At 41.2% G+C, this 110,457-nt stretch overlaps 3 protein-coding genes across 4 annotated transcripts; 2 read left to right on the top strand and 1 right to left on the bottom strand.

Moving 5' to 3' along the window:
* Positions 1 to 13,270: 13,270 nt before the first annotated feature.
* SNCB (synuclein beta) lies at positions 13,271 to 44,839 on the bottom strand. Its single transcript, XM_063292097.1, has 6 exons — positions 44,432 to 44,839; positions 43,371 to 43,505; positions 24,611 to 24,652; positions 23,567 to 23,685; positions 19,901 to 19,990; positions 13,271 to 14,006 (listed from the first exon to the last, which is right to left on the bottom strand). The coding sequence occupies exons 2-6, from the start codon at positions 43,489 to 43,491 to the stop codon at positions 13,974 to 13,976; spliced, it is 405 nt and encodes a 134-aa protein (XP_063148167.1). The 5' UTR covers positions 43,492 to 43,505; positions 44,432 to 44,839; the 3' UTR covers positions 13,271 to 13,973.
* A 15,880-nt stretch (positions 44,840 to 60,719) lies between these two features.
* On the top strand, positions 60,720 to 68,715 carry EIF4E1B (eukaryotic translation initiation factor 4E family member 1B). The gene is made up of 7 exons (XM_063296450.1): positions 60,720 to 60,737; positions 62,206 to 62,294; positions 63,155 to 63,250; positions 65,154 to 65,217; positions 65,951 to 66,064; positions 66,814 to 66,953; positions 68,601 to 68,715. The coding sequence occupies exons 1-7, from the start codon at positions 60,720 to 60,722 to the stop codon at positions 68,713 to 68,715; spliced, it is 636 nt and encodes a 211-aa protein (XP_063152520.1).
* A 3,531-nt stretch (positions 68,716 to 72,246) lies between these two features.
* Positions 72,247 to 91,672, top strand: TSPAN17 (tetraspanin 17). 2 transcript variants are annotated; one of them, XM_063292096.1, is made up of 8 exons: positions 72,247 to 72,361; positions 78,666 to 78,716; positions 80,836 to 80,982; positions 83,874 to 84,044; positions 86,623 to 86,748; positions 87,401 to 87,448; positions 87,771 to 87,887; positions 90,325 to 91,672. In XM_063292096.1, exons 1-8 carry the CDS (start codon positions 72,326 to 72,328, stop codon positions 90,388 to 90,390), a joined length of 762 nt encoding a protein of 253 aa, XP_063148166.1. In that variant the 5' UTR covers positions 72,247 to 72,325; the 3' UTR covers positions 90,391 to 91,672. The 2 variants fall into 2 exon arrangements, with proteins under 2 accessions (XP_063148166.1, XP_063148165.1); XM_063292095.1 differs by having other exon boundaries at positions 72,247 to 72,412.
* Positions 91,673 to 110,457: the final 18,785 nt, after the last annotated feature.

The raw sequence follows: 110,457 nt of genomic DNA, 5'->3' as shown, positions 1-110,457 counted from the left end.
TTGTTCGGGTGCTTGGCGACTGGCATGCATTTATGATGGTTGCAGCATCCTGGGGTCATGTGATCACCATTTGTGACCTTCCCAGGGTGCTTCCAACAAGCAAAGTCAATGGGGGAAGCCGGATTTTTTTAATAACTGCATGATTTGTTTAACATAGATGGTGATTTGCTTAATGTAATGATTGCCTATTCTAAAACAGTATCAGACTCGCAGGCAAAATTCAAGGATATCTGATTTATTAAAGAACAGTGAGCAGGATCACAAAGAAAGCTGAGAATGATGAAAGCGCGCCAAATTCAAACTAAAAACCCTTGGTGCAAATGAAATCCCTCCCCCCGTAGAATCTTCTCAAGTCCACAATCCCAGGTGCTCCTAACAGTTTCTGATGGTCTGCGGGAAAAGGCCTTGAACAGATAACATAACCCAAACACATTCCATTGTACTGATTTCACATACAGAGCTTGGTACAAGGTCTCACAGCAGTTCCCTCCCATACAGAAACATGCGTCAGCGCCATGGCATGAGAAACATTACAATGTTTGAAATACATTGAAACAGTGAACATGACACTTAATGATCACAGCAAAAAAGGTCATAAAATCAGGTGCAACTCACTTAACGTCCGCATCACTTAGCAACAGAAGTTCTGGTCCGAATTGTGGTTGTAAGTCAAGAACTTACCTGTAATGAAAAGAAGAGTTCAGCCTTAGATATCTGGGCAAACACCTTTATATAATTGTACTCTGTTCAGCAGCAGCAGCAGTCTTTATTCATGGAACAATTAAGGAAGCTGGTTCACAATGTTATAGTAAGCTTTTACATACTCCAGTAAACCTGCTTTTGTATGCACAGTGTTGCCTATTCAACACTATTCACAGCAACTGTTGAAATTACTTCTTATATTACTAGTGAATTTTAGGACTCAGAAAAAAACAAGGCAGCCATGGCACCCTATAATTGTGATTCAATGGGCAAAGTTTACAAAAAAGGAGGAATCTCTGTTTCTGCACAGATCTGTTGCCCCTAGACAAGGAGGTTGACTTTTAAGGATTAATAGTAAAACAGTAATAAGTGAATTTGGAAAAAGAATTGCATTGTGAGTGAGGCGTTGTTTCTTTTGGTTTAAGAATTGCAAGATTATTATTTCTAGAAAACACCTGAAACTATTTTTAATCATCTTGAAAAGATTTCTGTCTAATTAACATTGCCATAGACAAATTTAATGGGCAGAGTTGTAATATAGATGTATGCCAAGCATTTGAAATACTTCCATTCCTTAAGGGTTGTAGATTCAGTCATACCATGTTTTAGCACTTGGCTAATCACAACCCAATTGTAAATGTTGTCAGCAGGAATCCCAAAGGTCATATCCGATTAGGACTAAGTAACTTCTAGGCACTGTCCTCTCTCCCAGCTGGCTCATAATTTGTTTGTACATTGACATCTGCATTTATCCAGTGTCAGCCTTTGCTAAGTATCATAAAAAGCTTTTTGCCGCCAGATGGCAGGGCTGAACTTAGCAAGGAAGGAAAAGGGAAGAGTGGGAACAAGGAAGGAAAAACACTGTGAAGGTAGCCGTAACAGATTAGCCTAAGAGAGGGGCAGCTGCTGGTAATCCTTTGTGACATAGGGTTGAAGGGGAAAAAACGCACTCGATTTAACCTTGCATTACCCCTATATATAACTGGTGTCTGTCTTGGTAGAAATTGTTTTTCATCTCGTTCAGATTGTTGTGGCTGCAGTAAGGGATGTTGTATATTCAAGTCAAGTTCGAGCTTTCCTGTGAGTGCACTGAGTTCCAGAGGGAATTACAGCAGGCATTTGAGGGCAACCATGATACCAAAAAGCAGTAAATCCTTAGAAAATATTCACAATATCATACTCTCTTGGAAAAGAAATTTCAGTTCTTTCACAATAGAAATGATTATGTAAATGTTCTAGCAAATATATTGTGGATTTAATGAGTTGGGCAGACTAGTTTTTCTAATCCAGTTTGGCTGCATCTGTGGTTGCACGCTATGTTAGGTAAAGGTAAAGGTTTCCCTTGACGTAAAGTCCAGTCGTGTCCGACTCTAGGGGGTGGTGCTCATCTCCGTTTCTAAGCCTTGGAGCCGGCGTTGTCCCTAAGGACCCGTCCGTGGTCATGTGGCCGGCATGACTCACGGAACGCCGTTACCTTCCCGCCGAAGCGGTACCAATTAATCTACTCACATTTGCATGTTTTCGAACTGCTTGGTGTGCAGAAGCTGGGACGAGCAACGGGAGCTCACCCCGCCGCGCGGTTTCGAACCGCCGACCTTCCGATCGGCAGCTCAGCGGTTTAACCCGCAGCGCCACCGCGTCCCTTACGCTATGTTAAATAACTCAGAAAACATTGAGATGCTGTTAGAACTCAAATATGAGATGACTACAAAAAGATATATGAAAAATGATTTTATAAATATTTTGCAATACAACTGCCATTCTTGGAAACATGATCATAAGCTTGGTTAGTGGAAGTTTTGGTGTCGTGTCTATCAGCAGAATGGGAATGGCTGATCACAGGATCTGATAAGTGTCGGCAACCTTAGACTGTTAACTTGTTAGTAGGATACCGGGTTTTGGTACATGCTGCTCAAAGCCTTTAAGCTTTCAGAGCAAGAGAAAAGATACTTTCCAGGAAAAGTTAATAAATAGTTTATTGAAAAATAAGTCCTTGTGATGACGTGTATGCTTCTCCGTCTTTCAGCTTAGAATTATTGAAAAATTATCATGGCCTGTCACTATAGGCTTTAGAGTTTAATCACACTGCAAATGTCATCCTGGAAAGGCAGTGCATCAGCATTGCAAATGACTTAATATGAGAGGAGGTACTATTGACTCTGCCTGATTGTATGCTACTACCATTTATGCTGGGAATGCTTTATAGGGCTGTTGAGTTCTTCATTAATGGAGCAGAGATTTCAGTTATTGCTATCAGATCTGGGCTGCAAAAATCTAGATGACCACTAGATGATGGTGGTATTATTACTTTAAGGGACTGGGGTTGCTCCGTCCAGTTTAAGAGGAATCTTCTCTAATGTTATTTTCAGTTGCCAAGCAGTGATATCAATTGCTTTGAATAGTGGCCTGAATGGTGATTTATTTGAACAGCAAAACAGATGAGATGCCTCAAGACTAATAACTACATGGAACAACATGTCAAGATGTGTGTATATGTGTAATTTCTATTACTTGCAGACTTCGAATTAGAGCTAGGTCAGCCCATGAGAAGCAAAAGAGGTATTGTAATGATTGCCTATTCAAAATCACCATCAGACTCACACAAGGCTTTCATGGATATCTGATTTAATAATGAATAGTATGCAGGATCACAAGCAAAGCTAAGAATAGTAAAAGCGCAGGATGTCTCCCAATAAAACCCCAAGCAACTCCCAGTCCCTCCCCCCAAAGTCAACACAATTCCATGCCCTGCAGGTGCCCCTAACGGTTCCTGCCGGTCTGCAGGAAATGTCCTTGACAAGGTGAGATAACGCAAACATGCATTCTTCATTCTTCACTCCTCGCATCGCAGCCTGGTACAAGGAACAGGAGCAGCCCCCTCCAGTACAGCAACTTGTGTCAGCACCATGGCGTGGGGACCCATTAGGATGTTTTCCAGGAACATTGGAACAGGGACCATGACAGGTATTCACACCAACTTTTTTTACCTGGTACACATTTACATAGCTCTTTTTGTGTCTGAGTTTTCCTTATAATAGCTATTCATTAAAATGCATTCACAGTTTGTGAGAGACTGTGGAAGCAAGCAGGGAAGGAGAAATTCAATTTATGAGAGAAGAGGCAACATAGTGCAGAGGTGGGGGCCACGGGGAGGAAGTGTTTCAAATAAATTCTGCCTTAATTGACTCACTGCAAGTCTGCCTGGGAATATACTCTTACGCTTTTTGGGATTTACCTTTGCCTTTGACCAGGCTTACCGATGCCTTTCTAAAATCCACATGGTTCTCATTTCTTTGGTTTGCCAGCTATATGGGTCCTGATACACTTGAATCTCCATAATTGGTTTTGAACATGGGCTTTATGCATGGGTCTAGTACAGCTATACAGCAGTGCTTCTCCCAATTGGTAGACTCTGCTTCTTCCCATAATATATAGACCTAGTATGCATGCTGTGTGAAGGCATAATGTAGTTAAATTTAGGGCTCTATCTTATAGTTATGTTAATGTGGTTTCCTCCTGTCCTTGAGCCAAGAGAAAGTATATGAGCATAAGTTGTGCTCTCCCCCCCACCCCCAATAACCTGCAGTTACCATGCCTCAGTAATGAGGTCAAGCAGGGTTGCTCCTCTCACACAATTAAATGGAGATAGTTTCATAACAGCAATTGGAAGGTTTGCTGCCATCCTTTCCCCTTCTGCTCAGGATTACTTACGGGCAGGAAAACATTCTCCTGAATATGTAGTGGGATGGAGTAGGGGGTTCAAGCTTTAGTGTGTAATATTTAGCCTTATTTTTTTATTATTTAGTGCAAATTGATGCAAATTGAGGGTCTGCGCCCTGAGGATGAGGACGATCGGGCAAAGTGGCGTCTCAGGATCCAAAAAGCATACCCTGCAATAACGGGAAAATGCTAGGAAGAAGAAGATTTAGTGCATGTTTCTTATGACAAGACTGTCAGTCTCCCAGGAAATCCCTAATCTTATAGAAAACTTAATGGTGTTTCCAACCTGTAGTAACATGCATGATCTCTAGATGGCTTATGACATCATTTCATAAAACTATAAATCATAGTCCTGTCAGAGAAATAGAATATCAATATACCTACAGACGTGGCCAAAAGTATTGGTACCCCCACTTTTTCCAGAGAATCCCAATTTGCTGTGAGATAAGTTGAAACTGACACAAGGAAATGGAATTCACTATTCCTCATTCTATAGGGATAGAGCAGGAACTTTGCTTTTGATGTTTGACTTAAAATATTAAAAGTTTTGCATTGGCAAAAGAGAGAAAGAAAGAAAACTAGCACCAACAGACTAGAACAATTACAGGTAGTCCTTAGTTAACTACTGTAATTGGGACCAGAATTTCTGTTGCTAACTGATACAGTCATAAAGTGCAATGTCATGTGACTGTGTCACTTAGCATCCCTTCAGTCCCCATTGTGTTGTTAAGCGAGAATCATGGGTCATTAAGCAAGCACCTCCTTGCAACTTCCTGCCAGCTTCCAACAACCAAAGTCAGTGGGGAAGCTGGCAGGAAACTGCAAGTCCCAGGCGGCTTGCAAGCAGGCTGGCAGGCAGGCAGGAAGGTAGTGGCTACAGCCAGGTTGGTGAGGGTGCGCAGGTGGCTGGTGAGGCATGGTGTGAGCATAGTGGGGCTGGGGGAGGGTGTGTGGGGCCTGGAGATGGCTGCTGCCAGATGAGGGAGTATGCATGAGGGTGCAAGCAGCCCCAGAGCTGCCGTGCTTTCCTACGCGTGACCGGGATGGTGAGCCCAAATGGAAGGCAGGCAGGTGAAAATGACAAAAATGAGGACTGGCTCAAATTTTTACCACATGACCGTGGAGCTGCTGTGATGGTCATAAGTTCGAGGGTTAGTTGCAAGTCCATTTTTCCAGCACCATTGTAACTTTGAAAGGTCACTGAATGAATGGACATTAGATGAGGATTACCTGTAAAGACAGCTCTAGGGAGCTTCAGCAATGGGCCAGTGTGATGGAATGTGAGGGCGACCTTGGGGAAAAGAGGGAAGAGATGCTGCCTAGGGAACAGTCAGATAAAAGGAAAGGGAGTCTGAGAGAGGGTAACAGTATAAAGAAGAAACTTAGGAAAGACCCACCCTGAACACTCAAGCAATAAATAGGGAGGGTGGGTGATTTGTACTATGAGACTTGCAAGATTGTTGTCAGCCCTTCCAGATAAACCAGACAGAAAACACAACTAGATGAACTAATTCAACTTTATTGTAAGGCTACTTTAGCAGAATCTTGCAACAGGTACTCTTCAAGGGCAGCCCCATGTAGAGCACATTACAGTAGTTCAACCAAGAGGTGATCAGGGCATGAGTGACTGTGAGTAGAGCCCCTCAATCTAGGAACAGGCATAACTGGTGAACAATACGGTTATGCAAAGGCCCTCCTAGCCATGTCTGCCACCTGCTCTTTGAGCAGGAATCATGAGTCTAGGAGGACCCTCAGATCGCACATAGGGTCTGTTTGGGGCAGTGCAACCCCATCCAGCACCAAAGATGGCATCCTAGAACCAGCAGGCCCCAAAACCCAAAGCCACTCAGTCTTGCCAGGGTTCAGCTGAGGCCTGTTGTTCCCTGTCCAGACCCTCACAGCCTCCAGGCCTAGGATAAGACATCCATGGCATCACTTAATTTGCCAAGGGCAGAGATGTATAATTGGGTATCATCAGCATACTCACCCCATGGTGACAGATGAGCTCACCCAGCTGCCTCATGTAGGTGTTGAATAGGATCAGAGAGAGCACTGACCCCTGCAGCACTCCACACAGTAAGGGCCAAGGGTAGGATCTCTCTTCCCCCACATCACCACCGGCTGAAATCAACCCCGGAGAAAGGAGGCAAACCAGCACAACACCATGCCACCCACATCCATTCCTCTGAGTCAATCCATAAGGACACGATGGTTGATGGTATAGAAAGCCGCCAAAAGGTTAGATAGGGCAAGGATGGATACACAACCCTCATCCCGCCCTCACCAGAGATCAGCCAAAAGTGCGACCAGTACCATTTACATCCCATACCCAGGTCTGAATCCTGACTGAAAAGGATCCAGATAATTCCATTCATTCAAGGTCCTCCGAAGCTGTTGCATAACCACCTTCTTAGCCACCTCCTCCAAAAAGGGGAGGTTGGATACTGGACAAAAATTGTCCAGTATTGTGGGGTCCCATGATGGCTTCTTGAGGAGGGGGTGAACCAAGGCCTCCTTGAGAGGTAGAGGAACAGGCCCCTCAAAGAAGAATTCACCACTGCTAGAACCCACTCACACAACATCCCCTGGGTCATTTTAACAAGCCAGGAGGGGCATGGATCTAAAGAGCAGGTGGCTGAGCTCACAGTCCTAAGGACCCTGTCCACTTCATCAGGCCCAACAGGTTCAAACCATTCCCAGGTAACCAGGCAAGATAACCTCCCCAGGTATCTCCCCCGGACCTGCAACAAGGCCAGTGTCCAAATGTAAGGAAATTCAAGTGACTTTCTCTGACGGATGTTGAACAAATTCATCTGCACACCCCTGCAAGGGGTTCTCCAAACCCTCTACCCAAGAGGGCACATGTCACCTGAAACAGGGCTACAGGATGGCTATCGGCAGATGCAATAAGGGCAGAGAAGTACTGACACTTCGCTGTCATTACCGCCACAAGGTAGGCCTTAATAGCAGCTCTAACCTATGTTCGCTTGAGTTCATCCCTTGTAGAATGCCAGTGATGCTTCTCTCAGTTCATCTCCCTTAACTTCTCTGTGAACCATGCAGAGTGACAGGATACACAAGAGGGGAGAGGTCACATAGGCGTGATCAAGCCTCAGCTGCCCTCTTATTAAAAGCAGCAACCAAGGCTTCAGGTGGACGGTGCAGCAGACCAGCAGGAACAATCCCCACCTCCCTCTGAAACCCATCCGGGTCCATCAGTCGCCGGGGGCCTGGACCAATCTAATGGGTCCAGCCTCCCTGCAGTGGATGGTGGCACAAGAGAATCCCATGGTAATCAGGGTGTGATCTGACCATGAGAAGGGGGACACCAAAAGCTCCCCCAATTTCAGATCACATAGCCACTTCTCCAACAGGAACAGCAGATCCAGTGTGTGAGCACTGTGCTATGTGAGACTGGATGACCTGGGATAGGCCCATGGCTGTCATAGTGGCCATAAACTCCTGAGCTACCTCAGACCCCACTCCCAGAGAAGACAGATTGAGGTCCCCAAAGGCTGTAGCTCTGGGGAACTCCACTGCCAACTCAAGAGAAGGAGTCAAGGAGCTCAGGCAGGAAGGTTGCTATGCAGCAGGGAGGCTGGTGCAACAGCAACAATCCCAACTGATCCCTAATGGCGAACTTAATGAACAGGGTCTCACATCCAGTGACTTGTGGTGCAGCGCCCTGAAAGCCATAAGCAATTCCTGGATGACAATTGCTACACCTCCACTTCTGCCCTAGGGTCTCGGCTGATGCCACACCTGAAACCTAGCTGGGCATATCTCCAAATGGGGCCACCACCACCCTTCCGAACCCAGCCAGGTCTCAGTGATACATGCAAGGTCAGTCTTCTCATCAATGATTAAATCACATATGAGGGAGGGCTTATTACAGACTGACCTGGCATTTAGAAGCAGCAGCTGAAAGCAAGGGCCTCTGAAGTTATGAGGTGAGAAGGTGATATGAGGTGAGAAGAGAATAAATAGATACTAGCAGAAACTTGCCATACTTGTGTTGTATACTAATACTGAACTCTTCATTGTGGCTTCACTGAAATCACAAACAGTGGTTCTGCACCTAGGTAGAGATTCATTCAAAACCAATGGAGACTTTTTTGGAAGGATTCCTGATCCTCACACTCTGTATATAAATGTATAACATACGTCCGTAGCAGCGAAGGCATTTCAGTTCTGATCTCAGCATTGACAACACCAAAGCTTAACATAGGTTGTAAGTTTTATGATTTGCTGTTCCAGGTTGTCAACTACCAAGCATGTGTAGCAGAGTCCTTCCTTTCAGACATTGTTATTTTTTCTTCACCTGCTATAGGATAAACAACGTATCTTGCTTATTGTGCCTCTGAATGCATGTCTGCTACCATGCTATGCTTCTATAAGTGATTTTAATCTTCAGACCTAATCCAGGAGACCTAATCCAGGAGACAGCCAACCTGGAGGACCTCCCATTCAATGGGAAAGTCTATTTAGCATTGAGATAAATGACACTCTGAAATAATTGCAGAAACTAAAGGCTCGTGTTAAAAGAAGAGATCTTTATCATTCCCTTTAGGGGTTTAATAGCCATTGTTCTGCTTACTGCTAAACTGCAGCTCCCATTCTCCATATTCTCAGTTGTGAACACAGTATTAGAGACCATAAGCCTCAGGCTTGAGATCAACACTCAGTTGTGCAGAAAGGCTGTGCGGTATAGCACCTTTGACTTCAGAAACTCTAATACAGGTAGTCCTCGTTTAGCGACTGTTCACAGTTATGATGGTGATGAAAAAGTAATTTTATTTATTTATTTAGTAAATTTATATAGCTTCCCATCTCACAAAAAGTGACTCTGGGTGGTTTACAAGCAAAGTAACAATTAAACCATATTATAATATAAAGAACATCAGACATAAATAACAACAAAAATAAAAAATAAAAACTTAAAGGAATAAAACATAAAAGAACCCCAAGATAGTGGGAGGACAACCATCATTTAGCCTCATTCAACCACTTTGCAGGCTTGCCATAGGATCCCTATGTTGATGGAAGAACCACATCTTCAAGGCTTTCCGGAAGGCTAACAAAGATGGGGTTGAACTTCACCTCAGGGGAGTTAAGGTCCAGAGAGCAGAGGCTACAGCAGAAAAGGCATGTCTCCTGGGTCCCACCAGATGGAATTCCTTCATAGACAAGACCCAGAGCATACCCCTTCTGCTGGACACGATGGGATGGGTAGATATAACTGGGAAGAGGCGGTCCCTCAGATAACCCAGCCTCATGCCATGTAGGGCTTTAAAGGTCAAAACCAGCACCTTGAATTGCACCCAGAAGCAAAGTGGCAACCAATGCAGCTCATGGAACAGAGGCGTAATGTGTGCCATCCTAGAAGCACACATAACTGTGCAGCTGCATTCTGCACCAGCTGAAGCTTCCGGATGCTCTTCAAGGGCAGCCCAATGGAGTGCATTTCAGTAATCCAGTAAAATTTATGACCAATCCTTTCATTTACGATCTTTGAAGATCTGTAAAGCAAAGGAAGACTGAAGGAAGGTCATAAGTAAAGTTGCAGTTTCACTTAGCGACAGCTTGCTTAACAACCGAGTTGCTAAATGAGGATTACCTGTACCTTCTCTTCCAGACCAAATCCTCTATGATTCTCTATCCACTTTTCATAGAAGTATATATTCTGCATGCATCAGAAGGGAGCAACTGAGCCTTTCCCATAGATGGAGAAGAACCAATTGTTTTTTACTTCCATTACTTCACTTAAATGGGATAGGAGCCTGAGGCCCATTCTGGCTTTGAAAGACATAAACTCTATTTGATAGTACGTTTTGTACAGTATGGTAGTCATGACAACTTTATTTACATATACCCATATCACCACTGGAAATATCTGTAATTCAGAGTAGGAGCTTTCCAATTTAATAAGTGCATGTGTGTTGTCACTCAATGCTTCTTTTCTGTTGCTGCAGCTCTAAAATCTTTTTTCTCTTAATGGCTAAAGACCTTCTTGCAAAGATTGTTTGGGAGCAAGGGAACAAAGAAAAAAAATAATCATTTTACTTATCTAGTGATTCCTCTTGAGTTTGACTTCATTTTCATGTTATTTACATATTGATTTATAGTAAGTTCCAGTTCCCTGAGGAGTAACTGTCTTTTGCAGCAGTACTTGTTTAGTTAATATTGTTGTTTTTACATTTGGTATTTTAATTTTTTAATTTTATTTATTTAGCACATTTTTTCCATCGCCCATCTCAGCCATGACTCTGGATGGCTGGACATGATGGGATGGGTAGATGGGTAGGTATTATTGTAAACTAATTCAGGTTTATCACTGAGGCATCATTGTGGCAGTTTATTCAGTCTCCTACCTGTCTCTTTAAAGGGACGCGGTGGCGCTGCGGGTTAAACCGCTGAGCTGTCGATCGGAAGGTCGGCGGTTCGAAACCGCGCGGCGGGGTGAGCTCCCGTTGCTCGTCCCAGCTTCTGCACACCAAGCAGTTCGAAAACATGCAAATGTGAGTAGATTAATTGGTACCGCTTCGGCGGGAAGGTAACGGCGTTCCGTGAGTCATGCTGGCCACATGACCCGGAAGTGTCCTATGGACAACGCCGGCTCCAAGGCTTTGAAACGGAGATGAGCACCGCCCCCTAGAGTCGGACACGACTGGACTTTACGTCAAGGGAAACCTTTACCTTTACCTTACCTGTCTCTTTAAATCAGAACTTGGTTGCATGGGCCATTTTGCTGCCACAGGTTTCCCATCTCATCTTACCCATTAATTGCATCAGTAGTTTTATTGACAGAATCTATTTTTCCAGTTCTTTTGTTTTCCTTCCTATGAATTTTGAGCTTTAATTAATTGCAAGAAAATAGGTTCTAGCAGGTCAAATTCTGAATGAATACATGAACTTATTTTTTGTTCTTCCTAGAATATCAAAGTTCAAGTTGATAAACTATGAAATCATTTAGCAATCAACCTTGTGGCTATTTCATTTAATAGTTTAATTGCTGGCCTTAGATGCGACATATATACTAGGGGCTGAAGCTTTGCAAGACAAATTGCATAGCATGCTGGCATATTGTGTGTGAAGTCATCAATTAAGGAGGAAATACATGTTTTTCTTGACAACTAAGGGCATCGGTTAGAAATAAAGAACATACAGCATTCAGAAGGGCAATTCAGAATTGCTAAACAAAGTAATGCACCTTAAAATATAAAACATAAAACCCTCATTCTGAAAGTTTCAGGGTTAATATATAGGTCTGTAATCTTGATATATATACCTCAAACAATTAGACAAATTGGAAGAGACTGAAATGTTTATCGAGAAAGCTTTATCACAGGAAAGGGAGACAATGTAAGCTTGGTATTGATTTTAAAATAAAAGTTGTAATAAGCAAGTGCACAAATTATTAAGCCATCTATAATTTAACAAAATAACATGGAAATTAGCTGCTGCAATATTTTTCTTATCTTTTAGCAACTATTCAGATATTGGGTGAGTAAATCAGTAGGGATTTGAAGCCACAAAAGTAGGTTTTGTGGTTAAAAAGACCGTTAAAACTAAATTTTCTCTCATTTTCAAAGTGGAAGGCACACATTTTTCTGCCCTGTGGCACAGTTTTTCTGAAGAGTGATTTTCAGGTGAGCATTTTGCTTTTTCCCAATAGAAATACGTAAAATGCCTTTTTAAGTAAGATTGTACATACTGTCTTCATCAGTCACATGAATAGCATTATTCTTTACTAGTGGCAGTGGAACTGTATTGGAGTCTTCTACTGGATCAACTACTATAAGCAGGTTGGGTGTTAACTGGACTGTATTAATTTCTAATAAACATTATCTCAGAAGACAGTGTTGCCCTAATGTTTTAAGGCTGAATAGGTGTGTGTGTGTGAGAGAGAGAGAGCGTGAGAGAGAATATATATATGAGACAAGGAAAGCAAATTGATTTTGACATGTATATCTTAAGAATACAATAGCTCTGTGGATCAGATCTATGGCTTATCTAGTCCAGTATCTTATCTCTAGCAGTCACCTATCTGATGCCTCTGAGAAGCCAATAAATATGATAATGATAGTAGTAGCCTTCTCTGATAATGGTTCCCTAGTGATGGCTTCTGGGACTGAATGATATCTAGTGATACATTTCCAATGAATTTGTGTTAAAAAGCAGTCTAAACTACTCCCATTGTGTCTTGTGACAGCAAATTTCATTAATTGTGTTGTATCAATCTTTAACATCCTGCAAATCAGCGTCATTAGAAGTGGCTGGATTCTAGTTTTATAAAAAAGGGAGAAAAATTTCTTTTCACTTTCTCTGTACCATGCACAATTATATTCCTTACCTTCTTGCCAAAAAGCTCTAAACCCTATATGTTGTAACCTTCGCAGAAAAGGTACTTCAGTCCTTTTACTATTTTCTACACATATTCTACCTTTATAGTTGTTGTTTTTTTTAAAAAAAACATGTACAGTATAGAATTCTGGTCCAAGTATGGCTGCACAATAGAGATGGATATAATATTGGCAGTTTTGTTTGTAAGATCTCTATCTTGTTAGTCTAGGATGAAAAATGGCCTGTTTAGCACTTCCAATGGATGTTCCGTTTTAGTTACTGATTGCCTGTACATTAACTTGGAAAAATTTCACTGAGGTTGCATTAGTTTGTAGGAAGCAATATCAGTTGCTTCCCCTAGACATTACAGTTACTCTGTTTTCAAAGACTTGAAAAGCCAGCAATGTGGACACTTGGCCCATTGAAAACTACCTTGTTCTCAGCATGTCACAAGATAACTGCTCCCCCTCTTGACCTATTAACCACGTGGAAGCAGAAAAACAGCTACAGTCAAGAATTGGCTTTATTCATGGAGATGGGTAGCTGCATCACTGGCAGCAACCCAGGATTGCACACACAGCGACAGTGGGAGGTATATATCCATGCCACAGTCACAATACAGAGCGCTGGGGGCAGGAAAGGGAAGATGCTCCTTTTGTTTAGGATACATAGACATAACTTCTGCATCGTTAAAATCAGGAAGTCTCTTTTACATGACCAGGACAGAGATATTTTTTTTAAAAAAGTTCCAATGATAATGGAACGGAATTGGCATGATTCACGTGCAAGCAAATGTACAGGGGGCCCAGTGCAAGGTCCCAGTCAAGGACATGGAATGCTCTGTTTAAAAACAGAGGAGATACAACATGCTGCTTACGGACACATGAAGTCTGGCCTTGCTGCACTGGGAGGGAGACAGGGCAGTAAGACTGGGGTTTGAAATGTACACACGCACACAAACCACTGCGGTCAGGGTTTGCCTTCAGAATTCTTTCTCTTAACGCTAAAGACCACAATACATAAAACACTGATCCTGATAAGGTCTCTTGGAGCACTAGAGGAAGAACTCATGACAGGATGGGGCATGGGGATCTTCTCTCCATTACCATCTGCATCCAGGCCTTCCTTTGGAGAGATGGGTGAGGATTGGGAAGAAGAAATTATTGTTATTGTGCTGCTGGTGGAAGTGTCGGGAACAGCTGTTGCCATTATGCCTCTGGCTCATATTCCTGATATTCCTCCTGGAAAGAAATTGAAAACATTAATTGTATAAGATGATAGAAGAACATGGGGCAAAATAACCCAGCTCTAGATCAGATAACAGAGAAGCTTATTTTGCAGATCCACTCTTCTATTTTTTACTTGTAGTCTTTATCCTATTACATTAACCATAATGGTTTGCTCAACTGAGAGTTGTCTCAGAACTGTGTACTAACAAAAAACCCTTGCATTTACCTTGCATGGCAGGTGAAGTGGCTGGTTATATATCCTTTTATAAAAATAATTTTTATTGAAAATTTTAATTATAATAGTAAAAGCAAATAGAAACTAAACTCAGAAAGAAAAAGAGAGATAGAAAGAAGAAAATGTACAAGGAAGAAAAAAAAGGAAAAAGAAAAAGGAAGAAAAAAAGAAAAGATATATTTAAAGAAGTGACTTCCAATCTTCATCACAAGTATAAACCAACTTACTAACTCTTCACCCTTACAAGATTACAATGATCTCTTCTTCCTATAACCCATCCCTGATCCATATGCAAATCCATAAATCAACTTTTCAGTCGTTGTATCAGCAAAAAGTCTGTAAAGTGTTACCAGAGCTTTATAAAAATGTCTTATTTTGACCTTGGTCAAACAAATCAACTTTATATTCCTTCCTTTCACTTCTAACAATCTTGATCTTTAACTCATCTTGATCTTTAACTGTAGGATTTCGTCAGTTTTTCTTTTTCCCATGCCAAAGGCTTCTTCGAGGCTTTAGCAAACCTCTTTTGCAAATCCAATAAAAATTTGTTACCAAGGTCATTCTCTTGGTTTATCATTTGTATTTCCACTTTAATTTACAAGGCTTTAACCAACTTCTTTTGTATATCCAGTAGAAAGTCCTTATCCAGGTCATTCTATTGGTTTGTCATTTGTGTTTCCACTTTAGTTGTCTTCTCTGTCTTACAATCCATGCTTTTTTGTTTTCTAGTTTTTCTATTTCTAATATTTCTACATTAGGCAAAATTTGTTTCACCCCTTTATCCTGCAAATCTCTCAGAATATTCTCTTTCACACCTGCCATTCCTTCATTAACATCTTTTGGACATAGTCTGTCCACAGAAGCAGACAACTTTGCTGACATTGTAGCTACTAATTTCTGATCCCATTCTTCAAAAATTTCCTGGAGTATTTCAAATGTCATAACATTTTGTGTCATTTTGTAAATTCCAGTACTAACCAAAAACAAAAGGCAAACTTTCACATTTTTCCCCATTTTCCTATTCTGCTTGGAATCTTTAGTCCCCTCTAGTGGCCAATTTCTGAAATCATAAAGTCTCGAATTTCTGTTATGACTTAGGATAGACAAAGCAATTTAGTTCCCATAAAAGACTATTTATATAATTATTTCCAAAACCTTATAGTAAAATATTCCAAATTTGTCTGGTCCCCTTAATTTGTTTATAACTTTCTCGGATCAGAATCTTATTTAGCTTTTTGCTGTTTATTTCCAATTCTTTAAATTCTTAAGTTTATAGTTATTTTTTTTTAATTCAAGAATGAAGGTAAACTCACCAGGTGGCTTTTCAAACTTGTCACTTTGAAGATCTCTATTAGCCTTAAGATAACTAAGTATTTTCGTAGAATGTGTTTAGAAAGTGAGGTTAGCGAACCCAGTGTCCTTTAAAAGGCTCTGCTGCAGTTGAAAGCATGATGGCTTCGCTTCGTCTCCCAGCATTCAACCCCATGAGAGACCACTGTCCTGCGGTCTCCTCATGAGGAGCAGCCATCTGGAGCACATGTGGGTAATCTCCTGTCCTCTTCTTATCTGGAGAGGTTCTGTAGGACCAGTCTACTTGCCAATTCTTTGGTCTTTGCCACAGTCATCGTCTCCACTCATTTGGAGATGTGCTAATTTGCCATTCCTCCCCTGTAAGTCCAAGTGGCTGGTTATATATCCAAGTATAATTCAACACTGAGTGATATTCTGTGAACAGAGCTATTTTGCTGTCCTGTGTGATTATATGAAAGGTTTCTTATTACTTAAATTCCCAGACACATTTGACATCTGTTTCACACTTCTGTAGTCCCTAAAAATGTAGCAGTTTGTTTTATAGAGATCAGACTATTTTATCCATTTAGGTCAGAAATTTCTACAAGAATCACTAGCTGTCAAGGGTTCAGCAGAAATCTTTGCTCCCTTATCCTGGGAGATACCAAAGACTCAGTCTTTTGCATGGAAAGCATGCACTCTATCTCACAAGCAATATCCATTCCCTTCCTCACATGAGGCTTGTCTGAGCTTTCACAATCTGTACCACATCTGTCATGAATCCACAATTCATGGAACTTGGAAGAATTCTAATGGATGGATAGAAAGCAGATTGATCATGTGCCGTCAGATTAGTATCTCCTTCCCTTCCAGGGTCATCAGGCAGCTTCAGCTTGCCTGCTCTGCCTACTATGCAGTTCAGCATCATGTATGTAAGGAGAATATTACTTGTCCCCAACATTTCAAATTATATTTTTAGGATTTTTTGGATATTTTGATTATTTCTTTCCAATATGTTTTGAATTATTTTGCATAACCACATGTGGTAAAAAGTTCCTTTTTTAATAGTATTTCCAACATTTGTTGTTGTATACTTTGTCTATCTTGATAATTGTTGACAGAGTTATGTACTATCTGTAGAATATTTTGTTGTGCCAATTTTCCTTTAAGTCGTAGCTTGGAGTAAATTTTATCAATTTTTTTCCATAACTCTTCGCATTGATCTATTGTGATTACTTCTCTCTTCTTAGTTCAAGATTAAAATTCTTCCATTTTTATCCTTTAGTTGTTCTAATACTCCTCAAGAAGGTGATTTAAGACAAATTACTATTCCACTTTTTCTCCAGATGCTGTATATTCTTGACGTAACTTTTTCTGTTTTTACAAATTGATGTGGTCTTGATTTGCATGTTTTGTAAACAAACAATATCAGCTTTATGTGTTTGGAGCTTGTTGAAAATTGTTATTCTTTTACTAAGTAAAATAAGTCCATTTAGATTTAATAAGATTAATGCTTTTTTTCATTTTGGTTACAGTTTAATTTTGGTTTAATGTGGCAGTTTAATGGGGCAATGGTTGCTTGCTCACAGGAGTCTTCTACCTTCTTTGAAGTTTGTGGTATTTTTATTACCTCTCAGGTGTCTAAGCCACAAGTTAAGCTAAGAAAGCATAGCCAGGGGACATCTGGTCCCCCTGAGGCTGTTTTTTTCATCATGTAGCACCTACACAGATATGGTTTTTCAAAGCCAACTTCCAACACTCAATGTTGCAAAAAAAAACCTTTTTTTTCTCTCTTTCTCTTTTCTTTGGCAGAAGGATTTGAATAATCTCCAAAACAATCAATCATTGAATTTCCATTCCCATCTACTGGATTTTACAAGGGCAACTACTTTCCTGCACTAAATTTTACAAATACAATGATTTTAACTACTTTTCACAACAGTTCCTATGCTGGAGCAAAGGGAGAGCAGTTTGATTTTTGTAAGAAAAATGCCCTGTAGGTAATAGGAAGATATGTAAATGTCTTGGTATATTTTGAAGTGGGGTAAAAAATTAAGAATGTTTAATTGGATTGACAATGAGGCTATTATGATTTCATTTCTCTTTAATGATTTGGATTAAGATTTATTGGATTCTTTTTAAGGTTTGTTTGATTTGTAAGATTTATAATGTATCTATAAGGTATAATAATAATTGTTTGGTTTTTAGGTTTAATAGGGCTAAGATTGTTTGGTATTATTAATTATAAAAGTAGACAATTTGTATGTTTTTATAATTTGATTTTTATAATAATGGACAGAAGTAGAATATGGTAGGAAGGAAATAATTAAATGTATTTTGGTGGAGGGAAGTTGATTTAGAGATTTATATATCTCTTTTTATAAGGGGAAGGAGCAATTGCATTTAGTGATTGGTATATGTGCTAATGGAATGATTTATAGAAATAATGTGATCTTGGTTTGATATAGAGTAAGGGATTGATTATGGAAATTGCTCCGTATTCATGTTGAAAGATGGAAGTCACTTCTTTATGTAATGTTCAATTTTTTTTTTCTTGTGTTTCACACTCTTAGTTTTTTTTGTAGGGTTCTTTTTTTTTGCTTTTTTGTAGTTTTTATCTTTGTTTCAAACTTAATAAAATTCATAAAAAATAGATGGGAATTTTCCAAATATTAATACATTTTCAGGAGAAATTCCATATTTGCACAAAGAAGAAAAGTGCCTCTGGACATCTTGTAAGATTTTTACACAAGAGGTGCTATTCTAAAACTGCAGATTGATTCACCTTTAACTATAGAAGAGAAGCAAATCAAGTATTTCAAGATGTCTCTCTCCCCCAGAATGCTGAGAAAAACCAAGAATCTGTGTTACAGGATTATTAAGAATCAAACAAATTAGGTACAGATGGAAAATCCCATTTGCATTGGAAGTTTTTCTGGAAACAAAAAGGATAACCATCAGGGCACCCACAGAGGCTTCCTCTTTGCTGCTCAGGACTCCAATTTCCTGACACAGGGAAAGAAACTGGAGGTGAGGAAGAGGGGAATCTCTCTTCCGTTTCTTGGACTTTGGCAGTCTCTTTTCACATTCATCCTTAAGAATTTCTTTGATTTCAACCCACATTTCCTCTGGTTCTCCAACAATTAGGTTTAGGTCTTCATAGCAATTCCTAATGTTCTTGAAAATGATGAGCTCAAAATCATATTGTGGAAGCTGGTTGGCTTTGTTCTTCCACTTGGAACTTGCACGTGAGCAGTTTGTGATCTGTTCCATATAGGTGTCAGTCTGGTTGTTTGAAGAATGTGTTAGCAATAAAGAAATCAATGGATTGGCAGAAATTGGTAAATTATTCTCCTACTTCATTTCTGTTTCCTAGGCCATCGAGTCCAACCACGTTTTTCTCGCTCATTCAAATTTTGGCATTTCAGTTTCCACAGGCAGCACATCTTGTCTCCATGTTCTGTAGATTTCAAATTCAACTTGACCATAAAGCTCACCAATCTCCTCTTTTTCTGCATCAGTAGTTGGAACATAAACTTGGATAATCATCACATTAAAGGATTGTCCATGAAGTCTACTTCATATTATTTGGTCACTGGCTGTATTATACCCAAACACTGTCTCTGCTGTATCCTTCCTAACTATGAAAGCAATGCCTTTTCTGCTTTTCATGTCCTGAATAGTAAACATTATGATGTACTGATTGAAAGTGCCCAATTCCAGTCCATTTCAGATGCCTAAGGTGTCACTGTTGATTAATTTCATCTTTTACCGTTTAGCTTTTCCATGCTCATGTTTCTTATATGCCATGTTCCCAATGTAATTCTGTCTTTGTAGCTCTGAATTTTCTTTTCCTTTATGGCAGCATCAGCAACTAGATGTCTGGAAACCTTTAATCTGGCCACATCAAAAACATTGTTAGGACTCTGAAAGATCTTCAGCCCTTCTTCAGTAGTGGGTTGAGTAACATCTGACCAACACTGTATATCATCAGTCATTTTATCTTGTCAATACATGTGATTTTCTTGGTAAAATACAGGAGTATTTTCTTCTACTATCTCCTGCACAGTATGAAATGATGCCTTTGTTGTTGTTACTAAACTGCTCACCTGCCTCCAGTAACTTGCTATGTTGTTTCCTGGTTGCCTGGTTGCTTTAGCTTGGCAGCTAGGATGATCTTTGTGCTCTGCTTGGACTATATACTTTTGGCATATACACCCAGCCTTCTTGGTTCAAATCTCCCAAGGAACCCCCACACACACACCATGATGAAACAGACAGCAGGACTTGGGGGTGAGGGGATAGAAGACTAAGCTATTTTATTCTCCAGAATTCCCACTCCCATTTTGTGATCATTTTGCCTTAAGTCTGCTTCACTCACCTGCAGTGGCTCTTCATAATTGTCACTCTCAGGTTCTAACAGTGGCTCTATCAGTGGCTCCTCCACTGCTTCCTGACCAACCTCCTCAGGCTATAAATGAAAAGTGATAGCGAATATTACTTATTTCTGCCAGAAGACTACCAATATGTCCTCTCTGAAAGTTTCAACAAAAACAGGCATATAAATTTGTCAAGGCCAAATGATTGGCAAACAAAAGGAACAAGAACCACATGGATTTCAGAAAGTTATCTTTAATGCTAGATTGGGGTAAAAATGTAATCTTGAAAACTGTAGGAATAAATGCCCAGGCAAAGTTATAGTCAATCTTTTTGAAACACTTGCTTCATACAGTCCCCACTCCTGGGTTGTACTGCCTCTTCTCCCATAAATTGCATTTTTCAAAATTACATAGACAATATATATTTTACAGAAATGTTTTAAAAATACTTAGCAACTCCCCAAAAAAAGAAAGACAAGGTAACATGAAACAATGACACTGGAGAAAGTAATGGCTGCATTTGCACAACATACCAAACCCTGGCTAACATAACTATGGTTTACTGAATTAAAATGCTTAGGTTCTACAATACATGAATTGTATGTTAGCCACACTGGCTGTATTTACAGAAAACACTAAGGCACAAGCTAGCCAATCACATAGCTTAACATGTTATGCAACCCAGCCATTGTTTGATAGAATGAAGTACTCTGGTCCTATGTATTACTGTATACCAGAAGATTATTTGGAGGAGAGTTAGTAGTAATCAGCAGGTATTCCACTTATCTTATGAATTAGCAATTTTAGTCAGTCATATCCTTCTTTTCACTGGGATGTTCAAGGAGGATATAAGATGGCATGAATCTTGAATGAATGAATGCTTTGCATCTGTTTTTGTTACAGAAGATATAGGACAGATATCTTTATTAATTAATTAAGCTTTATTGATTTTCTCAACAACTAAAAGTACTCATAACAAAAGATATACTAGGATATCCTGAGAAATACACAATAACAGATCACTGGATCTTGGTGGCATCCAGAGTTCTTCAAGAATGCAAAGTTGCTGACCCCTTATATGAAGTTACAGACCTCTTGTATGGAACTTCTCTGTCAGTTCAGGCTTAGTACTATGAGACCAGAAATCATGGGAGGCTCTTTTTAAAAGGGATCTGGGAAGAACTGAGAAATTATAGGCTGGTCAGCTTAACATCTATTCTGAGAAAATGGGCAGGAATGGTAATAAGAAAAAATTAAACAACTAACCACAGAACAAGCCCTACTGAAAGAAAATCAGCATGGATTCTGCAAAGGTAAATCCTGCTTCATCGGTATTCTCAAGTTTTGTTTAAAGTGTCAGCATCTACATGGAGGTAAGCCTGTCAACACTGTATAGTTGGACTTCCACAAAGCCTTTGATAAAGTTCCTCATTAAAGGGCGTAACTTAATGGCCATGGGGTGAGAGTAGGAATAAATGGACAATTTTCTCATTTAAATAAGAACTGGAGTCCTTCAAGGATCTGTAATAAGATCAGCACTGATTTAACTTGTTCTTAAATTATCTTTATTTAGTAGTAAAGCAGGGAACTGACTAAAATTGCAGATTTGTGCTGGATGAAAACCAAAAGTGTTCAGAGGATCTGGAAAGTTATAACCACCACCTTGCTAGTGTCTGCTCAATGAGGTAACTTAGCAACTTAGCTCTGCACCTCCCACCGCACTGATTTCAGCCTCTCTTGCCGTCTCCACTTCATCCTACTTTGCCTGCCAGCTTCTTATCCCTCACTGCTAAGCAATTGCTGTCCTGAAAGTAACCTTCATTGCTTCCTGTGAAAGCAGCAGTGCCAGTCTCATTCCTGAGCTGTGGTAAAAGGTAGGCTTGTGGAGTCAACAGCTCTTAAAATGACACTGTTTCTTCCCATTTCAAAGATGGAAGGAAAGCACATCAACATGGCTGTTGGGAAAAGCCCTGTGATTGGCACAGTTTGACATCAAGCCTCATAGGCTCCTCCCCCTCCTGCTGAGTAGAGCAGAGTGCCTCTTCCTGCCTGAATGCACTGGCCTCATTTCATCTTCAGCTGTTGCTATTTTAAGCTAAGCTGGAAGCAAATGGTTCACCGGCAGCTCAGCTGCAAGATTTGAGAGTTTTTTCTAAGACTGGCTAGTCCTGCAGCAGCCAGACCATTTCAGTGATGCTGTCCAGTTTTCACTCAGCCCCTTGATGCACACAGCTCTGCTTCTGAGCACATGCCAGCCCAAGTGTACACATTCACCAAACAAGTTATAAGAATGAAGCACCAAGAACAGATGTGTGATGCTGATATAAATGAATATAGCTGCACCTTTACAGTATGCACAACTGATGGGACAGAGATATGCACACATTTGAATTGTGTTGACATGTTACTGCATTCCCTTTCCTGCACACCATGGTTATAGATCCTTATCTGAGGCATGGTTGTATCCTGTCATGCAAAATTATTGCAATATCATTGCATTTTTTTTTCTGCTCATCCTCAGCTGAACCCTGGCAAGATGGAGTGGCTATGGGTTGGGGACTCTTTAGCATCCAGGAATTTACCATCTTTGGTTCTGGATGGGGTTGCACTGCCCCAGACAGCCCAAGTACGGAACCTGGGGGTTCTCCTGGACTCACAACTCCTGCTCGAAAAGCAGGTGCCAGGGAAGCCTTTGCACAACTTTGTGTTGTGCACCAGCTCCGCCCCTTCCTGGATTGGGAGGCCCTCCAAGCAGTCACTCTTGCCCTAGTCATCTCCCGCATAGACTACTGCAACACGGTCCACATGGGGCTACTCTTGAAGAGTATCCAGAAGCTAGAGCTGGTTCAGAATGCGGCTGCGCGAGCAGTTTTAGGAGCCCCAAAGAGGGCACGTATAACACCTTTGCTGCTCGAGCTGCATTGGGTGCCAGGCTGCTTCCAGGTCCAGTTCAAGGTGTTAGTTTTCATCTTTAAAGCCCTACATGGCATGGGTCCAGGTTACCTGAGGGACCGCCTCACCCCCTTTAAATCCAGCTGTCCCACCCAGTCAGGCAGAGGGCATGTTATGGACCCTGTCCATGACAGATTGTCGATTTGCAAGGTCCAGGAAGAGGGCCTTCTCTGCTGTGGCCCCCGCCCTTTGGAATAATTTACCCCCAGAGGTGAAGCAGGCCCCTACTGTCCCAGCCTTCAGAAAGCTAAGACTTGGCTATGCCACCTCTCTTGGGGCGAGAGGGGGGATAGTTGATCATGGCGGTGGTTGGTGCCTTGATGTGGCCCTGGAAATTTTACTAAGACCGTCTTGGATTTTATATTTTATATTCTTATATTCATGTATATTTATATTTTATAATAAATCTTTTATTCTTTATTCACTTGTAAACCACTCAGAGTCGTCGCAATACGAGATGGGCAGTGAAGAAATATGATAAATAAATAAATAAATATGTTTATGTCCTACCAGAATAAGAATGCAGCCTAAACCTGTGAGACAGCCAACCTTCTGTTTTCTTGGGATTAAACTAACCAAGATCTTACGTCAATGTCAAAAGTCTCTCAGATTTATTGGGGGTCAGCTACCCTTTCTTCCTATTATAGTTTGAAAATCTTCCTCTGGATTGATTCTTAATAGCTCTTATGGTCACCTGAAGGGTGCAGGATGCCTACCTTTGATTCAGTGGGGAATTCTTCTTTCTTGACCAGTCCCGTGGCAGCTGCAATATTGCCAGCTCCTGAGAAGACAGCTCCACCCAGCTGAGATGCCTGCTCCTTTGTCTTCTCAGCAACTATGAAAATCAGGAGAAAGAGAGAAGGAAAAAGCTCTTAAGTCGTATGAGGCCATACAATTATCTCTTTATACTGGATGCACAATATGTGGCCTTTCACAGCTTGTCTAAAGAAAAAGAATGTTGACTTGGAATTTAATTTGGCAATATTGTAGAAATGTACAGCTATAGTACAATAGTACAGTCTATTCATCATAGATGGATAGTAGCAGAAACATATTATAGGTCCATGGAAGAAAAACTATCACTGTTAAGTCCTATTTTCTTCTTGCAGCACAGATGTCTTTTTTGGACTCTGCACTGCTTCACTGTGCACTCTGTCCCATTTTAAGTAAGCCGTTTCTTTTGCCCTCCAGTTCAAGTCCACTGGGCCTTTTAGCGGGAGTGCAGTGTGTCCCAAGTGAGAATCCTGTCCCGAATGAATGAAATGGACATTTTCAGGGTGGTGGTGGGGTTTTTTGTTTTTTTTTGGTTGGTTGGTTTTGTTTTGTTTTGCATTTTTGGAATTGTAGGTGTGTGGCATAAAATGAGTGCCTAAGGATTTGCTGTAGTTTAAGGCAGCCATTTCATCTCTTAAATTCCTGAAACCTCCATTCAAAAATGTGTCCTAGTCCTGCCCATTTTTGAAGTGCATCCTTTGACGTAAGAACCAAAGCCTGGTGTGGCTGTCATGCTGACTCAAGGAGCTGTTGCACACCCATTGCATCTTAGCCATCCCCTTTCAGCCAGCTCTGCCGACAGGCAAGAACAAGTCGGAACGTTCTGTCCAGCTTGAGTTATGGGAGAGATTTTAATGACATCTGTTTTTTTGACGTTCCTTTGACGTTCTGTTTTATTGGCTTGTGAATATTTTAGCACAACTGCCCACTCAGTGATTGCTTAAAGACACCGGTTGAGAGAGAAGAGAAATAGAAACAAACATTACCTGAGGCCACGCCTTGCACAACACCTTCCCGAGTTTTGCTTCCTAAAGAGACAAAAAGGATGAACAATTAAAATTACCCGGGTATAGGCCATTTCAGTGGAAATAATGGCAAGCAATTTATTTTATTCAATGTCCCAAAGCATTTGGTAAGCATTTACTATCTCCAGGAAATAATTTTCCTATAAAGTAAAAATAAGATAAGATAGGACATTTCATTTATCCAGTTCCCAGAAGGGTAGCCATATTAGTTTCTTACAGCAAAAAACAAGAAGTCTTGTGGCAGTTGAAGACTAGTAAATATATTAAATCCAGTTTGTACTTCGTCCATTCTACACACACTGGCCTGCCCTATTCAAGTTGCCCTCTCAAGGAAATGTGGAAAGAAATTTGGCATCCCAGTCCTTCAGGAAGAGACCGAATTGGGAGGGAAGAGACCTCCCGATATATCCCTGGCCAACCCCCACATTTTATAGATTGCATTGCTAGTATCAATCAATCAAATCATGCATACAGTAATCTCCTCAAATATAGCTGCCAGTTGCTTCTTTGTGGAGTGCAACCTAAGAATTAGAAGTGCTATTCCAAGTGACCAAATAAGGATAAGCATGTTCCTTTGTGGACAGTTTATTGTAGCAAGGCCTATTTGAGAGCAAGAATAGCTCCTGTCACCTGGAAACCAAGTACTTAAATGTGTCGATCACATTATGAAACTGTAACATCACTAAAGCGTAATAGTGGAAAAGATGAGGAAAGCAGCACAGAGCCTTAAGGTATATCAAAAAGTTAAGCGGTAGGAATGGGGGTAGAATTAGATAAGAGACAGAACTCATCTATCTTTCATAACTTAGAAGGAGCTGTGGGGAATGTGGCTGCTGTACTTATAGAAGTTCCCTCATAGAGGAATACAGCTGTTTAAGGAAGAGGAGCTAAATTCTGTGCTTCTGGATACTCTAAGATGCTGGAAGCACAGCTGTCTCTTGAAGGGCTCCTGCACTGCTCCAGTGCTCTGCTCCTACTGCAAATGGGGCTACCTGAACTTGGGGCTTCAAGGGCTACAGCACTAGTCTGCCTGAGTATTCAGTTGAATTTAAGGGCAATTCTAGCACCCTGAGCCCTTTAAAGCCAGCCACAGAACTCTAGGAGGATCCAGCCACTTCTTGGGCAGTTGGAAGAGAGCCAGTCAGCTCCACATGTCCTGGAACTGAAAGAACAGGAGGTTGACTATAATGAGACTTGCCAGTCCCTCCAATGATTTTCACACTGCAGAAGAGGAAGCATAAAATATATATTTAGATAAAGAAATGGCATAAGGGAAGAGTTATTGCATAACAATACAAAAGAAAAGTCTGCAGAATATAACACCTATACTTTGAATAATTATCTATTTCGTAACATAATGGCAGGGAATTTTGTCTCAACCTTTCTGAACAAAATGAGATGGGAAAGCAATCAAATTATAAAACTAATTATGGTATCGAAAATGAGATGGAGTGTTTTCTCTGCATTAAGGAACCTGCTGTTCTACTGGCTATGTGCACAACCATGTCAACCTAGGGAATCCACAGCTCATTTGTAATCTCCAGATCGTGTCCCTGAAACACAGCCACAAAATGTTTAAATTTTCATGCTGCAATTCCAGCCATTTGGGGTAGGACTGGGAGGAGTGGCCGTTTTAGGGTTGGGATGGGAGGGAGTTTGGTCTGAGAGAATTCCCACTTACATTCCCACAGCTTGCTTATGTCAGCATGTACATGTCGCCATTTTGCTTCCTCCCCATGTGGCTCTTTAACCAAGATTTATCATGGCTTATTGTGTCCAAACCTGAAACAGCAACAGCTTTGGGTTTATAGAAACTGAGACTTATACTCAAGATCTGGATAACACATAAGCCACAATGTTTGTTTAAAGCACCTTGCGTGTCAGATGAGAAAGGGATGAAGTATGGTTGCTAACTATGGTTGCTAACCATTTTTTTTAGCTTAGTGTGTCATGTGAATACAGCTACTGTAAAAACACGATGATTGGCTATTGTGAAATGAGGCAGGAAGAGGGTATGAAATGTCAGAGGTTACATATTCTAATGGCACACAATTATCAGTAATTTATTTCATACGTGAACAACTTTCTCAAAGCTAAAATTTGAGTAACATGATCATGAAGATTATCTAGGTTATGCTATCTCAGACTCCTTTATGCAACTTTTTCACATTTAATCTTAGCATATGAGGAGAAGGCTACACCAGAATGCTTTCCCTCCAAGCAACTAGTTCTTTGCATGAAGCAGGGTCATGGTGTGTGTTGTATCAAAGAAGACTCAATTATCTGCCTTAACCTGCAATCTAAAATAGTTTAATCCAGATACAGAATTGTCATCTCTGCCAGTTATATAAGCACTGGCCAAATTCTCTTAAGAGTAACAGAATTCAAATTTTCTAAAAAAAACAAAAAAAGCTAAGCTACTTGGTATCTTCTTCAGTGCTTTAGGAGTTGATGTATCATCATCAGACACCTTTATAGAATATAGTGCAGCTGCAACTGTTGAATGTGGATCTTAAACAGGGTAATTTGTGTAGATAGATAATCTGACATCAAAGCTAACCTCAGAGAAAAGGTCAAATACAACTGAGCCAGCGGGAAATCAATCAGGGCTCCAAGTGGCAATAACATTGACTTACTAAATAAGAGACAGACTACCAGAAAAGGAAGATATGATCCAGCCTGTGTCACTAGTTCAGTATATTGTGCAAACTCAACAAATTAATTCCATACTGACCAGTCTGGTCTAGCAGTTAAAGTGCTGGGCTAGGAGCAGGGAAACCTGAATTTTAGTCTTGCCCTAGGCATGAAAGCCAGCTGGGTGACATTGGGCCATTCCCTCCCTATCAGCCCTAGGAAGAAGACAATGGCAAAGCACTTCTGAAAATGCCACCTAGGAAACTACACTAACTTTCCATGCAGGCAGCAGTAGTCAAATCTGGCTCAAAGGTATTATTATATACAGCCATGATTTAGTTAAGTTGTGCACATCTACAAAAGATATTCAACAATGAACCTGTTTACTGTGTATCAGTTTCCCTGGCCTTGAAATTGTCCAGTACGATAACAAAGGCCTCCTAATGGCTATATCTGGGTTAATTATTCCTAGAATTTCATGAACGAAATTAAGAATCTTCCGGACATCTCTCTCTCTCTGCACCCACATGCATGCATATATCACAAAATGTGCATAAATATGAATCACTTGGGGCAGGAATCCCTGTTGTCTGTCTTAAGATAATATACCTCTTAATTACTGTATGCAATCTAGGAATGCTTTCCCTGATAGGCAGCATATAAATATTTTAAAATGAAGAAATATATTGCATTTTTCTTACAGATTGCAATATTTTGTCACTGGAAAAATACTCATCCCCCCTCGCTAGAGCAGCCAGTGGCACTGTGAGTGGTTATGCAAGTGTCACTAAATCTTGGATTTGGAAATTAAATTTGTGGCTAGAAAATGTTGTCATTGATTTGATTAGAAATCAATGACAAAATTTTCTAGCCACAAATTTAATTTCCAAATCCAAAGACATGGACTACGAACATGATACAGCTATTCTGGTTTTGAGCTTCATGAGCTGAAAGGAAGGCACAGATATCCTAAATAACTAAATCTTTTTCTCTCCTTCATTAGTTCTCCATTCCTGAAACATGGGACCCTTTTGTAGTTACTTTAGACTTCTTTAAAAAATCAGCAAAAGCCAAGAACATTCCTCTACCTTTTCTAAAAGGAATATTGTTTGAAGTTTGTGTGCTCTGATAGTATAGCACACATCCTTTATTATTTTTTAAATGCTGAACAGGAATTCTGTTTTTCTGCCCTCAAACAAGCCTCTTCCCTTTCAAGTCCATTAGGGAAGGAACTGAGCTCTTGCATTAAATCAATGTTAGTGTTGACTAATAGAAAAACCCAGATTCTGTTATTTTTCTGGAAGGTCTAGCTGCAAATTACCCCTGATGCTGAGGAGAAGAGAGAGACAATTCCCGTTAACATGCCTTCCATAATACACAGCTTTTTCAATAGTATTAAAACCATCCACTGAATGCTTGTCAAGAGACTTCCAAAGGCTTGTTGCATAAAAACTATGTCACTTGTACCATCCAAGTATCCAAAAGGATTAAATGGAGCTCATTTTCTGTCACATTTGCTGGGATACGCCAGACGTTCCTCACTATGAGATGTTAACGAATGCCAGGGAAAAGACAAGTTTGGTAGAGCATGAGATTTTTTCAGGACTGACAGAATCTCAGTCAGATTCTGTATTGGGGCCTGGTACAGTAGCTTGCATGGATCCCTTCCTTGATCACTGCCTTGTCGTAGCAAAGGGGCTTGTGTAACTCAATGAAGCCATGAGCTATGCCGTGACAGACAGGTCATGGTGGAGAGTTCTGACAAAATGTCCACTGGAGAAGGAAATGGCAACCCACTCCAGTATCCTTGCCAAGAAAACCCCATGGACAGTATCAAAAGGCTAAAAGATATGACGCTGGAAGATGAGCCCCTCAGGTCAGAAGGTGTCCAATATGCTACTGGGGAAGAGCAGAGGGCAATTACAAGTAGCTCCAGAAAAAGTGAAGCGGCTGGGCCAAAGCCGAAGGGACACTTAGTTGTGGATGTGTCTGGAAGTAAAAGGAAAGTCCGATGCTGTAAAGAACAATATTGCATAGGAACTTGGAATGTAAGATCTATGAATCAAGGTAAGCTGGATGTGGTCAAACATGAGATGGCAAGATTGAACATTGACATCTTGGGAATCAGCAAACTACAATGGACAGGAATGGGCGAATTTAATTCAGGTGACCATTATATCTACTACTGTGGACAAGAATCCCTTAGAAGAAATGGAGTAGCCCTCATAGTCAATAAAAGAGTGGGAAAAGCAGTACTGAGGTACAACTTCAGAAATGGCAGAATGACCTCAGTTCAAATCCAAGGCAAACCATTCAACATCACAGTAATCCGAGTCTATGCCCCAACCACTGATGCCGAAGAAGCTGAAGTTGACCGGTTCTATGAAGACCTACAACACCTTCTAGAACTAACACCAAAAAAGATGTCCTTTTCATCATAGGAGATTGGAATGCTAAAGTAGGAATTCAAGAAATAACCGGAATAACAGGCAAGTTCAGCCTTGGAGTACGAAATGAAGCAGGGCAAAGGCCAATAGAGTTTTGTCAAGAGAACACTCTTTTCCAACAACACACGAGATGACTCTACACATGGACATCACCAGGTGGTCAGTACTGAAATCAGATTGATTATGTATTCTGCAGCCAAAGATGGAGAAGCTCTATCCAGTCGGTAAAAAGACCTGGAGCTGACTGTGGCTCAGATCATGAGCTGCTTATTGCAAAATTTAGGCTTAAATTGAAGAATGTAGGGAAAACCACTAGACCATTCAGGTATGACCTAAATCATATCCCTTATGAATATACGGTGGAGGTGATGAATAGATTTAAGGGACTAGATCTGGTAGACAGAGTGCCTGAAGAACTATGGATGGAGGTTCGTAACATTGTACAGGAGGCAGCAACTAAAACCATCCCAAAGAAAAAGAAATGCAAGAAAGCAAAGTGGCTGTCTGATGAGGCTTTACAAATAGCTGAGGAAAGAAGGAAAACGAAAAGCAAGGGAGAAAGAAAGATATAACCAACTGAATGCAGATTTCCAGAAAATAGCAAGGAGAGATAAGAAGGCCTTCTTAGATGAACAATGCAAAGAAATCGAGGAAAACAATAGAATGGGGAAGACTAGAGATCTCTTCAAGAAAATTGGAGATACCAAGGGAACGTTTTGTGCAAAGATGGGCATGGTAAAGGACAAAAAAGGCAGGGACCTAACAAGCAGAAGAGATTAAGAAAAGGTGGCAAGAATATACAGAAGAACAATACAAGAAAGATCTTAATGTCCCTGATAACCATGATGGTGTGGTCACTGACCTTGAGCCAGACATCCTAGAGAGTGAAGTCAAGTGGGCCTTAGAAAGCATTACTAACAACAAAGCTAGTGGAGATGACAGTATTCCAGCTGAGATGTTTAAAATCCTAAAAGATGATGCTGTTAAAGTGCTGCACTCAATATGCCAACAAATTTGGAAAACTCAACAGTAACAGTGGCCACAGGATTGGAAAAGGTCAGTTTACGTTCCAATTCCAAAGAGGGGCAATGCCAAAGAATGTTCAAACTACTGCACAATTGTGCTCATTTCACACGCTAGCAAGGTTATGCTCAAAATCCTACAAGCTAGGCTTCGGCAATATATGAACCGAGAACTACCAGAAGTACAAACTGGGTTTTGAAAAGGCAGAGGAACTAGAGATGGGATATGGGAAGGAGAGATCATTTGCTGTATTTTAAGAGAAGGTGATAAGTTACTAAAATTATTTATACATGTCATGAGGGGGAAGTCACTTCATTTATTTCTTTTTCTTTACTATATTATTTTTTCTTTATTTTCTATTTCTATTTTTCTTTTTCTTTTCTGTACCTTCTATTTTTTCTTTTTCTTTTTTTCTTTTTAAAGTTTGTATTAATTTTTACTGTTGTAATTGTAAACTGTAATAAAATTACTATTAAAAAAACAAAAGTGGGTAGGAATAATGGGACGTGTTACTATCTGAACAGCACGGTAAACTCTGGACGCTGGCTTTCAACAGGCAGCAAAAGGCCTTGGACCGGCCCTGTGTTCCCACCGGCCTTCTTCAAAGGCAGCAAAGAGTTGATATGTTCTTCCAATATGACCATATTTCACTGGCCAATGAGCCATCCCAAAATTGGAGCTTTCCCCATCCAGTTTTCTTGCAGCATGTGGCAGCAAGCAAGACTGCACTTGTCTCCTGATATAATTAAAACATACAGAATCACTACAGCTCCTTCCCTCTTGCCAAGCTCCCTTGCATTTACCTGGACCACTATATTCATAACATAATGTGTGTGCCAGTTTTATGAGGCTCTGTTACACTGGCAGCACAGCCTTCCAGACAGCCCCTGAAAATGCAGTTAACACCAAAAGACACCATAGCCCTCCCAGCACTGAATTCCATAACCAGCCACAGAAAAGGGATGTCTCAGTGCCTGGGTGCATTGATCCTCCAAAGTATCATAGACTTGGGCAGTTTTGGGGTGGGTGGGCAGAGGGTTAGATTCTAGAGATTCTGTCTACTAGCGGTGCTTCCTTTCAATGATACAAGTGGCAAAGGGGCTACTTTGGAAGCTTCCTTTCCTTTCCTTTTTTCCTTTGGAAGCTTGCCAGTGGTTCCCTGGAGAAGCTGAAATCCTTTTTTTGGCATAGAACATAAACATGCAGACTGCCCAGAGGCCAAGCAACAGGCATGGATTTCACACCTTCTCTGTCTGCCAAAGGGGGTGATCTGGGATCATGTAAACAACCTTAATTCCAAAGAGATTCTCCTGGGGCATCTATCATTTAGGCAGATTTTATTCCTCAGGGCCAGCTGGTATTTTTCCTGTTGCATTCCCGTATAAAAGAAGATGTCATACTCAGAATAAAGTACCACGGTATTCCCTCATTTGCTCCTGGAAAGAAAAGAAGCTGGTCCTCTTCGGACCTTCCTCTTGGAGGTGTTTGCACAGGGCTAACTTTTCTAACTAGTCCTAATGCCTCATATCAACCTCATATCAATTCTAGCAACCCTCCAAGTGAAGACATAACCTACCAACATTCAAAGGGGCCTGTCTTCCTAGCACATAAGGATTCTAACAGAAGGGTTACTAATCAGCACTCTCATCCCCATGTTGTAAATGTGGGCATCAAAGATGCTTTCCTTGAGAACTGTGATGTATATAAGCCATCAACCAAGAGGTGGCTGGCCTCAGGCACTCCTGAGTCCCTTGATGCATTCCAGTGTGAAAGCCTGAAGTTGGCTTTGGGGATCAAGCTGTATGCAATGTTAAATGCATCTCTGCACTAAACCTGCAGCTTCTGAAGAAAGAGACAAACATTACATTCTCTGGATGTGCCTGTTTTGATCCCGTTCATTATAAGCTTTCCCTCAGCCTGCAAAGACACATTTAAAGTAAAATGTAATTTATTCCTGAGATAGACACATAATGGGAAGCTTAAAAGCTTCAACTTTCTAACACTTGTGGTTATGAAGATGCTGAAAATGTATAGGCGCTGCCAGATGGAATTATAGAATCATAGAGTTGTAAGGGACCTAAGAGTCATTGAGCCTAACCTGCTGCAACTGCAGAATTCACTACACCATCCCTGATAGATGCCTGTCCAGTCTCTGTTTGAAATCCCAGAAGTCAAAGGTCTGACCAAATAAGAAAGCATTCTCCAGCATGGTGCACCTGTGTGTGACAGACAACAATTCCCACCACTCCCAGCCAGCATGTTCTTGGCTGTGCAGGCTGAGGATGGTGTAAGTTACAGTCCAACACATCCAAAGGGAAACTTAGTGGGGAAAGGAATAGAAGTACCCAATGTTTAGAGTGTGCTCTGTAACTTCTACCTCTACCCTTATGCCAATGGCCAGCAGAGTGCCATAACCCATGCTGTTCAAGATCTACATATATTATTCATTTATTCAGTTTTAAGGCTGCCCTTCTGGGTGGCTTCCAGAAAGCTAAAACAGCAAGATACAAAATAATATATCAGTTAAAACACACCGTGCTAGGGACCAACTACTCCCAAACCCACACTTAGACAGGTTCATGCAACTTCCTGGCTCAGTGATTGTGGAGAATAAAACCTGTCACGAAACCTTTCAGGCTAAAAGATTCCACCCTAACAATGGATTTGCCAAAGAGGAAAGTGGGGATGCAGAGCATATATGCAAGCATTGATCATCAATGCACACTGTGAGGCCAGAGATAAGGGCATCAATGTCTCCTTTTCTGAGGGGATCTACTATGAGAGAACATGAAGCATTTGAAGTCTGACAGGGTATAAATTCTGAACTACCATTCCTGCTTGCTCAGAAAGTGGCAACTACCTTATATGGCTCCTACCCTGTTTCTTGGAATACAATACAGATATAGTTCCTGATGGTCTTCATCTCTGTCTCGTTGGGAGCATGACAAAACCTCTTGGGGGAAAATCTTGTTCTGGAGTGAAGTGGTCATCATTGTGTTCATAACACTCAGCTCTGTTGCTCCTTACATGCTTAAGCACTGGCAAATTTTGATAAATGTTGGATGAGCAAGAACAAACTGAAATAAATCCATAACAAGACAGAGGGACCATTGATATATAAGAAACAGATTAGGGGAATGACACTGTATCTGTTTTGGACAGGGTTACACTTCTCCTGAAAGAATGCAAGTTTGCAGTTTTGGGCTACTGCTTTAAATTCAGCTGTCTCTGAATTCAAAGATGGTAGCTGTGACACAGAAACCTTTGCACAAATGTGCTAACTACACAAGTTCTTAAACTGGTTAGGTTTGGAGCTGATTATCCATGCCTTGGTTACATCTTGTCTTGAACACTGCAACTTACTCTGGGTCTAACCTTAAAAGTATCCAGAAATTGCAACTGATGCAAAATGCAGCAGCTAAGCTGCTAAGAATACAGGGCATGGGGTTTGTATGATGCATGCATGGAACAATATGAATTGATTGCCAGTTGAATACCAGCACAATTTGATTTAACCTTTAAAGCTCTCAGTGGCTTAGGAGCTGAGTATTTAAAGAATCATCTGTTTTATTATGAATCTGGCTATTAAGACCTGTGAGAGAGGTCCTTCTGAAGATGTATCTCTGGCAGCGGGAGAGGGCTTTTCTCCTGCACTGTCACCAGGCTATGGACATCACTCCCTCAGAGTTGTGGCTAACCCCCACTCTCTCAGCATTTTTTAAAAAAACGATACACAGGCATTTAATCGATAAATGATTTAATATATTTATAATGTTCAATTATATTTAAACATTTGATAGGTTTTTTTAAAATTGCTAGTTGCCTTAAGAATTCCCCAGAGAAGAAAAGCAACATATGAATCAAACACACATAAATCCTCCAGTTGCTCCAGAGTAGCATTTTGCCATAGGATTTTGGTGGAATTTCCAAATGCTGCAGAGCCTGGCTCCACAGCTTTTTGGAATTTCAAGAAAAATTGTGGCTACAGCAGCAGGCAGGGTTTACCAACCCATCTGCACAATGGTACCCATAGAAAACATAACAGTAAGAAAATGTTGATTTACCGGAATACTGCCTACCACTCTGTCTAGCTCCCACTATTGCAGGACACACCCTGTTTATGCTTTTTGATTATGATTTTTCTGGTTATATGGCACACTTCTAAACTAGGCATTGGATTGTAGCTGCCCATTACATTTTATTTTCTAGGAAACCCCATAAATATTCTTAGAAATAAAGGTGATCCAAGGGATTAGTGCTTTACTGCGCAGAATGCCAGCTTCCCATTTCTTTTAATTTAAATCTTTTTTTAAAAAAGATTGGAGGAGGCAAGAAACCTAATGGGGTCAAGGGAGTTATCTACAACCACACTGGCAATTCTGGACCCGTGATGGAGCCCTTGAAACAAAGCTGAGGAACCATTTTACAGACTACACTAATAGAAATCTCGTTCCATACACTTTGGTTGAGATTAAAGCAGGAAGAAGCTGCTGTCCCAGTGTGTTTGCCCCTGTTCTCCATAGCAGAGCTGGCTGAGATTGAAAAAATTATTAACAGAATGTTCAGTAGAGAAAACCTCTCTGTTTTCTTCTACTGTGTCTTCTTGGCACAACTGGAGAAGTTTGTAAGTCATCCGATCTCCTAACACTCACGCTTCCCTACCTGTTCATCTGCCAGCAGTTCTTTGAACTCACAGACAAGTTCATAAGGGTAATGGAATTATTATAACGGAGTGCTTTAAGAGATCCCACTTGCTTTCTTGGAGCATTCCAGTTAAGGAAATAGCACTATCATGATCAATAAAAGACAATCCAGTTATTAAGCATGCAGAAAGCAGAAGTACTTATATTAAAATCCCAAGGCGATCAGTTGCAGACCCAGTGGCCTTCAGTGTTTTTCTTTAATCAGCGATCTGGAGAAAGATATTAAAATCCTTGCCAATAAAATAAGCCAAAGCTACAAAATGGCCATAGTGATAATTAATGAAAAGGGCCAAAGATTTCCAGCATTCTGGATTGCTTGCTCTGCTGGGCCTGTTCCAGGAAATATGTTGATGCAGCCAACTGCAAGGTCAAACATCCAGGAAAAAATGTAAGGCAGGGAAACTCTGTCCTCGAAAGCAGGGTGCAATTTTTGATTCCCTATTATGCATGGCATCTAGCACCCTCCCATTTCATTCTTGCACTCACCATATTATACAATCACCAGCCTACCACTCAAGCACACTTTTACAGCCTACATGTATTAATTAAACCCTAAGTCTGTTTAAGCAACCTTTTCTTTGTACAACCAACAAAATGAAGGTGTGGCAAAATGGTGTTTTTTTCTCTGCTATTCTGCTTGCATACAGAAGTTAATTACAATAATTAATTAGTGGTTTGCAAGCAGGGTGGATTTTCTGCTATAAACCAAGAATAGGTTGCCCTGTTAACTAGAGCCTTTAAACAATTTAGCTCCACCTTCAACCCATTTTCTATGCCTCTCTATGCCACCCTCCATGTGCTGGAGGACAAACATCAGCAGTGGGGAGTCAGTACATAATCTCCAGGTGTAACTCAGAACCTGGCATTCTGTTAGCCAGCTTTCCTGCACTGGAGAACGAACATCTACAGTGGTGAATGTGTAGGTATGTACAAGGCATTAGAAGAAGCAGAGAGCAAGCATACCTTTGCTCTCCAGCCACACAACACTGTTAGAGAAGACCTTCAGAGGGTGATAGATTTTCAGTGCACCTAAAATACTAATTGCAGGACAGATACTTCCTGACCTCATGCTTGTGTAATTAGAAGCCCCACTGAGTTCAGTGGTACTTATTCCTACATAAATGATTGCAAGATCGTAGCAATATTTCCTTCTGGGACAAATACCTGAGAAAGGCCTGGCCTCACCTATGGCAGAAAAGAAACAGAAGAATGAATTGATAGGTGAGGTATACCAATAAAAGTTCCTTGAGAATAGAAAGCTAGCATTTCAAGGAAAAGTGCTAATTCAGTGTGCTACATTACTACATGAAGGGAAGTCTGTTTCTTCTATAGAGAGGGGCATTCTAAAAAAATGATCCTGTAACTGCATTTACAATTGAAAGTGATATAGTCCAACATCTCATCAATCTATATACATGAGTAGGAAATCCTTAAACCAATGTCATACGCTCTTAAAACTTAGATCCTTTCAGTTCTATTTTATTCCTTCCTGCACTCACCCAATACAAACTTTTCTTATAGGTGAGTCCACACAGGTGATTGAACCCAGTCCCACATGTGAAAGCAGCTTCTGTCTGCAAAGACAGAAACATTTTTCTGCCTTTCCCTACCAATCTGATGCCCCCCTACCCAACCCCCCATGGTTTAGCCATAATAGGAGGAAAGTTCCATTAGCCTGACAGTTTTTTCTCCCCCTCTTGGACCTTTAGACAGTCTCTCCAATTCTGCCCACAATTTGAAAATTATTTTTCACGATCTGCTAAAGAAGCTAGGACTTCTCAGTACTTTTATAAATACTATTTAAAAGACCTCAAGAGAGAGATCAATACCTTATCTTTTTTTAGAAGCAAGTTTCTTGTTTCCCAAATCAGCAGATACATAACTTAGCTGTGACATATGCTGGATTACAACACCCATCATCTAAACCCTTAATCACCAATCTGAATATTCCAAACTTCCTTCTAAAGTGAACCTGGGGAGTGGGGACCGAATAGCAATTTTATCAAGAATGCAAAAATGAATTTGTTATCACGTGACTTGCCAACTATGCACACCTATCTAAATCGGATCATTTTTCTAGCTAGTGAATTTCCATTTTGTTCCTACAGGACTGCAATTTTTAAAATGAAAATATGACATTCTGGAGCCTTTGGCAGTTTTCTTTGGCTGGATTCACAAGCCATAGTTTGTTTTAACAACAGTTTCTTGGATAAGCCAGCGTGGCCATTTCTATACTGCTACAAAGCTAGAATTCTCCCTCCTGACTAGGAAGAGAAAGAGATTCTAAGGGAAGGCGGAGATGGGTGGGGGAAAAAAGGAACAGCAATTAGCTCTGTTCTGAAGGAGTTGTTAACAACTCCTGAGGGAGAAAAAGAACCAAGGGGTAGCTATTCCAGAACAGGGTTATGTGATTTATTTGGGGGGGGTTATTTTTGTTGTGACAGTAAAATTTATTTTACCTTGTATGCTAGGCTGAACTGATCATTTAAAGTGGGTACCAGGCATCAGCAATGTCTGTCAGGAAACAGTAAAAAGCACAGTAGATTTCCTGTTTTGCCCTGAGTGGGGGACCAAATTTTCTATCCATCCATCTATCATATATCATCAATCTATCACCAGATTTATAAGGCTGCCTAACTCAAACAATGAGACTCTGGGTGGCACACAGCATGAAAAAAAAAAAAAACAGTAAACCAAAAAAAGAAAAAAAAAAACCGACCCCCAAACATATAACATTAAAACATATGCAATATATAAATATAAAATGGTAACCATATTTATTTGTTGATAAGAGGTTGTAGCAGCCTGCCAGAGTGATAGGAGCCTAGCACTCAGAAAAAAGAGAAAAATAGGGTAAGCACTGCTTGGATAGACTTGGTTGGCATCTCCTTAGAAAAGAGTTGGAGGAGGGGATGAACCAAACACTTACACTTACTCCCACTTATGCACACATTATGTAAAACCATAAGCTAGGCTTTAGAAACTCCAATAGCTGGGTTCAAAACCATGCAAGGTACAGTGTAACAAACCACATTATGCTTAAAGTCACAAGTGCAAAGGCACAGCAGAGGAGAAACCCTTAGGAGAAATGGGCCATTAAGGCTTGGTGAGAAATCCCAGCAATCTCAGGCTCTCCCAGTAGGGAGAATAAGATGAAGAATGAGAAAGAACCAAGAGGCACAACAAAGATGGGATTGCTGGTATACTGGCTGCATTCATAGGACAGACTGAACTAAGGTGCAGTTTGGCCCTCTGTCATCTAAACTCAGAATCTTCACTTCTTTGAGGTCACATGGACCACAGAGATGACCCTGGAGAAGATATGTGGAGACCATTAGCAAAACATGAACACAACCAGGGAAACCAGAAAGCATGAGAAAGAAACTCAAGATTGCCTGCCGACTCTCTTTGGTATAAGAGGAAGGGAAGGGGAAAACATTATCAGGGTTTCAAGATTCTGCTACAATAGCTTAAATCAATAAAGTTGAGTTCTAGTATTTCTTGAGGTGTCCGTTTCCTGACCTGGCCTACCTCAAAGGTCTGACAGGTAGGTACTTAATTAAAGCTAAAGATTGGCATAGATTACGGTGCACTGGTTGGTTCATCATGTTGTCTTTTAAAATCTTTTTAAGCTTTGGCTTGTTTTCCCATTTGAATATTGAGGAGGATTGAGAATAAATAATTGTCTCCCTGCTATTATTTTTGTATTGAATTTGAAGGATTTAACATTTTCCTACATGTTGAATCTGTTTTAAATCTTCAGTTTTCTGTTCATTTTCTCTGAGAGCTGTTTGTTAGCATACTTTCTCTTGTGTCAACAACTTTCCAATAACTCTTTCACGTTTGCCAGTCAAGTATCTAGGGGGCGCCATAATCTACTGCCTGAAACATGGAGGATTTCAAGGAGACCTTTTCAGAGTTCTGTTGTGAGCTTCACTGTGAGTTTAAACAGGTCTTTTGTGTTTCCTGTCAAGCTATTCTGCAAGATATTTGGGACACTGCAGAAAATTTCAGCTTTAAAATGTTTCATCTGGCTGAGGAGGTTGTGGAAGAAGTTGATTCTATTGTAGATAGAGATATTTCTACTGACAGCGAAATTGAAACTGTTGTGCCAGATGACCAGATTTTGGTGTTGAAGGAGTTAAAAGAACAGACTGAATTGCAAATCACAAATGCAGTTGTTTTTTTGATGGAATGTTATGGGAAAGTAGAGACTCTGTTCTGCAGGAGGTTTTTTACTGAGAAGTCTGAGTTTCCAAGGGGGGCAGTTGGGCTGTTTGATTTCTGTATGAAAAATGCATTGTGTGTAATATGGAGATGTGTAAATGTTTTGGTTTATTTTGAGGTGGGGTATTAAGAATTAAGAATGTTTATTTGGATTGATATTAAGGCTTGTATGATTTCATGTTTCTTTAATGATTTGGATTAAGATTTATTGGATTGCTTTTAAGGTTTGTTTGATTTTTAAGATTTATAATAATTGCTTGGTCTTAGGTTTAATAGGGTTAAGATTGTTATAAAAATAAACAACTTAAATGTTTTTATAATTTGATTTCTATTATAGTGGACAGAAATATATAGAAAAGTGGTAGGAAGGAAATAAATAAATGTTGCTTTTTGGGGGGAATTGATTTGGAGGGTTGTGTGTGTGTATTCTTTTAATGTAAAGGGAAGGAGCAATTGTGTTTAGTGATTTTTATAATGTGCTACTGGAATAATTTATAGAAATAATGTCATCTTGGTTTGATATAGAGTAAGGGATTGATTATGGAATTTGCTGTATATTCTTGTTGTTGAGAGTCAGAAGTCACGTCTTTATGTAATCTTCAAAATTCTTTTTTCTTGTGTTTCACACTTTTTTAGTTTTTTAGTTTTTTTTTTCTTTTTTCTTTTTTGTGGCTTTTTTCTTTTTTTGTAGTTTTTATCTTTGTTTTAAACTTAATAAAATTCAGATATTCAGACACATCCAGTTAGTTGTCTTGGCAACGATGCAGAAATGGGCGGGCACTGCCTTCTTCCAGGATGCCTTTTGGACTTCCTAACCAGCACATAACCTTGGGCTTTGTGATGGTCTCTCATACCAGCACTATCCAGGACAATGGACCATCCAGTTTGACTAACAAAACTACGAAAATCAATAAACAAAAACCTGGTGATTGTTGATGGGGAAGCCATCACAAGATAGCCAGAATATGGACCAAACTGGGTGCAAATCTGCAAATGTGGTTGCTTGGTTAGTTCTGTTGCCTGATGCTGGACCAATGAGGATGAAGCTAAGCCAGGGTAGCACCAAATTTGGCTTAGCATGTTGCTAAGACATGTTTCTTGAGTGTGGCTCTTCTACTCTGCCCATTTCAACAAGGCACACCATGATATCCACAATCAATTTTCAGGCATCTCTTTTATTCTTAACCCTTTTAAAATGTAGGGTGCAGAATAATGTATCTTTTTTATAGTAGAACAAGAATTTAGAAAAATCCTACAGATTGAAAAATGAAGAGGTCACACTCAAGAAGATATGAGGAAGAGATACTAGCCAAGATACACGGAAATGCTATGTACAGTATGCCTAACACACTGAACCCCAAAATAAGCCCACCTATTTCACCCAAGCATATGGCTAGAATCCATCCTGTTTGGTTAATTTAGTGATCAGTAGATCATGCAAAGCCAGAGAATTAGATTAATTTCACAACATGCTTAGTTAACTCCTGGAAAGCATGTTGTGTGAACAAAGCTAAAGGATGATGGTTTAGCTAAAGGGAAAAAAAAACAAGGTTCATACAGAGCTGGTTCTAGGATAACTACAATTGCAAACTCCCCAATCAGAAGAACTGGAAGCCATGTTAGCAGGGAATTATAGGAATTGTATTCTAATTCATTTATAGACCACCAGTATGGGAGACATTACAGGACAGTAGCGTTATGCATTTCCCTTCTTATTATATGTGTAAATAATACACAAGATATTTGCTCTGTGCTATTACAGCTACAGTCAGCATCAAAACATAAAAATGATCCTGCTACATCAGTGAAAGGCTCATCTAGTCTAGGTCTGTGGCATGCAATGGCCAACCAAATATATTCAGAAATCACATATAGACAGGGGGCAGTAGCCCTTTTTCATTATTATTCCCTTGATTGATTGATTGATTGATTGATTGATTGATTGATTATGTACCATCAAATCAATGTTGACACTTAGTGAACTCATAGATTTTCTCCAGGGTGATCTGTCCCCAGCATGGTTGATTACTCCCTAGCAGTTGGCATTTAAGGTTTGGTGCTTGTAATTCAAGAAATACTATACAGCTACCAAGACTAATAGCCATTGGTAGTCTACAGTTCTACAATTTAACCAGCATTGCTCTTAAGTTCTCCCTTGCACTCCCCATGATGGCAGATCACAGTTAAGAGAATCTTTTATGATTTGGATTGGCAGAATGTAGAGATTCTGGGGGAAAAGTCCTGGATCCACATTTGGCTCAAGTCAACCTTATTGTCTGCCTTTGAGGTCTGAATTGAGAGCTGATCAAGGTAAATCCAGATTCCTAATTGGCTGGGGAAGACAAATTAAGAAAAGAGTTGAATAGAATGTGTTCAGGCTGAGAGATAGGGTCCACATCATATTACTTTTTCTTCCTTGGTTATCACAACTGTTTTTTCTAGGAGTTGATTTGCACCATTAGACTCATTCACTTCTCTCCCTCTTTATTTTTTCTGCAAATATATCTGAGAAAAAGATGTTATAGATTACTATTTTCAATCCCAATCCCTTCCTTTTGACCTTGCTACTTCATGGTCTCGTTGAAGATTTCTGTTGCCTTGCTTTTTGCAGATGGCATCACAATTATAATTAGTTGCAACTGCACACATTCAATGTTTATTTTATTTCTATTAAGCTTACAGTTTTACAAGGAAGAAGTATAAATGTACAGGAAGCCTGTGAATCAGCACTGGGATGAAGAATGACGAAGTGGAATGATGATGAGAAGTTGACAGATGAATTTCTGGAATGAAGAACTTGGAAGTGGGTTCATCAGTTGACAAAAGGGTGTAATATTAGTGAAGGCCTGGTTTGTCCAAATGGTGGTGGTGGTGGTGTTGCTTGCTGGTAATTTATCAAAGCAAAAGTGGCTGAGATTTAATACTAAGATGAATCCATAACCTGTCACATCCCTGCTTTTTCCCAAGAAATTATAGTCTTAGAGTTTGTTGTAGGAAAAGGGCTTTGACATATCCCAATGTGTTTTCGTGCAGAATGAAAGCATTCCAGCTTAAGTGTGGATGAGCAGAAAGACTCCAAAACACCCATCTCATGACTGGAATTGCATCTTTACAGAAAGGGAAACACATCTCAGACCTGAAGCTGTCTCAAATCATGGAGGAAAAGATAGGCTTTATAATGGCTGGGTTCACACAACTTACTAAACCAAAATTAAATAGATCAGTGCATTCAGCCTGTGTATCTTAACTGGATGGGAAATCTGATCTATCATAAAGGAAAGGAGACATGACAATTACTTGAAAATCAAACATAAACAGAATCTCATAGGTAAAGGTGAACCCCAGAAGGTGAACTCTTGGATATTGAAGGCAATCTGATGTCAAGTCAAATCCTAGTCTCCAGGAAGGCTCAGAAAGGAATCACACCATTAGACTCTTTTTTCTTTTTCTTTTGGTTTCTGGTCTACAATCATTGCATGGACAAAAATAATTATTGGGGGAAGGGATGCCACTTGTCAGTTTGGAAGGACCAACTAGAATAATAACAAAACCCTAACCAATGGAAGCCTCCCTCCTCCCTCTCTTTTAATCCTTCCTTTCTCTGCTTGGCAGATCTGTTTCTCTGCAAGTGGGGGGGGGGGCATAGTGAGAGGGGCAGCTCTGCAGCTTTGCCTGCAGCAACCTTACCAACATAAAGCACGCCTTCCTTGGTCTTCTCGGCTGCCACCGCTACCCCTTCCTTGGTCTTCTCTGCTGCAGCAACAACCCCTTCCTTTGCCTTGGACAAGCCCTTCATAAACACATCCATCCCGGCACTGAGCTCTGCATGGAGACAAGACACGGTGCAAGATGGCTTCAGCAAAGGGCTACGCTGCTCCCAGAAAGGATAAGATTATATTGGGGTGGGGGGAATGAGTCAGGCTTTAAAGAGATGGGGAAAACTGGGAATAGCTCAGACTATACTTCACAGTAGTCACAATAATACCTTGTTCATATTCTTCAACCTACAGGCGGTATTTTATTGCAAGCACTGCCTGCCTGACTGCTAAGTGTGCTGGAACAGGCAGGAGATCTCCAAATGTGGAGTGGAAGGGAGGGTGGAGATGGCTGGGCACATCCATAGCCATTGTTGGAGTCCAGGTTGGTACCTTCGGCCCCAAGATTCAACAAGTCTGGTGACATTTATTACTGCTGCAATAAATGCTCCCCCCACTGCCCTGACCTGCCATCCCAGTCCTGGCCTACCTCGCCTGACCCAATGGTTGCAGCCGCGAGGGCGGAAAGCACACCTTTCAAGCCGCGAGGGCGGAAAGCACACCTTTCAAGCCCCGTTCCTCAAAAGCAACGCTCTCGATCAAAGAGAGCGCGCGCGACAGAGGATGCTTTTTCACCCGTGGTGAAAGCAGTGAAAATGAGGGTGACTCCGCGTCCTTGAAACCAGAGAAGGAAATGGGGAGGGCCGGGGGTGGGGGAGCCAAAGGGATGACCGTAGATTTTCAGAGGAGAAGACAGAATATCCGAGAATACGAGTTATCTCCTTTCTCCACTGATAATATTCTGGTCTGCTTTCCAAAGGTAGCGGAGGAGAGGCCGCGCTCGCCGGAGAGATTGCAACGCGGCGCACGCTGAGGGCTTCACCTTCAGGGCAGCCTTATGACCGACCGCCGTTCACCCATCCCTTTCCTCGTCCGAGCCATCGGGGACGCCCAGTATCTTAGGGGAGGGAAGGGTGCCGAGGCGCCACTCACCTGCGATCGGCGATTGCGCTGGACTCGGGTGCGTGTCTGTCGGAGGGTTCAGATCATTCCGGGCCGGAGCGGGTTGGCGGGCGGGGCTGTTGGCGGGCAGGCGGCGCGGTGCAGCGGGGGAGTCAGGGCAGCTCTGCCATGGAGCAGCTGGGGGAGGAGGCGGAGGAGAGGAGGCGGAGAGGAGAGAGCAGACGAAAGACGGTGCCTCCGTTGCTACCGCTGCTGAATATTGCAATGAGCCGCCGTCTCCCTATACCCGCCGGCGAGGGGATTTCATCATAGCACGCAATCCGGGCTCCCCGCCCCTCGGTCCTGCCCAGATGCAGCAGCAAGACCCCCGGCCTGGCTTTCGACACGGGGACCTGGGGCGGGGGATCTGAAAGAGGAGCGCGCAATGCACCTTCCTGCCCCTTCCTTCGCCGAGAAGGGGCTCGAGCAATGAGGACGCAAGAGCCGGGTGGGGCCCCACGAAAGTTAAGCAGGGGGTTGGCTCTTAGCTCAGTTCGCACGGATAGTGGGAGGCGCGGAGACCTCCAGCTCAAAAAGCGGCCGCGGGACGCAAAATCACGGGCCTGGCGGGTAGACGAGGCTGCCTCCGTTTCTTGGTTGTCAAAAAATGCGTTGATTAGACAAGCTCCGAAGGAGGTCTTAGCAGGTGACCTGGGCAAGCCAACCGTTTTCTAGGCTCCGAAGCTAAGGAGATTCCGGCCTGGCGAAGATGCTGTAGGCTAGACTCGGACTGAGAAGCTGCCTTGTCACTTGGGAGAAGGCTGGAGTAAACAATTAGTGCCGGCCTGTTGCTGCCATGGTGGCATGGATAAGTCTAAATAGGCCTCAGGAGATGGTTGACCTTCAGGAGAGAAGGAATGGCTTCCTTGGCATCTGACTGGTCACTGGAATAAGCAAATGGTGTAACTAGCTGGATCTTTGGTCTCATATAAAGAAGATCTGTCATAGTGCAACCTGAGAAGTCATGTTGATTTTCATAGGACTTACTTTCTGTCTAGGTTAAAGCTATACAGTTGGAACTTAAACAATATAGAGAGATAGATTATTTTTTAATCTATAGTTTAGAAATGATTTAGAGATAATTAATATTTAATTAATATTTTTGTATATATGATTAAGTGCCATCAACTTGGTATTGACTCATAGCGACCACACAGATAGATTTTCTCCACCACACTCTCCCTAACCTGGTCCTTCAGGACTTCCAATGGAGCACCCGTTGCTGCTGTAACTGAGTCCACCCACCTTGCTGCTGGTCATCCTCTTCTCCTTCTTTCCCAACATCAGAGCCTCCTCCAGAGAGCAACTGGAGGTCTTCGCATAATGTGTCCAAAGTAGGATAACTTGAGCCTGGTCATTTGTGCCTTGAGTGAGAACTCTGGACTGATGTGTTGGATGACCACTTCCGTAGAGTATCTCAGGGAATGCCACTGCTTGAACTATTCTGATTTTTCTTTTAGGTGTAAACACATAGCTGGCATCTGAATACCTGCACAGAAAATGAGACCTGTCTTAAGGCGCTTCTGGATTAAGCATTTTAATGCAATTGTTCTGATTCATTCATGGCTTAGGGCCTAGTCATCTGCAGGATCACCTGACTCCAACTGTTTCTGCCTGTCCACTGTGTTCTGGCAGAGCAGATGCCCTTCGGGTATCCTGAATTAAACGTGGTTATCCTGTGGGACCAAAGAAGTGTGCCTTTTTTGTTGTAGCCTCTGCCCTCTGATACAGAATCCCCCAGAGAGCTGTATGGAGCCCAGTCTCCTGGGCCTTAAGACCTGGCTCTGCTCCAAGCCTGGAGTTAGTGTGTTAGTGGAGCCCCTATTGTGTTTTTGATTGTTATGGATGTTTTAGTCTAGGCTATGAATGCTTTGTTTGAAATTGTATATTGAATGTTGTAAGCTGCCTAGAGTCTTTTAGAGTGAGGCGACTATAATAAACCTAATAAATAATAAATAATTTTGCAAGAGGTCCATTTATTTATTTATTTATCAAACTTCATCACCGCCCATCTCCCTCCCAAGGAGGGACTCTGGGCATGAGGCGGCTATAATAAACCTAATAAATAATAAATAATTTTGCAAGAGGTCCATTTATTTATTTATTTATTTATTTATCAAACTTCATCACCGCCCATCTCCCTCCCAAGGAGGGACTCTGGGCGGTTTACAATAAAAGCTTCGTCACCTTCTCATCATTTCTCAATGCTTCTTTAGTCTTCTTTTTTTTCAAACCAAAACCCATAACAATCCATTAAGGAGGGGGAAATGATGTAGAAAAAGATACAGAATATTTTGATTGATAGCCCTAGGTATCTCAAGAAAAATATGTTTTAAATATTCTGCATTTGTTTTTTTAAAGAGTAAAATGAATCTAGTCAATCTATGTGAGCAGTATCAGGATTTCTGTATGCATGTGTATATTAATATTGCATTAAAACAACTTGAGTCTTGTCTACAATCACATTTTGTATTTCAAATAAATATCCCCGCCTTTTGTTTTCGTAGAAACATGAGGGACTAAGTTTTTTTAAAAATCCATAATACAAAAGAATGTTAAATGTTAAATACATGAATTAAATGGGAAAAACCATACAACATAATGTTAAATTCAGTGGGACAATGGGAGGGGAACAACAGTAACTTCAACAGACATAAAACATCACAAAATCCCTTTTGTAGATTCACTGAAGATGCAAAAAAGCAATAGGCAAACATTGAATATTGTGATAAAATTACAAATCAGATTTTCCAATTAAAATGGAAACTTAGTCATTATATCTGATGAATTATTTGTGTTTGTATTTGTATTTATGGTTGTTTTTATCTTGGCTGCTGATTATGCATTTTGACTTTTTTGTTGGTTTTCTGCTGGTTTTTTGTTTGCTGCTCAAAGCCACTTGTTTGAGATGGGTGACCATATACATCGAATATTAGCAAACAAACAAATAAATAAATAAATCTGAAAACAACAATTCCATTAGACAAGTTAATACTGATGTTAGATATAAATGCAAGAATTTTGTTTGCTAAATTAAAAACCTTGTAGAAAACTGAGGTCAATTTTAGATAGTTAAACTAAGAATCTTGGGCAATACAGAGAGATTGGCATCTGTCAGTGAAACAGATTCTTCCCTTCCTCCACTGCACTGCAGATTGGCTCTGGGGGCTAGCGGGACTATCTAGATAAGATTTGCAGTGCATGTAAGTAAGGGCAAGAGGAAGGAGGGCAAAGAGGAGTCCCATTGCACAAATCTCAGTCTACTGAATGTATCACCGTTTAAGTATGTATACCATATATGTTTGTGAGTGTGAGAAAAAGGCAAAACCCCCCACAAAACCTTTGATTTCAGTGTAAATAAGGTTTGCACTTAATGCATAGCGGCCACTGGAATTCTTTCATAATCCTTTCAGGTCTAGTGCGGATGAGAGATACCTTACATTATGTATTATGTACACATATATGTATATGCACATAAAAATACAAGAATATAATGGCCAGAAATCCAAGAGTCAGTAAGTTTTAAAAAAAAAGGTCATTAATATGGATATAACTTTATGTAAAATGTAAAAGGTTATAATCCACTGAATAGGTGTAATATGTTAGATTTGTCGGAGTATATTTTATAACAAATGAATTATGCAATTCATGCATTTTGATATTTGCTTTTCTGCCTTTGCTCTGTATTATGTGTTTGTACTATATTGGATTGCAGATGACATGATTGACAGGAGAATGAGTTAGTGTCTATGGGGGAAAGTGTTGAAAACAAGCTAATACTGAGTAGGGAAAAAATTATTTCTTGAGTTACAAGAAGTAGACATTACTATTAGTCTTTTTTTAACTGCTTTTCCTCCTGAAGAAACAGATTAGATCATGGATCACCTAAATGAATATAAATATCAGTGAATATAGACAAAGATATAAGACTTTCAAATGAGGGACACAGGAATGAAACATTGAATATTATTATAAGAATAAAAATTTAAATTCATGAAACATTTTGGAGCTTTGTGTCCAACTGGGGCAATCTGCAATGTATGAAAGAACTGGAAGTTCATGGAAAGTGTACACAAATAACTCTTAGTCCTGGCAAATACAATGGTGAAGCTAGGATAGATGTATTATATATCCATAAAGGCAACTCTGCTTCATTGGTTTGAATGTATGAGTTCTAGAAGCTCAGGGTGATAGTAATAACACATCATCTGAGTCTCCAGACACATATGTTGCATAAGTATGATACACAGAGAATGCACGCAAGAATTTTGTTCACTAAATTTTGCCTGCATATGTTGTTTATCAAGGCCTGGCTTCCCTTAATCAGCTCGGGGCTCACCTATAATAATATGCTAGTATTTCCGTAACTGTGGTTTGTTGAATAAGTTCAAGGGAATGGATTTATGAAGAACACCTTAAAGCCATAAATATAACTTACAAAACGCAGTGCCAGATTCACACAATGTGCCAAACCAGACCACAGCATAGCTTAATGCAATGTGTGAATCTAGTCATTGTGGTGTAAGAGCTAGTTCTCATAAGAGCCAAAGAAAACAGTCTGAAACCAGATTCGTTGGTTACAAAAACGAGAAGGTGGAAAGGGTCGCTCCTGCCCAAAGGAGAGTGGTTTCAAGCCAGTTACACTGTACAGTTGGGAGAAAGAAGCACAAGAATGTAAACCTGGTTTTCAGTATAAATAGGGCCTGCATTTGAGACATCAGAGTCAGTGGAAGTCTTCTGCAATGGCTTCACTAGCTTTTCTGCTGTAAATTTCATTGTTGGAAACTCTTGTATATCTGTTGTGCCTGCTTCTAGCCCAGTTTGCTGAGAGAAACTGACACTGTCTCTGTAGGAAATAAGCCATACAATGATATGTAAGTTATGTTTCTCAGCAGCTTTCCTTAGAGACTCTGGTATCAGAATGTAGAGTGGGTGGGGAAAATCTTACTAGCAAAAGCGCTGCCTCTTCAGAACTGGCAACGGAGCGAAGGAGTACAAAATGTGGTAAAAGTGTGCTGTTCCCCTTCACAACTCTTCTACTTTCATTTAGCTTTACCCAATTTGAAATTGTACTTTGCTGCTTGCTGTTTGGTTTGGATGAAAGAATGGGTGATGCTGAGAAACAGAAGGTTATTGGACTTAGAAGGACATGATTTGAGATTTGGGTGGCAGGCTATTTATAGTATGATACAGTTAAAGTTAATGTAGATTTTGAAAATCATTTTATTAGACGTGCCATCCTGAGAATTTGGAATAGATACAAACTTAGACTGTGTCCAAAAATACCTCTATAGTTATCACCACAGGAAGCATTATACAGAAGAGAAATAGCAACTAAGCAGAAATGGTTAATGTACAGTGATATATCAGATTACTCACAGCCAGAATTAAAAATAAAATCAAGAGAAGATTTAACATCAGATGGATATATGTGCCAATGGCTTTCACATGTAGAATTAACAGAAAGATTTGAAGTTGATAAAAAGTTTTTTTGGATTTGAATGTGATAAAACTGAAATACTTTGGCCACATAATGAGAAGACAGGGCACCCTGGAGAAGATGCTGATGCTAGGGAGAGTGGAAGGCAAAAGGAAGAGGGGCCGACCAAGGGCAAGGTGGATGGATGATATTCTAGAGGTGACGGATTCGTCCCTGGGGGAGCTGGGGGTGTTGACGACCGACAGGAAGCTCTGGCGTGGGCTGGTCCATGAAGTCACAAAGAGTCGGAAGCGACTGAACGAATAAACAACAAAACTGAATTTGAAATTGAGTTATATACTAATGATGAACATCTTATTGCTAAAATGTATAAGCTTTTGTTGAGACTTGAAACTGAGGATGAACAAGACTGTATGACAAAGTGAGCTAAAAATGTTGGATATAATATACAAATGGAACAATAGGAAAACATGTGGGCAAAAGGGCTGAAATTTACATTATATTATAACCTTAAAGACAATTTTTATAAAATGATGTATTGATGGTATTTAACATTGGAAAGATTGTCAGAAATATATAATGGGACTTCAAGTGTTTGTTGGAAATGTGAACAACAAGATGGGACTTTTTATCCTCTTTGGTGGACATGTAAAAAAACTAAAAAAAATGTGGACTCAGATACATATATTAATCCAGAAGATTTTAAAGATTAATATACAATTCCAACCAGAGACATTTCTTTTTGGACTGATTGATAAACAGTTGGAAAAATCATATGGAACTTTGTTTTTATAAATGATAACTGCAGCAAGACTTTTATATGCTCAAAGGTGGAAAGACTCGATCTTAGGTACAATGGAAGAATGGATGGTAAAGCTGATGGAGTTGGCTGAGATGGCGAAATGGACAGCTTTGATTAGAGAAAAGACATTGACTAATTTTATGGCGAATTGGAAGCCCCTTTTGGACTTTTTGTGTGAAACAGAAAATAATGAAATTATGATATACTGTATGGATTTGATGATTAATAATATTAGTTGACAATAGAAAAAATGGATGTTATGTTGTAACCGTAGAGTAAGAGTTTAATGTAAGTTTTACTTCTATCTGTTGTAAAAGGAGTCAGGAGTTATTCCTTTTTCTATTTCTGTTTTCTTCTTTTTCTGCATTTCTCTTTCTCTTTCTTTATTAGTTTCTGTTAGATTTTATCTCTTTGTTTTAAAATGTAATAAAGGTATTATATAAAAAAACAATTCTTCTACTTTTATGAATTTCCCCTTGTATTTGAAGGCAGTATCAGTTTATCTGTTCTGGAGTTCTGCAAGTAGCTGGGCTTCTGCTGATCATATGGAATTCACATATTTTAAATATAGGACTGCACACTAAACCAAACTTACTATTTCTCATGCTTTTTTTTTTAAACAGGCAAAACCTTCAGGGTTGATTTTTTTCCTTTAAAAAGTTCCATCCATCTGGTTTTCTTGCACTTTTTATAACTATACAGTAATTTTCACTTATAACTAATTAGTGTAAAACATTGTGAAATAATATCATCCATTAACAAAACAAAAATTAAATTTACCTATTACAGTGTTTCAAATTAATCCAAACTCAATATTTGTGCACCATAGTCTAAAAAAGAAATTATTCAGTTAATTTAGGAGACATCCTGGTAAGAGAAACATATTTATTAGTCCATTAACAATGGGAAGGCTCAATAAGCAAATGGCAAGGAAACATTAAAAGTTTCACATGTGCTCATGAACGTGCAAGAGGAGCCTCCAGCCTATACTCCAGATGAGGTCTGGAGGCCCTTGGATCCAACCCACAAAACCTGCAGCTTCCCTCCTGAGGCAATGCTCACACCACCATATAGCAATTGTACAATAGGAGGACCCCCTCAACGTAATCTCTGTTTTGGAAGTAATGCGGGGGGATTGGGAGAAGTTAAACCCCTTTCCTATGTGTTGTAATCCCCCAAATCATTCCCCAACACTGCAAAGAAAGCAAATACAGTCATCAGGTGCATCATCAGAAGTCTAGCAAGATCGAGAGAAGTCTTCCTTTCTTTCGATTCTGTATTTTTCAGACCACATCTTGCATCCAGTTCCAGGCATGACATCCTCAGATAGACTTTGATAGAGCATTGTTGCAGAATGCTGGGAAAGCCTTCAGCCCAGGAGAGGTCAAAAAAGTCACACACCAAGCATTTCTATAAAAATAATTTATTTACAGAAAACAAAAACAAAAGCAAAACATTTAAAGGACCTAGCTCCCTTTTTGGAGCAAGCCTTGCTGAGCTACATTTCCAGCAGAGAGAAAAAAAAAGGAAGTGAAGAACAAGTCCGGGCAGGTCCTCCCCCCAGGCTATTTTGCATGAAGCACGTGAGAGGAGACAATCAAATGCAACCCCTTCACCTGGCCAAATGATTAGGTATAAAAGTAGCTTAATCTGTTAGTAGGGAAACCTTAACACTCCCCTTTTTACACTACAGATTAAGATGCAAACCAATCTTTGACTTTATATGTCTTTCCATTCACATTACCATTATCTCCCCTTTGGTTTAACAGAAAGTTACCATTTTTCTTCCTGTGTTTTTTTTTTTTCAAACCTAGGTAATTGGTCACAACTCCAAGGCTTTTTAATATGAAATGGCTTTTTATGCAGGCTTCAAAATCAAGCCTTTGTTTTTCTGTTGATGAGAACAGCAGCAAATCATCAACATAAATGCACAGATACATACAGCCTTGTTTGTCCTTCTTCATATATACACAGGGATCTGCTTTTCCTTTTTCAAAACCAAAATTCTGCAGTTTTTCATCTACTTTTTGGTTCCAGGATCTAGCAGCTTGTTTTAACCCATAGATTGACATCTGCAGTTCACAGACTAGATTCTCCCCTTTTTCATAGCCAGGGGGTTGCTGCATGTATAATCTGTGGTCTAAATCACCATAGAGAAATGCAGTTTGAATGTCATAGTGGTTAACTGACATTCCCTTGAGTGCAGCAACTTTTAACAGTAATCTAATTGATTCACCTTTAGTAACTGGTGCAAAAGTCTTGTCAAAGTCTAAATCTTTCCTTTGAGTGAACCCTTTTGCAACCAACCTTGCTTTATATTTTTGGATTTTGCCATCAGCATCCCTTTTCAGTTTGAAAACCCACCTACAACCCAGACAGCGTTCATTGGGAGGTAGATTTACCAGTTTCCATGTTTTATTTTCTTTCAAGGATGCTAATTCCTGTTGCATGGCAGAATGCCAATTTTGTGCAATCTCAGGTGGTAAAGCATTCACTTGTTCTAAAGACTCAGGTTCTGTGAATATGTGAAAAGCCTTTACTGTTTCAGCCTGAAAACGTGATGGAGGAACGCCTTTATTACTCCTCTGAGATCTGCGAGGTAATACAGGGCTTAAATTTTGACTCCTATCACTTTCCTGAGAAGCATCTATCTCATCAGACAGATCTTCAATTTGCTTTTCTGATTTAATGTCCTCATCAGGCAAAAGATCACCATCAGCAAGTCCTTGCTGTTCTCTTGTGGTGGTCAGTTCAACTGGAGAGCTAGAATTTAATCTCCCCCAGTTTTGTTCAGCAAAAGAAGCGCTTTTGCTAATTATTAATTTCTCTCCCATTATGAACCTGTAGCTCCTCTGGCTTTGTTCATAGCCAACAAAGATGGCTTTCTTTGTTGTGGGGCCTCCTTTCCTTCTCTGTTGTTTTGGAATGTGAACCCATGCAGTGCTACCAAACACTCTAAGATGGCTTACCTTTGGTTTCACACCATAAAACAAATGGAATGGAGTGTCCTGAATCATAGAGTTATACAACCTGTTCTGAACATAACAAGCAGTCGATAAAGCTTCTCCCCAGAACTTAAAACATAATCGTGAATCTTTTAACATGCATTCCATCGCATTTTGCAAGGTTCTGCCCTTTCTTTCAGCAACACCATTTTGCTGAGGGGTGTACGGGTTAGAAAGAATTTGTTCTATCCCTTTTTCCACTAGGAACCTTCTGAATTTGTGAGAAAGGTATTCTCCTCCTCTATCACATTGGAGTGCAGATACAGGCCTAGGGAATTTTCCATTTGCCCATGTCACAAAACTTTTAAATTTCTCAAATGCCTCATCTTTATGTTTTAAGATGTAGATAAATGTGTATCTTGAGAAATCATCAATGATGGTCATTGCATACCTTGCTTGTCCAAGACTTGGAGCAAAAGGACCAATAATATCAGAGTGTACAATTTCCAAAGGTCTAGTTGTAACTCTGTCACTGTGCTTACTCACAGGAGCTTTTAGTGTTTTGCATTCTTTGCAAACTACACAATCTAAGTATTTAGCACAGGGTTTTATCTTTAGGTCAGCACACAGCTGTGGCATTTGTGCTATATACTTGTAATTAGCATGACCAAGTCTCCTGTGCATCAGGTGTACACATTGGTCATGATATGGTGTGTTGCCAACTGCAGCCTTGCAGCTTGGCTTCCTTGCATTTTGCACAATGTACAAGGAGTCTTTTAACATACCAGTAGCACACAATTTCCCATTTTTACGTATCTCACAACCATTTTTCTTAAATGTTATGATATACCCTGTTGCAGCCAATTGTGCCACAGATAAAAGGTTTGATTGTAAATTTGGCACATACAACACACCTTTTACAGTTTCTCCTAAGCAGGATAAATACAAGTCACCTTGTCCCATAATTTTGGTGACAGACCCATCAGCCAAAGATACACTTTGTCTTTCAGTTTTAGACAGTGACACAAAAGAGCTTTTACAATTACATAAATGACAACTGGCCCCAGAATCTAACACCCATACATCAGAATTACCCTTCTCAGCAACCTGTGCAATCTGGGTTGTCTGAAGAGCCTTCTTCTGTGTTGCCCTTGTGTTCTTCTGCTCTGTCTTTCTACCCTTGGGTCTCATGGCACAGTCTCTTTGCAAATGTCCAGCTGAACCACAAGTGAAGCATCTCTGGCTTGCTAGCGCTGTGCCCTCAGGTTCCTTTCCCTTCTTTTCCCTCATTTTCTGGTCTTGCAGCTTTCCAGAAGAGATGGGGGGGGATCTTTCCTCTCTCTTCTCCCATTCAGCGAGTAAGCGCTGTGTAACATACGATGGGGTGAGGTCTGCTTCAGGCATAGCCTCCAGGGTACAAATCAGCGTGTCCCACGTTTCATTTAGCGAGGACAGGAGGATATAGGATTTTGTGAGAGGTGTAAATTCCATTCCTCTCTCCTGCAACTCAACAAACAGCTGCTGAATATAATGCAGGTGCTCAGGAAGGCTATCTCCTTCTGCAAGGTAGGCTCTGTACAGCTTTTTCGTCAGAGTAACTTTACTCCCTGCTGTTGCCTTTACATATAAGTCTCTCAAAGCGTCCCAAAGTTGCTTTGCAGACTGCATGCCTCGCACGTGGACTAGCTGATTGTCCTCAACTCCCAAGATAATGGTGGCTCTAGCCCGCTCATCCTGTCTCAGCCATTCAGCACTGGGATTTTGGGGGCTTTGCTCACCAATTTGCAGCCAAAGATTCTCTCTGCGAAGATACATTTCCATCTTCAGGGCCCAATTCAAATAGTTGGTCTCTGATAGGCGCTCCAGAGGCATCGCTGAGGGCTGGGAGGTAGCCATGGCTTCTTCCTTCTTTTGCAAGTCACCTCAGCTAGCTTCTAAGTCCTGCAGACCGGCAGTTGCTGGAAAATCTCCAGGTGGCTCCAAAGAAAATCTTCACAGGTCTTTGCTACCTGCCTTTAAATTGTGCATGAGGTGTGGAGTTGATCTCTCTTTTCTCTCTGGGTTTTACTGCGTTGTTTACTGGGCCCATAACCTGTTGCAGAATGCTGGGAAAGCCTTCAGCCCAGGAGAGGTCAAAAAAGTCACACACCAAGCATTTCTATAAAAATAATTTATTTACAGAAAACAAAAACAAAAGCAAAACATTTAAAGGACCTAGCTCCCTTTTTGGAGCAAGCCTTGCTGAGCTACATTTCCAGCAGAGAGAAAAAAAAAGGAAGTGAAGAACAAGTCCGGGCAGGTCCTCCCCCCAGGCTATTTTGCATGAAGCACGTGAGAGGAGACAATCAAATGCAACCCCTTCACCTGGCCAAATGATTAGGTATAAAAGTAGCTTAATCTGTTAGTAGGGAAACCTTAACAAGCATGTCCAGGGGAGAGCAACCAAGTTGATAAAGGAAGGAATACTTATGAAGATCAATTGAAAGCACTCAGTATATATAGCTAGGAAAAGAGAAGACTGTGGGGAAACATGATAGCCATCTTCAAGTATCTGAAGAGCTGCCATGTGGAAGAAAAGGCAGAGTTGTTCACAGCTGTTCCAAAAGACAGGACAAGAGGTGATGGATTTAAATTGTTTAAACTGGTTGGAAGTAGATTTTGGGTGGACATCAAGAAAAGTTTCCTAATGGTAAGAACTTTTCAATGATGGAACAGATTGTTTCAGGAGGCTGTGGATTCTTCTTTACTGGAAGTATTGAAACAGACCCTGGATGGCCATCAGTTGGGAATGCTATTAGATGGATTCCCACATTGAGCAGGGAGTCGGATTAGATGATGTCCAATGTATCTTCTGACTCTTGCATTCCATGATCCCATAATTCTGTATGATTTAGGGAACTTCCTCACATTAATGCACATTCCTCCAGTTCTTGAGCTGGCAGAAAAATATGTGTGCGCGCGCCTTCGAGTCACTGTTGACTCCTGGCAACTGCATGGACTGGTCCCTGCAGTTTTCTTGGCAAGATTTCAGAAGTGGTTTGCCATGGCCTGCTTCCTAGGGCTGAGAGGGTATGACTGGCTTTGTGCCTAAGGTGTCCCCCCAGCTGGCTTTGTGCCTAAGGTGGGACTAGAACTCATAGTTTTCCAGTTTCTAGCCCAGTGTCCTAACCACTACACCAAACTAGTTCTTGAGTTGGCAAAAAAATATCCTAGTGGCATAATTTGGGTGCCCTGATGTCAAAGCTCATTACTGATTGATGGAGTTTTGAAAGGTTAATAAAAGAACTCCAAGCAGCTAACAGCAATCTTGCAGAGTAGAAGCGTGAACCAAAAAGGGAACTTGCACATTAAGCTTAATTACATTCAGAAATAAATTCAGTCTTCACACTGTAGTTAGATGAAGAAAAATAGAGATAGCTTACTTTTATTCAGTAGATCTGGATACAAGTAAATTCATAGTAGAAACCATTTAGTCATCACTAGTTCTTGGTAGCAGAGGATGGTTGGGGGAGGGCTGCATTCCTGCAGCACCTCCTGCTTGCATGTCTGCCCATGAGGTAATGGAGACAGTTGATCCCCAAGCCCAAGAAGAAGGAGGAAGAGGAAATCAGGTGACCCATGTGACATCCCACAAGCACAATAGAGATGTGATTTGCTAGAGCGACCCTCTTATGCTTATGAGACAATGCTGAGTTGATCCCTGATAATTCCAACACTGATCTCCCTCAGTTGTGAGACTTGTGAGGTGCTCTTGTCCTTACAGCTTAACTACAGGACAGTTGCAGTGATTGGTAGAGTCCCCTGGCCAGTGGTTTACTTAGCGTATTTGACACCTGGAGCAGATCGCATTACTACCAGCCTGCCATGCTTCATCTCCACTGCTTTACTGCACCACTAACTGTTAAATAGCTGACTGGCACACTAGCAGCAGTGATGCAACTCCACACCTGCTGCCACATCTGTGTCACCCTTGCTCTGGCTTCATTTTCCCTCCTATCCAGTGTCACTAGCTGGTGGGAAACCCCACCACAAATCACTCTCAGTGTGGTGAGATGGGCTTGGGTGAGTGCAGATGAATGGGTGCCTGGAATGGATGCTTTAGCTGCCTTTCAAGTTGCCTGTGAGAGTTATTTCTCACACTGAAAGAAGGACTAGCAGTTACTAGTGATAGGTAGAAATAATATATGTAGAATTCTCTGAGTGATTGCAAGCTATCAAGCTGGTGTCGACTCTTAGTGATCAATGAAAGTACTCACTGTGTTATAAGTTTTACCTTTCTTTAACAAAGGTAATCAGAGCTCTGCTGTCCTTGTTCCTTAGGTTCTGTGTCCAGTCATGATTGCCTGGAGGAAGATCTGACATAACATCATGGAGGTGCTCTGCATAGATAACCTGTCTCAGGTCCCAGGAAGGAAGGAAAAGAGGGAGGGAGGGAACAGCACATTCAAGATTCAAGATACCACTCAAAGTGAATGAAAATGCTCTTTGTAACCAATAAAAACTCCAATACTGCAAATTTACTTTGACATGCGAGGCTTATTGTCTGGGATGAGAGCCCCATGATTAGGAGGGAGAGCTTTGAAGCCATAGACTGGACTCTTCATGATATTTGTGGCAAGAATGAGGCCTTTTGTTTGCTGTGATGATTTTTGTCAGCTTCTACCAGTTGTGAAAAGAGAAAATGATACTGATGTGCATCAAAAAATCATACTTATGGAGAAGCTTCATCAAGTTTTAACTGAAGAAAAACATGTGATTGAGTGAGAGAGAAGATATTTTGAGTTCTTATTGGAAGTTGGGGAAGACAAGATTCAGAAAAATGAAAATGATGAAATAGAATTACCTGAAGATATGGTTCTGCCAGGAAGAACTATGGAAGAAGGTATTGATTTCATCTACCCGACTTTCAAAACTCCTGCAGAACTGTTCTCAAAGAACTCTATTTCAATGAAATGATGAGAAAAATCAATTCCACATACATTAGATGTTTCCCTGGAATCAGGAAAGAATACTGTTCCTTCAATGCCATCAGTGAAGGAGCTAACACCACTCATTTTCCAACAGAATTCCTTGATTCACTTAAACTCTCTCTGGATTGCCACCACATAAACTGGAATTGAAGTAGGATCTCCCATCATTTTAATGGGGAACTTGGATCTTCCAAGGCTTTGCAATGGAATGCAGACGATCGTGGAATCACAAGAATCTCATTGTAGCAAAGATAAACATTGATATGTTCAAAAATGACATTGTCATGATTCCAAGAATTACGCTCAATTTATGAGAAGATGAAGATGTTCCTCTTCAGCAGACCCAATTCTTGATATAGTCATGCTTTGCTCTCACTATACATAAAGCACAAGGACAAACCATGGAGAATGTGCTGGTTTATCTGGAGAAACTGGTATTCCAGCATGGTCAGCTGTATGTTGCTTTAAGCTGAGGAAAAAAGTGAATTTAGAGTATTCTTAAAGAATGGCAGATCAACCAGAAATGTTGTCATCAAAAGCGTCCTTGTTAAATGAAAAGCATCTATATTTCTCTTGCTATGCGTCTTCTTTAATAAACTGGTGTTTTCTTCCTTAATTTCCAAACCAAAAGCAATCCACCTGTGGTCATTCTGTTTCTCTCTTTAAGTAAGGAAAAATCTCTGAAAGGATGACCCAAGGGGTCACAGGTTGTCTAGTAAGGAACAATAAATGGAAACTCCAGCATAAAATAACAGAAGTACAGCTTATTAACTGGAATTCTATTACTTATGGCCTGAATGAGAGAATGGGTAAATTAGTTTACCAGCAAAAAGATATTTGTGTGTTATCCCAGTCATCTAGGAATTATGGGTGCTGAAGTTAAACACATCCAAAGGATGCCAAGTTAGGGAAGATTGGTCAAGACCGTTTGTCAGTGGTCACCTGAAATACATTTAAACACTGACATCATAATATTAAGAGCTTTTCAAAATCAGATATAACTGCTTATCATGTTTTCCTATACACTCATACGTACCTGCAAATTTAAATAAAACTTTATGTGTTTGATGAAGCGGACTGTGGACTATAAGCATTTATACTGCAATAAATGAATTTAAGGTGCCACTGTATTCTTTATTGTTACCCCTCTGAAATTGTAATGTTGTTTTAGAACAGGCTGCTCTGAGACAGCTGCAGGCGTACAACTGATGCTAGTATTTGTGGTTGCTCCCACACCATCCAAGAAGGAGCAACACTCAGTCCTGATAGTTACCTGTTCAATTTCCTGTCTAAGCAAGCAAGCAGCATCAACAGTCCCACCACTAGACCACTGTCTTGGGCAGCAATACTTGAGACAGATGACAGCCGTCAGAACTGTTCATGCCACATGGTCTGCCCTGTGAAAGCCCAATGAAGCTCAGTTGACCAAATGAAACAGAGGAGAGCGTCCTGTGTCAGTCAAGGGGTTTCTCTAGGCGGAATGGGGAGAGAAGGCCTTGTTCCCTCTGCTTGAAACAGGAAAATGTGGGCCCTTCCTAGGCATAGCATCCATTTGTCTTACCCTCTCTTGGTATGGGTTGGGCCCAGAGAGAGTGGGCAGGCAAGAACAGGCTGATAGATGACAATTGACAGCATGATGTTCAAAAGCCTCCTAAAACTTTGATGGAATCTGGAGTAGCTGACTTGGAAAAATGGCCTGTTCTTCAAATGCTAGCCTGTTTTTAAAAATAGGCCCACATCCATTTCATTCTTATCTACAGTTAATGTTGTTCAGCATTCCTCTTGTTTTCAGTTTCACAGGGACTTTCTCCCCCCAACCCCTGCAACAAGTTCCTGTTTTTTTCTGTCGTAATTTTGTCATAGAGAAATTGACCCAGGTCCTTTAACACTGAGGGCTTCAGTGTATTTTCAGGACTCTAATGACCCTGTTTGCCCTATGTGTCATGCTCCACCCAATAAAGGGAGTTAACAGATTCTACAAATGAAATGCAGTCAACTCTCATGGTTTTTCAGAGAAGAAGAAAGAAGAGCCCGTCTGGTTTGGGGATTTAAAGAGGTTCTCAAAGGTACCTTCTAGATAAAAAGGAGATCTGAAGAATTAGGAACCATTATTGTCTATAAAATGGCAGCAGCAATGATGGTAGGTAACACAGAGTTTAGTTATTTTTGCTGAGTTTTTTCTCTCAAGCTGCAGCTGCAGAGACAGTATAAAATGGAGTCTTAATTCTTAAACTCCATGTTTAACTTTTTGAGAACTCATTGTGGTTGGGGGAGAAATAAAACTAGGCTGATTCATATATTGGAAGAATGTTTCTGCTTTGCATTACGTGGGAGTTAAATTCAATTGAATGCAATGGGATATACTTCTGAGCAAATATACATAGTAAACCCCTGTGACTTGGCAAGTATTCCAAACTCTGGTCTTACACTACCTAAATAAATCAGAATACCTACCATTTCTCTTATCTGGTATAAACTGCATGGAAAGTTTTTCTCTGAATTAGCCAGCAGAGTTCCTGTATTCCTAACTATAATGGGAGAGTTCCTGTACCTTTAAGTGAAATGAAAGAAACTCTACATGTTGGGGAAATCTCATAGCTTGTTACTGTAGTGGTGATAGTATGCCTACTAAAGGTGCTGAATTCATGCTAGGAAAATAAGTAGATTCTTGGACTACCATGCCATGTACTGGTTCTAGAACCACTAAATGGATGGGGATGAGGGAATAGGAATATGTTACTGGTTATGAAAACAATTCTCAAGCTGTTGCTTGAAGAAAATACAAGCAGGGCCAAGGTGACCTGCCTAATATAGCTGGTATGAAGAAAGTAGGCCATCAACTCATTGGGCAGTGACTTTTCCTTCGTAGCTCTGCTTAATCCCCTTGTAGTTAGGTCTTTAAACAAACAAACCCTGCAAAGTCTACAGTGGCAGCCTCCTTCTCTGCTTGCCCTATGGGTGGTTCTGTGAAATGAAGATGGTACTAAAGTTTGGGAAGCCAACAAACTGCCTGTTTTCCTGTCACTCCTATCAAAGGTTTGGAAATAGTTAGAAAGGCACTTTGGCAGCTTGTAATGTTGCTAATTCAGTTTAGCCAAGAATTGCCTTGGTTTATTCACCCTGCGTCCTGTCCTTTGAGATGGTGGCTCAGCCTTTTCCAGGAGGTGTTTCATGCTGCAGAAGCTCTGTCTGTTTGGGATTGTAAACACTTGAAACTAGAGCAGTTTTTCCTTGGGGCTAGAATGGGTCTGGGAAAAACTCTTAATATGCCTGGGATATGAAGCTTTCTAAGCTCTGAGAAATAACTGCTTCTCCCAATCTGGAGAAAAGGCACATGGATAGGTTTTGTCTCTTAACGTTGTATGTCCAGGTAAAAGCTTTCGAATTTCGAATTTGCTCTTCAGAAAGAACATGGGTCTGAAATGTATGGGCTTCTCAGTTTCTAAAAAACCTGTTGGCTGTTATTTCATCTGCAGGGCCTTATTGCTTCAGGGTTTGGTCATCTTTAGCTTGTGTTATTGTTTAGCCAGTTAAAGACTACAGGAAAAATCTGGGAGAGATGACTGTCCTGTCCATTGCCATAGCATTGCCCTTTGTTCAAACATTAGGCAAGCACACAGGAAGAGCATCAGAAGCACAAGACTAAGAGAGGGGAGATGGTTGTGGAGCACTTCATCAAGCACCCGCTGCAGAACAGGTATTAGCGATAAAATGGGGTGCACTGCTGATGGTATTATGTCCAATGTCCTGTTGTTGGGCTTCAATGTTTGTTATTCTTTCTTACCAGCCATTCCTTTCATGGACCATCAACGTCCTGAACACGTACATTTAAATGTAACTAAAGGAAGCATTTAAGTATCATAGAACAGATATTTATTTCCAAGAAACATTTTTATTTATTTATTTAGCACATTTTTCCACTGCCCATCTCAAACACGACTCTGGGCAACTTACATTAAAACAACAGTTCATATCAATTAAAAACATTATAAAGTATAAATATACAATATAACAAAACTCTAAAAATATGTAAATATTATAAAATATATCAAGTTAAAAGTTAAAACCCAAGATGGTAAGATGTTTGCTAGTTCTCAAAAAGTTAAGAAATTGCTGTACTTCTGCAGATGTTATAGATATCACATATGAAAAATGCCCTACTCTCAGCTTAAACATATATTAACTGTCTCACGTCTTTTTTCTCTGATCAGTGGGAATCACATTCTCGAAATAATGTATCTGATCATTTTCAAAAGCTTAAGATCATCCAACTTTCACTTTTATACTCCTTTACTGTACAAGAAAAGGAGAAATAGAGAAAAGCCTGATTTTTTCAGCCATTCTAAACTGAAATTTTAGTATGTATTGGCTACAGTCATCAGTCCTGTTTAGTTATTCTAGGAGAGAGAGAGAATCACATTTAGGCTAAGCTGAGCATGGAGCAACTCTTTCCACAAGATAAGCATTAAGAAGCATGATGATAATTTGGCTTTCACACAGCATTTCCCTGTATTTGCTCTGGTTAGTAACTTCATTGTACCTTCTTTTAATTCATAGGTGGGCCTTATGGTTCTTCAAAAATGACAAGAGCAAAACTTGGCAAGACAACTTGCGGCTTGTCACCAAGTTTGATACTGTGGAAGACTTCTGGGCGTGAGTGTGTTCTTACCCTCGTCCTTACATTTAATATTCCAGTCAGACAATCCTGGAGAAGTAATATGATCATAGGTTAAGTCATTTAGCATGTGGATCAAATAGCACTATGTTTACCTTGGTCAGAGGAAAAAATAGAAGATTCTGAAGAACTTATTTATAAATGATTAATATTGCAATAAGGGAGCTGGCAAATGCCATCTTGTTAATCTTTTTTCCCACTGGTAACAAATACAGGTGCTTGTTAGAATAAGTTTAGTTTATTGATATAGAGATGGGTCTCTCCTCCCCCCCGCCGCGCCATACATTGGGGTAACAGTAGCTCTGTAAGTAACTTGCTGGGTACATAGGCCTCCATAACCAAATCAGTGATGTAAAACAATTCAGAGGATTTTTTTTCCTACATGGCATTAGATCAATACTAGTTTCCTGTTAAAGAATTCTTAAGGCACACCTGCAATTGAGATGCAGACTGGATCAACACGTTGCAGGAGAGTAACTGTATTAGCCTGCTGCAGCAAAAACAGTCCTGTATCTCCCAAGTGAACTGCAGTCTACAAAATTTGATGCCAGCTCTGTGGGCTCTTAAAATAGCACCCTTCTTGTAAACTGCTGCAAACTTTGCAACAAAGGAACTCAGTGAGCCAATCAGTGTTCTTCTAGCTAATAAATAGAGTGCTATTGTTGTTTAATGACATTCATTCAGTTTTCTATCCCAAGCTACTAAATGTCCTGGTGCAATAAAAATCTCCTACTTCCCCCACTTCATACAAAAAGGAAAAATACATTGCTAGCATCCCCCTTTTCCAGCCATGTTCCCAAAACATCTTGCATGCTTTTGTTGGCTGTTTGCAAAAAAAAAAAAAAAAAAAATCTGAGCAGTTGCTAAAAAAAAGATAACTGGGAAGCTACCATTTTTCTAATGCATTTAAAAACAACTGCTAAAAGAATAGCTAATTGTAATCTCACAACCAGGTGCTTTCCCCAGTAGCTATAATTGTATTTACATGTTGTTATAGTGGAGGAGAAAGGGAAGATATATTCTAAGGGCTACCTACAAACCGGCACTAGGAACAGGATGCTGAAGGTTGCTACTGATGAGAAATAGGAGAGATAATCCTGGAATAGCAGACCACCACCACTTTTCCCACAAGAGAAAGAAAGTCTGCTAGCCTTCATTTGAGAAGGAAAAAAAGTCAAGGAACAACCTTGCAACCTACATGGAAGAAAGGGGGCAGATGAATCCATTTTTTGTCCATTTCACCATGGCTTCTTTTGCCTGAGAAGAATCTGCAAAGAGTCAAAATAGCCTGGATTAATCCTGTCTGAATGTTAAGGTGGAATCAGAAGGACAGTGTATATTTTGTCTGGTCATATGGACCCTCCCACCCAATTCAGAGCAATTGCAGTAATGGGGGAATCTGTGAAGACATTGAGCCAACTCTCCCCTTTAAGGACCTGTAAAACTCCTACAGGTAGCGTGAGACAAGAGTTATTGCCAGTGAGAAAACTGTACATCCAGAACATCATCATTGCAAAAGAAAAGAGTCCTTCCTCCCTCCCTCCCTTGGCATAAATTTATTGTATAAAGAAAATTCTAGGAACTGAGTATCCTTGTTCAATTAGAATTATGAAAGTAAAATGGATAGCACTGATATCAATGCTTGGGAAATGAATTATATCTACATGCTAAAAATGTCATATGCAATACCTAAAATGCAGCTAAGCCAGATGTGTGCTGTAGGAAGTTAATAATGATTTCCTGTGATATGTACCTGGATTTAGTGAAAAGATTTCTGGATTAGGGTTTTGGAGATGTCTATGCAGATTAGTTTGTTTTCTTATAGAATTGAAGTCAATCAACTATGTTGCTAACATCTCTCTCCTATTCTTGAAATTGCAGACTGTATAGCCATATCCAACTAGCTAGCAAGCTGACTTCTGGCTGTGACTACTCTCTTTTCAAAGTAAGTCTTCCTCCAGTTGACAACCTGACCCCATACCCATTGAATTTTGCCATGAGGATCTCCTACATGAAAGTGAACAGAGAGTGAAGCTTAACTCTCTCAACCTGGACATTGTCCTAATACTGGACATTACTTATAATTATGCTGGCTGGGAATGCTGGGAGCTGAAGTCAGCATATTTGGAAATTGTCCATGTTAGGGAATAATGGTTTAATTTTATGCCTCGCTTGTTAGAAAACCTGTGCATCCCACCTGAATAAGAATGTGTCTGTAACCTTATACACTGTGAAAATGGATATGACTCATATGTATTGAGGTGGTGTCAGCCCCACTAGGTAGACAAGACCAAGAAATCAATACTGCAAGAATCCTGACACTACTTTTATTGAGATTGGCTGTAAGTCTGACTCTGTTGTCCCTCCTCTTCCTCATAGTTCAGTGAATTAGGGCGGTGCCGGTCTGAGTTACTTCCAAACGTTATCTGGACATTCTGGACTTAAAACGTGTTTTACCCTTTGAGCCTTGGCAACGAAACTTGCATATCTTCATCAAGGTCATCTTACCTTGTCATGCCTAGTCTCCCTGAACTTTGGAAAGTTCTTAAAAGTGCAAATAATACATAAGCACGCATCAACAGGGCAGCTGACCTAAAACCTTACTAAGATGGGGTAACCTTCCCCCTTACTCTGTACATCTGGCAAGCATTTATTATCCTTCGACATTTTTCTGCCAGGATGGTATTGAACCCATGTGGGAAGATAACTGGAACAAGCATGGTGGTCGTTGGCTTATCACATTGGCCAAACAGCAGCGGCATACAGAACTTGACCGTTTCTGGTTAGAGACTGTAAGTAAGCAGAATACAGTTTATATCTCCCTCCCCTCACCCCCACCACACACACACCAGTTTCTAAAACTTGGTGGTTCTCTGGATTGTGGCCATATTTCTGTAATGGATCCAAATGCTCATCTGTCTCTCTTGAGTAGATAGGACTACTTGCATAATTGCTCAGGTTTAGTAATTCCTTCCCCAGAGGAGACCACACTAGCTTATTCTGAGATGGGCAATATGCCCTCAGACTAATTTAAAAGGTGTTTGAAAGTAATCAGTTTATACAGCTGGTAAGTGTGTTTTCCTTCCCCCTCTTTTCTAGCAGCTTACTGGGCAGAAGAAGAAAAACATATTGGAAAAGAGAGAAGGAGATGTTGAACAGAGATCATGTAACCCAGGACAAAGTAGGGCTACCAGATCTGGGTCACGAAAATCCAGACCTCTAGAAGGCAACTACTGTAAAAGATATAGGAAACTGTAGGTCTTTGCTGACATCTTGTGGTCATTTGGATTCTTGCAGCCCAGGTCTTGGTGTAGTCACGTGTCCTGTTTAAGCAAACAGTGCCCATTTCTCACTTATCAGGTTCATAGAGTGTAGAAAAGATTAGTTCTTGTTTGTCTCCCAAGATTATATCCTTTTTCCTCCAGTATCAGTATTAAGCTGACAGATCCTTGGGGCAGGAAAACCTGGTGCATCAGACCAATGCTGACATCTGGTTCCCTGTACACTTCATGTGGATTTTCCTCCTGCCCCTTTTCTGTAGCTGTTGTGCCTGATTGGAGAGATGTTCTGTGACTACAGTGATGATGTCTGTGGGGCAGTCATCAATATCCGTGCCAAAGGGGACAAAATTGCCATTTGGACCCGGGAGGCAGAGAACCGGGATGGAGTAATTCATATTGGGTGAGTGTCACCTTCAGAGGGCCTGCTCCAGGCACCCTCCCAGGCTGAGGTCTGGTGAGTACCTACCTGAGAACTGACCTTTTTAGAGGCAGACCCCATGGACTTTGGAAAGCCTTGCACCATCCTTCCTGCCTTTTTGGCACCTAGCAAAGACAGATTAATTCTCCCATACTACCCCCCACCCACTTCAAATTATATGGCTGCCCATCTCAAATCCATGACTCTGGGCAGCTAATGTTAAAAAAAAAACATAAAATAGATAACTGTAAAAACAACAGACACATAATTAGCAGCTGAATTTAAAAAAAAAAGAACCAACCAACAACAAAACAACATAATGCATTAGCATTGTCTTGTTAACTTGTAATTGCTTTTACTTTTTCTTCTGATGGATTTCACTATGTATTTTGTACAGGTAGTCCTTGACTTATGACCACAATTGGGACCGGATTTTCTGTTGCTAAGCGATATGGTTGTAAAGCGGAACATCATGTGACCACATCGTTTAGCGACAGCAATACAGGCACTCCCCATTGCCATTGTTAACTGAATCCCACAGGTCGTTAGCCAAGGACCCACCCCTTCTAAGCCATTCCGGGCTTGGTCCCTCCCAGCCCCGGGCCTTGGTTCTTCCAAGGTAAGGGACTGCCTCCCCTTCAGTTCCCCGCAGCTGCCTATTCCCCCATCTCTGCCTTTTTGGCTGACCTGCTCCCTGCCTTGTGGGGCAGCAAGCAGCCCCAGAACCGCACAGCTCTGGGGCTGCTTGCCGTGCTGAGGCTCAGGGATTTCTTGGTGTACCGCAGCTCTGGTGCTGCAAGAAGCCACTGAGCTGCAGCACAGCGTGAAGCCGCAGCTGCCCCAGCTTGGCCCAGCAGTGCGGCACAAAGCTGCAGCACCCTGAGAAGCTCCAGCTGCTCCAGCCCAGTCCAGGTACAGTCACCCTCGCCACCCTGCGCTCCACTGCCCCAGCTGACCTTTGCTGTTTTCCTGCTCCCGCTGCTGACCAAGCATGCCTGGCCTGGCCCCTTACAAGGCATGCTGGCCATGTGAGGCCTTCTCCCAAGGTCTTGCGAGGAAACCACTGTGCAGAACCTCGGGAAGAGGGCCTTGTCCAGCCAGCAGCTACCTTGCGAAGGGCCAGGCCGGGCACGCTTGGTCAGCAACAGGAGCAGGAAGATGGTGAAGGTCAGCTGGGGTGGCAGGGGCCACAGAGTGCAGGGGGCCAAAAGGTCATAGGTGGGGGGGAGATGGGGGTGGGGGAAGTTGAAATGCCCCTGCAGTCATAAGTGTGGGCAGGCTGCCGAGCACCTGAATTTTGATCACGTGACCCCAGGGGTGCCACAACGGCCATAACTTCAAGGACCAGTCATAAGTCCCTTTGTTCAGTGCTGCTGTAACTTTGAACGGTCGCTGAACGAATAGTTGTAAGTCGAGGACTACCTGTATTTTGTAAAATGACTTAATGTATCTTTTTATTGTTTTACCCATTTTTAATTGTAATTCTTTAATTGTAAATGGCTCTAGATTTCTTTTCTTAAATGAGATTTCTTTAAAAGGAAGCAATAAGAAATGTATGAAATAAAAATCACTAGTGATTAATATCTTTAATGGCACTCTTATACAAAATGACTCTGTTCTCTCTTTCAGGCGTGTGTATAAGGAACACCTGGGCCTCTCTTCAAAAGTGGTAATTGGTTATCAGGCTCATGCAGACACAGCTACCAAGAGTGGCTCCCTCATGAAAAACAAATTTGTAGTGTGAGCCAACTGAGCTTGAACTCTACCTTTGGTAGGATGGATGATGGCCAAAGATGAAGGTTTAGTGTGTGTCTGCTCTTCCCATTAAAATGTTGTAACCAAACATTCTGGATTCTTGTCCTGGACTGGAGTTATATGGAAAGTATTTATACTTGGGAGCAAAATCGTTCCTGTTAACCTCAACTTTAAGCTTAAGTTTAAATCTTTAAGCTAAGAGAGCATTGCTTAAAGCAGAACCTGCTTCCTGTAACTTTCTAGTTCTATGATCAGAAAAACCCAGACAATGGAATCAATAGGATTGTGAGAATGACTTGGTACCAAGATAGCAGAGGAGTTTGCCAAGAAACAGATCTTGCCTTTTTGCTTCTAATCTCCTCCCTAAACCTAGACTCACTTCAGGTTTTACATGGCTTCAAGGTGAGATACCTAGATAAACCAGACTTTATTTTCAGTAAAAGGACGCATTCTTTTGCTACCCCTGAAGGAAATGCATTTCTGAAAGAGTGGGTCAATCATGCTAAATTTTTCTGAACATCTCTGTATAGGGCTTAAATGAACTAAACCTTACAGATCCAGTTCTCATGTACAGTTTGGATAGTACGGAAACACACTCTGCTCTGCTCTTGTTAACTTCAGCCATCAATGCTTAAACCCTTATCTTCCTCTGTCGGGTACTGAATGAGCTAGGTGCAAGAGCTGTTCGACTGAAAGGGGCAGTGCCAGCCTTCTGCCCTGAAACAGCTTGCATAGCTGTTAAGCATGCTATGCAGCTGACTCAAAGGGCAATGAGTTGACTTCCTGCAATTAGCCTCTGCAATTGAGATGATACCAGGTCTGTGCTGGGCGACTCAGCACTGCTGGTTCATTAACTGCTATGAATAATGTAAGCAGCAGGACGTTTGCCTGTAATAACTAGCCCTGGAACGCCTACGTAAATATGGCCAGCTGCAGTGAAAAAGTACAGTCCAAGCCAAACAACTCCATAGGGTGTATATAGGTATGCGTGTGTGCATATGTGCACATCTGTAGGGGTGGGAATGGTGATTGTTGTGTTGCAGACCTTGTATGATGTTGCTAAGTTATGAAGACCAGATCAAAATCAAAACCCATTTTTATCTCTGCCAGGTCAGCCATCAGTTACTCTGGTGTGGAGCCTAGCTTAATCTGTATGTGCTACCGATGTCCCATAGCTTTCCAATCACAGTATACACTCCAAAGGCTTCAAACGCACTTAAAAATTAACTGATACCAATCTCTCCCATTCTCCGATATTCTTTTACTAGTAAGAATGAAAACCAGAATATTTATAGCTTAACAAGTGTTGTTGTTTTGCCAAGATCTTTTGGCCCCTGGCTCGTACAGAGTTAAGTAACGGATAATGCATTTTTTAATGATTAACAAGACCATCAGTGATTGTACATCAGAAGCCTCTTTCTGTCATTAAAAAAAAAAGTTTGCTTAAAATAGTTTTATGTGGGAACTGCCTTAGGTTGAACGGGGGTTAATTGTAAAAACGAAAAGTACATCCTATGTGGAGAACACCCACTGCAGCTTTAATCCCTGTGCTCAGAATTTGGTACATAAAGTTTATATGGGTAGCTAATGGATAATACCATTACTTACATAAGATATGTAGGTGGAAAGCTTTTTGTAATGAGTACATTCCTGTTTAATGTTAAACAGCATTTATGCTGACAGAATAGATGAAGGAAGAGGAAAAGTGAATTATTAATAAACATTAAGTGGCAAAGAAATGGCAAAATAGGGCCTTAACAATTTGTCTAATAAAATAGCTGTTGGGAAGAAGACCCACTTAGGAACTGGGTAGCTAAAGTGGCAGAAAGAATATAGTAAGGATGGCAGAAAACCAAAGTTAGTATAAGAAAGATGTGAAGAAATACTGTATTTCAACAGAATGTAGTACTAGCCCATTGTTATTCATCTTAGTTGGGATGTGCTTCAATGATATTTTATCCTTTCTTTGAACATCTCTTCCCACTTCCTTTCTTATTCAAAGACAGTGATATCCATATGGATTATGGAGCACACATGAATGCAGGTCCCTTTTTAAAAAAAAAAACTGAAGAGAGGACAAAAGATTTCTGTGGGGGATTCAAACAAAAGTTAAAATCAAATACTCAGGACTCATTAACCTTTTTGAAAATTGGATGAGCTCCTTTGTCTTGGGATTCCTGGGTCTCTGAAACAGGTTTACAATCTGCCATGAGAACTCTTGATGTGCTGACGCTGCCAGCCTCTGTACTGTGATGCATCTGCAGCATGCAGAACTTACTCAGAGAGACTGCATAGAATTGACTTAATCTGGCTGTCTCTCTTTCCTAACACCGTCCTCACTGCCCCAAACCTTGTCCCAAAGTCTTTTATTCTTTAGGCAGCATAAACATCAGGCTTAAGGCTTCTATTCTACACTGAACATAAAGAACCACATGATAATGAATAGCCCAAGTAAATCCCCTTGTTGAGGAGAAAAAGGGCTTGTTTCAGACTCATTTGGCTTCCTAATGACTGCCTTCTGGACCGGTTCACACATACAAACATGGTAATGTGGCTTGTGTGAATCACCTACCACAGATCTATACTCCAGTAGCCATTATTTTGTTCTTTGAGGACAAATAATTCATTCCATTATTCAAGTGGATTTTATTGCACATCATACATATTACAAATATATTTTAAAAATGGGAATAGAAAAGGTATATAAAAATTTATAAAAACAAACTAAGATTACAAGTATAGTCTTTTGCAGCATCAGTTGCCATCAGGAAATCAGCAAAGTTCCCCTTGTAGGCTCTAGTCATACATTCTGGTATTATGTGTTTAACAGTTCCCCTGTCAGCCCGAGATGGTATCTTACCCCATTTATATAGGGAATCTGCACACCTGCCATGATTAGTGTGCACTCCATTGATAGCTGACCATATTCTACGTGGCTGATCAAAAGCAGGAGGCATCGCTGTAACGCAGGGTAGGCTTTGACAATGCTGGGGGCAGGTTTTTTTGCCAAGATTGCCTCTAGGAATCAAGGAGATGAAATTTTTTTATAATTAATTTTTAATTTATTTATTATCCTGCCTTTATTATTTTTATAAATAACTCAAGGCAGTGAACATACCTAATACTCCTCCCTCCTCCTATTTTCCCCACAACAGCAACCTTCCCTGGCAGTAGCCATAGGTGCATGCCTAGATCGCAATCTGTTTATTTCTAATTCCGCTATATCACCATGTATGGGGAGCTCGGAGTTATCAGCTATGCTTTTATAGTCTCATAATTTGCGTTATGTCTTGGAAGGAAGCGCCTCTTGTTTTGGGCAGGCCGGGAGAGGTCAGTTAGATGATCTTGCAGCTGCTTTCCGGGGTTCTCCTATTGTACACGTTTTCTGAGAATCCAGCAGAGAGAGGCGGCGGTGGAAGGAGCGTGGGAATACAGGCTTCGCCGAAGTCCGGAAAGAGAGCCGTGCACGCGCGTGCTACTCCTGCAGCAGCTCTCGCTCAATCCCGCCAGGGGGCGAGCTAGACAAGGCGGTCCCGCGGCGGCGCTGGGCCTCGGCTGAGGGGCAGCATGGGGCTGTGAGCTCAGGCCCCGCGCTCGCCATGCCAGGCAAAGCCCAGCACTTCCAGGGTCCACAGGTCAGCTGCTGCGCCAAATACCTGCTCTTCGCCTCCAATGTGCTCTTCTGGGTGGGTGAGCGCGAGCAAGCAAGCATGACGCGTCCCGCGGAGGCGGTCGGTCGGCGGGCGGGCGGGCGAGCGAGCGAGCGAGCGGAGTGACGCTTCCATCGCTTCTACCTGGGCGGAGGGGAGGCCAGGACGGATGTAGTGACTGGGCTTTGGCGTTCCGGTCCCCGTCGCTTGCAGCGAGGTCTGGGCCTGGGGGAGGGTCGCTGGCCTCCTGGGAACAGAGGAGGGAGCTCCCCTTGGCCAAACCGCGGAATCCTGCAAATGTCGCCACGCAAGGCGGGTGTTCGCGGCGTCCCGATGGTCCCGCGCCGCCTTGAGCGTGGCGGACTCGGCACTCCAAAGTTTTGGGGCAAGGACGTCCTTGGTTCCACCAAGCCTCTCGCCGCGCCCGGTCGGTGTAGAAGGACCAGCGGCTGCCTTGCTCCGAGTCCAGCGCTTGTTCCTCTTCTGCATCAATTCCTCCGCAGTTTTGAGCAGAAGCAGGAAAGATTTCCCTGTAATCGAACGGGTAACCTTTGCCTGTCTCTTTCAGAGAGAGCAGCATTTTCTCCTACCGCCTTCCTCTGGGGGGAAAAAGTTATTACTGTATTTAGAAGAGTGTTAGCTTCGATTCAATGCTGGTGTAGTTCAGACCTTGTCCTGAAAGCCAGCTCCTCAGTGGGCATGCACTCAAAAGTTCCTTAATCCCTTTGTCTTGAGGAAATTCATACTGCGAAGCTGTATAGCTGCCCCACCTCATTTCTTTCTTGCACGCCTTTTCTGTAGTGTCTCTTCCATATCCTAATACTGTATATATCTTGGTCTGGGTCCACACATGGTCCTAAGCTGTGATGTGGTTTGTTTGGGTTTGATTCACCCTATTGTCTGAACTCTGTCACTGTCCTTTGTAATGTGGATTATGGCTAGCATGATATAGGAATCTAGCCAATTGTGACTTGATCAACAAACTGTAGTTAAACAAGTCATGACTTATCACATTGTGTAACTCCCAACCTATCCTTTATACCACAATGTTGTGTTAACAATTGCCTTGTTCCTGGCATATTGATTGGGACTGGGTTGATGAGTATCTTGATTTTAAAAGAAAAATCTAGAGGTAGTACAGTACTGGTAGCCAAGTTACACGAAAAGAGCAAGATTGTGTAATCTTAATTAAATATCTGGACCCAATTATTGATTGATCTTCACATCCTAAGCAAGTCATTTCTTTGGAAATAACAAGAGCATCTACTTTCCATCTTTGTTCTACAAGGAGAAAATTCCTAATAGAAGCTGTATTCAGACAGAAACACGGTGCAACCAAATTATAGTACGTATAGGAACATAGCTTTGGTACTTGACTGCCCACCCATGGCTTTCACTGTGTGTTTGTTTTGTCCGTAAAGGCCAATTATGATGTAATTGTGTTACAGTTGAAGGAAGTTTGAGATCAGTTAGCAACTGATTGTAGTAGTTTTGCTTTCTCCTTATTTTGCTAGTCCTGTTTGAATCAGAATGATCTCACATTGAAATAGATGCTTATACTCACCTGGAAAACAGATTAACTTGAGACATTTCCCATATCATATCTCCTATTTGATAGATACTAGGCCATGCACATCTTATCCAATATATGCTGCTATATCTGCGACATTTATTTTACAGTATATACTTATAAATATTTTACTTATATTTATAAGTAACATATTTATTTTACTTATAGTAAATAAGTAGTAATAGTAAATAGTAAAATATTTACTATATTTTATAATATAATATTTTAACATAACATTTTATATAATTTAACATAATATTTTAAATATTTATGAATACTTCGCTATATTGCAAATTAGGCAACAAAATCAGTAAAAGATAAAAACTCATGAACTAGCAGTTGTCAGCATCACCTGGTAGAGTAGAAATTAAAACTGAGAATTGTCAGATCAAAATGTTCATTATCCAGGTAAAATAACATTAACTTGATTGCCTTCTCTAAAAGACTGAATAATAAGTAGAAAGTGTTGAGGTGGGGGGAGCAATTTATGCAAGTGGTAACACAAGAAGAGGCTATAAGTTTTGTCACAACTGAACAACTTTAGGTGATCTTTATTTGGAGAGTAGGAAGAGTTCCTAGCAGATAGGAATATCTGAAGTGGCCCCAAATTTGTGCAAGTTCTAGGACTAGACTCAACCTGTTGATGAGCAGGGTGAGACGTCTCCAGTGAATTTTTGATTAAACAGAGGACCTGGCAGAGCAGATAAAATGGGCAATGGTTGCTTTTTGGGTGCAAAGTTCCTTAGATTTTTTAATTATTATTATTTTTTAGGTAACCTTTTCGGTCAGGGTCCAAATAAAACTTTAACCTGCATGGTGAATTTATGGACTATAAAATTGCCTTATTACTAATTTGCATCACTGATGGATTACTAACCATATCTATTTTAGCTCTGATTTTTTTTGGAGAGGATTCATTTCAGTTTGAATGTAAGTACTAAAACTGTAATTGTTGCCTTGTAGAATAACTTTTGACAAAAGAGGGAGTGGGTGTATGGTGGGGGGGGGGGACAAGCAATCTCTGTAGGCAATTTCTCCTGCATCTGACCCATTGTTCCCCCCCCCCCCAGAGTGGAGAGATTGGAGAGGAAGAACTTACAAGAGAGTAAGCAGGCACACAACAGGGAATACACCAGGGCTGTTTGCGTAGCATGCTTGCAGCTGCCAGTGCCAGCGCATTGCTTTCAATGCGTATTCCCCGTTCTGTGCCTGCTTACTCTCTTGTAATTCCTTCCTCTCCAGTGAACATTACATGCAAACATTAATTCCCTTCTTGTTAATTATCCCAACACCAGGGTGAGCACTCCAAAGAGTGGGCGAATGGTTAGGAGGCAAATAAAAGTAGGGGTGTGAAACTGATTAGTCTTGTCAGTTTGGAGTGGGAAAGCACAGTGTGGTCTGTGAGTTCCCACTTAGCTACCACTCTGCTTACAAATGGATTTGCTGATCCCAATTGTGGTTGCTAGACGAGGACTACCTGTATAATTTGACTACTTACCATCTTTTGGGCCATTTTCAGGACTTCAAATAAGTTAATCACTGGGAGCTGAACTGATTGATTCTGCATTGAAACATCATATTCTGTTTTAGGAAAGAAATCCTATGATTTCTGGTGTGTGAGCCTAATAAATTTTATTGACATAAGCTCCTTATTATGCAGAACATTTATCTTTTCTCTAGAAGATTTACTTCTCTGTTACAACATACACCTACTTCCCTCTTTTTTCTTGCTTCTTCCCTATCTTAAACAAAAGTTGTGCCCCAGTTTGAACAGTGCTGTTGTAATTGTTTACAGGTTGATGGAAAAACCAAAGGAGAAAAATAAATCATGAAGATATAGTATCAATATTTTTATATACATCAAGGAAATGATCAGAGCAAGTTGGCAAGAAAAGATGTTTAAGCAAGATTTGCCAAAAACAAATAAATAAATAAATAAATTCCACCAGACATTTTTATATCTTTCTAGAAAATAAGAAATTAATGGAAAGAAAAATGTCTGTTCAGCTTCTCCATGACCCATTTGAAAGAATCATTGCCAAGTGCAGCCTTCCAGATGTGAAGGGACTGCAGTTTCCAGAATTCCCAGTCAGTGCTGGAGGATGCAGAGATGGGAAAGGTTGGCAAATGAATCTTCACACAGGTTTATCAGCTGGCAGGAACTTACTGTTTAGCTGCCATGTGTTGTGACTGAGTAAAGAAGGAAAAATGTTTAAAGTCAGAAAGAGACTCCCTAAAATTGGTGGGCAATAAGAACAGCCCAAATAACACCTCCATCTTCCTCTGGCTGCAGGCCAGGACTTTATGCTTTTTACAAGGAAAAGTTACTGCTAAGTGAATTTTATAATCTCAGTTATGTACAGCACGGGTTATATTTGTATGAGTCCGCAAGTGGTAATAACTGGCATTATTGAATTGGAATGAAGTTTTTGGCACAGAATTTTCATGTGAGGAAATCACCTAAGAATATCTTTACCTTATTAAATCAAATAAAAGTAAGTGAGAAACCAGGATTTGAGGTTTGGCATTCCTCCCACATTGGGAGCTATATTTTAACCTTATTTTACTAAGTAGGATATGAAACTAAAATCTGATTCTGATTTTGTATCCAGAGTTAATAAGATGAAGTAAAACATAGTTTTCCCATTTTCATGTTAGGGGAGATTGTGGTTTAAGCTATCCATGAGAGAACCATTGAGGACAAGAGTAAGGGGCATGATGCTTTTTATTAGCTTAATAATTTCTTATTAAACCAACATTATGTCTACATTGGCCCTACTCTTAATAGTATTCTGCATATTGTATTGTTTCTTTGTGTCCTGGTGTAGATGCAATATCATAAATATTATATAAGGCCAATTTCTGAATCCTCCATGTTCCACTTATTGAGATAACGTACACAAAGCCCCCATAGGCAATGGCAAACAAATAGTAATTGACATGGAAAGAGGGCAGGGCTTACTCTGTGGGCAGGGGAAGAACTCTGATCAATGCTGCTGCTGTTTCAGAAACGTCCCATTCTTACCATGGGAACAGTGTAGCCATTGTCTACACTGTACTAGGCTTCAAATTGCTCCAGATGATGTGTTTTCGGCCTTCTGTTTTCCAAGGCTCTTGAGTCTCCATATCCAAGTGGCGGGTGTCCTGCTAGTGTTAATGGAGCTGGCAAATGACAGGATTTAGTTTGATCTATCCTGTGGTATAGAACCAAAAAGTTGGCTTTGCAAGCTTGGTTGGAGAAAGTTAAGATTCTTGCTTAGGTATTGGCTCTATGGAAGCAGGATTGGGTTGTAAATGTAAAAAAGTGCCTGAAATAGTGTAGCGGGCCACTTTCTTTTCATTGATTCCACAACATTATTAGAGAGATCAGGATCTAGGAAACTGTATTCAAGATCTCCACAGTTTTAGATGCAGTATTTAGAGAATACAGTTCTGAACGCAAATTAGATTACTGCTGCTGAACTGTGAAACCTTTGTATATTCCATCTGTACATATTCAATAATTTAATTTAATTTAAAAATTATTCTGTGTCCAGTCACAGACATAAACTGAAAGATTACTTGGTACTAGCATGGGCCTCTCTCAATTAACAGCCACATCTACATGTGGAAGTGATTATATTTATAACATGGATTTGTAAATTTGTATAGTCTAGGTCCTATAGATATGTATTAATGTGTGAAATTAGTGTGTGAGAAGTTCCAGTGGGTCAGCATGTGGTGTGCTTATTCCATCTGTGATGTACTGAAGGTTAGGAAATCAAACATTGCTTTTGTAAAATGGATCTTAAAGCCTAGTAGGCATTTTATAGCCTTTCTGCCTCTTGACACTTAATTTTTCCTTATCCCTTTGTCCCTACAGGTTTATCTCAATCTGTAATGAAATACTAGAAGAAAATCTAACTCTGTGCTAAAGAACATGAATCATCTAACTGATTAGTCCCATTGGATACACTGAGACTTTCTTCAGAGATAACAAACTTTGGGTTGGATTGTAAATTATGCAATGATTAAAAAGTGTGTATAAGAGAGAGAGAATACTGCACATCTTGTGTCTGCAAAATGTAGGCTTTCGGGTTGCAAAATTTGGAACAGCATTACATCAGAATTCCAGTCTTCCTGGCTTTCAAATTCCGGAACACGGAAGCCATGGTGATAGTGGTTATGATAGTAGTAGTCTAATCTAGTATTCACCAGCTTATCCTGGGACTCACAGTTCAAATCATGTTATGATGCCTAGGAATGATTTGCTAATATTAATATGTGGCAGATGGATACAGTGCTTAATACAGGCATGCTTTCAAATTTAGGAACCAGAGAAACTTGAGATTCAGATATTGGTAGGGTGGCATGCAGATATCTGGCAATTTCGTTAGGCTAGAGTAGCTTTTTGTTTAATCTGTCCTTTAGCTTCCAGTTTTCACTTGAACCTCATACCTTGGCAAACTGGAATATCTCCTCTGAAGAAATAGACCTGATCTGAATCTAGAACCTTCAACCAATGTGCGAGCCAGTTCCATTATTTCTTAATCTTATTTCTCACTTGTCCTACGGATAGAAGGTGACGCAGAATGAGAGGCAAAAGTTGGAGTGGATTATGATCTGTCTTTCTGCAGAAAATGCTACAACATGAGAAAGGTGTCGTACCATTCTCAGTGTAGAGCTAAATTGCTCCCTGTTGTTACCCTCTGCATGATGGTGGCCTTTTCTCTTTTGCAGTTGCTGGGGGCAGCTTTCCTAGCCATTGGTTTGTGGGCTTGGGCAGAAAAGGTAAGTATGGCCAGGAAGGGGATGTTTTTCTGATTGCTGTATCTGATCCCCTCTTGGCATCCAGGTAATAATTTGTTCTGGTATGGGTATATGAACCATACCTGGACTATGTGAATTGGACAAATTATTCACGTATCTTGTTGTCTGAGCCTTTTGAGGGATCTTGTGGTCTTGCTGGTTCCATACGCTGAATAGACTGACATTGTTCACCTTGTTAATGTTTCTTTAAAACACTTAGCAGTTAACATTTATTAACTTTTATTAAAAGAAAAGACTCAGGTTTGGAATGGAAAGTAAAAGGTGACATAAAAGATGCTCGTGCAGTAATCTTAAATATACATATATATATATAGGTTTTAGCTGGTATCAGCAGGTAAAATGTACTTAATTTCTGTGACTCAAGCCTTTATTAGCTATATAATGAGTTTTAGTGTCAACTGTAACACCAGGTAATGAGAATTTGCACCCATTACAGTTCTAAAAACACTGATGATTTTTTTTGATAAATGCACATTTGAATGAAATGTGCAGATTGTAAATAATGAGTCCTTCTGGTCCAACATTATTTACAACTAGCCAGCTAAGTGCCCATGAGGAGTTAACAAGCAAGTTCTTATGAACGTAAGAAGCTTTCTGCTATTCTAATATATACTTGTTTTTCGGAGGTTTACTATCTCATTCAGCTGCTGATTTTATTTTCCCACCCTCCATGTTTGTTCAGTCATTTTTTATAGCTAAGTATGATCCTAGAACTTAGTGAAACTGTGCTGAGTCAGGTGTTTGGGAACTTGTGCTCTGTGACTTAAGCCTTTATTAGCTATATAATGAGTTTTTGTGTCAATTGTGATCATGTTAACCTTCTCCAGGCATCCTCACATACAATCAGCATACTTTGATTTTCTGAAACCAGCTATAAAATAACATTTACATACATTATCTCTCCACCCCCCCACCAATCCTTGAGCATTTTTGTTTTGTATAAAAGCAGTCATGGTCACTGCAGTGATTTCCTGTTGAGAATGCCCCACCTTCCTATTTGCCCCCAGCAGTGCCTGCTTGCTGCAGTTTTCATGACAAACAGCAGCTGAGAGGTAGAAGATTTTCATTCGGAAACTGGCACTGAGCCCAGATTAGAAGGACATTTTAGTTTGTTTATTTACTTATTTACAGAAAGGTATATACTGCTGCCCACATAGCATTCCAGGTTGATTACAGAATTTGTAAAAAGTCATAACAATAAAACTCTGGCACAATAACTATATGCTGGCAAAGAAACAGCTGCCCAATCATTATAACATCCTAAAAGGAACCAAAATCAATCACCAAACACCTAACTACCACCTTGCAAAATGCCAGTGAGGAGGATGCTAGGTGTACCACTGTCTTTGGCTCCATGTCCTTGTGATCTGAGGCAGAGATGGGAACACCTGGAGGAGATGGACCCTGAGGTATCCTGGAGCCAAGAACATGCAGTTTTATAGGTCAAAACCAGCCGTTCACACTGAAATTGGAAACCTATCAGTAGCCAGTGCCGTGACAAGAGAATAGGTGGTCTTTACCTGCTAGCATCCTGGTTTCTGTATTAGGGCCAGCTTAAAAAGTGTGTTTAGCTATGTACATCATAAAAAACAAGTTATTTTCCCTTCCCCACCTGTTCATCTCCTCTCTCCCATCACTTTATTTTCATATATACCACTTTAAAAAATTCAATTAAAATATAAATAATAAATACAGGAGAATACATATGTGTGTGTTTAAAAACCATGCAAATTCTCCTGGGTAAGCTAAAATTGCTCAGTTAATTCCCTTTCTGGCTTTGTGATTAATGTACCACTTCCTTTCCCAGGCAACTCTATAGAGCTGGAGATTGTTCTCAAAATTTCCAGTCAGGACTCTTCGTACATCTAAAGGGTACCAAGCTGGTGAAGGCTGGCATAAATATATAGTTTACCCCTCACGCCATCAGGCAGTTGGTGTAGTAACTACTGTGTACATAATCACAACAATGGAAATTCGGTGCCATTGTTTTTTTGGTCTGTATATAAGCAGATCGATTTTTGCTGGAAAGAATTTGGCTGTGGTGCCAACTTCAGCCCCCCTCCCCCCTCTCTCTCTCCAGGGCGTACTTTCCAATCTGTCATCCATCACAGACCTCGGTGGCTTTGACCCAGTCTGGCTCTTCCTTGTGGTTGGAGGGGTGATGTTCGTGCTGGGATTTGCTGGCTGCATTGGGGCGCTGAGGGAGAATACATTCCTCCTCAAATTTGTATGTCTTTTTCAATTCTTGTTTCTTTTCTTATTTATCAAATTTATATGGCCACCCATCTCACAAAAAGTGACTCTGGGTGGCTTACAACAAGATATAAAAGAATAAATATATTTTAAAAACTCATTATTAAAAAATCATAAGGCATAGAGGAAATGAGATATTAACAGCAGTAGTGGAGCCACCTCAAGATCTCACTGGTCCCCTGGGACCCCCAGGCCTGATGATGTAGCCAGATCTTGAGGGGCTTCTGGAAAGTAAGTAGGGATAGTCTTTCCTGTTGGTATAGCTTAATGTGACCTGGGCTTCTGTGGATCAGATCATGGCTTGGCCATGAACTCCCAAGCTGCTGTCGGCAAGCCATTATTTCTCCTAGCCTTAGTCCACCTCATTTGCAGGAGACAAATGGTCATATTGGTATCATATTGAGAGCCAGTTTGGTCTAGTGGTTAAGGCAACGGGCTAGAATCCAGGAGACTGAGAGTCCTAGTCCTGCCTTGGGCATGAAAGCCGGCTGGGTGACCCTGGGCCAGTCGCTCTCTCTCAGCCCAACTCCCCTCACAGGGTTGCTGTTGTGGGGGAAATAGGAGGAGGAAGGAATATTTGGTATGTTTGCGGCCTTGAGTTATTTATAAAAATAATAAAGGCATAAAAATTAAATAAATAAAAATATTACAGGATTATGGAGATGATTCACATGTAGCACTTTGACCACTTACAAAACAGACTGCAGTAATTCTTGGTGTAGCATTATTCTGACACTGGACTTTGGAAACTACACTGCGTGCACAATTATTAGGCAAGTTGTATTTTTGAGGATGAATTTCATTATTGAACAACTACAGTGCTCTCGGTCTATCCAAAATGTTAATAAATCTCAAACCTGAATATTTAAGAAAGTAAAAATGAGGTTTTGGCTTTCTTAGGAGCATTTGTGTGCACAATTATTGGGCAACTAAATGAAAAACGAAAATTCCCCCATCTCGTTTATTTTCATCTGTTAAAGTGAGAATAACAAACAACTCAAAATTTATGAATAAACATTTCTGACATTTCAAACAAAAAATCAGTGACCAATATAGCCACCCTTCTTTGCAATAACAGTCATAAGCCTTCCATTCATGGAGTCTGTCAGTTTCTTGATCTGTCGACCATCAACTTTTTGTGCAGCGGCAATCACAGCCTCCCAGACACTGTTCAGAGAGGTGTACTGTTTTCCTTCACCGTTTGAGAAGGGCCCACAAGTTCTCAATAGGGTTTAGGTCAGGTGAGGAAGGGGGCCATGTCATTATTCTTTCATCTTTGAGGCCTTTACTGGCTAGCCACACAGTGGAATACTTCGATGCATGCGATGGAGCATTTTCCTGCATAAACATCATGGTCTTCTTGAAAGACGCAGACTTTTTCCTGTACCACTGCTTGAAGAAAGTGTCTTCTACAAACTGGCAGTAGGTTTGGGAGTTGATTTTGAGTCCATCTTCAACCCGAAAAGGTCCAACTAGCACACCAGCCCATACCAGTACCCCACCTCCACCTTGCTGGTGTCTGAGTCGAAGTGGAGCTCTGTGCCCGTCATTGATCCAGCCACGGGCCCATCCATCTGGTCCATCAAGAGTCACTCTCCTCTCATCAGTCCATCAAACCTTTGAAAAATCTGTCTTCAGATATTTCTTGGCCCAGTCTTGCTGTTTCAACTTATGTGTCTTGTTCAGTGGTGGTTGAGTTTCAGCCTTCCTTACCTTGGCCATGTCTCTGAGCACTGAACACCTTGTACTTCTGGGCACTCCAGGTAGGTTGCAGTTCTGGAACATGACAGCATTGGAGGATAATGGGTTCCTGGTACCTTCACGTTTGATCCTTCTCAAATCTTTGGCTGTTAATTTGCGTCTTTTTTTTCTCAACAGGTTTCTTGTGACCCTGTTGACTATTTGCAACAAAACGTTTGATGGTTCTGTGGTCACGCCCCAATATCTTAGCAATTTCAAGAGTGCTGCATCCCTCTGAAAGACTTTTTACAATTTTTGACTTTTCAGAGTCAGTTAAATCTCTTTTTTGGCCCATTTTGCCTGAGGAAAAGAAGCTGCCTAATAATTATGCACACCTTGATATAGGGTGTTGATCTCCTTAGGCCACACCCTCCCTCATTACATAAATACACATCACCTGATATGCTTATATCCAATAAGCATTCAGGTTTATACAGCTTGGAGGTGGAAAATATGCATAAAAATAATGATATGGTCAAGATACTCACTTGCCTAATAATTGTGCACACAGTGTAGGCAGGGTTTATGTAGGCTTTGCTATATGAGGAGCATAATAGAAAAGGAATTTTCTTTTGGCACTGGAAGGAAAACAAGACACAATACTTCAAATTGGAGCATTATGCAGGAAAGTCATCTTCGAGAAAGGAATAGGCTATGCAAGTTGGAACAAGGGGCATAATAGACGTTGAAATGATAGCATTAGGAATATAATACAAAAGATATTGGTGGATATTATTTTTTCCTGGGAGATTTGAAGAAAAATACAGTATTAACTCAATTTCCTTCTATTGCCATGGCAGGAAAACAATTTCCTAGTCACAGAATTGGTGTGTAGCCATGTATACTGAATATGAGCTTTTTTAAAATAAAAGGCAGCTTACTAGCTTAAAAGTTAACTGGCAATACAGCATTTATTTTATTTTTTTCCCTATAAGCATAGGCTATCCATTGACAAAATACTAAGGGAAGCTGTCTTTCCTATGAGTTGCTTATCTGGTCAGTGTGAGAGAGAGCCTTACCCCAGAGCATGATGTTATACACCTACAGTATGCTGAGAATGCACTTGGGCTGCTGGGAGATCTATTGGCCTTGCACACTGCTGATGTACCTCTTTTTTGGCACCAGTTCTCTGTGTTCCTGGGGCTCATCTTTTTCCTGGAGCTGACAGCTGGTGTCCTGGCCTTCATTTTCAAGGACTGGATCAAGGATCAGCTCAACTTCTTTATTAACAATAATGTCAAGGCATATCGTGATGACATAGACCTCCAGAATCTCATAGACTTTGCTCAGGAATATGTGAGTTGTGTACATTACCTAGAGCAATATGTCAATTTGTAATGTCTGTGTAAGTTCAGATGAATGTTTGTTTGGAAAAATCTTTTTGTAATATGACAGCTTGTGAAATATTGGCCTCCTTAACTGCAACTTGCCCTTTTGGTCTACAAAGCTACCCCTAAAGGTCTCTTCCTGTTATACGTATAAGAATTCCAAGAAAGGTAGAAACAATGTTTTTGATATGTTTGGTCTCTCCATACTCCTCCAGAGATTCAACTCCACTTTTCATTCATGCTTAGATACAGGGAGATATCATTTGTCTAAATCACTGTGCAGAGTTTCAATACAGGAAATGCAAGAGGCAATAAGCCCAGTTTGGGGTGTCTCACTCTGGTTTTATTCAAACATTGTTCTGTTCTAAACTACAGGAGGTATTGCAGTGGATCATAAATTTTTCTAGATCATATTCCTTGTTTTAAACATGCTACAATTATGGGTATTACATGGTTATGTAGATGGGAAGGGAGAATTTCAGGGCTGCATTAAGACCCTTGTAGGCCTAGGCACATTTATTTTCATAGGTCCTTGTTGTGGTAATAACCCAGATGCTTAGGGTTACAAAAATATTCCCTAGTCCTATATTCTTCCATAAGTCACAAGGGATAAAAAACAGTAGATATCTGCATAATAAACTGGGAATAATATCTTAAATATATTTATCTTTAGGACATATGAATTTTGACTTTACTGTCACTTTCCTATTTTCAGATTTTTTTTTTAACTTAAAGTGGTTTCATAGGGGTTTTGTGGGTCTTAGGCATTGTACCTGTTGTACCCAGTGGATAATACGTACATGGACAATTTAGTTAAGGGTGTCCTTTTATATTATCCATTATTTTTTTACTCCTCAATTTGAGGAAAAGTCTTTTTTTTATTTTAAGTATTATGGAAGATTACTTCCATAGTCTTTTTTTCCTAGAGAAAGGTGAGCAACAAAAGTGTTTTAGTGCTAATTATATAATCAACAATATTTTTAAAAACAACAACACGATGCTAAGATGATGCTGACCAGAAAGGCAAGGTGTTGTTGTTTAATCAGTGTTTAAAACAGTGTTAAAATGCTTTTCTATTCAAGTGCTCTTGCATTAATATCTCCATAATTTTTGAGAATGGCAAAACAGTGTTCTAGTGCAAATTAAAAGATAAATTTAAAAAATAAGTGAAAATCATGGCAGTGATAAGAAAGTATGCATTACAATTTATCCACTCAGTATGTGACTGTACATTAAAAAAAAAACAAGGCTTATTTCACACTGGGTATTTACTCTGAATAAATACTCATCTGATCATGTCCTACTGTATTATTTTCTGTCACTTTTCAGACCTTAAAAAGGACAAAGCAGCAGCATTATCTCCCCAAGTTTGGATCGTGGTTTTTTCTATACCAGAAGAGATGGAAGGGAATGCATAAATCAGAAATTGGATGACCATACCATGTAGATGCATCATTAAAAGTCATCTTTAAGAATCATGATTTTGATGTATCCAGTGAGATATTGGATATATCTTCATGTCTTTATTTCAGCATATTGTGACTGATCTTTCCTGATACCGCTGTTGAGTCATGTGAATATATGCGTTTCAGTCTTATAATTTGCACTGAAATACCTTTTGTTTCTCCATTTTTTTTCTTTAAGAAATGTAATTGTACTATTTACACAATGGAGTTTAATGTATACAAATGTCACTGTACTTTTTGAAAGCAAATAGCCTTTCTAATATATCAGCACTGTTTTATCAGTGGGTTTTTGGGGGCGTCAGATCCTTTTAATTAGTACTAAAATACTTTCCAGAACACCTTTCAAAAAGCTATAAAGGTAATAAGATTTTGCCACAAGAGATCTAAGATTAAAAATGATTACTGCTCAGAACTGTCACCCTTTCACTTACCTGGCTGTGTCACGCACACTCACATAGAAGGGGCTAACTGATAGTGGCATGCTGAATTACTTCAGGTGAACCAGCTGCTTCTTGAAAATAAGAAGAGTAATTTTAGGTACGCTGTTTGCCACATGCATCAGGTTATGCTTATAAAAAGGGAAGAACAATAGGGAAAATACAGGAGAGCAGCAATTTGAAAAGCATTATTGCAGATGAACTGAAAGTGAATTAGCAGTATAGAGCAGTGTTTCTCAACCTTGGCAGCTTGAAGATGTGTGGACTTCAACTCCCAGAATTCCCCAGCCAACTCCAATTCTGGGAGTTGAAGTCCACACATCTTCAAGCTGCCAAGGTTGAGAAACACTGGTATAGAGTAAATAATGAGGAAGTTTTCCTGCTCCCGGTGGGATTAGATATTAAAAGGTGTGAAGGCCACACTAGAGATGAACCTGCCACATCGTGGCTGATAACGAACCTGCAATGTTGCAGAATTGCTTCCTGTATAAAACCTTACACATTCTTAAAACATTTTTCTGTGTCCTGTTTTTATTTTCAAGATGTCCTTGCTTGTCAGTTCATTCATCCTTTTTACTCAGTGCTTTAGAGTGCAGTCGTTTCCTGGGCACATCTTCCTGTCTAACCCTGTCTCCCTCTGCAGTGGTCTTGCTGTGGGGCTCATGGACCTAATGACTGGAATCTCAACATTTATTTCAACTGCACTGACTCCAACCCCAGCAGGGAGCGTTGTGGGGTTCCCTTTTCCTGCTGCGTCAAGGATCCTGCGGTAAGGAGCTGAAATACAGAAATAAGCGGGATGGATTCCGTTTTGCTCATCCCCTGTAGACCTAAATAATGTCTGAGCAGCATTGTTAAGGTCCACATACTAAGTCCAGACTTAACATAGGAATCAAGGTGTGTGAATGGTTAGGAAAGTAGTAGGCAGATTAGAGAAAAATCCAGTCTCATCCAAAAGGATAATTTTAATATGGACAGCCAGTGTGGCGTGGGGGTTAAGCTGTTGGACTAGGAGCGTGGAAACCCAGGTTCTTGTCCACCCTTGGCCATGGAAGATCCTGGGTGATTCTGAGCCAGCGTATCTCTCTCAGTCCAACCTGCCTTGCAGGTAGGAGGGAGCACTATGTATGCTGCCTTAAGCTCCTGTTGGAAAAGGTGGGATATAAATCTAAGACATAAATAACTAACAAAATGAGTGTCCTGCATGTATTTGTCATTTCATGGGATTGTTTCCTTGACCATGATAGGACAAAATGGAGGTGGAAAAGAGAAAAGGTAAAACCGCAGGTGGAAGTAGCTAATTATTTGAAAGGGCATGGAATGCAAAGGAATTGCTGGAGATACTTAGAGGAGAAGCAATGGATCCGTTTCCCGGATTCCTGGGATGGTTTCAATTAGTTTTGTGTCTGTTCTTTTGACAGGAGGACGTTCTCAATACACAGTGTGGCTATGATGTCCGCCTTAAACTGGTGAGGGTCAGGTTGATGTGGGGACCCATGGTGGGAAGAATGAGGTGGCTGTCTGTCAGGAAAAAGGCGGGGCTGGGATAAGCATAAACGGTCTGGATTGAGGGCAGAGCACAGGTTTTGGAAAGGGTCTGTGTGGGAGTGCTAGAGTGCCACTGATTGTAACAGAGCATATTCATTTGGCCATAAGTTGAAGGGGAAGCCTCTTAGTAGGCTAAAAAAACACCACTGGATTTTCTGAGCTTGGGGTGGAGGGAGGTGATTTCTGCACTTAGTCTGTCCTGGTTTTAGGGCTCCTCATGTGTTCTTCTGTACCTTTCTGCAGGAGCTGGAGCAGCAGAGCTTCATTCACACCAAAGGATGTGCTGGTCAGTTTGAGAAGTGGCTCCAGGACAATCTCATTGTAGTGGCAGGGACCTTTGTGGGAGTGGCACTTCTCCAGGTATGAGCTTCCCTGTTACTGAGAATTCCCTCCTCAAGTAACTCCTATATGGGAATTCCATCCATCCGTTTATTCATTCATTCATTTAATGGTATGCAACTTTCCTAGGATCCTAGGCTGCAATTTGCTCCACTGACCAGGTGAAGGGCCAGAAGTTACTAGAAATGTGGTGATCTCACAGAAGGGGAAGGGGCTAATTTTTGGCCAGTTTTTTAGTTTAATGGTGAGATTAGGAAGCTTTTGGGTAGTAAACTGTTCCCGCTTTTAAGAACCTTCAACTCCCCTGCCTGCCTCCAGCCTCAAAATGATACCACCAAAATTGACACTGCCTAAGTTTGATGATCTACTTTCATCCTGTTTAGAGCATTTTGCTGGGGGATTAAGGTGAAAATGGAAGTGGTTTGCCATCCAAAGGCCACCTCCTCCCATTTCTACTCTTATTCCCCTCCTCAGACCAAAATTACTGCCACTAAATTTCTATCATTGTGTTGTTGAACAGCAGCAGTGCAAACTTTAGGATCCTGAGGGACTACAATAGCTGAGGATTCCTCCCCTCTGTTTCATAATATATCTCTTCTGTCAAACTATTAGTATTATTTCAGTGCTTATTTTTAATTCTGCTTTTGATTGTATTAGTGGTAATTTAGTTTATATTTTTATTTTTGTACTCCACTTTGGTTGTTGAAGAAACAGAAAGGCCAGGTAGAAATCTAAGCAAGGAGGGAAGGAGCCTCAAGTTTTTGTGCAGCAGGAATCTGAACAAGGACATTGGGACTGATTCCAGGGGCTCAGCGTCATTGAGTCTTGAGCAGATCCTAAGTTTAAAAAAGCTGGATATCAAATCTGGCAGTTGTCTGTATCGCATGAGGCTATTTCCATAGCTTGCCTAAAGTGGGCTATACCTGCTTATCTCCCAGTGACACTTTTCTGCTCCCTAAGATGGAGCCCTTCAGCAAGAAGTAGAGCAGTTTCCAGTGGCTAAGAGTATCCAAGGTATGTAGATTTGGGGATGAGCCTGTAGATAGCACTATTATTCTGGGGTACATCACTGAACAGCTTCTCAGGAGAGGATAGAGAATGGGGATTAAGGTGGATTTCCTTTTTTCAGGCTACCTGGCTCTGTGATGCAGGAATGTACTAGGGACCTCTGTTCTCTTGCTACATACTCTGACTTGGCCCAAATGAAATTCCATTGCACACATGTTCAGGGTGGATGAGTGTGATTTTTTTTTTCCATTACCAGAAGGTTGTTATTTTTTTTACAGACACCCCATTTTGATCAGGTATGACAGTCAGTTTTTGAGAGAAGTCAGTCGCATAGTTTCTATCTTCTGTCCAAGTCATAATAGTGGTAATGAAAAAAATAGTAGTAGTGGTGGTGGTGAAGGTGAAAGATCCCCTGTGCAAGCACCAAGTCATGTCTGACCCTTTGGAGGGACGCCGCTTTCGTGACGTTTTCTTGGCAGACTATAGTGGGGTGGTTTGCCATTACCTTCCCCAGTCGTCATCATAGTTCATTAGTAGTAGTAGTAGTAGTAGAATATCTTTATCTAGTGTGCTCTCTCTCTCTCAACTTAAGGCAGTGAACGTACCTGATGTTCCTGCCTCCTATTTGTTTCAGGGGTGGTTTTGTGATGGATCAGAAATAGATCCAAGATGTGTGGATACCTGTCAGTCGTGTATCTTGCAAGATGGTTCTTTTCATAGGAATATGTTGATAAAGGAGCTGAAAAGAATTGCAAAAGCTCCTTTTCAGCGGATAGTTAATGGTTGTATTAATTGCACATGCTCAAAGGTGACTTCATCTTAGGGCATGATAAAGTAGCCTCTTTGAGTTTGGGGTGCCATCAAAGGTAGGAAGCCTCTAAGTAAACAAAGTGGAGAGGATGTCTGTATTCGTATATCTTTGTTCCATTCAGATGAATGAAGTTTGCACCTGATCCATTCATTTCAGTTGGATTGCATAGGAAAAATTCCCTGTTGAAGAATACCCCATAGTAACTGGGGGAACAGGTAGATACAGTTTGAAATAGTTTTGTGTCACTCCTCCATCTTCAGTTACTATTTCCTGTAATCATTAGGTTATAGGAAAAGAAACTCTTGAGTCTTTCCTCCTTTTCCTACATGTTGAGGCTGGCTTTCTATAGCTTTGAGATAGGATTTGGCCTTTTCACTGGCAGAGCAAAGCTGACCAGGCCTTTCTGTCACTTATTCCAGAGTAATAATGATTTGAGTGCTCTGAATGTGAGAGTGAAATAAATAGCTTCATGCTGCACCATTTCATCTTTCAGAGGTGCTAAGACTGCATCCCTCAAACATTCTGGCTGGAGGTTCTGGAATTGCAAGTACCTGTAGAGGATTAGGAAGGTTGGTGCATTGGGTATACGTGTGCACAATAACAAGCATTTCACAAGCATGTCTTCAACTTGTATTTCAGATCTTTGGTATCTGCCTGGCACAGAACCTAGTGAGTGACATCAATGCTGTGAAGGCCAATTGGTGACACCAGAAGAGAGACTTCGCTGTCTCCTACAGATTCCTAGCTCTCCTGTAGGGCTGACGCCAAGTCTTCAGGCCACCACCACCAGGTGCTCCTATGCCACCAACAAGCTCCTAGTGGGGGGTGGGGGTCAGGGCCACCAGCATTAATGACTGCCTGATGCCCTTCCATAGCTTTCTCTTCCTGGCTGGGGCACTTCTGTCATGTAAATAGTATTTATGTCAGGCTTCTGGAGGCTCCTTTGACCCACTGTAGAATCTGTGGAGTCAGCATCTCTTATGCATATAGCGTAGAAGCAGTTCTGGATTTTGTTATGTGACCACAGGAGGCCCCTGTTGATAAGGCAGCATGGCTCATCTGGCTTCCACTTGGGAAGCTAGTGGAAACCCATTGTCCTAAATCTGCTGCCTGGAGCAGCTTCACTCTTGTACCCTGTCCTAGGCCTCTACTTGAATTCCCTACACTGTACTCCCCATCTGCTCTGATTTCCTACCTGCCAGGGAGATTAAACTAGGGGTAACTCAAGGCTAAGTTCTCCTGTTCAAATTAGAGTGACATCTTATTTTGTGGATCATACTCTTGGTTTCTGCTCTTCTCCTCCGAGGTCAGAACGATAGGGAAGATGCTATCGTATCTCACTGTGGACAGTAATCTTCAGGCCTGTTTTTTTAAGGCTTACATTCTCCCAGATGTGTTTTCCAGTGGGAGTGAAGTGTGTCAGACAGAACCAAACAGAGTCCTATTCAGTCCAACCCACCAATAGGTAGATTAAGAATCTACTCTTAAGAGTTTGGAAGAACATGATACTGTAACAGAAATGTAACAGAACCTGTTCTGAGCATTTGATTGCACCTGTTTGTATATGAGAGAATCTTACCAGTTTCTTTAACTTAAAAGGTAAATTTGAATATGGCTAAGCAGCCCGTTGTTTGTGTGACAAATATGCAGTCCTCTGTATGCAATATCTATTTCTCTGAAGGGCCCACAGAGGGGATTTTAGACCCCTTGAACCAAGTTTTGTCCTTGGCTGGACATAATGCAACCTTTTGTTCCACTAATTGGCTCTTAGCCATGCAGGGTACCTGTGCATCGTGGAATGGCACATGGCTGAGAGAGATTTTGCACTGATACATCTGTCTGCATTGCTATAATGTAGGTTCTACTACTTCCTTTCGTTTTGATGAGATTTTTCCCTAACCTCACTGGACTTTGTTGCTGGCAGGATTGTTCAAGTACTGTGGAATTATGTTGCCCTACTCTGCCCAATAAAGCACTTGCTACCAAATGTTTATTGGGGATTTTTTTTTACCCTATTGAATCAGGCTGGCAATTCTGTTGAAAGGGAGCAATTCGATTTTGGGCCAGTTTGTGTCATGGATGTGAAGTAGATGCAGTGGTATTTCTATGGAGGGCATTGAATCCTGACCTTTTAATCTCCCGGTTCTGACTGGAACTTACAGACTCCTCCTCACGTGCCCCTAACCACGGCATAAAACTGCCTCAGTGACTGTTTTGGTATGACTTACCCTTGTGAAGTTGCTTTTGTCTAATCACCAGCACACAGCTGAAGCCGCTTAAATTTGTCATTAGTGTTCCAGTTCTAAAATAGGGTTTTCCCTCTTCTCTCAAGACAGTTTTTGCTATGGACAGAAACTGGCTCACTTCCAGTGTAGTTGCTGATGCTATCGGGAGGGGGCTCTGTCCCGCTTCTACCTGCCTCTTCCCTTCTGGTTGCTGGGAACTGCCCTCCATACCATTTTAGCTGGTGCAGGAGGGACCGGGCACCTGCAGAGGCACATGGCTGCACAGTGCCTGACAGGTCCTTTCTGTGGTGCTGGTCAAGCCTTACATGGGATCTTGCAGATTGAACTTTAATGTGGCCCTCTGGCTGTGCTCCAAAGCCACTGCATGCTTTGACTGCAATGGCAGCTTTTCTCCACGTGAGGATGCTCCTGGCCAGCATTCCTCCAGTTACAGTTTTTGCCTGGAAGGAAGACTAAAATACTAAATACTGTAACTTCTAAGTGGGCCAGATCCACTGAGTATTTGAAACAGATGACATCTAATCCTTTCTTGGGATGTATGCTTAAACTCAGGGGCACCTTTCAGCTAGAACATCCTGTGGGGCTCTGCTTCTGTGTTTTGCTGAAGCGTGGGGAAGTGCATTCTTTAGGAGAAGGGGGACTCTGACCATATGCATGCGAGGAGGGAAGTGTGGTGGAATGAGGATGCTTAGCAGATTCCCACTTGCCCTGGGTTTCCTATTTCCTGTCATCTCTGGCAGTCGAAACCTGGTGATGATGTACTTTGCAGTAGCATCCTTTCCCCATCCTCCAAAGAAGAGAAAGCCATTATGAAGCTGTCAACATGTATGAAAATGAAGTCCACTAGATACACAGAAGTTATAACCTATCCAGCTTAATCAGAGACCAAAGGATAACTTGCTAAGCAGATTTACTTTCACGTCTTCAACACCTGACTGTTGTAAACCTCCTTCGTCTTTGTAATAAGGATGCACATGCAGTGAAACTACAGGCTGCCTTGGCAGCTGATGTCTGCTGCTTCTGCTTTTTTAAAAAAAATTCCATTCATTTGCATCCTGTTGATTTTCTTGCAGGTCTGTCTTTCTGTGTTTTGCTTGACAGTCTTTTTTCAGCTCAGCTCTTTCACTTCCTTCCCCCCTTCTTGCTGCTATGTGTTTTACAGTTCAATATTTAAACTATTATCCCAAATGGGTAAAGAATTTTTAAAACGTAAATCGTCTTTAATTACTGTGATAGATGGTTCGGGTGTACATTGTTGGGAACTGCAAGCAGACCCTTGCCCAGGCTTCTGCAATTCATGACTTTTGCAAGACCCAGATTTGTGCATCACTGATCTTAGTGCAGCATCTACAGATGCTTTTTTAGGTTGAAATGCTGTTAATCATACATTGGTTTAGTTTTATAAATTTCTTTGGTAGAAGAAAGCCCAATTTTTAATTTAAAAATTGTGTGTGGTGATCTCATGTTTTTTTCCCTACTGTCAGAACTTTTTTCTTAAATTCTCTTTTCCATCTGGGCTGCTAAATAGTAACAGGTGACAATTTCCCACTTTTTACTAGCAGCTTTTCAACTGATTTTATGTTGAAACCTGTCCAGATAATTAAAAAATAGAGCACCCTTCTCCCCACCCCAGAAATAAAATAAATAAGAACATCTATAGTAGCCACTCTGCAGTTATGATGATTTAATAAAAGAAAAATATATAAGAACAAGAAAATTAATTGCAAGGGGGAAGTGCTTTGGTTACTGTTGCGATGAAAACAATATTGAGTTTTGTGTCACCTTTAAAATCAACATTTTTAACAGTATTACTGTTTATGGACTAGAGTGTGCTTGACTGAATGCAAAAGGGGTTAGCACTGACAAATGTGTACTTCTTTTGGATGTAGATTAAAAAAACACTGAAGTCAAATACAAATAAAATACAGTCTGGTATGATAGTTCAATTATCAAATATGTGTAAAATAAGCAGTGGCCGAAGTGGGATTATGTTATTAATAATTGAATGAATAGACAGTACAGTACAGTACTATCAATTTTTATACAAAAGCCTCCTTTTACATCTCCACCTGACCGACAGGAAGCTCTGGCGTGGGCTGGTCCATGAAGTCATGAAGAGTCGGAAGCGACTAAACGAATAAACAACAACAACATCTCCACCTGGGAGCAAGCAAATATGCTGCACACTATAAAATGCAAATTGATTAAGTAAAAAGCAAAAAAAGATGAACTAACACAAATACACACAGAAAAGTTCAAGAGTGGAAATTTGTATGAGTTTCCTGTACCTGAAAGAAGAAGAAACATTGTGGGAAAAACTGGCATCTAGAAGATGTCTTAAAATGCATCAGAAGCCCATCAAGAAAGAATTTCAATTATGCTTAGCATCATTTAGACAATATAAGTCAATAAGAAAAATTGGTTTTTTAATTATTTGAATTCTGCTTAAAGACAATTGTTCAGCTAAAATGTAATATTTTCTGCTAATATGCAATATGCAGATAATAAATAGCTACTATGTATTGATAATGCATTAATATTTCAGGCCAATATTTCAGGCAGCAGTTAGCACTAAACATCTTTTAAAACAAGCTTCTAATACCAAGCATACATTCCATTTGTGTCTGCTTGGCACATGGGGGAGGTAGGTACAGCATTTGGGGTTGCACTATTTCAATATCTAAAATTTAAGTGTGCAAAAATTGAGGCATACTCTATTCCCATAGTCTGTGGACCTGTCTGCACTACAGATAACGATTTCAACTGTCATGGTTAGCCACCAATGGTAGTTTGGTGAAATCGCTGAAATGAGAGCACAACCTTTCCCTTGCCAGATTATAGCGCCTGGATCCCCCAAACCAGAAATAAATCTCCTTTACTGCCTGAGAAACTAGGGAGGGTCTCTTCTGAGCCTTTTTTCCCTCCCCCTATCCAGCTATGGGCTATGCTGTCTCTGATCTGACCATTCCCTTGGCAGTGTCGCTTTGCCCCATCTCCCAAGGTCTTTCCCACATTCCATTACAGGCTTTCACAGCACAAGCAATGATGTCTCAGTACTATAACCCAGTCAGAAGGGATTCAGATAATCTGCACTTACCACTTTCTCAACAATCCAAAAAGGAAAAGTTGACTACTGAACAAAAATTGTCCAATACTATTGGGTCCAAGGATGGCTTCTTGAGGAGGGAACAGACCACCACCTCCTTAATTGCAGGTGGAACCACCCCTCCCACGAAGAAGTGTTTACTATTGCTTGGACTCAACTATATGCCACCTCCTGGCTGACTTTGACCAACCAGGAGGGACGTGAGCTTAAAACAGGCAGCAGACCTCATAGCCCCAGGGACCCTGTCCACTTCCTTAGGACTAGCTGGGTGAAATTCATCCTAGATGACCAGACAAGACCATGCCTCAATCACTTCCATAGGACCTGCCCAGCTAGAATCCAGCTCTGAGCAGATGCAAGCAACTTAGTTGAATAGATACCTGAAATAGTCCTTGCAAGGCCTTCCCCTGTTTATGAAGAGATCTGGTTACCAGAAATGGGACTGCTGGATGGCTATCTGCAGGCCCAAAAGATTGGAGAAGTAAGCCCATTTAATCAGGTTAAATCCTAATAAACGCTCTTATCTAGGCTTGGTTGGATGCATTCTTTCAGGAGCTGAAACATCACCCTTGTGTGATGTTTCAGCTCCTTAAGCTCCTCAGAAAACCAGGGAGCTCTACAATCACAGAGAGTCTGCAAAGGCATGATCTGATCCAAGGCTGTTTTCACCTTATTTCAGGCAATGACTAAGGCCTTGGCTGGAGTGTGCAACCAAGCTTTGGATATAATCTCTGTCCATGATCTGACCATGACACAGGACTGATGTCAACATCCTCCAACGCCAGGTCACATAGCCACTGTCCCAAGACTTCCACTGTGAGCTGGGCTATCTGGGTCAGGGCCATGGTGGCCATGAACTCATTTCTGACTTAGGGCCCAGAGAAGGCAGGATGAAATCCTCCAGAACCATCAATCTAGGGAACTCTACTACCAGCCTGGCCACAGAGTCCAGACGCTTAGGCAGGGAAGCTGCTATACAGCATGGAGACTGGTACGTGAGTAGTAATCCCATCTGATCCTTATGGCCCAGCTTCACAAACAAGGTATCACATCAAGCTATGTTCCAAGCAGTGTCCCTGAAAGCCACCAGAGACTCCTGGTTCACAACAGCCACACCCCATCCCTGCCCCAAAGTGGTGGCTGGTGCCACAGTCAAAACCAATGAGGGCACATTTCCCAGAGGGGGACACCCCCCACTTTGCACTCAACCAGGTTTCGGTAGTGCATGACAGTTCAGTCCTCTCATCCAAGAGCATGAATGGGGACTTATTGTAAGCCAACCTTGCATTAAGTAGCAACAGAAAGACACCTGTGCTATTGTAGCTCCAAAGACCAGGTTGCAGGGCTGAGCACAGGCGTGTGGAATGCAGCATCGGTATTAAACACATGACCAGAGTGGGACCTATGCTGCCCACTCATGCTTCTCAGTGCACGCAGATGCACAAATATAGGACCGTTACTAGTAAAAAATTTGGAAAGAATTCCAGAAGCCATCGTCATGTGTTCCCTACCTTGTTTCCACATGTGTGATTGCCAGACTGAGCCATTCAGATGACAGTTGGGCGAGCGAGCAAGAAAATGAATAGACCCCACATCTTCTCACCTCTCTATAGACACAGACCTAGTGTGCCTATGAAAGCACTCATTTTTTTCCTTGCTACTTTCCCTTCCTAGGGGTCAGCACTTCTAGTACCAAAGAGAATTGCATTCTATATTACTTCAAGTGGATATATTCTAATACCTCCTGCCTCCTGATTTTCCCAAGGAGTGTCATCTCCCTTTGATACATTGCAGATGGTGTTTAGATGAGCATGAAAGGCACTTGCTGCTGTTGGGAATTCAGGAGAATGGCTTTTGCATGCGCACGCTGGGTCTCCCTGGAGGATATCACTCATTGGTCAATAAATGCATTACATGTATGAAGTGCCTGGCCAGTCCCCGGTGTCCCCACTTAACAGATTTTGGAGACAAAGCTGCGAAGAACCATTGAAAGGGCCTCCAGGGAACTGCTGCCAGTCCTGAGTGATTGATCCACTTGACTTAATATAATCATTTTGAGTTAATATAAGGCAGTGTCTTCTTTCTTTTAATCCCATCTCCTATTACAGGACATCTCTCCCATCCCTCGGCATCTCTACATCAAACGTAAGTACTGAAGACCAGGATGTCAAAAACAGAAACAAAAGAGTGGCTGGTCCTACTGTTAAGCAGAGTGAGCTAGTTATTGGGGGGCAGCAAATCCTAAAAGGAGAGGAAGGCCCTCATTCTATACCCTGAATCCCTCCTGTCCCCAGCTAGATGTTGCCTGTAGTAGGGGATGTTTGCCTCCCTCCCATTTTGCTAAAAGAAAATAAAGCTAAGGTATACAAATTGTGGCCTCACAAAGCTAAAGCATGATCCCCTGAAAAATTTCCATTAAATCATATAATTTTTAATAAAATCAAAGGAGAAAATTATTGACTGTGTGAGTAAGAATCACATCAACAACTATATCTACCCAAAGGAAGATGATCCTGAATTTAAGTTAACTCCCCAAAGAAAAACAATACATACACGCACACAAAATTTTCCTTCCTCTACCTAGTTTTTCCAGCCTGTCATTTTAGGATTGCCAAATTCAGCTGAAAACAGTCCTGGAGATTCTCAACACCCAATAAATGGGTAAAGTTACCCACACACATAGATGTGGCTTATCACACAAACAGCTCCTCTCTAGCAGCAGCTAACCTTCAAATGCACCACACTTTGCAACAGTGTTGTCTGCATTAGGGAAATACCTGGTATTAATTGACATTTAAATCAAATTCAGTTTTCATCATGCTCCTGCTCACAGGGGCCGCCCTGACACGTTATTCAAAGGTAGAATGTGACCTTTGACGGAAAAGATTTGATTTCCTGAAGACCAAGGAAAAAAAGGTTTTAACTGCCTGAAAACTGGTCAGGTCTGTAAAAGAAAAGATCACCGCAAATGACCTGCTGAAAAGTTAAGTTGACGCTGGAGTGGTTGTCCACAGGCCCACAGCATGGCATCACTTAGGCGTACATGAGAATGGTCTGAAGGAAATCTTTTCTCCAATCCCATCACAAAAGTCATCTAAAGTATGCAAAACAGAGCTTTGACAAGCCTGGAATATTTTGAAACTATGTGCTTTGTGCTGATGATGAAACAAAAATTGATTTGTTCGGCCACAAACATTACAATACATTTGGAGAAAAAGGAAGGTGTGTTTGAAGAAAATAACACCTTGCCAATCATTAACCATGGGGGTGGCTCTATTGTGCTTTAGAATTGTGTGACAGCCAATGCCACAGGAAATACTGTATTGTGTGGGTGGAAGAAAAAATGAATTCAACTAAGTATCAACATGCTCAAGAAACATTCTCACCCACGCACCCTACAAAATTTGGACTGCTCTGACCCTGTCTGGTCTTCAATACAGCCCTGAAATTCTGGTTTTTTCCACAGGCCCTTGGCTAGTATAGGGTGTGTATCCACTATGAAAGATACGTCATTTTCCCCCCACCCACTGATACAACTGTCTTTTATCTGTAGTTTTAATGTATCCATTTTTTCTGCCTCAGAAAGTAGAAATAAATAAAATGTCCCACAGTCAGTGAAGAATTTGAATATGAAAGGAGGTTGGATATTTCATCAAGACAATGATCCAAAATATACTTCTGAATCAACCATGAAGTACTTACAGGAAATAAATACTGTACAAGTTTTGGAATGGTCTTCACATCCTCCAGACTTGAGTCTTATTTAAAGTCTTTGGGAAGTTCCTCAAACATGCAGTGCCTGCCAGGAGACCTCAATATTTCTGAGCTAGGACAGTTCTGCAAGGAAGAGTGGGGGGAAAAATCCAAAGGCAATCTTAATTGGATACAGGAAATGTTAGAAAGCTGTTATTTCTGCCAAAGAAGGTGCTCCAAAGGGTGGAAAGATGTCCAAACATCTGCACCTGCCATAATTACTGTTGTCGTCTTGTTTTGAATCTGTATCCATAAATACCAAGTATGCTTTTACATTTGCAGAAGGATGTCATGTTTAATTCTGTGCCATGTAGAGGTTGTGTTAGCTTAAGGAGTCATTGAAACATTTGTGCAGAGATGCCTACACTTTTGTATGCAAATCGTACAAACCAGTGGTTAGCTACAGTTCTGGTTCTGGGCCTTGGAGCTCATTCACTGTGCAGTTAGAAGACAAATCTATTTCCTTGTGCCATGTTGGGATTATAGTGTCCTGCTAAATCTGACAGTATGAACCATGCAATGCGACTCCGTCTCATGGCAACAGCTTTTAACCACCCTTTTTATAGATATGAACCTTTGCTTGTGTTCCTTACAATTTCAAAGACTGTAATTATTTTCATAATCTTAGTTCTGTTTGCCACATCATATTCATTGCCTTGAAACCTGAACATTGTTGTGGTTTGGAAATGAAATAGTGCATCCTGCAGCTTTCTAAAATAGCTGTCATACACCGCCTAAGCCTTTGCACTGTTTTTTGCAGATGCCCATGCTACAATCAAAGGGAGCAAAAACCCTTGACTCCTTTGTTTGTGACGTCACTGTTCAGTAAGGAAGAGCAGTAGGTGCAGTTGAGAGAGGAACACTTTTAGACTGAACCCCATAGCTGCATAAGACCCACAGGAGAAAGATTACATCAGTAAAACCCAAAGAGAAGCCCAAAGATGTGTGTTTGAACTCGTGCTAATTTTAATGGAGACAATAGCTTCATAAATATAACATATATTCTATAACCCCCTTTCCCAAGTCAGTATCCTCCAGAGATGTTTGGACTAAAAGTCCCCTAACCCCCACCTTGCTGGCTGTGTGCAGTTGCTTCTTCTGCTCTGACACCTCTAGAGGTGACTTAACTGCAGAGCTCACTGTACCGGCCTAATCCCATGGTTTGTCATGAATCTGAGCACTGCTGTCTAACCCGTCAATTATAGACTGCTATAGCAAAAGGTTGGGCTGTCTAATTTTACCTCTAAATCCACAGGCAACAGAACATGCCAAGAATATTCACTACCTGTCCACATGGAAAAGTACTGAGAATTCTAGGGAGCAAATAAATATAGGCTTGAAACCACCTCAATTCTCAATAAAACAATAATAATCCAATTGAGAATGACAGGAAGGAACAAAAGGCACATAGAAAGTTCGGTTTAGAAATTAGAAGCATTAGACTGGCCATTAACCACAATAAGATGATTCTCTATTATTGAAAATGATTTTATTTTGAATGTTTCAACTTCTAAAATAGCATTTAAAAGTACCTCCCTGCTCCCTTACAAAGAACAACCCCAGCCCATGAAGGCTCCTTGACCACTGATAACCCCAGAGGAAGAAATAGAACAAAAAGAAAGTCAGCATTTTCTCATGTCCAGAGATCATGCCGTCCTAAGGCATGTTGGCACAGTTGTGTGACTCACCCAAGACTTGATGGAACCAAGTGGAATTCACATCCCGCCCTTGAGAAACAGATTCATCTTATAGCCAAGCAACTGGAAGAGGCACCCATCTCTTGTCAGTGGCCACTGCAACCCGTGCTGGAGCATTCTCAAGAAATACTTCGGAATGGTTTCTGGTTTCCATTGTATTCCATGACTGCCAAACTGCCTTCCTTTTTGGCAAGTCCACAGCCAGCCAGGTCTTCATGCTACGCAGACCATTAGCAAGCATGGAAGTAAGCAAGCAACAAAGATGGGAAACAGTTCTGCTTGTTTCTTTGGAAGAAGAAAAAGAGAAGAAAAAAACTTTGCTTTCAGGCCCAGGTTAGAATAGTTAATCTGTTAAATATACAACGGGTGTGAATAATAAGTATATACAGATTTTAGCAAAGCCATATGCCCAGCCAATCGAGGTAGGATGCAAACAAATCAACCAAGGTTAGGGAAAATAAAACAGGCCTCCTTCGTCCTATGCAACTGCAGTTAGTAACTAGCAGTTCAAAAGCAGCAACAAACGTTCAAACTGAAGATATGGACCAGCCTCCTGTCCAACTATTAAGGTACAAGAGAAAGCTTGGTAAATAGCTTGAAAGAAGAAGGGGGTTGCCTAGGTTTACCAGATATCTGAACAGGCAAAAGAGGACAAGACAATTGGAAAGGACACATTAACTGTTTAACTTCCTTGGTGACAAAATTATGGCCCTACAAGCAGAGACCCTGTGCACACAGGACCTCTTTTGAGAAGGTTGGAGCACACAGGTGGGATGCTCAGAGATGAAGAAGGAAAGTTTCTGCTGCCTTTGGAGCTGTGTAGAAGCAGGAGCTGGGACTTATGTGACAGGCCAAATTACACAGGTCAGACTATTTGAGTAGAATAGAAGCAGCTCTAAGGCCAAGGTCTTACTACCAGCTGACCCTGGCAGAAACATCTGTGAGATTGATAATAGTGAAAACTGCTAGGCAAAGATATTGAAGGAATAAATATTAGCTGGAGATAACAGAGGTGAAGTTGGACCCTTTTCCATGCAAAGAAGATACTCAGTCTCTAACAAATATTTACCTCCCTGATGTGTCTGCACAGTTCACACAATGAAGTAGGGCTATCAATAACCCCTTCTAAATCGTACATTGATGGTCCTCCTCCTGCTTTTCCTTAGGTTGAACTACTGAAAATCTAACATCATTTGGCTGGTAATATTCCTACTACCCTTAACAGAAATGTAATGATAGTTCTCAAGATATATATATTCCCACCTACACCGTGTACTATCACTGTTTGGCTGAATGCCCTCCTCCCACCACCAGTAGCACTGAAAAGTAAATAATCTAGATTAAAAGATGCTTCAGTGACTAGAACCTACAAATAAAAGAACAAAACATGAATTGCTGGAAAAGAGCAAATCAAGGAAGTGAAAGCTAAAGCCTTGTAAGGAACAATTATCAGGGCTGGCTCACCATAGTGACATGTGCAAGAGTAAGCCAGATTATGACTGTAAGAGCATTACTGCAGAGCATACAACAGATGGACTGTGCTCACATCACGCTAAGCCCTAGATTGCTTAACAAGACACCACTGGCCCAAGTTAAGGAATCATACTTTAGGACTTAGCAGGAGGTATACATCTTGCGTTTGTGCAAAGGAGACAGGTAGCGTATTAGGTCAAGAAAAGTATGTTCCAAGAAGGTGAAAAAAGGAAGACTCCAACAGAGTGCCATAGAAAGCTAGCAAGGAACCAGTCTCAGAGAGCATCTGATCCACATAAGGTTTCCACGGTCAGATCCAGGCTGTTGACCCTCTGCTTACATACTTTCAGTCCAGCAGCTTCCCTTTCCAAACAACCATTCTCCTCCTTCGTTGGTCCTTGCCTCTGGAGCGACAATTTATTGCAGCTCAGTTTTTGTATGAGTTGCTGTCAGGATGCCAGTCAAGTAAACGTGCATGTGTGTGTGCATGTGGAGGAAAAAGCTGAAGATGGCCGTTCCTGCCAAGAGCTCACTTAGTGAAAATAGGAACTGCCACTTGGAGGCGCACATGGTTCAATCATGACAATAGTTCCTCTCCCCCCCCCCCCCGCCTCCCTTTCATTTCTCCCCACTTCTAAACATCATTAAAACCCATTTTGGGAGTCTGGCATAGTGTCCATTTCCTGAAAGCTTTAGGAACACACCAAATGTTAAGGCCAGGACCCCTTTGCCTTCCTCGCCATATCTCCTGAGCTCTTATGGCAATATTTACTTCAGCACTCATATTGACGTGCTTCCCAAATGAATGTTGTTTTCTTATTTCACCATTCTTCCTTGCCTTTTACTTTAGCTGCAGCGTGTTGTGCTCCGCAGAATTAGTGCTGCACCTGAACCCTGAGGAACACTGCCAGGGAAAATGTGGGATGGGAAGAGCTCTTGAGTGGGACCTCTCCAGCGTTTCCTTGGCATGGTCTGTTGCGTCAATGAAGAGACACAGGCTTAATTGGGAAATTGCCTCTGGAATTGTTGGCATTTAAAAGGAAATCACTTCAAGACTGTCGTTTTCCTATTCACTGGAACCTCCAGATGTGGTACACATTCACACTGAATAAGCGCCACCAAGCTGTGTACCCAGAGCACTACTCCGCAACCAAATGTCTTCAACTTTTTTTTCCCCTGGGTGAGGCTCATAGAATAAGGAATGCACACACTGTAAGAGGTAGAGCAGCCTTTCTGAACCAAGCAGGCTTCACAGGTGGGCTGCAATTCCCAAGGCTGAAGGTCTCAGCCATGGGGGCTGGGATCCAACCCTTCTGGTTGCCCTGGTGATTGTGCTGTGATTTCTTTGGGCACTGGGCCTGCAAAATGTCTGCCATGATCAACAGAGCAAAGTTCGGAAAGAACCTGGCCAATTTGAAGGTGGCAGGCTGGGTCCTGGCAAGTGGGACTGCATGCTGTCATCCTTAGATTCCCTCTCCCCACCTTCCCCCTCTGTTCATAATGCCAACTCTGTCACAACTGACCCTGGTGAGTGAGGTAGGCACTGTCAGAGCTAATTTGTAACCAGCCCTTCTCAGATGCACTAAGGAGTTACAATTTTTTCCAGTTTGCTGCCATTTCTTTGACCCAACAATCAGCCTTTAGAATCAGCCTTCATGTCAAGCTGTTTATGCAAACACCTCAGCAGGTGAATTTGGGCAGCAGTGACAGGTGCCTCTGCCTGTAGGAAGGGGCTTTGGCAGAATTCCCCTGCAGTCAAAAGAACTCCTTCCATGAAGCAAGGTGGCTGCTTGTTCTAAGGTACAGTGAAAGGGAGATGAGAGCATCAGGGCGCACATCCATTTCTCTTAAGTCCTGCCTTGGGCATGAAAGCCAGCTGGGTGACCCTGGGCCAGTCCATCTCTCTCAGCCCAACTCCCCTCACAGGGTTGCTGTTGTGGCGAAAATAGGAGGAGGAAGGAGTGTTAGGTATGTTCACCACCTTGAGTTATTTATAAAAATAATAAAGGTGGGATAGAAAATAAAATAAATCAATTTGGATACAGCTCAAAGGACTCAGTCCTGAAACACAACATCCAGACCTGGAAAGTCATCTCCCTCATCCAAGCAAACTGAGAACACCAGGATCTGCCAAAGGTCTACCTTCAGTTTTTCCAACTAACATGGTTAGCTCACCATTTATTCACCCATAGCTGCTGGGGATTGAACTAATCCAAATGGGAGTGAGATGTCAGGTCAAGGTTTGGTTATTTAAAATAATAGATACAGGATGAAAGGAAGATTGCTTAACTTACCTCCAGGAGGAGTGCTATGCTCTGTGTCAGTCAGCATTCACATTTCGGCTCTGTGACCCGACTGTTCATGCAAATACGCCAATCCCACACAGGAGTTGAAACTCCCCTTCTGTGAGCAGTGCAGCCACTCCATCCCATGTCTCTTCATCGCTCAGTGCTGATTCTGGACTGAGTACCCAAGGGAGAACAGCTGCATCAGTCCAATCTCACCCACATCCTGGTGATGTACATCAGATCACACACACACACACACCCATCCAAATGTTAGTCATGGCTAATACAGAATTTATTCTGAACTGGCTCAGAGCTAAGGAACAGCATCCTTAAAGCACAGCCTAGGCCAGTGTTTCTCAACCTTGGCAACTTTAAGATGTGTAGAGTTGAAGTCCACACATCTTAAAGTCGCCAAGGTTGAGAAACACTGGCCTAGGCTAATAGGCTATCCTGGATTCCAGTGGAGAAAATGGTTGGGTTAGTGGAAGAGCTTTCAGAAACATCCTTGATGGCTTTCACTGGGAGATTCCGGCTCTTATCTTTCCCTGCCAACCATAAGTGGCATAAGGAAACTCTTCTCCCATCCCTGAGAGGCCCAAGGCATGTCAGCATTAAGGACAATACACCCAAGTACGTATTTTTTACAAGCCTTCTTGTCTTACTGTTATCTTGATTTTGTTTATGCTACATGGTTTAATTATAGAGTCTTTTATTTAGTTGTTACTGTTATTTTTGTAGATGGGTCATGGATCCTCTGAAAGGAAAAGCATAATAACCGCAGCAGGAATCACAACAATAAGACCAACTACATAATTGAGATCTTATGTATTAAAACAGCCAAAGTGCATAAACAAGCATGTACAAAAATGCATACAATAGAAACAAAAAAAGGTGCTCTTTGTCCTCCTGAACTCCTTTGGTCTTCAGACAGTATAGCTGAGTTTCAATCAGAGCTTTGCCATTTTCTGGGCTGGGGCTGTCTGCAGGATATGGATGCAATGCACATAAAAAACGAGCAAAGCTTCATTCAGACTGTCATGGCTGTCACCTTGATTCTTTTACCATGACCTGCAGACACCCCTGTTCTTGCCTCTCCTCTCTCCTTTTGGCCACAACTAGCATAACATCCTCGCCCATTCAGCTAAGCAACCCTAGTCCCACATCAGGATCTCAACAAGGTTTGCCTCTTCTGAATGCGGTAGTCATAGCCTCAGCTTGTCCCTGTGGCTGCACTTCCGGTAATGCAAGGGTCCATCCCGCGCCCTGCCTTGCATGAGCACCTTTTCCCAGGCACCAGGTCTCCTATTCCAATACCTCCAAGGGAAGACACTATGAATTGCATGGTCAGATACTGAGGAAGAAGAAAATAGCAAGCTCACCATTCCAACAGACGCTTGGAGAACATAACCGGAGGAGAGCCCTCTAAGAACTGTGAAAGTAACCACAGGATTACCACTATCTGTGTTAGGTGTCAGCAAAGAGTAGACGTTTCTCTGTCTTGCTGCCATCTTGTGATCACCTGGAGGTTTGCAACCCAGGCGTGGTAGCCTTAAAGAAGCTACTGTTATCTATCTATCTATCTATCTATCTATCTATCTATCTATCTATCTATCTATCTATCTATCTATCTATCTATCAAATTTTGCCACCACCCATCTCCCCCCAAAAGAGGGTCTCTGGGTGGTCCAATTATCCACCAGAGCTCCTTGCGGGCACTTGAAAAAAGGTGGCTTTCCAAACTCATCTCCGTGGTATGCGAACTCTGTGATAGGTCCCATGGAGACTGTTGGAATAGGCCCCTCAGACTGTGCTGATGCTGTTGTCTAAGGTATCATCACATCTATACACAATACTAACCCCACACACTCTTTTTTCTTAGTATGGCAGTCAATGGCATCTGCAACAAACCATGATAGGAGTAGAATGATGGCATGTGCATCACATAAATGCTGCAATTAAGGGCTTGCATCCAACATCTGTAAATAAGCCACAGCACTTGCATTCTCACATTTTCCTCCTCCTTCCCTCTCAGGATGTATGGATGCCTGTGAGACAGACCATATCTGGCCTGCCAAGATCTGGGGCACCACTAGAGGGCAGCAAAGAATTTTTTCCCATCTAGGGGTGGTCTGGGGTCACCTACTGCTGCAGCCCAAATAAGTTTCCTGCGGCTTCTCTAGCTGCTTCCTTGTGCTAGAATGCTTGTGCAACCATCATTAAGGCAGAAACCATTTACACCTCCTCCAAAGCCATTAATACTTCATTAACACCAGTAGTTTCTGTGGCTTCATTCAAAGTGCTTTAGAGTTTATTGAACAAATTGGAAGTATCTTGTCTGGTCATTTTTCGTAAACTGTCAGCAGGTGCAGCTGCTACTTTTTCATTTTCTCTGCTGTAAGAAATGTGTTGGTTAAAGAACAGCAATTCTAGCATGTTTCTTCCTAAAATCATACAGAAAGAGAAAAAGGGAATGGATCTGAGAAATTGCTCCAATCTACCTTGTTCTGCTCAGAAATGCTACATTTGTAATATATCTCTGCACTTTTTTCAGAAGTTGATGATATTCTTAGCTCCCATAAATGTGGATAGTCTTTATTTAAAAAATAGCAATAATGTAGGTCAGTATTCTTCAACCTGTTGCCCACTACATATCTGGGAACTGGAGTTTGACTCACTGAGAATTTTAAGTATAATAAGCCCGGTATGTTTTGAGGGTGTTGGGTTGAGTTGTCTTTCTTGGTAGAAAGGGTCTACAAGCCAAAGTTCAGACGACATCCAATTGGTTTTAAATCAGTGTCATACTGGCATTGCATCCATGTTTTAGATAAGCACAATTGGTAGGGGTTAAAATGTATTTCGAGATGCAAAGATATGGTGTGCACAGGGACAAGATTGCATAGTGGATGTGGCTAAGCTATCTGGTGGGTTGCAGTATTGTGAGAGGTGATACAGTAAACCTGCATCACATGAGAATATGCAAAAAAGTACGATAATGGATGCAACTGGAATCTAGGCTGTTGGAATCTGGTCCCTGATTGCATACTGGGCTCCCTTGCATTTTGGGCAGATCACATCTGACTGTAGATTCAATTTCCCCAGTTTCCCCTTCATTGGCACAGATGTCAATTGCAGGACCTTGGAGAGAAGCATTCCAGCCAAGCTTGCCTTATGCTGGGACTGCAGAGGCTAGAGGAAGAGTGCTGAATTAGCACTTCACCAGATTTTAGTGGTCCTGCTTAGGACACAGAAGAGCTGGAGAAGGGCTGGCATTGCAGCTCAAGGTCACCTTGCTATATCAGCAAAGGCTGCCACCCCACTGAGAAGAGCACTAGGTAATTCTTATTATCATTCAAATTAAACCATAGTCAGGCATTTTGTATGATTGGAAGAATAATAGTGGCCATTTATCTCCCATTTCCTGCTCCAACAGTTGCTTTGTTATAGGGGTGTGTGTGTTGGTCACATGGCTGCAGAGAACCCACCCTTTCCCTCCCTCTTGAAGATGTTGATGTTCGTGCAGGAGATTCTCCATGCCAGCCTCAATAATCAGAAACACAGCAGTGCTTTACCGAATTCTCCTAGCCCCTCAATAGCACAGCAGTGAATCTTAGGGTGCATTTGCACAGCAATTCAGGCTAATTTGCTTTACACCAGGGATAGGCCGACCTCAAGGTGATCTAGTGTTAATTATTATGAGATTCTGTTCCCAGTGGTTTAACAACAGTGACAACTATTCCATTTTTTAAAAAGCTGCTGCAGCAAAGAAAGCTTGGGAGAGTGAGGGACGCTGGTGTGTGTATTTGAGCATGATAGGCTCAGTTCTGGTCACAAACATGAGATCTTGGGCAGATACTCTGGGCCTTAATTCTAAGCACACAAAAGTCCACACACATGAACACAGAGAGAGAGAGAGAGAGAGCAAGCCCGGCTCCAGACATAATTTTTTTGCACCTGGCTTTTGGTCAGTAGTTCCTGAGCTACTACTAAAATGCAAAGCATGGGCTGAAGTTTGCCCATCACTGCTGAAAACTATAAAGATTTTGTCAGTAGAAATGACGAGCTGCATTGCAAGGTGCAGTTAGTTCTGCAGTAGGCGCCTCAGAGGGTGACAAAGCTTGAGCACATTCCATTGTCTGGGGACATCCTTGTCTGCTGGTTTGCTGGGCATGTTGGTGCCATGTGCATGAATTGTCTTCAAGCATTAGGCATTCCCATCACACCAGCATTTGACTTTAGTATGTTGTAAATGGCTTTCAAAGGTGCTTTATAAAATAACTAAGTTGAACTGGTGTTAAAGCACCTTCAGCTAAACTTACCATTGCCCTGGTAGGAAAGATGTGTTTGTATCTCACCTATTTCTGTCTACAGAAATGAGGCTGTGATATCTTAGGTATTGCTGGAGGCTAGCATTCTGACAGGGACAGGGCTGTGTTACTACCTCCTGGAGAGATTAGGGTTAGATGCCCTCTTTAGCCTGTAATGGGCATCAGATGGCACTCAAGTGGTGGTTAAAGCCCTGCTTGACCCAGCCAAGAAACATGAGATAGGATTACTGTATCTGGCTGTAGTTCTCAGCTGATCCTGCTCTGACTACTAAGAACTTCAATGGCCCTTCCCTCCCTCCCTCCCTCCCTCCATCCTGTGCAATTGTTTTGAAGCCAACCTGCAGGGTGCAGTGCTCTGGAAGGTCCCATTACAATGTAGTTCATCAAAAAATAGCTGCTAGGCAGAGTCCTGTGGGTTGCTGAACATCATCTGCCACCATCTCTGGCTGGGCTAAGCATTGGGTAGAACTTCAAACTAATGGGCCTGCCATACTCAACCCCATAAATTTCCCATTTCCCAACCCCTTTCTGGGGAATAAAAAATGTTGAGCATGAATGGAAGAGCCCATCCATCTCAGAGCCAGCTCTTGACATGGCAGAGAGAAGTGTGTGTGTGTGTGTGTGTGTGTTGGCAGAAGAGATGAAGGAAGGGAAGGAAGGAAGGAGAGGAGAAGAGTGCAGAAGACATTTCCATTCAAGCTCCTCTCCAGGGCTGGCTCTTGGACCTTTGTCTTGTAGGTGAGCTGTAAAATGTGTGGGAGCACCTTGTGTCTCAGCTGCTGGGGCAGTGATAGGCAATCCTTAAAATGGGCAAAAAACAGTTTGTAATAAGGGTGACCTGAAGAAGGTTTTGATTTTTATTTCATTTCACAACATTTTTATTTCATTGCTGACTGTGAATTTCCAATCATTATTTAAATTGTTATAAAATCTCCTATCCACTTTCATACCAGGGTTTTAATACACTCTTTAGCTAACATCAGCCTTTCCTATCTTGGCATTCTCCAGACTGCAGAATTGGACTTCTGTACACATCACCATGTGGCCATAGGTTATGCTGTCTTGAGATGACTGAAGCTGTAGTCCCATACATCATCAGGATGATACCAAGTTATGGAAGGCTAGTATACAGGTTTGCCTGGAAAGGCTGCAGTCTGCACTAACTGTAAATTAGGCAGCTGTTGTATGTGGGCTCTCAGTAAAGAAAGGTCTGCAGGCAGGAGGATGAAAATCAAGGGTGAAGCTTGACTTCGATGGTGTTCATCTCAAGCTGAAGAGTAAGCAGCTTCAGTTCACACTGCTGAAGCTGGTAGGACCTTAATTTGGCCTCTGCCACTGCCAGAAGCATTTGCTTTCACTTCCCTGCTGACACTCTGGTAGTGTGAACTCCTGTCTTCTATGGAAGACCTTAATCACTAGGAAGCAGCTAAGGTGGTGAGCAGCTGCTTTGCCCTGGCCCTAGTTTTGCCTGGTCAACTTCCATTTGATATTCTGTCTTGTCAGTAAGAATGGTAATGAAGAACTTATCCAAAGGAAAGAGTAAAGCAGATGGTGTTGTGTGTGGATAGCCTGGCCCAGGAAGTGAGGAAGGTGTGTAGGCACTTTTCATGGTGGGCAACGTAGCAAGCCTTGACTGTGCTGCCTCTGCTATGAAGGGAGGGTTAGCATCTTACAGAAGAAGAAGAGGCAGTAAGTGGTGAGGAGAGAATTGTTTTCCTGCTGATTTGATTTCTTCCCATTGTGGAACCAGAGGCCATAAACAGGACTGAGCAAAGCATTTGCAGAGCATCTCTGGATGACAGCCCCAAGCCCTAGCTCCTGGGAATGACTGGCAGGGTCCAAGCAAAGGAGGGGTTAGCAAGAGGAGTTTGTTGCAGTGCCAAC

The sequence above is a fragment of the Candoia aspera genome, chromosome 2, assembly GCF_035149785.1.
Source record: "Candoia aspera isolate rCanAsp1 chromosome 2, rCanAsp1.hap2, whole genome shotgun sequence".
NCBI lineage: Eukaryota > Metazoa > Chordata > Lepidosauria > Squamata > Boidae > Candoia > Candoia aspera.
The sequence above is the reverse complement of the archived record's forward strand: the minus strand, read 5'-3'. Positions and strand labels throughout refer to the sequence as shown.

Bases quoted from the DNA above. Each gene is read 5' to 3' on its own strand.
- EIF4E1B (XM_063296450.1), top strand. The intron at 63,251-65,153 runs GTGAGTGTGTTC...TTGAAATTGCAG, and splicing joins ACTGTGGAAGACTTCTGGGC to ACTGTATAGCCATATCCAAC. The intron at 66,954-68,600 runs GTGAGTGTCACC...TCTCTCTTTCAG, and splicing joins GATGGAGTAATTCATATTGG to GCGTGTGTATAAGGAACACC.
- TSPAN17 (XM_063292095.1), top strand. From the start codon at position 72,326: ATGCCAGGCAAAGCCCAGCACTTCCAGGGTCCACAGGTCAGCTGCTGC. The intron at 72,413-78,665 runs GTGGGTGAGCGC...TCTCTTTTGCAG, and splicing joins CCTCCAATGTGCTCTTCTGG to TTGCTGGGGGCAGCTTTCCT. The intron at 78,717-80,835 runs GTAAGTATGGCC...CTCTCTCTCCAG, and splicing joins TGTGGGCTTGGGCAGAAAAG to GGCGTACTTTCCAATCTGTC.
- SNCB (XM_063292097.1), bottom strand. From the start codon at position 43,491: ATGGATGTGTTTATGAAGGGCTTGTCCAAGGCAAAGGAAGGGGTTGTT. The intron at 24,653-43,370 runs GTAAGGTTGCTG...TTGTCTCTTTAG, and splicing joins GGAAGGCGTGCTTTATGTTG to GAAGCAAAACTCGGGAAGGT. The intron at 23,686-24,610 runs GTAATGTTTGTT...TGATTTTCATAG, and splicing joins TGTGCAAGGCGTGGCCTCAG to TTGCTGAGAAGACAAAGGAG.